Below are 121,896 nucleotides of genomic sequence, written 5' to 3' on the forward strand. Positions count from 1 at the left end.
GACAGCTAACATGGAGCATACAAAGGCCATTCCACCTGCATTTGGAACCTACCCTCACATTTCTTTCCTTACATTTCTCAGACTTATGTATTCCTAGAAGACAAAGACAGAGGAAATACAGCAACAGCACAGACCCCCTGGGCAAGTGGTATGCTCCCAGATGATCTGCTCTTGCTGAGAGCTTGCCTACAAGCAGCATTCTGCCTCCATTCTTTTTTCTGTGAATATTTGATGAAGATTGTGAAAATGTGACTTGTTCTAAGCAAGTGAGAAAAAGCTCTTTACTATAGCAAGAATATTTGAGGTCATTTGTATCTATCTATCTATCCATCTATCTATCTATCTATCTATCTATCTATCTATCTATCTATCTATCTATCTATCTATCTATCATCTATCTACATATATACCTGTGGCATAGGAATCTCCATCTTGAATAAAGAAAACAAGCTGAATACAACAAGAGAGAGCAGTCCTTGCTTGGAAACAATTTACTCTAGAAGCACAACTATGAGAAAACCTCTCCTAAATTAAATCTGTTTCAGTGCAGGTGGAAAACTGATGTTGATTATGAAAGCAGCATACAGGAGGGCAGGAGAAACCTCTGTAGTGAAATGACCCAATCACAACAGCTCTCCTAGCACCCTGGAGCAGCCCAGGGCCATGCAGCTCTGCACACAGCTCCATATACAGGCCAGTGAGCTTCAGGTCAGGCTTGTTTGGTGCTGGGATGTTGGGACATCTCCAGTGTTGTCACCCTTGCCTGCCACAGGTATCAGGATTATATATTTCTTAGCAATTCCTGACTCTTCTTCTGTGTGTTTGGAATTATGGATGCCTTAGATCATTCTGTGTTTCAAATAACTATTAACAACACTGAAATTAGAATCATAGATACATAGAATCATTAGAGTTGGAAGTGACCTTTAAAGGTCATCTAATGTAACTCCCCTGCAATGAACAGGGAAATGCACAGCTACATCAGGTTGCCCAGGGCCTGATCAGCTTCGCCTTAAAAGTCTCCAGGGACGGGGTATCCACCACATCTCTGGGCAACATGTTCCAGTGCCCCATCACCCTCACTGTTAAAGACTTTTTTCTTATATCTAACCTAAATCTACCCTCCTTAAGCTTGAAATCATTTCCCCTTGTTCTATCCCAACAGACCCTGCTAAAGAGTTTGTCCCCTTCTTTCCTGTAGCTTCCCTTTAGATACTGAAAGGCCGCTCTCAGATCTCCTGGGAGCCTTTTGTCCTCCAGACTGAACAGCCCCAGCTCTCTCAGCCTGTCCTCATAGGAGCTCTGTTCCATCCCTTGGATCATTTTTCTGGCTCCCCTGGACACACTCCAGCAGGTCTATGCCTCTCCTGCACTGAGGACTTGCACACCTGGGGCAGGCTCACCTCCCTCACCCTGCTGACCACGCTTCTTTTGATGCATCCCAGGATACAGTTGACTTTCTGGGCTATGATGGCACATTGCTGGCTCATGTCCAGCTTCCCATCCACCAGTACCACACGGACCCTTTCAGAATGTGCTTGTAACAACCCCAAAAGTGCTACTGCTGCCAGTGGTTCCTGGTCCCAATTCTTTAATCAGTTTAGGCAGTTCATGAGGCCCTCCAGTGTCCACAGTTCACTTCAGTTGTACCAGCTACTCCACCAGGAAAAGAGCAAAATTGTGAGGCTGAAGGAGTAACTGCATGAAAGGAAGGGTCCCAGCACAAGTACATTCTTACTGCCCGGTACTGCCCAAGGAAAGGAGTGAAAAGCTTATTGCAATGATCTGGCTTCCTGAAGCTCCCCAGGACAGCTATGAGGACTCCCTCCCAGTTTGTGTCCTTTGGACCAGTTAACTGCCTCATAAACCACCATGTGCAAAATCTGCCATCTGGCAATTTAAGACAGATCTCTCTCCTTGGACTGCCTGTAGCACATAGCCTCGAAGGGCACCGCTTAGGAGATAAGTAACCATTACGCTCATCCTACAAGATATCTTTCTCTGATGGAGAGCTGCCTTCAGCAATTTCTCCTCTTTTAGTGACAAACCAAAACACAAAGAGAAAAACGTTCTGCCACACAGAGCCTTATTGTGATTTCTATAGACATTTTTTGGAAAAAAAAATTCTGCTCAGTGGAAAGCAGGTAATCAACTTCAAACTTTTATTCTGCAATAACTGCCCACACAGCAAATGGAATTTAAGAACTTTTCTATAGCATACTTAATGCTTATGTCACCATTTTGGGACAGCATGCTCCACCTCTTCAATAACGATAATGAACTCTTCGCAGCAACAGCGCATCTGTGTGCAGTGGTAGTGCCTTTCCTGAAAGGTATTTCCAATGCAGCTTGAGCTGTAATTTATCTCAGAGGTCTGATGTGACCATCTGAGGGTGTGATTGGGAGTTTACACATTCTTACATCTTTCCAAACACGTTCTGGTTCTTAAGGAATCTCTCATTGGTGGATGAAGGATCAAGAAGATATTTCCTTTGGATTCACTTTGGTATTTTTTGGATTGTATTTAAACTAAGATGAAGCCAGCTCAAAAAGAAAAAGAAATTATCCCTCAAAACCCAGGAAAACAGATCACTAAATAAGAATCTAATTAATGTTTCCCACTGTTATCATGGAACAAAAAGTTTTCAGTCTCTGAAACATGTTGGGACATCTGTGCTCAGTTTCTACACACAATGCAGAAAGTCCAAAACATCATGGGAAACCTTATTCTGAAGGGATGCCAGTCCTGATCCATGCTCTGAAGGGTTTCATATGGTTCAGATCAGTTTATAAAAAAGCCCATGAACTGTTCTATCCTTAGCTAACAAGATTTTAAACTTCACGTTTTTTTAACCTTAATTCTGCAAAGCATTTAACAATATGCTTAATAATAACCAATTCTGGTCTTCAGAATTATGCTTTTTCTTGGACTCCTGGGGTTTGCTTTTTCATTAATAAAGACTGAGAGCAAATAATGCAGTCATTTTTCAAGAGCATGATACAGCATCCATTTAAACCTCACCATTCCGCTCTCTGACGTTCATCGGGTACAAAGAGGAGTGTGGGCCAGCGTGTTGTGAGTACAGGGAACATGCATTCCATTTTGTTTGTTTTTCTTTTCAACCCACTGCTTTGTGGAGCAATTCTGAACTTTGCTGCAGTCAGGATATTACACTAACCAGCTGCTGAACAAAGACTTCAGCGAATCTAGGTCAGGTCTAATTTGTGAAGCCAGTGGAGTTAGTCACTATGGCAGCTTTCTGAAAGGTACAGATGGAGAATCCATGAGCTGTGGGAACAGAATTACGGGCTTCTTCTCGCCATCAGTTTTAATGCAATTTATTTTATTTCCTTTTCCAGGAGTTCTTTTTCTCAGAGTTCCTAGTAAAGGAGAGATTAAATGTGACAGCCACATCTGTTTTAGGAAATTCCCGTGGAGATATCAGATTGGTAGCTGGCTCAAGCGATGCTAAAAGTGAATGCTTCTGGTCTGAACAGGTGGCCTATGAACGTTATAAAAAATCTGTAGCTTTTTATAGTGACTTTCATCTGAGGTTCTCAAAGTGCTCTATAAATATCAGTTGATCAAGCCTTACAGCATCCCTGTGAGGTGATCACTTTGTAATTGAAGGGAGTGGGTTTTATGGCTCACAAGTTTGCTGCTGACTGTGAAATCCTATTTGTGACTCACACAATCTGCCACAAGTACAGCAGATGTATTGCTGCTGTGCCTGGAAATAAGAGCTGCCTGAGATGCGGTGGCCCTTGTTCCATTCTTACGAAGGCTCTTCTTTCCTTCCAATTTGCTCTACTGTCCCTTGTTCTTCCATCCACTTTTCCCTATATCCTCTGCCAAGTGCATGCACTGGCAATGTTTGCTTTTGGAAGTCCCACCTTGTGCCACGTTTTCCAGACAGAATTTGACACAGATTCATGTTTACAGATTGCTTCTCTGCAGTTCCTTGAACAAAATTTGTGCCGAGATGTACCTCAGCCAGCCAAGGTATGGTGGGAGGGAGAGCAGCAGTGAAATTCTGCTCTCCATTCTCAGTATTGCTGAATGTAACTTTTGTGTTTCACAAGAAACTCTGCTTATTTCAGAGTGGAGTCGTGATGTAAGATATAGTATTAATGTGTATGCATTTATGTATATGTGTGTGTATGCATGCACTATTTATTGCATGCAATGTTTCTTAACCTTTAGGACAGGACTTCAGTTTAAACAATCTTTTATTAATTTTTGCTTGTTTCTATAGCTGTAAAACTATTTATAATGAGCACACATTGACTCTAGTAAATATACTTAAAATTCAGCATATTTCTAACTGTGTCCTCTTGGGAAAGAGCTTTGGCCCTTACAAAGACTCTGTCACTTCATAGAACCAGAGAATTATAGAATCATAGAATCGTTTGAGCTGGAAGGGACATTTGAAGGGTCACCTAGTCCAACTCTCCTGCAATGAGCAGGGACATCAGGTGCTCAGAGCCCCATCCACCCTGACACTGAACATCTCCAGAGATGGGGCATCCACCACCTCTCTGGGCAACCTGTTCCAGTGCCACACCACCCTTGTTGTAAAAAACTTCTTCCTTACATACAGTCTCCCCTCTTCTAGTTTGAAACCATTTCTCCTTGTCCTATCACAACAGACCCCCCTAAAGGGTCTGTTCCCTTCTTTCTTATAGCTCCCCTATAAATACTGAATAGATTAATTCCTTCAGTAAGATGTAGTTTAGGGGTATGGAGGAGGATCAGTATTTCCAGACAAAAATGCACGTTGCTGCTTGGATAAAGACATGAAATTTTTTTGCCTGTGTGATGACACTCAGGTTATAAATATCAGCTTCTGACAATGTCGACCCACAGCCCATAACACTCACTGTAAATCCTAGTTGGTTCTTTCAAGCGTTCTGTAAAATGATTTCTATTTCAACCTGAAAAGCAAGTTCTGTCTCCCACAGTGTTAGTCTGGTACTTGAACTGCATATTATGTTGCTCATTATAACAAGGCTGATAATAGAAACTCTATTCCCAGACAATATTTGTAGCAAAATAAAAACCTTAAATGAAAAGATATTTGGGTTTCTTGTGCTATTACACTAAAAAAGAACCTGACATGAGATTTGTAAAGGGTTTTAATTTTAAATACGTTTTAATTTCTATTCAAATTTTGCTTTATATTTTAAATTTGCCCCATCTCCATAGCAGTCGGCACATCTAGATTCCCAAGTTGATCATGACCTCTGGGCATTGCCATGATACAAACACTGAACAAAAGTAACTACTGATAAAAAAAACGGGCAAGTTATTTCTTGTCTTGATTTGTTATTTAAAAGATTTCCATGAACATGTGTTGTTCCTATTATACGGCTACCGATAGAGATTAATAGCATGGCCAGTGTGTGAGGACTGTGTTACCGAATTTAAAAGCAAAGGATTCTTTCCAATGGCTGAACCCAAATGACTGAGTTCAGCTTGCAGCCCATTCATGTTTTGGCTATATCACAACATGCTGCAGATGTGTCAGCACACAGCCCTGAATAATCAAATGGAACCAAAAACTGCCTGGGAGAAAGTGGGAATTTGTCTGTAGGAGAGGAAGTAAGGAGGAAGTTTACTACTGTAAAAGTTTATTCTATACCCCAAAGAGGGGAGCAAGGAGGATGGAGTTAAAATACATAATAGCGAGCAAACCTTTGTACACTGAGAGCATCCAGTTCTCAACACGGCAAACAGTAACCTAGAAACATATGTGGTGTGCAATAACACTCATAAATCTTAAGAGATTATGTGTTCCTAATGTGCGACTTCAGACTGATCTATTTTGTTAAGTGCCAAACTTCAAGATGATTCAATCAAGTTTTACTTAATCTGAATTTATTTACTCTTGGTGATGATGATTCATTGAACATGCCTGTAGTCCATTCTGTTGAACTAATTTATCAGGCATTTTGATGGACTGGTGATTTGTCTTCCCTGAACATTTCATGGTTTATTTATTTATATCATCTGGTTTGTGTAGAACAAGTACAGCAGTTCTGCTAAGAATTAAACATTCCTCAATGATGCCTTTAGTAACAGGAAACGCTTTCTAGATAGGTATTCTTATTGCAGTGTAGCCAAATAACAAAGCCAGGAAAATTTCTCTTATCTACATATCCAATTCCTCTCACTAAATTCCTGTGTTAATCTGGGTAGATTTGTATTAGAGACACAACCTTGGAAAGATGGAGGGACAAATGTGGTGAGGCTTCTCTGCGCAGGACACGGGGTTTTCCTGGAGGCTGGCCCAGAAGCATAGGTCAGAAGAAGAAACAAGACATGAAGGGCTTACCTACATTGCCAAATGAACATGGGATTACCCGGCAGAGAGGCCTTTCCATGATAGCTGGTTCATTTGGATGATGAAAGCATAAAACCAGGCAGGACTTTCAGTCAGTGTGAATGCATTCCCAGAACTGTTCCTGAATTGCTGTTCTATACTGAAATACATGTCTGTGACCCCTCTGCTGTGACCACTAACTTCTGATCAAGTACAAGCAGCTGGAAAGCCTACCTTCAATTCAAGTATGTTGCTTTGGCCTTCTCTTTTCCAAGGGAATATATTTCATCCAGCGATTTTCAGAAGGATGTCCAACTCTCTACCTATGAAAGAATTAAAGAGTAAACAGGTGAATGAAGCTAACTGTTTCCCAAAGTGTTCATTTTATATATGGGTGGGTGCAGAATGAGAATATGGAATAGGATGAAGTAGAACAGAACAGCACAGCAGGATCTTCCAAGGGGGAACAGACAGGCAGGACTGGGCTCTGCAGTGCAAGAGTCATGGGCATTACTGAAGCCAGTTCAGTGAAGGGCCATTGAGGCATTCAGTGGACTGGAGCACCTGACATAGGAGCAGTGGCTAACAGAGCAGGGGCTGCTCAGCCAAGGGGAGAGCAGGCTCAGGAGGATCTCAGCTATGTGTATAAATTGGGTGAAGAAAGTTGAATCAGACATGGCAACGGGCACAAACAGAAATACAGGAAATTCCATTAAGAATAAAGAAAAAAAAATAAAATCAGCTTTTCAAAAAACGGTGGATTGATCACTGGCACAGGCTGCCCAGAGAGGTTCTGAGTCTCCATCTTTGCAGCTACTCAAAACTGGACCTAGCTCCTTAGGTGACCTGACCCTGCTCTGGGCAGAGACTGATTAGACACTCCCTAGAGATGCCTGCCAGCCTCAGCTATTATGTGATTCTGTGAGATTCAACTATAAAATCTCAAGTACACATTAGTGCAAATGGTAGTGGTGAGCTGAGCATTTCAGTGTATCAGGTAGGTGTCAGCCCTCTTGACTCTTAGGCACATTATGTTCTTTTGTTGAGCAAACAGTGAGTATAAATTACAGATCAAGCATCATTAGTGGTACAACAAAACTGGAACGTGCACACTGATATATAGCATGGTTATCAGTTATGAGGGCATAAGAAATAGGTGTGATTCAAACACCAATTTGGTATTATTTTGGTATTTTTGGTGCTTTATTTACTTCTGGTGAAGGACTGATGTTCCTGCCATATCACTGATTCTTATGAAAGATAGCAGATTTTGGCCCCTTTGCCTGCCATTGCTGTTTCACAGCCTACATCAGCCCTCAACTTGTCTCAAAAACTTCTTTCTGACTTGAGTCATTTGGGGATTTTGCCTAGCTGTTAGAAAGAAAGAAACTGCAAAAATCTAATGTTACTTATGCTGTAAGTTACTGGGGTTGTAAGTAGCACCAATCATGGCAAAAATATGTCCTTTTATTCTCTGATAAGTTCTGGCTTCCCAGTGTACTGCTTTGCTGTGCAGCCTAGCTAGACTAGATACATTCCAACCAGTGTGTATCTGAGGACAGTGAACTGCATGTAAGATATCCCAAACACATTTGGCATGCTTAAACACATGCTTTCATCTTGTCTTCTTTCACATGGTTTCTGAGTGTTATTAATAATAATATCATTTATTTTCTGTGACTGATTCTGTGATTCCTGCCTCTACATCCTAAAGGCAATACGTCAAGCCCCAGCTTATTTTCGTCTGCAGGGAAATGCATGAGGCTTGTTCGGTTATTCTACATATTTAGAGCTGGAAGACCCATCTGTCTACAGGTCTGAATTTATTAAGCAGTCAGAGGTACTTCAAATCTAATTGTTTTATTAGTGTTTCTGTATGACTTTTGAGGCAAGAGATGCTGCCAAGAAGAAATTAATTGGGTCTTCATATGTAGACATAAGTATTAGATCACGTATGATTTTTTAACATGGGAAACCAGCCATACTTAAATAATAAAATGTATTTATATATACCTATTTTTACTTACTAGTGTACTCACTGGTGTTAGTTGTCCAGAAACAACTATACAGGAATTAATGTTGTTGAATGTATGTAAAATGTGTAGAAGATCGGGACTGAAATCTACGCTCTTAGTTTTACTTCAGGTTCAGAAATCAGCATAGGAACCATGCACAGATTCAGGGCTAAATTTTCTGTCCACTGTGGGTTATTTGTCCCTGGCATCAGTGGAGACAGATGTAGCCAAGTGACCCACTTTTAACAATGTGACTTTATTTTATTATAACTAGGGGATAGTTAGCATGCTGTTATGCTATAAACGTAACAAAACCTGTGAGAAAGAAGCTGGAGTGACAGAAGGAGTTAAAAATCTGTTTGAGAAATATCTTTTTTTGAGAAAAGAGGATGTACCATTGTTTTCTTCTGGAATGCTTAAACCATGTATGAAGATATGCAAATGCAAATACCATCTGAGGATGGTATTTAATGTGTTGTTATTAGCAACTCTGGCAGAATATCTCCATAGACCTGATGAAATGTGCAGAGGATATAAGAGTTCCAGCTCTGCTGTTTACTCAGCTGTGGATCAGCTGGTTCCATACAAGAAATTTATCTTTCCACTTTGCTTTTGTAAAAACCTAAATAATTATTTGAAACTATAAAAAGAGCAAACCCATAAGAAAAGAACACCATGACTGTCAAGCCAAGACAGAGCATGCCAGAACTAAAGCTGCCATAATTCAGGTCCACTGTGTGCATTGTCATCCCATTTCTAATTGTATGGCCACAGACTGAGGGGTTTTTTTTGTGGGGTTTTTTTTTTTTTCACTGCACAGGATGGACCTGCTGTGGGATGAATCACGGTTACCTCACTGCAGAAACTCCGGAATTTGGAGGGTGATGGTGGAGGATTTCAAGACAGGAAAGGATTGTACTGTGGTTTGGGAAACTGAGTGTTGTCCTGGTACTGGATTTTGTTGCTATTATGGATTTTGTTGTTATTATCTTGAGCATCATTCCTATGAAATGCTGGGCTGCTCACTGAACTAAGAAATTTTCACAGATGGTAACTGCTCTTCTGGAAACCCTGACAACTGGAACAGGGTGAATAGTCACTATTATGGGAACTGTGCTTTGAAGATATGTTGTAGATCCTGAAAAAAAACACAACAGTGAAACACCGTTCTTAAGCATCTCAAATGAGAAACCACAGTTACTTTTTCTTTCAACAATTTCAACTTTTATGTTTGTACACCTCAGCTGCCATGAGTAAACATGGAAGTTCATATTCCCTCCTCATCTTCGGGAGTCCCGTGAAGATAAATTATCAGTGTTTGCGGAACACCAGGATCCTGCAGAGGAGAAGAGCATAAAATGCCTTTTGAGGAATAAGTAGCTGTTTTTCAGTGCTGTGTCAGATGATTAGGTGCCATTCTTAGGATTTTTTTTTTTAAATACTGATGCCACAATTTACATATGGTGAATTAGCTGAGAACTGTGGCAAAGACTTTGAAAGTTCATTTAATCCACTTCCCTGCCTGACATCGGCGTCTTCTAGGCTTAATATATTCCTCTTAGGCACTCGCTTAAGTGATGGGATTTTCACAGTCTCTTTGCATAATTTTCCATTGCTTTACTTTCCTCACTATTAAGAAGTCTTTTCCAGTAGCTGTCTGAAATCTCCTGTCCTGCTTGCCCAGGGAAGCAGGAGGTTTCTCCATGGCACACGCGACATACCTGGAGGGCTGTGTCCAGCTCTGGGCTCCAATACAAAAGAGACACGGACATATCAGAATGTGTCCAGTGAAGAGCCTTGGAGGTGTTAAAGGGACTCAAGCATCCAATGTGCAGGGGTGCACTGAGATGGAACTGTTTAGCCTGGAGTAGAAAGCTCTTCAATGTGCATAGGTATCTGAGGAGGGGATGTGACAATGGGACCAACCTCTTCTCAGTGGTGCCCAGTGAAAGGACTAGAGGCACTGAGCACAAACTGGAAAATGGGAAATTCCACTGAGAAAAAGCTTCTTCAGTGCAAAGGTGGTCTAGTACTGGCACAAAGATGATACAGAGCCTCCATCCTTGGAAATATTTAAACCTCATGGGACATGACCTGGGGCAACTGACTCTGCTTTGGGCACAGACTGACTAGATGACTGCCAGAAGTTGCCATTGCGTTATTTGGTGACTCTAGCAGCAGTGTGTAGAGGGCATGAGCAATTCCTCCTGGGAAATGAAGATAGTGGGTGACTATTTGTTCATTAAAATTGAAGGCAGCTGTTTTACTCCCGTATAATAAGTAGAATCAAAGCGGGAATTGTTTGAACACTTTTTGTGAGTCTGTATGGTGGGACTCCTCCCTTGCTCCTAGAATGGGGAGTTTGGGTCCTTCCCAGCTCCCTGCAGTGAGGTGTAATTGGTTGTTTCTTCAGAAATTTACTTCCATCCTCGTGTAGTTTTTCAAAAACATTAACTATTTGTCTAATTTAGGAAATACAGCTTGTTGCCAAGTCTAATGCTTCTGTCACCAGTGATATATTAAAATGCTCCTCGTTTTCACTTCTGTCCTTATCTTCTTCAGACAGCTGGAAAGTCTGTTCCCACCGTCTTACAGTTGAAAACATGATTTTCAATGCATTTATTCTTTCATTTTCCTCTTCTCCTTACCTTCACCCTGGAGCATGAGATCTCATTTTACAATGCTTCTTGTCTGGGGAAAGGACTTATCTAAATGAAGGGTAATTTTCCAGTGTATCCTGAACATTCTTGTGGTGCACATGAGAGGTTTAATACCTTAAAACAATGATCCTGTAAGATATTAGTACCAGATTAACCTACCCGGTAAGCAAAACTAGAATTCAAAATTCCTTTGCCCTTTTCACTTTACCCTCAGATTGCCTAAATTCCTGAGCCATCTGCATGCCTGTCAGCCAAGTTCCTCTTAATTGTCAGCTTCTCATCCTGCTTCCAGAGCCATCCAAATCTGTACTGTGTTGAGCAGCCATGTTGGAAGTTAACTGTCTACTCTGCCATCCTATCTTTTTTATTTTTTCTCTTGAAGTTTTATCATGTCTGCTCCCTTCTGGAAAAAAAGGCTGTGTGAATGTCTTACTCTAACCCTGCTTTAGAGCAGTCACTACTGAGGAATGATGACGCTTGTTTTCTTGGGACTGCAAGCCAAACCTGTGGTCTACTTACTGCATGGTGAAAATATCATATTCGTTCGTCATCATGCAACACAGTAAACCCTTGAGGGGATACAAGGAGTAGAAGCATCAACAGGAGGGATGGTAACCACCACTCCTTCTGCTAGGCTGAGTGGTTAGGGCTCTCCGAAGAGCTGTGAGGTGCGGGTTCAAATTCAGCATGGTGAAAAGGGGAACGAGCTCAGGTCTACACTGTCCCCAGTGAATGCTCCAGCCCCTGAGCTGTGACTTGTTAAGGTTCCTGATCTGAACATTACTTTTTCCTCAGCAGTGCCTCCTGGCAGCTCCTTGGCCTCTCACTCATCTTTGCATCCTCAGTAGTTGTCCTCAGGTTTTGCCTCCCAGACAGCTATGTTGTCTAGGCAGTTGAGGGGACAGAAAAGCTCATCTCTTCTTTGAATTTTACAACAGATGAGATGCATCAGCAGATAAATCTGGACTATGGTCACCCTGACTGTCCCTGTATACTCATTCTGTTCATCCTTTCGAAGACAAAAATCCTGTTTTCTCTTGTGTCTTTCTGTAGTCTAGCTTTAAGGGACTCAGAAAGAAGAAAAGTCAGACCCTTTCACAGATCATTGTTTCACAAGGCTACACGGCTCACCTTGTTACTGAACCAGCCTATCTTTCTTTTAGCTTGTTTCTGACCCTTGTTCCTCCCCAGTACATAAATCAGTCCTCCTCCTTCTTTGTGGTGTTTACACTGTCCAAGTAGATAGAAGTCCGCGGCGTGGTTCCTCACCTCCAGCAGATTGTCTCAGCATTAATGTCTCAGCGCTCTCTGATCTCTTTGCTCAGCTGTCATGCAGCCAAACTCATCTCACTGACTTAATTCCTCATAAATCAATAGGTCCAGATACTTACCCTCTGTCTTCCTTTGGGATGACTCTGTTCCACAAGCTCACAGCCAGTTTGCTGGACTCAGCCATTATTAGGATCCTCTGCCTTCCTCCTTTAAGCACATTTCTCCGCTTCATATCTGCACTTGAGGCTGCGCTTCCTCCTGCAGATCGTTGTCTTTTGCCCATCCACTTGGCTCTCACTTTGTTATTTCCAGCCTGTCTAGGTTTCTTCGTGTTTTGTGTCTGTCCCCATTGGTTTACACAACACCTCTCTAATTCATACGAGTCATTACATCAAATATAAATTGAATGAATGTGTTTACTGCTTCCTTCCAGATCGTAGATAGACATTAAATAAAACCAGACTTAGAGCAGATTTCTAGCCCTCTCTCCCTCCCCTCCCCACAACCAATCCATGCCCCAGATACTTTCCCATCGGCTCTTTATATTTATCTTTCATCCCTCTTTGTTTATGGACTCACAGCCTGTGTTCAATCTCTATGACAGCATGCATTTCCCAGCCAACTTACATCCATTTTTCATGGCGTGTTTTGTAGCTGAGGCTTTACTCAGGATTGGCTGTAGGCTAGTTCTTCATTCCCTTTATCTTTTTGTTTTCTAAATCAATAAAAAATGAGTGATTGCATATTTGGGGGGCAAAAATAAGTCTTAATTAACTCTCTGGGATGATTTTCATGGTCTTAAGCAAATGTAACATCACTGGTGGTGTGGGATGTAATGTGCCAACATGAAATTTCCCTATGCTCCTCACTGTATATGGAATGCATTAATCCCATTGCATGAGTACTTACTAATTTAGTCCCTTAAGAGTGTAAAATATGGGCTGTGATGACCAGTCAGTTATTATTCTATGTTGGCTCTAATTTGCCTCCCACCAGCAAATACTTAATCTGTCTACTTAGGAAGGTCTTGAATTTGTAGCAAGAGGAATTAGATTGTCATAGACAAATTTTGAAAAAAAAATTGTGACTGACCAGGGACAGTGGAAGCAGGAAGGAGATACACATGGTTAGAATGTCATCTCCAGCAGAGCCAATATCCCTCCTGCGCTGCAGACCTGCACTATGACTGCAGCAACCTGGACTTTGAAGGCAGGATCAGGGAACAGGAAGCATTGCAGCTCATCTCTTACCATTGTCACTCCCCAGCAGGATGCTGCTGTGGCTCAGCCACGCAGCTGGTACAGAGAAGGCAATGGGGGGAATCATAGAGATTTGCAGGAAAGACAGGCACGTGGGGATTAATGTTATTGACCTGTGATAAAGAAGAGAAATGCTGTGTAAGGTTTCCATTCCACTGTTAGACATTTCACTTCCCCGAATTCCATTGGTGCTGTGAAGTACAAATTAAGCATCTTTTACTTCCATTAAAAAGATATCTCAACATCTTGCCAATTTCTTCTGGCCTTTTCATTTAGGGGCAGAATTTGATCCTTTCAGTACTCTCATTTTTCTCTGCTATCTCATTATCTGCTTTCTTATTCTCTGCTTTCTGAAGAGATATTTGACCTCTCTCAGCTCCTGTACCTGTATACTGGGTCTCAAGCTGGGAAAGCATCTGTGGGAAGAAAGGTATAATTCTACCTGGAAAATATCCTAAAGGATAATTTGGGAGAGTAAAAATGATTTGCCAACACTTCCCTTTGAACACCACGTTCCTGCCTTACTTTGATCTGTGACACCTTCAAATCACTTTAAGAAGTTGGGGAGGACATTATGTTGTTATGGTACAGTATCAGCTGCATACAGATGTTAGACATCTACTGGGAGAGTACAAAGAAGCATTAAAACAGTCTTGGTCAACTTGACTGGCTTTATTATCACCCTATGGCTTTAGGATAGAGGCTATGCAAGGAGGCCTTTCAGAATGAGCAGGGCATGTGGTTGTACCTCGAGCTTGAGCTAAATTTAGATCTTGAGGAAGACCTGATAGTATAGAAAAAAGCTTGAACTTCCAGACCAGGAGAATCAAGACTCAATGGAGAGATAAAAAATAGAGGGTGTGTGCAGAGGTGTAGGTGGAGGCTGTGTAAGAGCTCCAATGTGTTATGACCTAACACACGGTCCAGCAGATAGCTGGGTAGGAAGCAGGGCCAGCAGCCATCGTCCTGGCAGGCTAATGTGAAGGATGGGAGAAGCCATGGACTATTCAATACAGGGAGACCATGCTCAGCAACCAAGTGGAGGGTACACGACCCAGGGTAGGGTTCTGCACTGAGAATTCAGTAAATTAAATGTGTGCAGGCTGAATATCTGGCACTGAGGTTAACAGGCACAGGGCCTTATTTATTTATGCCTGTTAGTTCACTTAGCTTCCAAAAAAGGATGAGTGCATGCAAACCCTAACTTGATCTACATCCCACATTATGCCTTTGAACTGTTTAGGAGTGTTTGTTGGCATGGCCCCAAGGCATGACAAGGGCTGTTCTTACAACCTTACAGTTACTGTGATGTAGTTCAGTGCTTAGGAACATCCACTGGTGCTTTATAATTTACTTAGAGAGATGAGGCTGTATACACAGCAAGGGACAAGACAGAGTGTAGATCAGGATTTGGAGAAAAGGTCAGCACCATGGAGTCCAAACAGTATGGCAGGGTCCTGGGATTGGGATCAGTCAACCCTGCAGCAAGAGCTAGTAAGAACACTAGAAAGGGGAGGCAGAGCAAGGAGTGATTAAGAGCCAGGAACCAGAAACAACCAACCCTTCAGGAGTCACTGAATGCAGCAGGCTCATAGAGGCAAATCCACTGCAGCTCTTGTGTTAGAAGGTTCTGCTGCTTGAAGGACTGAATACGTATTCTCAGTAGGCACACACAAACACACATATACAGTGCATACAGACAGTCACTCTACACAAGGATAACTGCATAGATTTACACTTACAAGTTATCAGCACTCACAGAAACACAAACAGCAACAAAGGCCTCATCTTGTTCCCCTCCACGGGTAATCAGGATAAAAGTCCTCTAGTAGCAAATACATGTGTAGAATCACAGAATGACCTGGATTGAAAAGGACCATAAAGATCATATAGTTTCAACCCTCCTGCTGTGGGCAGGGTTGTCAAACACTAGACCAGGCTGCCCGGAACCACACCCAGCCTTGTCTTGAATGCCTCCAGGGAAGGGGCATCCACAACCTCTCTGGGCAACCTGTTCCAGTGCATCACAACCCTCTGAGTGAAAAACTTCCTCCTAATATCTAACCTGAATCTTAGTTTAAAACCATTCCCCCTCGTCCTATCACTATCAACCCATGTAACAGTCATCCCCTCTCCTATTGATATGCTCACTTCAAGTACTGGAAGGCCACAATGAAATCTCCCCAGAGCCTTCTCTTCTTCAAGCTAAACAAGCCCAGTTCCCTCAACCTTTCCTCATAAGAGAGGTGCTCCAGCCCTCTGATCATCTTAGTGGCCCTCCTCTGGACCTGTTCCAAGAGTTCTGTGTCTTCCTTGTGCTGGGGGCCCCAGGTCTGGATGCACATGGATCCCTTAAGCAAGTGGCCCGAGACACTATGTGTACACCAGATCATTTCCTAGACCCCATGTTTCTCCAGTTGCTGGCAAGTGAATATATGAGCCCCCAAGGCCAGTCTGCAGTCTCTACAGTCCCTGTTGCTCACAGACACATGCATGTTCCCCATGGCACACCAAAGTCAGCAACCAGCCTACTCAGACACTGATGCTCGTCTTTAGCTGCCTCTTGTACAGAGATGCACACATACACACAAGCACATGCACACACAGACAGCTGGACCTCTCAGTTGGCCCTGAGGGTCCACAGTCTGCCCAGGAGCTGTCATACACTTTCTGGTGCTAGCTGTTCCTGTGGTCCAACTCACAGACCTGTATGCATGCAGCCCAGCCTCATGGTTACTCTGATCTTCGGCTTATGGTCACTTCTCCTCAGCAGCTAGTCCAGCTTGATGTTTGTTAGCACGTGTTGATATATGAGATCATACTTGATCCTGTTGCTGACTTCTCAGGCCAATGTGCCCTTATTGCTTATTCCAAAGCCAGTTGCTGGCAGCTAGGCCTCCAATCACACTCATGCATGTAGATAAGAATCCATTCACATTGGAAAATAGAGATGGAGTTTTATCAGAAAACAGAACAAACTGAGTTTATCAGGTGCAAGCCATGGCCGGGTAAACATACTAATCAGCCAAATGTCTACATCCAACAAGCCTCTTATTTCTTTGTCCTTCTCTCTTCCATGCTTCTTTCTCCCAAACAACCTAGCTCACTCCTCTTCACAACCTGTGTCCCTTCTAAACATTCTGTACTGAGTCTCGTACCTGTAAGGTGCTTTGGAGATCCTTTTCATTGACTCACCTTGCTGTGTGCCATGCCTGGCCCATGGGTGCAAGAGAGCCCAAGGGACAGCCCTCAGGAGGGTTGGGTTAGGGTCTCTTTCTCTGATAACAGTTCTTAACAGACAAAAAACAGAAATCCCACATAAAAGTCATATTTTAGAAAGAAAATACAGGAAGAACATAAGGTAAACATGAAGAAATATATGAATGAAAAACTTATGAAAAGGTAAAAAACATGGTCACTGGTTAGATTGGTAAGCAAGTCAGGAGCGCCTGTGCTGATATCTAGTAGTCATGCCATCAAGACGGTGATGGAGAAGACAGATTTGCATCCTTTCTATGAAGAGAGCAATGGATGAATACTTCTGGTTGAAACAAAAGGTGCCAGTCTAAACTCCAGCATAGTGTGTTCCAATTCACCCACAATCAAAAGTACATTTTCCTTATAGCTGGACTATTGGGATCAGGATAAACTTTTAAAAATTAGTTATACAAAAGCATCAACGCTGACCCTGCAGTGAGTGTCGCTGCTTGGTGGCTGGGCAGTCAGGTCAGCAGTGAGCAGACTGAGTACTTTGGGTTTTACACCTCTTCTTATAAAGTTGTGTGAGGACATACAGTAGATGTGTTACCTTGTAAAGCAATTGGGAATGCTGTGAGAATGCCTGAACAGACTGTAAAACCTTTACAAGTTGAGTGCATTATTTGGGCAAGGAAACTGCCATGATACACATGAAGGGGACCACTGAAAAGAGCATTTATTTCCTTATTTCTATTTATTTCCTTGCACCTATGAGTGCATTAGTGGGATGGCTATTGACACTTGAGTAAAGGAGCAGAAAGATCTGAGATTTCTTATGGATTTGTGCATAGGTGTCACTGTGATGCTGGAGATGTTGGTAAATAAGGATATGACATGGGTGTCTTGGCTTCAGCAGGATGCTTGTTCTAGAGTCACTTGCTTTTTGTGGGGAGGATTCAAATGGTAAGGGGTACAATATGAAGAAATTACTTTTGTGAATGAAGGTTATTAGTGTTTTGTCAGCCTCACATAAAACACAAGGAACAGACAGCAGTAGCTGTGGATCCATCTGTTGAGGAATGGGGAGATCAGGAATTTTTGCTTTTCAGCACAGTTAGCATAAATGCTGCTCACAGAGATCCCAGCTCTTGGAGAGCATAGGAATAACAGGGCAGAAAATCCTATTTTCAATACTCTTAGGAACCAGATTTTCAGCTTTATTTTTCACCTAAGCCTGTATTAGGAGAAAGTGTGCCATGGAATAGCTGGAATGCTTTGTCTTGCTGTGATTCCTTTAGGGCTAAAAGCATTAAATGGTACTAGGCTCTCCAACTCAGTTTGAAGACAGAATACAACAGAGGATTAGAAGCCACTAACCTGGCTCCTCAGTCCCTGCTCCTCAATTTCACTCAACAGTCTCAGCTGCTTTGAAGGATCTGGGCTTTTCTGCTCATGAGTGAAAAATGTCCTCAATGACCGTGCTTATAATGGCACAAAGCATTGCTTGCATCAAGCCACATACCCAAGTGCTATGCGTAAAAGGGTAAAGCCACCCTTGGTTTGAATAAAGTTGAACTGCAGAAATCATTAAGATATTCCTTTTCAGCCAGCATGGTGATTCCAGAGAGAGGGTCCCCAGAGCAGAGGCACACAACATTGAGCTGCCAGTGCAATTCCCAGCCCCACGCACTGTGCTGAAACCACATCTGCAGTAATGACACCAGTCTTGGATGGCTTGGTGTGGAAAATTATGGCAAGCTCAGGTCTCTGGAGAGAGGAAAAGGGAAGGGTTTAGAGTGACTTTGCACCTGCAAAAAAGCGTGCTGCTATTACAATGCCCAGCATCAGCTAGACTTTGCTCCAGGGAGGCCTGGAGTGCTTTAGAAAGCTTTTTGCAACAGCTATGGTCGCTATAAACACAAACGGAGAAAGCAGCTATTAAAAGATCTTTGAAAGGCTCTCTGTTGGTTTCTGTTCTCTCTAGCTGCCTTCAGAAAGGTTAAGGATGCAGTGAATGCCAAATGATAAGCTTTACAGTCCCCAGCACTCCTGAGACCTGAAAGAAATCTGCTGGTAATTGTTTTAAACTAATGATTCCCTGCAGGTTGATTGGTGCTTCTGTGCCTAGGGCTGAGAGGCTGTAGTTACTGAAGTTATGAAAACAAATTTCCTCTGTGTTAAGGAATGCCAAGCTGCCTGCTCAGCTTAACCCACTTCCATATTTTTTGTTTTAAGGTCTGTTTGCAAACTCTGATCTGGGCACTGCTGATTAAATGGCCTCCTGCAAGGACCTTCTGAGACAAATCCTGAACCACAGTAGGGCACTGATAGCAGAACCATCTCTCCTGGTTACATTACAGAGACGTCAGTGTGTTGCATTTAATGCAAATCACGTTGATTATTAGGCTTTTGGGATTTTCCTTCCTATGGAAAAATAATAAAACCTATAATACTATCAACAGGTGGGAGTTGTGTTTAGTCCCAGCCTGTGACTAACTACCTCTCAAAGGTATTAATGTGGGTTGGAACTGGAAAATCACCTGGTTTCTAGACAGGCCACCAAGGAGGCTTTGTTCTGGGCCTGGATCCCCCAGAGGACTTGGATACACAGCTCCTGTGTACCAGAGCACAAAGTACGGTTCCCAAACACCCTCATTCAGTAACTGTTTAATTTTGGAAACACCTTAGGTCCCTGGGGAAAAGTTACAAAAAAGACAGATGCCTTATGGAATTTAGCATCAGATTCCCAGAGCCAGGTGGATGCAGAGCCAGGTCCATGCCTGCCTGGACATGGTGTGAGTGGCCACAGGAAGATTGGAAGCTGCTGGCTCTGAGCTGGCGCATGGGGTCAGCACTGCCCGTAGTAGGAAAAGCTGAATCAGAATGTCCTGAGAATCCTGAATTCACAGCTTACTGAGGCTGCAAATCCTGTGCTCCTAAGGCCACCTGCCCTCAGCTGAGCAGAGTATGCCTTGATGGTAGCAGTGGGGATGCACCTGGTGACTCCGGAAGGCAGAGAAGGAGCAGGTGGAAGCAGGGCCAATTGTAGAAGGAATAAAAGGAGATGTTCTGGTGTTCAGGGACAGACATGAAATTAGAGACCTGGACTGTTTAAAAGCAGTGTGTGAAGAGCCAGGTCTTACCTCTAACCACACTTTGTACTTGTACCAACACAAGGAAAATATGATTTCTATCTTAAAAGGGTCAGCTTTGCCTAACCAGGCCATCTTCATCTTGTAGGACACTACTGGGAAGCTACAAGCAGGGCAGAAAAGGATGGATTGTGGTTTTTCACTAACACTCCCAGCAGAGCGAAGAGTTACTCTCATAGCTTTCACCCCTGTGTAGAGTGAAGATCAGAGCTGCAGACCCCCAGCAACTCTTGGATGCTCAGTGTGTCAGATCTGACAAAAAGCCCTCTGGCAGAGTTGTCTTCACGATGTCAGCTGTGGGGTGGATGCAGGGACTGATGAGGCAAGACTATAGTAGTGGCCATTCAGGTGACTGCGCAACCCACACATTCAAAAGCAGGACTGACCAAATGTTCTCCACTGGTTATGGAAAACTTCTGAGAATATGTATCTCTCCAGGCTATCTACATGGCAAGTGATTTGGGTCTCAAACAAAACATTAGGTCCAGACTTGGCAGGCAATAAAGACATAATACCTACATTTTGAGCTCTCTTTTGGAACAGATTCATTTAGTTAGTCTTATTTTTGGAGGTCCATCAGTACCAGTGCTGTTCCCATTATTATTTCTAGTGTCTCTTTTTTCATAATCTCCAGCCCTGAAACGGTAGCCCAGGCCCTGAATTTTTCCATTATGTGCAGGGATTGAAATCATTCCCTAAATGCCTCAGCAAATAGGACATGAGCTTCTCTGGGAACCTGTGCATTTTATGTTAGATGAGTGTGTGATCATTTTGAACTCAAGGGCTATTTTTGTGTTGTGGGGGAGAGAAAGGCAGTCAGAGCTGGGAGCCTGGATGATTTCAGAGGCATGCTGAGTTTTACCAGGAGAGGTGAACTTTCCCCCCCTCTGGAGCTTGAGCCTTTCAATGCAATTACTGCTGCATCTTCTAAAAATCTAAACAAAGCCAGCATTGGGGAAATATTTGTTATTATCCACAGAGGGAAGAGATAGGCACGATATACCAACAAAAAGGAATATATTATTTTCCTGAAGAATTTAATTTGATCACAAGCAGAGTGGGAAGCTTGGTTCCTAGCACAGTATTATTATTCAATCTGTCTGCATGAAACCTGCTCTTTCAGAATCAGCAGGACCTTCACAAATCTTGTAATAGGCAGCTGCTGCCTAAAGTAATGTAACACAGACCAACAAGCCTATTGAAGGCAAGAACAGTAGATTGACGGCACATTCATGGTTTTCTTTGAAAGTCATGAATTGATTACACCCCTTTCTGAGAAATTTCCCTACCTATTGCAATACTCTGCTCAGCTACATTTAGCTGTGAGCTTCCAAGTCAAATAAGCCAGTAAGTGCATATGCATTTATGTTTCTCTTGGTAATCATGACCTTTCCATAGTATTCTGCAGGCAAATGCTCTAGCTGTCAGTGATATACTACAGATGCAAGTTTCTCTGTCAAATAAAGCTGTGCACTAGACATGCAATCTCATTGCTATTGAAATAAAATCAACATGGAAATATTTTTATATCTACAGTAACTTAAATTAGCAGAAAAATTGCAACTGACTATAATCCCCAAGCAACTAAATGGTATGCATCTTGGAACTTGCTTCTCTAATATATTGACTACTGCAATCAATATGGTCTGCATCATCTACATGAAAAGAGTACTTTCTTCCCATCCGTACAATAAGGCACATAATCGCCTCTGCAGGCCAAGAAATCCTTCGGCAAATGTACAAACAAATACAACAACAAGTATCTGAACAATTTCTGTCAGTGATGTTTTTGATAGTATCTGTCACCTCATTTTAGATTTCATTAAGTGATATGTATCACTGGCCAATCAAAACTGATGGTTAGCCATTCCAAGAACATTTCTCTGCCTATTACGCTTGTTATGAGATGAGGCAAATTTTCAGCAACACAGCTCATAGATTTGGGGGATTTTTAAGACCAGAAGGAACTGCCAGCTGAGCCCAACCTCCTGTGTATCTCCAGCTATTCAATTATTTCTGCTGAGTCCAGCAACTAGGGCTTTTTTAAATGAAAGTTAGCTTGCAGAAAGGCATTCAGACTTAAGTAGGGAACATTAACGAGAAAATTATGGAAAATACATCCCTTCCAACTTTTTTCCCAGTGGTTAATTGTTCTCACCACTAAGAATCTGTGCTTGATTTCCAATGTGAATTCACTTGGTTTACCTCCCATCCATGCTTCTAGTTATGCTTTTCTCCATGGATATGAAGTGCCCCTCCAAATCAGGTACTTTCTTCTATTATCGTGGTTGCAAATTATCATCTTTTTTTTTCAACCTGTTTAGCAGCCTTATCTCTTTAAGTCTCCCAGAATAAGGCATTTTCTCCGGTGCTTCAATAATTTTATGTCTTTTTGCATCATCTTCAGTTTCCCAGAAGGATTCTAAGAAGCTTGAGAAAGAAATAGCTGGTGATATGCTGTACTGTGGTTTCAGTGCCCGTAATCGGTGGCAGACTTCAGTTAGTTCTGCTCACTATCTCTTCCTCTATGAATTGGCATTTTCTGGTAATGGATTTGTTTAATGGGAATCGTAACTGGGCAAACGGGAAAATCCTAGTCCAAGCCACCCATTCAAAGCAAATATCCCTCCACTCTGAAAAGATTTAGCATCCATTCTTGATCAGTAGTGTATTAAATAGAATTTATCTGTATTACCAAGTATTTAGAATCAGTACAGAGTCCTAGTCTTACACAACTGTTGAGCCTTCACAGTTACTCACCTTTCTGTTGCCAAATATCTTGATAGTAATGATTTCATGCTTGTGTCACTGGTGAAGATATTAAAAGTGCCAGGCTCAGCACTTACCCTGACAGAGCCTTAACAAAGCCAACCATTTGATAAAGGCCATCATTATGGTATGTCAGTTCCTCACTAGCTTGACGCTCACTTGGTTGGTACTTTCTAATGCTATGGTCAAAGCATTGTATAATACTAGATCTGGTGTCTTGCAGAGGTGGAGGTGCATTGTTTGTACAGATATGCCTTTACCAAACAGAGATGTGTCAGAAGAACAGTGGAGTTGTTGGAAAAGAATTTATATATTTACCTGGGTATATTTATAAACTCCCTGAATAATCCATGATCAGATCTAGGAATGTGAACAGTAACACTTCTTTGTTCTATAACAGCCCACTTTAGTAGATGTACCATGCACTGGAGCCTAGTGCAGAGTCAGCCTCTCCCTCCACCACCCATCCAAGAACAACCATGCTTGTCTTCTTGCTCATGCTGCTCATCTCACTCATATCCAGCAGGCAGGAAAGATACTGCCACTGGGGAGGCAATTTGTAGCTCCATTAATTTCAGGTTAAGAAAAGGAAGCCAAACGGGGTGCTAGCCCAGCCCAATGCTGTTGACTGAGAGCCTTTGTCCCCAGGATAGTCATTTCTCACCCATAGTTGTGTCTTCTGAAAATCCACTGTGACTTTTCTGTCTGAAACACTTCCCCAGATGTTAGGAAGCCTTAGATAGGCTATAGTAGCCCTGCATGTGCCCACTTGGTGACCTTCTACATTCTTCTCCCAGGATCCTTTGCAACTGGGAACACCACTTCTGCTTAAGCAGGGCAGCTTTAGGTTAATTTCAGAGTGCCAGAGCAGTTCAGGTACACCATTTGAACTGAGTTTGCTGTGTAGGACTTGGATGGCAATTACAACAAACCTGAGTGGCCCCAGCTGCAAATTGTGTGAGGACTTTTTCCTCTCTCTTGCAACTTCTCCCTCAGATTTGGTGATTTCTCCATGATGGCTCTGCTTTGTTCCTTTGTAACTGAAGAAGCACGTTGCAAGTTTGTGGGTTTCTGAAGAAGTGTCACCCTTTATTGTTTATGTGCAGTAATGATATTAAAAATAAACCAGCCAGTTGTCATAGACCAGGAACATGCATATGAATTAGAAACAGATAGTAAGTAATATCTGGGAAAATTCAAATAATCAAAAACTTAGACGGTTTTAGTCAAGTTCAGGTAGGTCACAGGTAAAGCTTTTTGAAAATGGGATCATTAAATGTGTTTGTATGAACTGCGAGTGTATTTTAGTGAAGCAAATTTTAACTCAGACTTTACAATTTTTCCCGTAGGGTCTGCAGCCCAAGGCCTGACACGCTGAGTTACTGCGAGAAAGGCAGGAGAGGAATTTGAGCCGAAACTAGCTATAAATAGAAACCACACTAACGCAATTATTACCGGTCTTGAGCCTGAATATAAAATGGGTGCCATTAAAATATGGATATTTTACACCATGGCTGATTGTCTCTCTCTTGACAAAGACTTGAGAATTCAAAATATTCTTCTGTCAGAGAAAGCTTGAAACTACTGACAGTGGACATTCAACATTGAATGCTGTCTTCTGTAAAGGATGACATACCTTGTCAACAGTTTACGGGCTGGTTTGGCCCAGTTCTGTGACAACTGGGGCAGGAGACCCATGGTCCCATGACCCAGGGAAGGGGAAAAGTGCAAAAGGAGAAGGGCCTAAAGACAAAACAGAGGCAGCAATCTGAGGAGGAGAGCTAATCTACTAAATAAGATATTGGAAAGCAAAATAACACAATATAATACAATAGAATTGGAATTGAAGCTAATAAATCAAAGAAAATGAGCATGAATTGAAGCTAATAAATCAAAGAAAATGAGCAAGAGAGAGTATATGATAAACCAAAGGCCTTACGCTAATGCTGAAGGCAAGATGGCTAGCAAGCTTCCACTACTGGGTCAGTCCCAAAGGAAAGAGCATGTATCATGACATGCATTTTTTATCTTTCCCTCTGAGCGGAAAATGGAAAAATGCAAAGCAACGCAAAGTCCTCTGGGTTATGTAGTTCTTCTTCTCTTCTGAGGCAGGTATACACAGAGCTATCAATGATCCACAACGCTCGAGCATTAACTCTTCAACTCCCAATGCACCACATGATGTTATGATGTGGAATACCAGTAACAAAAATCATAAAACCATGACATCCTCCATGGCAATGATACGGAACATGCATAGGTGTACAACAATGTGCTCCCTCTTCTTTTCTCTGTACAGAATCACTCTGGTGAGTGCTAAGGGATTTTCATCTCCTGAGAGTGCGATGTGAAGGCTGTGGGACAGGCTTGGACTGTTTTCAACGATATCTTACTTGATGCTGATGTGTCGTCATGGTTTGTTCAAAAGCTGTACACCCACGAAGTGAAGATTTGGTTTCTTTATCCACACTACAAGCAGCTTTCCAAGGGGCTGTTGTCTACCAGACTGTCATTCTGTAAGCCAATGGAGTGTTGCTCCATGTTATGGGCTAGTGGCAAAATTACTCTTTGCCATGGAAAAACTCAGCAAAAGAGACAGTACTGCCAACACTGATTCTAACACGTGTCATCATATTTCTGTTTTTTTTCTTAGAGTTTCACAGAGAAGTAATAGAGTGAGAATCTTAAGCTTTATTTAAAGAAGGAAGGGCAGCAGAGGAAAAACTCAAAATGTGATGCACACATCCCAGTCCCTCAGAAGACAAGGAGAAAAAGTAGTGAAAGGATCAACTGATCTGTTAAACAGTTCCTACTTAAACTGACTGTGATTTATATTTTGTTGATGTTTCCCCTGAATGTTCGACAGCTTTGGGCCATTCAGATTCTGAGGCAAGAAACTGGATGGAAAGCAACAGAGAAAATTGAGTTAGCAAGCTGCATTGTCATGGACATTCCCATCAGCCCAGGTAAAAGTGCATCTTGGCCTCACATGCCTCCTGTTTTCAAACCAGCACCTGAGCTTATGGGTGGTCAGGGTGTAGCTCTGTGCCAGATGAATGCAGGCCAGGGTGTGTCTGCTTCAGCTGTGGCTACTGTTGAGCCAATGCCTGGGGCACTTATGGTGTGCAAGGGGCTTGTGTCAGACCTTGGGGCAGGGGAGGTGACGTTGGTAAAGGGCTGAGGGGACAGCCAGGTCTGAGAGAGCCTTTTGGAGCTTTCTGTGTGCACAAGAGGCTGGTGGTTGTCTCGGGCATCTCTCTCATCTCTGAGTGCCATCTCTATGGTCCCTGTTCCTGTTGTAGTAAGAGAGGACCCTTGCCTGTGGTAAGGGGAAGGTGGGGCTGCTGGGTTAATATTTCTCACATAGACACTGGCTGTGGGGATGTCTTCAGTCATGAGATGTGGCAAGGGAACAGGATGGCTACAAACAGGTCTGAGCCAGTCTGGGTAAGGAAATGAACTCATGGCCAGTAATAATATCAAATGGACAGTAGAAAAATTGCAGCTGTGAGCCTGGAATACAACACAAATGTAAAATAAACCTTAAAAGCCCCTAGAGAGAACTGCAGAGGTGCCTCCACCCTCTTAGGTTGTCAGCAAACTTCTCAATGGCAAAGAGAATGGAAGGCATCAAAATGCACTCAAAGCTCTGCATCCCTGCAGGCTCATAATGTGTGCACCTCGTAACTCAAGAAACACAGGAAGACAACATTATTTAACTCTTTCTATATCATCTTTTTTATTTTTCCAAGAGGAGGAGAGAGGTGATTGCACTAATGTGTTTTTAGAGTTCATTAATTTGTCTCTTCAAACAGCAAAATGAGTCACAAACTCAGTTATTTTCCAAGTCAGAGAATGGATTTAAAATTTTCCTTTCACAAACAAAATTCACAGGGCCAAAATTTGACAGTTGCCTCTTCCAATGAAAATAGGTGTCCTTCATATGCAGAAACCCTGAGCAGAGCCAGAGTCTGTACACAGAGTGCATCATGCTTCTAAGGAGTCTTTCTGAACTGGGGCCACGATCACGAAATCTGTAACATAAGGACAGTGTTCTGAATTACAGCACAGTGAATAATTGGCAGCGGCTGATTTGCCTAGTGAATGTTGCTGGCCTTCCAGATAGGCTTGCCCCAATGTTCCTAAATGTGTTCAATGTGAGCTGCTCATGCACAGATGTGTGTGCGTTGCTCTGGCTCTGTTAGCTCGGTTGGAAGCAATTAATGATGTTAGTGTTTGATGCTCAAAATTTAGGCTGTAGAAGTCTCAGGAGTTCCTTTCCTTCCTTGGAGCACATGGTTTGTGTTGTTTCAGAGCACCAGTTAAAGGAAGCATTCAAGCATGTGCTGATCGATGAATGGGGCCAAAAGCAGGTTCCCAGGGTAGATGTTTGCAAAGCTGAGCTCTTTGCTTTTCCTTGTCATGTTTACTGATGCTGCCCCTTTCTGGCTTGCAAGCCTGCAAGTACACTCATTGACCAAATTCAGTGCTTCAGGCAACTTCCTTACCATATTTGCCTGAGATTCGCATTCCAAAATCTCATCTTTCAGCTTCGAATAAAGGATGTTTATAGTCCTCATTACTGTAGAATAACACGAAAAATGCATAAAACATGTCCGTACTGTCTTTAAGCGTTTGTTTTTGACCAGAAGAGCTCATCTGAGATTCTAAATGCTCAGAAGATGATGGACAAGAAACCTCTCTGGTCTAACAAGCTTCAAATCAAGATCTGTGTGTCTTGGACTGCATCTCTGCTGTCCCATATCTACAGACTGAGGACCCCATCAAGAGGGACTGTGCCAGTCCACTTACCTGTACTCACCCTGGTGTGGTTGGGGCACACAAGCCCTAGAAGCTGTGGGAATTCAGAGCTGCATAGAACCACGCGATGACCTGGCACTGGGAGATCTTACAGAAGGACTTGTAGCTGTGCAGGATGCTGAGTCCATCATCCCAGGGGGGCTTGTAGACACAGAGTATGAGATTAAATACCAAAATCGCAGGGAAGACAGATGAGGATTTGAGCCCACAGTCTACTGAGAACATTGTGTAGCACTTAAGCAAAGCAGCAGCAGTCCAGCAAAGCACTTAGCATGCACTTAACTTTAAGCCTGTAAGCAATTTATTTCTGAGTATTTATAAGGAATCAAAAAAAAAAAAAAAAGTCCTACATTACAACGGTGAGCAGATTCAAATAATCCAGGACATTGTCCTGTGGATAGCCACATACTTCCTTCCTTACTGGGTGCAATTAGACCTTCATAAGGTTCTACAGTGTCCTTTCTGTACTTATTAGACTGATTGTTACCGAGAAGGAACGTAAAATAACACTCAGATGTTTACCCCCTTAAAATCGGACAGGTAGACAGCCACCCTGTGCTCTTACCAGAGCTTTCATGTAATGCTGCATACATCAAGTCTGTTCATACGTAATGCTGAAAGAAACTCCAACACTATGCAGTGCACTATCCATTCCTGCATACTCAAGCTGCATGAATCACACTGTATTTAATACCTCCTTCCAGGTAAGTGTGACTTGTTTACAAGTGTGCGTAGGTTTTCAGATTTTCACAATAGCTGCATAATAGCATAATTTATCTAAAACTCTCATTTTGTTCTGGCCTATCTGCTCGTCATGTGAGCAGAGCTGGTTTTTTTTTTCTTTTTCTTTTTGAAAACACTGTCAAACTGTAAATTCAAAGCAAAACTTTGTTTCTGCTCTATCTGAAGTGTTTTGTTTGCAAGAAACATTTTCTACTGACAGGCCTTTGACATTTAACATCAAGTGTTTTAATGTGGAATAAATGTGGATTTCATCCTCGTGTTTCTTGTAGAATTCAGTGTCTCCACGTATTGTGCATATTTCAGAAGTTGAGGACATCACACAAATAAAAGCTGCTGGGTTTTGCCTAACACAAAGCTGGTACAGAATATAACTTTTACGAGCCTCATAAGATTAATTTAGATCTTATTATCGTCATTCCTTTGTTGAAAGTAATAACTGAAACCACAAACTACCATTGGAAGAACCACCCAAGCAGCGGGTTGGTCACTGGCAGATCTTTTGTATTAAACCACTGGGGCTAAGTTCCATCTGTGTTTTTGTGCTTTGTGTTTCTATTGCTCAGCTCCAGGCAGCTGCCTTCTTTAGGTCCCATGAATCACTGAGGCTTCTCCACTGCCATAAGGAGATAGGTGACATTTAGGCTACAGGTTTTTCTACACTATCTTGAAGTCAAGGCTAGATTCAGTGCAACTGTGCACGAGTATGAGCCTAAGTCCTCACAACTGCTCCCTCTTCACTGGGCTGCTGGCACCTACTCTTGCTTCCAGGTTCCCCATGATTGTGTAGCACCAGTGAAGTTCTCTTGGATAACTACACCAAGTAATAGCCTCTCTGTTTGCCTTTCTCTCTTGAGGTGTATCAGATCGTGTAAATCAATGAGCTAAATCAGGAATATGAAAATTTGCAGACAAATACAGAAATAAAAGGGATTTATGTAATTTTGTAAAACATTTCAATATACCTTGTTGGAGCATGATATATACAAGTCAGGCGATATCACCTTTATCAGTAACTGGCAGTTCAGTCCAGACAAAGCATGCTACAGCAGTAGTACTGTAAAAAAGTTGCTCTCTCGCTTTTGAAGGCTCTGCAGGTCAGACCTACATTCACAAGAGGTTGTCCCATGGATTTAGGCTAGCATTATGTAAGAACAAAAACAAAATGATGAGCTGCAGTGGAACACCACCAGTCATGCAGCAACAGACAGGCTTCATGGCACAACTCAGGAACTGCTTATCCACAGGAGGTACCTGGCTGCACACGCAGGGTTCTACCTATCTCCATTTCTTTGAGTCTTTCTGAGGTGCAGCCACCATTGCTCAAGTAAAGAAAGAGATCACCACTGGGTTGTCTACCCTGACCAGGATTCTCAAAAGCACACTCAAATCCAGCAGTTTACACATAATGTGCATCAAGTTTTTTAATAAAAAAATAAAAATCAACCCTGCCCTAGGGTGCATGCTCACAATTCACACTTTGGAGATTATTCCTGTGTATCTGATAGCAGAATTTAAAAGAAGCACAGAATTGCCAAATGAGAAACCATAAAGAATCCGTCTCCTGGGGCAGCAATCTCAAAATCCCATGAAATGGCTCTGTGAAAGCCTCCTGCAGCCAACTTTGCAGACAGTCCCTCGCTGTGGTTTCAGGAAAGTGAGAGCTGAACACTTCTCACCCCATTGAAGTAAACAGCAAATACCTCAGTGACTAACTGTGGCCAAGATCTCACCCAGGACTTTAAGTGTTACAGCATTATAGCTTCCTTTCCTGACAACTCAGAAAGTCAGACAACAGCTTGTTAGGGTATATTTAAAAACAAAGAGTTGAAAGGGAATATCAGAGTGTTGCTAAGACCCTTCAGGCATGTTCCTCATTTGTGCCATAAAGTCTGACATAAAAAAGCAGGATGATTTGTTTCTGAAGGTTAGTACTCTTTCCATCATAACCAGCAAAAGCACAGTACTGTGCTGCTTGGAGAAGCCACTCTGTAGAATATCTCAGGCATATTTTTCCAGGAGTAGCAAGGCTGATTTCACTGCTGCTGCTGGAATTGTTCCCACCTGCATGCTGTTGAATCATCTGTGCTGATGGGGACATGCTTTGGTGGAGTCCACCCTCTTTTTGAAAAGGATCACCCGTGGCACATGGCGGGTATTTACAACTGGGAGTAAAGCTGCCCTTGGCCTTCATTAAGGCTCTTCCTTGAAATTTTGTTTCCAATTGATCCACTTTAAGACTTTGTCAGGAGGACTAAACTGTTCCATAGTTTCTTGCCCTGGTATTTTTCAGATAACCTCTGTAACAAAGTTCCACTTTCAGACTTGTGCACAGATGGTCTTTGTCACTTGTGGTAGCATCTCTTCTGGGTTGTGAAGAAGAGCGTTGTTTAGAGTGGGGTGAAGGGAAATTCCTTCACCTCATCAGCACATGTACCCTTGGGAAGTGAGATTTCACCACAGGAATTAGGAATGGATTTTCTCATGCTGCTTTGTTCAGCTTGAAGGCATGTCAATGCCATGAACACTAACACGGCTAACGGCTCTGGGGTGACCACAGCAAGAAGCCTGTCACATTCAAGTGACACTGAACAGAGTAATCACGGGCAGCACTATGGAGTCCTGGCTCAAATTATGTACTGTACTCCGTCCTAGGGCTATGCAAACCCACATCTGGTTTCTCTAGAGAAATGTACCCAGGCCAAGCCTCCTTAGACCCTGGCTGGATGAGAATGTTGTTGTATCTGAATCTTGACCAAAACTTTGTAACTTCCTTTAAATCTTTTCCTCTGACATGTGACTTTTCTAATAGATCCCCTTCTCAGCAGGACACATGAAGTCTGGCAATGCCTGGCAGCATGCATTTTCATTGCTGAGGATTTAACATGGGAGCAATTTATTTAAGGGTGTGTCAGGTTCTCCATTGATCAAGTCTAGTTATGGATGTGTTCAACAAGAAAGTTGAGACACGATGCAGAGATCAGCCCGGAGAGATTCAGCTGTGTGATTTTCAAGTATCCTTCCATCTCCCCAAAGAGAAAAAAAACTTATGTATATGAAAAGGTTGGCATGTACTCACTGTGGATCAAATGAGCTGGGGTCTAAGAGAGAGAACCCTTTATACTTCTGTGTCTGACTTCACTTTTTAATATTTTTTCTGTGGATGTTAAGTATTTCTCTTTTCCTCTGCTTGAGCTCTAAGTTCATATTTAAAAGTACATTTCTTTACTATCCTCGATTTTGACAATCTCTGCGCAGAAATGACAGTTTTGCAATGGTTGGATTAGATTTGGATCATTCTTGCAGAAAGGCAGTTCTAGTCCAAATCTATTCATTTCCATTCAGATAGCTGATCGTGTAGTTCGTGCAAGTAAGATTCAAGAGCAGCCCATGATAAGACTGCACATGTGCTGGGGAGGAGATGGCCTCCTCTAGGAGGCCTCTTCAGCCTGGGCAGGGTTCCCCGCTTTATTACTGTGAGTTGTTTTAACATGTGAATTTGGTTGTGTCACTACAGGTGGTCCAAAATCAGAGTGTCTACACTCAGAAAAGTTTGTAAAATGTTAGCTTGGGCCAAACTGGCCCCAAACATTTTTTTCTCTTTCCTGCCTAAATTCAGGAGCTGTGGCAGTCCCACCCTGTTCTCCTGCCCAGTTTTGGTCTCTGCAGCTGGGTAGTGGCAGCTCCACCTGAGGCTCAGTTGGATGCCAGCAAGCCAAGGTCAGAGGCAGGGCTTGGAAGCTTCTTGCTTTCAGAGTGGTCAGTGGTTTGGTGGAAGCCAGAATGAGCAAGAGATCTATCAAATGAAATAATTGCAGGAGCAGGAAAAAAAGATTTGCTCAAGTAGTGTAGTTCTGTTGGGAAAACTCCGTGCTGTGTTTCCTGTGACTACAGGTAGGCCCTAGAGCTAGCAAGATGCTTCTTTAAAAAAAAGTACATGCCGTCTGAGATAAGAAGTAACAAGACTTCCACACCAGTGTTTCCTATTAGCCGCTACAGCAATCTGCATTATCTTTCTCACCTTCTGAAGGTTTCTGGAAGATAAACGAGTCCCACTGCATGGGTGCCTGACTGGTTCAGGCCAGATGCCCTAAGAAAAAAGGAATTGTTCTTGGGATCCCTTCTGATCCTGTAATAGAAACCTTTTGTAATTGTGCCAATCTTCAAAGAAGCACGTGAAAATTCATGATGGAGAAGACAAACCACGAGAACTGATATTTTAAAAAAATGGATCATTTGCCAGGACTGCCAGCTGCTGGCCAGATACTGAATAAGCTGCCTTCCTCAAGCAGCCGTGTCCCCCCATCTGCTGAATAAATGCTCCTTTTGTGCACGTTTTCACAGCTGAGGCTTGAACCAAGAGCCTTGTGGTCTGCAGACAGTGGCTCCATGAAGACAGCCAAAATGACTCTTGCTCTGGACCAGACAGGCAGGAAGCTAAATCCTTTCTCAGCTGGAAGCATTCTTTGCCTATCTCACAACATCCCTTCCAATCATATAAAAATCTTTGAAGGAGAACATCTCCCTGCAATCCTTCACAGAGAAAATCCACTCAGGCAAGGCATGTTTTTGGGAAGGAGCCAGCTTTGCTTGGTGGTCCTGGCTTTTGGCATCCGCCATGACTCAGTAGGGAAGAGAGAATAAATAAAGTACTATTAAGAGGTACAACAATGTTACCAAATGGGATTGTGCCTTTCCCAATTAAAGTTGTTTTTCCTATCTCCATATGTTGTATATTACAGAGCCCTTTTGTTGGTAAACATATCCATGGCTCCCTGCAGGGGTGTCAGGGCCACTCACCAGCAACTTCAAGACAGAAATTGTGCATGAAGCCCAACATGTCATGCAGAGACGGTCCAGTTTCCACATGTGTGCTGCAACAGCGTGGGGATACTGGGCAGCTAGAAGTCACTGGAACAGTGACCTGTTCCTCCACAGGTACCATTCCTAAGAAAAAGGAGGAAGGTAGGGAATAGGCTCAGCAGGTTTTGTTTCCCTGTATGGTGGATCCGCAGTAATAACTGCAGTAGTAACTCACTTTTGCATCTAAGCTTTGAAATCACCTGACTCATTGGCAGAATGGGCAATAAAATCCCCAAATGCTTGTGCTTTGAGCTCTGGCTGTCAGTTAATTTACCGCTGCAGCAAACCAGGCCCAGGCTTGAAACAAAGCTTGAGCACGTCTCACAGCATACTGAAGTTACTAAGGTAAGTACAGTATGGGCTTTGAAATAGGATCTGTTTCTGGCTGCAGCTGTTATTCTGTTGGCCTTTCCTAGCTAACTGAGGAAAAGCTGATGGACACCGGAAAATTTCTTTGTCACACATTTCTCCATTAATTGCTCCGAATGTGTGTGATTCAAGAGTGATGTAAATCATCACTGCCACCTCACTCTATTTATCTGTTTCCTCAGCAGGCTCTCATGGTAACCAGTAACTACTGTATTTAAAGAATGCACTGCACCACACCTACTCTGCACAGTGCTTTGCTATGGAAGGGGGAGAGAAATGGAGAAAGACAGGAAGATGGAAAGGCAGACAAAAGGCAAAAGAGATGGAGCTAAAACATTATAAAGATAAAACTCCATGTCCTTTATCAAAAAAAAAAAAAAATGAATGATTGGATTTTTTCTTGGAGTGACTATGAATACCAGATCAGTTAACTGCAGTTTAGGAGGTCTTTCTATACAGTCTACCCAGCCCTAGTTATTTTAATTCTGCGTTGCCAGCTGGCCTCTGTAGAAATCTATTCAGGGTTCAATTCTAAACAGTAATGTTTGGGAAAAGTACAATCTAAAACAGACAGATCTGTATATGTTTAGGTTTTGCTTTCTTTCCACTTTTAAATATTAAAAATTGACTCCAGCTGTGGGGTAAAGTAACGCCCAACCTATAAAGACACTGACAAATAAATCACAATGCAATTTGCTGTGCATTTTCTGAGGTCTAAACACCAGCTCTTGAAAGGAATTTTCCATGATTACATCTTGGGAAGATATCTTCACTACCAACAATGTGTTTGACTTTTATACTTCTTAAAAGTCATCACATTCCAGCAGGGCTAGACCTTGCCATTACTTCTCTGGCACATATCTGGGGAACTAACTGAGCTATCTGATGCTCATCAGGACATCCACAAAACTTTGTTGTCCCTTCCTAGGATGCTGTTAACCTTCTTTTTATCATTCACTTTTTGTAAGGGTAAATTCAGCCCCCTCAGCTAATAAGTTCTGCTTGGGTCTTCCTCTTTGCTGTGTCCAGTTTAGGCAGTGTTGCCTGAAGTTAAAGCTGTTATTATTATTTGTCTCAAAATCACCAACCAGCAGAAGGTTTCCTACTTCATCAGTGTGCAGCCCAGATAAGTAAGGTTTAACTACTGAAGCCTGCTCCAGCTCACCCTGCCTCATTTTTGCCCACAGCAATCACTCCTTCCTGTCCTCTGTTTCCTCCCTGAAAACTGATAAATATTTAGTATTTGAAAAAGGAAGATGAAAATTCTGTCCTACAGGCACCATGCTGCTTTCTTTCAGGGAACAGCCATTAATCTAGAGTCCCCTTCATCTGTGCAGCCTGGCTAATAATCTAGAAATAGCTCTGACATTGATATCATATTTTTAAAATTAAAGATTAACTTACAACTGAAAAAAGCTGGCTTTGAACCAAAACCCCTTGAACTATCCTATTTCAATTATTTACAAAACATTACAATAAGGAGGTTTCTGGCTATTGCCCTCTTCCTGCAACATAAACTTTCTTGTGGGGAAAAGTAATTAAAGCCAAAATTCCTGACCAGCTCGGCTCTGCATGGCATTTCACTGGCACTCACTTCAGATCTGCAAGTTGGTCCCCCCTTTGGAGCTGGCCTGTCCCCACCAGAGCAGAGTTAAGAGGTTCCTGCTGTTCGTGGCCTCCTGCTATGCTACTGCTGCCTCTGTGTCACTGTTTTGCACATTTTTGCTCTGAACTAGGTTGGTGAAAAAGAAAGAGAAAAGGCTTTGAGAAAGTATGCTTTTGTTTCCACTTGTATCCATTCTCTGATCCAGCCCAAGTATTGAATTTTTCTAACTAGGAGACTGGGAAAACAAACAAACAAACAAAAAAACCACTGTTGGATATTCATGAGTCACAGAGTGACTGGGGCTGGTATGGACCTTGGGTCCATTTGGCGCAATCCCTGCTCCAGCAGGGACACCCAGAGCAGGGGGCCCAGATCCAGGCAGCTTCTGAAGGTCTCCAATGAGGAGACTCCACGGCCTCTGGGCAGGTGGTTGGAGCCTCTTGCATATCGTCTTGTCACTGGAGAAGCCCCAAAGAGCAATTTCACTTTCAAAAGACATTATTGGGACCACAAAATAAGTTGTTGTTCTTATCCCAGCACCTTTGCCCTCCCTGTTCAAACACCTGACCATAGGTTCACTCATGGGCAGTGCCAGCTCAGAGCTGGCACTTCAGAGCATCACTTTCTCCAGTTTCAATTTTTGCTCTAGGTTTACTAAAACTTTTTTGCCCTGAGGTGAGATGCCCTGCAGCAACCTGTATGTGACTCAGAGTTGTTCAAGTGGTGAAGGTCTTGGGCAAGATGGGGGCCAGCTTCTTGTTCATCCTTTACTAACTGCCTGCTAAGTGGAAATTCATATTCTTCTCCTCTTGAAAATGAGTAGTGAGCTCTAACAGGAACCCCAGGAAAGAACACAGAACAAACACTGCTCAAAGGCACTGTGTCAATCTGACACACTCACTTTACTCAAGAGCTCCTCTTTGCCTGGAGATCCGAAGAAGAGAAGCAAGGGCTTTCTCCTAAGTTGAATAAAAACTGCAGCATAAGAACAAGTTAACTACAAAAAAGACTTGAAGATCTCAAAACACTTACCAACAGCAAAAGATGTAGAAAACCCCAAGCAAACATAAATGGATTCAATGAATGCAGCTGATACATTCACTGAGTTAAGGAAATTCTATCAAAATGAACTGAAAATATGAAGTTTGAAACAGGTGCATAAGGTAATTATTAATAACAAGTGGACAGTGCCTTAGGAAGAAGAAGGGTGAAATATGTGAAGCCTATTTTAATGAGTTAGAGATCTCATGTAGAAGGGCCTGATAATACTTGGGAGAGTCAAAGAATTATCAAAACAATCCCTGAACAAAAAGTAAGTGGCTTTGAATTGTGAAGATATCAGAGTTAAAGTAGCTAAAGATACTTGCCTTTAAAAGGGGTAAGATATAGAGGCCTGGAATGTATTACTTAGACAGTTTTGTGATGATTTAAAGTTATTCAAATGAATGTATTTATTTACAAGTACCTAGATGGAAAACATATAGCTAGTAACAGGAACATGGAGTTGTTAAGAACAGATTATGTCAAAGCAATCTACATTCCCTCTTTGAAAAGAAATGGACATACAGAAGAGGTGGGAATAGATGTGATCTGTCTTGGCTTAAGTAAGATTTTTGACATTTTTGGATAAAACATTCTTATGCAGAGATTCAGCAGTCTGGTCTAGCTGAAACTGCTCAGGGGAAGATGCACAAACGGCTGGAAAGCATAATTAAAAGAAGTAGTTCTCAAGAATTTGCTGACAAACTGGACAAGTGGCATGCATGTTACTTCAAAGATATCTGTCCTGGGCTCGGTACTGTTCAGAATTTTCAGGAATTACTTGAATGATGGAAGAAGAAATATGCTTGTGAAATCCACACAACACCATACTGGCAGGCACTGTGGAGGACAGGAGAAGAATTTAAAATTATCTTGATAAATTTAAGATATGGTCTGAAATCAATTAGATGGAATTCAGTGAAGGCAAGTAAAAAATTCTAAATGTGGGAAGGGAAAAATCTATCATACAAAGACAAAATAGATTCAGGAATGTCTCTTTCTAAACGTGAGGCAATGTTTTGAAGTAGAAAGAACTTAAGATTGCAGTTCAATTTTCTTGAATCCTGAAGGCAATAAAAGTGCTAGGTAGTGGATGTGTACTCCTCTAAGAATTTAGCTTTAGCTTTTCACCTGAACAACGATCACAGAAAATTTCACATTTCCATTTCCTAAAAGACACGGAAGGGGCAAAAGGCCAGCTTTGTTCTCCACAGTGCTGGAACCCTTCCTGGCTACTACTATAAGTTAAGACTCATTGGAAACCCCTTGAACAAAGAATGAGGGAAAATATATACCTTTTGTTTTCTTCATAAATATCAATATATCAATATAATATCAAGAGCCTCTCTATTTTCCTGGCTGATAATATCCTGTCTAGCCACATGGAGTTAAATCAAAGCAGGCTTTTAGTGAGAGACTATCAGGAAATGAAATGATGTAAAGGTAGAAGCATAAATTAATAAGTTCCTATCCTGGAGAATACCAAGAGTGCCCAAGAAAGTGATGAGTCCCTTTCCATGGCTCAGAGTGCACATGATTTTGCTTCCTGTTGGGAAGGTACTGTTTCCACCAAAGGAAACCTTTTTCAATGACAGCTTTCTGAGGGGCTGTTCTGTCCAGCTCCCAGCATGGGATACAGGATCATCTGGAAGGAGCTGCTGCCAGAGGTCTGGCCTCCCAGGGATTGAAGGGGCTCTCTTGGCCTCCTCTGCTTCTCTGCAGCCCCAGGAGAGACAAAACTGTACTAATGGTGTTGGTGTTGGCCTTGGCATCAACCCTCCCAGGCTGCTGGCACACAGCCTTGGGGCAGCCAGGCTTCTGGGTACTGGACCAAGGTAGATGACATCACTCTCCCCTGGGGACTAAGCTGGTTTTAGAGTAGTTGTCACTAATGAAGCTTCTCTGGAGCATGGGGTGGCATGGGAAGCTTTCCTGTGGAGCAGGATGTGTTCCCTGTGTAGGGTGACTTCCAACTCTTCCATGCTGTGTGTGGAATATCTACTTCTGCTATCATTTATGAGAAAAAGCTTTCTCAGGAGTATAAATGATGTAGGCATTTCAGAGACATTGGGAGTTAAGTGGGTGTAGGAGAAAGTGTATAAGTCCTACACAGATCGGCTGAAGAATATGCCCACAGAGAGGAATGGAGAGACGATTGCAGTACTGGAAGATCTGACAAGTGATAAATTCTCTCCCTCTTAGTGAATGAGTAAGCAACAAAAGAAAATAAATAAAAATTCACTGTTTTAACTCAGAAACAGCTCTCAGCACTTTCAGCGTGCGTGCTCTTCCCTGGACATCAGAATCATTCAGCATCATGTGGATTTAATGCTGCCAGTAGTTTTACACACTTGGGTCACTACTGTTTTGTTTGCAAACTCTATGAAATCGGTGGCAATGTCACAAGCCAGCTGAAATCGCAATGCCAATGTGCTGCTCACAGCCACGCAGAACCTGGTGCCCTTGTTTGAGGATGACAGCTGATCAACAAAGAAGCTTCCACCAACAGCCCGAATGATCTCAGCACTAAATCCAACAAATGACCCTTTTTTCTCCTTGTCATTGTGCTGAAAAGGCAAAACAGAGACAACATTTTACTTATTAATAATCTATCTCTGTTTAGTTAATCTAAATTAGCACTATCATAAAGGCTTTCAATGAACAGCCAGAGAGAATCAGGTTAATGACAGCATGACTGCCCAGTATAAATGGATTGTGGTTGTGTGGTGGTAAGAGGCTGTGTTAAAATCATGTTTGCTGTCTGAAGTGATGCCCTTTTGCAGAGGAAACCCTTTCCTGTGTAGAGGTGTTTAAATGTGATTCAAGCACTTAAGATTTCACAGACGGGTGATTTTCCTGCTGTGTATTTACCTTCCCTTCTGCTAACACCTGCTGAAGAAGGAGATCCCTGCTGTCAGCTTGGAAGCATCAGTGCCTTTGGAGAGAGAAACAGCACTTGCAGCTCCTATGCTTGCTGTCTCTGCTATGGGATGGAAATTAAGTTTTCTTGAATACTTCAGCTGAAATCCTGGTTGTGTTCAAGCACCATGCTCTCCTGGATTTACTACATTTACAGCTGCTTTGCCTCTGCCTGCCAACTTTAAAAGAATAAGAAGGATAAATTAACTCCTTATCTAGATAATATCTTTTCAGTGACTCACCTGGCATGGAAGAAGCCTATGAGAAGCTTATTGCTAAAGTTTATTGCTACATTACTATGACTTTGTTTTGACAGAAAATGCTGGCATCTTATTAATTAGCTAGTAAAGAGAAAAACTTCCTCAGCCATGCTTTTAACTCTAGATTCTCCTCTCTGCTTTGAGGAGCAAGGAATCCAACAGCTTCTGCTTTTACTTACAGAGGTGAAAATCAGCTATAGAGCTCCTTGTAAGAAAAAATGTCACAAGTAAGACCCAGAGGATCAGAAAATTCCTTGGTCTCCGTTCAGACAGAGCAAGGTTATTGCTTGCTTTAGGCCTTGCAACATACCAACAGCAAAATATTATTATTACCATCATCACAGTCTTCTTTTAGTTCTTACAAAGTGCATCCATGTGGCAGCAAGATGCTGAGTATATTGAAGCTATTTGAAATGCACCTTTCTTTCTGTGCTCTCCTGTCTCTCTCCATAGCATCCTGAAGGCAGTTTTTGTCCTGTGTAAATGTCAAACTGTATGTGTAGCTGAGACATGATTCTAACACACTTGTGCCTGTAGGAAATCACTAAATACCCCTGGTCTGCAAGAGGGCCAAGGGAATGTTAGCACCAGTTTGTGTATGCTTTATAAATCTTCAGGTAACTCAGAGCTATAAGGCTGAGCATCCACACTGTGTTGTTGCTGCTGCTGTTTGCTGTACTCACCTCCATGTGTTCCCAGCACCAGTTACCACTGGTGACACGTCCCATCCAGAGCCCAGCTGTGCAGCTGGCAGAGATGCTGCTGGCAGGGTCCCTGCAGCTTGCTCATGGGGACTCAGGTGCAAGTGCTTTGCAGCCTAACCCCAGTGTCAGCTCCAGCCTGCTATGTGAACTGCTTTAGGTCACCAAGAATGGTTTGAACCATAGAAGACACTGGACTACCTGAGGGAAAGGGGTGCTCACATTTCTCTGTGTCCTAACAGAAGTGAGGAAGCAATCACAACTGCACCCAGGAAAGCAGCCTGTAACCCTGGGGTTGGAAAAAATATAGAAACATTGAATCACAGAATCACATAATGGCTTGTGCTGAAAAGGATCATAAGGACCACCCAGTCCCTGCCCCCTGCCATGGGCAGGGTTACCGCACACCATATCAGGATGCCTAGGGCCCATCCAACCTGGCCTTGAACACCTCCGGGGATGGAGGATGAACATGAAAAACAGATTTGAAATCTCTCACCTGTGTTTTCTACTGATGCACTAGATTAGATTAGAAGCATGAAAGAAAAGAGCATGTAGCTTCCTTGCACTGGCATTCTTGGATGCTTCTGCAATACTAGCAACTGAGCACAGTGCTAATGCTATTTGTTGGCCTTGCAACTGGAAAGAGACACCAGTGGGATGGTTTACAATGGGAAATTACATCATGTTAGAACATGTTGCTTGGGACTCCTGGTGACTACCACAGCGTAATTTCCCGTCATAAACAAGGCCTGGGAGACAGCTGTTGGGAGACTGAGTATAGCAGAGCAGTGGGCTGGGTTGATCCTGCTCATCTATGTGTCTCGGGCAGCGGTGACTCAGTGCACACCACTGGGCAGAGCCCCAGCCCCAGCATAGCTTGTGATTTTTTTTTAACAGCCTTCAAAGATAATGGCATTTTATCTTTTTGTTTGTTTGTTTGTTTGTTTCAGTCTTGAGACAAGCAGAATCTTCTCCCAATACCTTTGGCAGGCTGCCACCAAGATCAGAATAGGGAAGTGTTGACGAGCAGGATGTATGTTCTGTTCTGTGACTGAAAGTGGTGTCAGTGCTTTTAGGCAAGAGTATATATGGCAAAACATTTTATTTTGGAGCAAAGTAAGCTGCTCCAAAAAGCAAGAATTCATTGGCTCCTTGCCATTAGACAATACTGAAGAAATTAAAAAATAGCACCTGTAACAATTGTTGATTTGAACAGCAGCCTATGACATTTTGCCTCAGGAAAAGTGAAACATCAGAGGACAGTGGGTTATATCTCAGATCAGGTTTATTATTCCCAAATCATGCCAAAGCACTCAGGCCTTGCTAACAACACCTCTCCTGCTTTGTGCAGGTTCCACTGCATTGTGCAAGCTGATCACTTTGTCCTAGCCCCACTGCTCTACACAGGCCCCATCGCTTTGTATAGGCCTCTGCTGAGATGTGGTGGCCATGGCTCCTGAGCAGCCTTCAAGTAACACGTTATTTCTGCATACTGGAGTGGGTGCATAATTTATAGGGGGCACTGGGAGACTTCTACATCAAGATAAGCATAACTGTAAGCAGAAAAGCTATAAAAGTAACCCAGCAAAAAAAAAAGAAGTCTTCAGTCAGACTGAGTCATGTCTGACAGTGGTTTCCACTGGCAGTGTCTGGTGGACTGCTTCAAGTTTTTGTGAAACCTCAGTACCAGTCATGTTCTTTAGGATCGACTTTTGTTCAAGGACAGAATTTGAAGATTCTGAAGGGATGAGCAGAATAAATTTGTGTTGTCTTTGGGGTGAAAAACCTTAAAACATTGAAAAGTGGACTTCTGAGGTGGCAGGAAGGCCAGGTTGGATACAGGGTACTCCTAGTGCAATGTGATACTTGGGCTTGCTTTGTGTACATCTGTCACTTAACCCTACACTGCAGAGCTGAAGGTCCTGTGAGAAGCAAATGGTGCATTCAGTCTTCCACATCTGAATGGGGAGCCTGAAACCATTAGGATCTTCATGACGAAGTGTACAAAGCTCCTACTAAGCCAGGTCCACAGGTAGCATTGCTGGAGCTCATTGCTGAGCACTAGCACAGGTTGGCCAGATACTGCGGGGTCTCCTTGGAGCTCTTCAGAAGCTGCCTGGACATGGGCCCTGGTCCCCTGCTCTGGGTGTCCCTGCTGGAGCAGCAGGTGAGTCAGATGGACTCAGAGAGCCCTGCCAGCCTCAGACAACATGTGGAACTACCCAACATGAAAGCCTATGAAACTTCTAGCCCCATGAAAGTCCTCCCTTTATTCTACATTAATACGATAAATAGGAAACTGTGGATAAGAGATTAAGCCTTGCAGGGACACAGTATTTAAGCTATTCCTAGAAGAGGTTTTTAAAAATTTAATTAAAAAGCACCTTCCTTCCAATTCGTATGTAGTTTTCCCTTTGTGATAAGTTTTGCACTATTGAGAAGCTCACAAGAACTTCAAAGATACTGCTACATTTGCAAGGGAAGGAATATATCTCTGACAGTACAGCAGCACTAGCATGTGCTGGAAAATAAGCATGCACTACTAGGTAATGTGCTGCACATGGGGAATCATAAACAAACAAACTGGTTACAGTGTGACCGCACACAGAGATCTAACATGATTTCGAAGTAGCTGCTTTCAATACCTTGGAGCGTTGAATCAAACTGCAAAGAGCAAATATGCAAAAGTTGCTGTTTGCCTCCACGTGACAATAATTATTAGGGGAAGCATTATTATTTTGTACACTAGAGTCTTTGTGTATGCTGAGGAAATGTAGGTACAACCAGAATGCAAGTTATTAGCAATAACAGAGACAAAATACATCCTTCCTTGTTGAAATTAGTGGGTGAGTGGAATCTGTATTCATGCCTCCAGACAACATGAGATTGAGCTAATGGTACAGAACTAAATTGTTGCAAAAGCTTGGTATTTGCAAAACTATATTTAAAATTACTGATGTAATCAGTATCAGTGTATCAGTAATTTACACAGGGATCACTTTCAAGCTGTACCTGAGGCTGATGGGTGATCTACAGAAGTCAAAATGCCTGGCAAATATCTTTTCCATGGAAATGCTTCAAATGAAAAGTTTACTTCTGTTTTTTCTGTTTTGTCTTTTTGTTGTCAAACCTGTCTTTTCAGGACACTTCAAATGTTCATTAGGAAAACTGTGACTCAGATGTGCTTTATACTGAGTTTAAAAACAATATTACCCTTGCAGAAGGAAAAATATCCATTTTCCTCTCTGAAGTGATAATACTGCTAAATGATAGGAAATTCACTTTCAGCTGTAGGTAAGGCAAAAATAGCAGAACGTTATTTTAGACCACTTTGTCCTGAATGTCTCAGTTGCACCCACAACCAATGTCAGAGTGAAATCCAGCCCCATCAGCTCAATGCCAGCCAGCATGCCCCAAAGTCCCCTTCCTCCTACTACCAGGGATGTGCATTTTAATCTAGGATGGTTTGGTGCCTGCCTGTCCACAGGGATTTCCCATCTCAGAAGCCAACCCAGTAATCCTTTTATCCAGCAATTTCAAGGTTTTTTCTTCTTTTTAGTGGTCTTTGTCTACATCTTGATTTTCCAAAGTAGCAAAAGTGGGAACTTTGCATCTCAGAAGTCCTCCACAGGCTTAATGGCATAACTTTTACTTTGCCATTCCCATATTTCTGGAGAGAGGGAATGGAGAGGATGTACCCATCTGAAAGATTCATCCTGAAGGAGAATACATAAATGGAAAAGTCAAGGGGATGAGAAAAGTCCTTACAGATGCTGAAAATACAGTTTACATCCAGTGTAAAAAGATAGGGGAAACCTGGTTTGCCCTTCAAACTCCAAAATAACATTTCGCACAAAGAATCTAAATAATCCTCAATGATTTAGGGAAAAAAAATCAAAACTTCTCAAAATGTCAGAGCCCTCAAATCCCCATAGCTTACAGTTTTTATGTATACCTTAGCTATTTTTAAAGCCAATCACCATAGTTTCTGCCACACATTTCAGTTATGCATGTCTTGAGCTAGCAAATTAGTGGATACAACTCTGATCTAGATAACCATGGTAATAAGCATATGTATCTGTGTACAGTCTAAACTGTGCTTATTTAAACAACAGAAATCACCACATTTGATTTATAAAGAGTTGAGGGGGTTTCTGCATGAAGTTCTGCCGTGGGCTGGAAATGGGCTCTCCTCACCCACACGTGCATCTGGAATTTGATCATCGACCTTTAGGAGAAAGCCACAAAACCTGTTCTGCTTAGGAGAGTATATTACAGGGCAAAGGAAAACCTTGCAGACTTGAGATTTGGGTGGAATCCATTTATTCCACATGTGAAAAGACTGGATGAGGAATTGGAGGATCTGCAATGGCCAAACTGAAACCTCTCCATGTGTTATACACATAAACTACTCTTGATTGAAATCCTGTAAATCTTTTCCTTATATAATATGTTTCCTTGTCTGGTACAGTTAGATTTCAATTTATACGGCTCTTTTTTTCTTTCCATCATGTTCAAAACTATCTTAAACAGTCTGTAAACTTTGTATCACAAATGGCTTTCTAATAATAAAAAAGGTATTTTCAGAAGGAAGATCAGTTCCTCATGGATAAGCTGAAAAAAGGACACTGTCACATGTTCTGAGGTTAAAATATATATATATATCGATTTTACTTGGAATTATTATAATATGGTAAAAATATAATAAATACAGGGAAGAATGTTCTACAGACTCTAATAAGGACCTAAATTTCTGGCAAGAAAATAAATACTTTCCCCCAGGGAAGATAAATCTCATGCAGCATCCCTGATGGAGGTACTTTCTATGTTTTTGAGAATAAATACATATTTTAACAAAACTGTTTAGGTCTACAGAAACCACAAATCACAGGACAAATACATATTTTCTCCACTAATGCAGTTAGTTATTTTCTTCAGTGCAGTGCAGTACAAATCCATCATTTGTCTGAAGAAAGTGAAGCCCCTCAGCACCAGATCCCCCTGCAAAATCTGAGTCCTGTTTGCTAACACCTGGTGATATCATTCCTCACCATAATAACCATCTACACTTCTGCAGCAAATGCTTCTGGGATGCTCCTTCAGGAAACATCTGTGTTGATGTACCTCAGTGAGGATGTACTCTGAGAAAGAAATCTGTCACCATGCTCTTGATTTATTATTATCTAATGCTGTGCTGTCCAAATAACCCAACAAGTTTGTGCTCATCTCTGAAGATATGTACAAGTTTTTGTTTGCTTGGATGGTTTTACGCTGATTAAAGCAGCATTTCCAGAACACTCCAGTGAGTATTTCTGTAGCTAATGTAAAAAGCATTGGACTTTGATCTGTGGTGTTTATAAAAGCTAGTTTATAATAAGGATATCCTATCTATTTTTATAAGGCAAAATCGTACATTAATGAAATCAGAGCTTCTAAGGAAATAAATCTTGAATCTTAATTTAAAATGGAAAGGCATAAAATCATTTTGTTCTTTGTAATGTGAAGAAAGCTTGTTTCCAATTCCCCAGATATTTTAACAAGCAATATTCTGTATATACAAGCTTTTCAATATCAGTGGAATAGTTATTAAACATATTTCATCTCTTCCCTGCTCCCAGCACACTCTCACACACACACATATGTGATATTCATGTTAACAATTTATTTATTGGAGGGAAGAAACCAGTGTTTTCTTATTCCACTTCTCCTGGAGGTTGCCTCAGGTTATTTTAGTTTTTATCTTCAGTACTGAAGGGATTTTATGGATTTACCAAATTACTATAATTTTTATTTTTTAATCTTTTTTCAGATAGATCCAACCCAGATCAGATCTTATCACACGCTGTTTCAGTTCACTGCCACCATATGCAAGTATTGTCAAGGCTATAATAAATACAGTATCTGGCTCCAGGGCTGGTTTCACTGTGGTTTTGGAATAAAGATTTGATAATATGCCGTTTCCTTCCTTCTGAAGTCAATGGTCTATTCAGGGGATAAAGGTAACCAAGGCACAGGTCAGATCTTCAAAGGCACATAGGCACCCAAATTCTGTCTAAGGAGATTCTGCTGATTTTTAGCCAGGTATCTGTCTGATACCCTTCAAAGGTGGGAGTGTTCTCCAGGCCAGAGCTAGAGCCTGTTTAAACAGTCACTCAATCAATCCCCGGTGATCTCATGACTGCACATCCCCTAGCCTTGCAGTAAAGCCACTAATATAAGATATAGGCAGAATGTTCACTCCTTCAGGTGAGACCTAACTGGGGCAGAGCCATATCCAGATTGCTCTAGCTCAGTCTGTGAAATGGGGAGACCTAATGGATCTTTTGCCCTTGGATTTCTTGAATATCTGAGATATAAATCTATGCACACATGTGCTGAGCTTGCTGCAAAGATGGTCTGCAGACGTGTGCCTCTGATAGGGACATCTGATGCTCCTGGGATGCACCAGACCAGCTGAGCAGGAGCAAGGCAGCTGAGCAGCATGTAGGCAACAGTGCTGATAGTGTCCATAAGCACCACACTTTCTGTGTCTTCCCTATGAACGTGTGGCCTCTAAAGCTGTCCCAAGGCATGGTGCTGTGTAATGACAACAGCACATGCCTGCAGCAGGTTTTATTTGCTACAGCACAGTAGACACAGCTGATAAGTCCAAAGAGATGCCAGTGTAATTAGCGTTTTTGCGCCAGATCTTCTGCTAAAGCTGCTGTACACCTGAAAGTTAGCTAAACACAGAGAAATGCTCAGAACTAACTTAAATCTCCAAGAGAGAAAAAAAGACCATGTCTGGGAAGCTCAGCTGTAAGCTGTTTTGACTCCCAGATCCAGAGGAATGCCACCTTGCCCTGCTGCCCCTGGGGCTCTGGCTATGTTATTTGGGCTCGTTCTTTCTTGATGCACTCTAACCACTTGAGATGCTTGTGGTCAGTGGCAGATTGAGGCCAAAATCTGAGGTGGCAGTCTTCAGCTTTTCATTAAGAAAATGTATCAACATTTAAATTGTTGAGTCATCAGGACGTACACTGGGCACATTTGGTTTTATTATAGATCTTGCTATGAAACACGCAAAAAAAGACAAGGATGATGCCTGACAGAAGGTTCCCAAAGATTTGCCTTCACTCTGAAGAGGTTTGTAATTGATTTCAGGAACAGAAAATAGAGCCCTCGTGTATCTAAATGAGAGTCTAAAATTGGTATCACTTTATCTGCCCAAGATTTAACAGGATGATGCTTTGGCTCACCAGAGTGGGAAAGTGTTTGTCAGGAAAAAAATGACAACACGATTTTCCTGCTGCTCATATTTTTCCCTAAGCCGACTCTAATACTTCTCTGTTCTCACCTCCTTAGTGGGTTCCTGTGTTCTTACACAGCCAGAACAGACAGTGCTGCAATATTTGGAGTTGTGGTGTATCTTCACTATGTGTATGCAAAAGTCACCTGGATCCACAGAAAGTTTGTCACTGTGCCTTGTATCTGAGGAAAATGCTATTTTTTGGAACAGTAGTGGGAAACCCTGGGAAAAGGTGTAGATTGGGAACAGGTCTGGCCCGGGCCTTCTGTAGTCTTGAGGATGGAGGGAAGGAATTAGGGAAGGCAGGGTCAGCACTCTGATTGGAGGGGTGAATGGACACCCCCAAGAAGGGAAGAACTGAGCAGATATTCAAACAAAACCTCCCAGCCAACTTCTTCCAGCACATCCCAGGCATAATTTTCTCCTCAGCAAAGCTGAGCTGGTACATCATTTCCATGAGACAGAAGGCTTAAGTTTTACCATCACTCATTTTTAAGAGGTCTTAGGTACTTGCTCACAATCATGTAGCGTATGCTGACATCTGGTGGCATTCAGTAACCAAATCATTAAACAAATAAGTTTCAGATTGAAAGAGTTATTCTCATTTTTCTTCTGTTGGAACAGGAAACTAAGGATTCCTCCTAGTTTTAGGTTGAGGAGTTAGTCCAATGCACACCCATGGGACAGGTATTTTCCTAAATCTTCTTCGTGACATTTACATGGGTGCTGTCCACCAGGTAAGGAAGGGAGCACTAGCCACTACTTGCCTTCAAATACAATTATTCCAGCACAAAACAGAGCAAATGGGTTCTTGACTTTTCTCATTCTAAACATGGAGAATCACTACACTAAAAATGAGTAAGACAAAACTACCAGGAGCGTGAGCAGGAACTGAAACACTGTAAATTCCTAAGTGGCTATACTTCTTATATAATTTATTTTATCTTTATTTCATACTGGAGAAATAGAAGAAAAATGACATGTATGAAGAATGAATGAGATGTACTAAAACTCTGTTTCATGGCAAGTGAGAATAAATGGCATGGAGTCAGCTGTCATGGTTTAAAAGATATCCATGATGTAGCTGTTCCATTAAAATTTGGATTAAAATCATGTTTAAATTTCATTTCCTCCAGTCCCTATCCTGCTTTTGATTAGTTTTAAGAGCAGTTGATGGTCTTGTGATTTGAAGATTTTGCATTTTAAATTTTGTGTACATGGTCTGGAATTTTATGTGAAATTGTGGGTTTGATCTTTGACCTCTGTTTACTACAGTCCTGATTTGCCACTAATTTGATAGCAAGCCATAAGTGCCTACTGTAAACAAGCTACTCACTTTACATAGCTATGTTTGGCTCCTAAATGAACAAGTATGTATGGAGTATACTTTGGGTACTGTAGCCTCCTAAAGAGATAATAAAAAACACATCACTGTTGAGCTCTCCAGGTAACGTTTACATTTGGAGAAAATCAGTTACATACCTAATAGAGAGAGAAAATGCAATTCTTATCCATCTTAGGCTTGTTTGTTTTAAATTGTTCTTTAAAGTATTTGAGAGCTCAGTCTGTGTCTTTTGAAGTTAGTGGGAACTTTGCCATTGATTTGGAAAGGATCAGTATTAGCCTAAATTGGTAGAGTCTAAAAGGCAAAAATGAAAATATCCAAAGTCTACAAATCTCTCACTGATTCACCATCCAGAAAGGAAAAACAAAAGCCTTCTCCAAGGTCTGTAATTTACATCTTGATTCCAGGACTCCTGTTTCTCTTACATTTGTAGGCTTCAGTATGGAAAGTAACTTCAAGAGACTGATAGCATATAGAGTAGGACACACTTGCACTGTGGACTTGTAAAGGTCCTCAGGGAAGGGAGATGAAAGTTACTTGTAAAAATCAGTGTACTGTCTGCACAAATCCTACACAATTTCTCCTGTGGTAACACTACACAACATACTCAATCTGCAGCTCTCACTGGCCAGATTCCCCAGCTCAAAGGATCAGTCTTCCAGGTATCACGTTTACTTAACACAGTAAATGATCTGACAAAAGTTTGCTGGTGGACAATTAACTTAGAAATATTCCTGCACAATTGTTGTGATTTTAGCACTGCTATGACACTGGCATCCACGTCCTTGAAGTCAAGGTTCTCCTCTGTTGCCTAGCTGAGACCATCTATCCCAGAAGTGAACTTTCCATTACCAGGATTCTGTCCAAACAGCAGAGAGTAAACAGTGGTAGGAACACCAGCACACCCTGAAGAAAGGGATATTTTCCTATTTGACTGAGAAAGTAACCATAACCTCAATCATTTTCCAGCTTAAGTAGTTTTGATAACTGACCAAAATCCAACAGACAAGGAATGTGTGCTCTTCTTGTCTAAAAATATGGTTCATATACAGTGACAAAGTGTAAACTCTGAGAAGAGATGGAATATTGTCCAACAAAAATAACTTCCTACAGTCTTTCAGATCAACCATGGTGCAGTTCTGGGCTGTTCCAGCTGCTATCAAAATTACACCATTAACAAAAAAGAGCCTAATGAACACAAATGCAATTTAAAAGGAACTTTTGATGCTAGAAACTAAGGAATCTCTTGTATTCAATCCTCTGACTGGCAGTGAGGCAGGTTCATAGAAGCTTGCTCAGGCATCATTCTGCCATCCTATCTTATAATTCTTGCAGAAGATGTAGGTACCCAACAACCAAAATATAGCTTTACTAAGAGAAGAGGCTTTTGGCTACTCTCAAACAACCAAACTTTTGGCTTCCGACAACCAAAGTGCATGGAGTGCCTGAAATGAAGTAACCTTAGAGTCAGGTCAAGCTATTCATGGAAGAATGTGGAAGCTTAAGGCAGTTAGAGGTAGGAAACTGCATGCAAAGGACAGTACAATGACCCTGATGGCTTATGTGGTCTCACTAACACACAAGCCAGAGTTCAGGGAATGACAAGCATGGTGCACCGTCCCAGATAACTAGGACTTGAGGTCAACAAAGTGTCCATTGCAGTCTACAAAACCTTGTGACTCAACAGACTAACATCATCTTCTGCTAACAGAGATTCATGCTTGGCTAAGGAATATCTGATAGAAATACAGTATCCAAGTAAGGGAAATCACGCAATTAAATCCCACAATGGTCTCCCTTGTCTCCATTGCTCAGAAGTAACCCAAGCTGATAAGAGCTTAATGAGAGCCACTAGAAAGGATGGATGTCATTTTCCATACTGTGCAAGCCCTTCTCTCCTACCCCAAAATGATTTGTAACAGGATGGGAAGGGTCAAAGATTCCCATCTTGCTCATAACGTAATTTAAGCATCCTTGAGATTTTCTAGCAACACTACCAGCTCAGGCAACATCTACTTCATCTTTGGCTCCACTGAAGACTGGAAACACTGCTCTCAGTCAAAACATCCTACAGGTCCCATCTTCTGCTTTGTCCCTGTGGAACATGTCCTCAGAATATTCTGAGCATAGGTCCCAAGGGGTTTAGTACCTCTATGTCCATATATCTTCAGTATCAATTGCAGCCTGAAATCTGCAGCACACAAGTACAGGGACATGCGCACATGCTGAGTTGGTTTAAATAATGCAGGGTGGTAAATGACCAGAAATTGTTTCTAAAGTGCTGTTTACTTTCCTGTTAGGACTGGCTTAAAACCTAAAGAAAGGTTAAATTAATCTGAGTAACTTTGAGCTCTTACACATGTGAGACAATCAGAGATTTTAATAAATAAAGCATGCCACAAGGGCCCCTGGAGTGCTTAGACAGAGCGGGCATGTCTGGACCCAGTGTGGAACTGTGATCCATCACTGCTAGATCAATTTCAAAAGCAATTCAACAAGGGCTCCACGTAGACAGCATTACAGAAAACCTGTTCCAATAGCTTTCTTATGCATGAGAAAACCACAGCCACATTGTGTTTTAGGCAGGGAACTGATGAGAATGAAGCAAAACAACAAGACTACCCTCAAGATACATTTTGGGCTGCTCCTGTCCTCCCACTCCGCTTAGACTCCGTTTCAATCTCTTACCAGTTTGTGAATTTTTGGCAACTGAGGACGATGTTGCATAGGTCACTGCCAGCCTGGTGGGACTGCTGTGGCTTCTGGCCACCAGAGACAGTTTTGGGCCATGGCCTGGTGAAGTGCCAACCTCTTTCATCTCCATTTTGTGCTGGAGCAGAGGTGACTATGGGTGATGGAAGAATGGGAAAGCCTTCCTCAGCCCAGCAATCTTTGTCAATCGGTTAATGCTTTTCCTCCTTGCTCCAGGATCTGCCATCTAACGAGTGCAAATTGAGGATGACAAATAAGAACATTAGCCTGGTGTTTCTGCTAAAACGATCCTCCTTGAAGTAGCTGATGTTGACGCTTAAATTGTCAGCAGACTTCCAGTTTAGGCTCCAGTTAGAAGAATGAGTCCATTCACACTTCCCTCTGAGCTATTGTTCCAGTTCTCTCTGGACCAAGCAAATATCACTGCAGCAGTTTACACTCCAGTTCCACTTTAAAGTGGAAGGTTGCTGGGTTTTTTTTTGCAATCATAATACAAATTGCCTAGAAACTTTTTTTTAAATGTAGACTCGGTCTCCAGAGAATAATTACACAACACTGTAAAAATAGTCTGCAGCAATTTACATAGCCGTGAACTTTTGGAGCTGTGTTTGGTATTTTTTCAGTGTACCTACCTACACACGGTGCAGCTAGCTACAGAGGACTCACGGAACTGTGATAGCAGAAACTGGTATTTCAAGTTAAACCAGACACGTGAACAAAACATTTCATGTCATAAAGCAAGGTTTCTTATTTTGGGGTGTTATATCATCATCTAACCAAAGCACTGCTTTGCCATTTCTGCCTCTCCCATATCCTAGTTCACCTCTGGCTGGATTCAGATCCCACTCCTGTGGCTAATGCAGCCATTGTCGATGTAGTAAAGAAGGAAAGTATTGATTTAATTCAATATTGTCATAAACGCTCAGAGTCCAATCTGAGTTTTTAGAATATTTTATTATAATCAAAAGGTGAAAAGCAATAAGCAAGCAGCGCTGGGTGTGCCGGGGAGTCTCGCTCCACCAACGACACACCGCAAAGAAAGAAAGAATACTTATTTAAAAGTATAGTTCATACATATTCATCACATTCCAAACTCTGATTTATAGAGAGGATTACACTTAAGGGTTGATTTTGATGTAAATCTTCAAACCTTGAAGGGGAAGAGCCCCTCACTGGTATTTTGTTAGGAGGGGTAGCGATAAGCTTAACACAGCTGGTCCAACAGATAAATCAGTAAGGGAGTAGCACCTTTGGCGCCATGTGGTCCTTTTCCAGGGATTAGCTTCCCCAAGCTAAGTACCCCGAAAAAGGGCCACTGGCCCCATCTCTTGGTGCATTCCAGGCTAATCTTCCAAGGTCTGTGTTAGTTTCACCCCTTGGTGTGAGGAATACGCTTTTTGTTACACAAGACTGGTGTTTGAAATGTAGATAAAGTTCTATCCTTCCATGTCTCACAAGGACATTTTACTCCTTTAAGTAACTTTGTATACCAATTGGAATTAATGCCAGTCTGAAAGTATTGGGTCAGCAGCTTTGACTTTTTATCTTTGACACGAATCACCTTTACATGTTTCACAATCCCCCATTTCCTTTTTGATCCCCATCAGTGATTCGTGTCCGGTATTCTAAATTCAATCCTGCTTTCCTAGCAGCTTGCAAAAATGGAGCCACTTCAGTTTTTACTACCATCAATTTGTGGGTCCTTCCAGACTTTGCTTCTTCTGGATCTATTGGCATTGCAGAAATCTGCATTCCTTGTATCATGGAAGGTATTATCCGAATGAGGCATGGAATTACACAAGGTATAAATATTAGTCCAATCGTCCCGCACAGTATCATGAAACCCAGTCGTTTCCAGCACGCGCCCCCAAATAATTGATTCCACCAGTCATCGTTTAGAATTGAATTCCACCTCTGGACCGGAACATGGGCAATTCTTTTTATCTCTTCTGCAATATTTGTTATGGCTTGTCCGCTATCGTCTATTTCGAGACAGCATTCGGAGGTGTTAAACCTTCCACAGACCCCTCCTTCCTCCACCAGTAAGTAATCTAGAGCTAACCAATTTTGATATACTGCTGCCCTGGTTTGTGAGAGTTATCGGTCTATTAATTTTAAGGCCTCTGCTGGTTTGTTTGTTTGCTACTACTTCTACCACGGCTTGTAACCTAATAGTTCGATTCAGCATATAGATGGGAGTTCTATATCCCCAACTACCATCTTGGGCCCACGTAGCTGGGTCGTAGTATTCTGTTATTCTCTGTGGAGGCCAGTCATCATCCTTCCAGGTTTGAGTCCCTCCTATTTTTAATTCTCGTTTTTGTCTAGCCAGAGTTTCGTATAGTGGCACTCCCAGAGTTTTCCCCCATTGTCTAGGTAATAGGAAAAAGGCTGGTTGTATTATCCCAATAGTACAAGTGCCTTTCCAGTCTTTTAGCAATTTATTAAATGCCCGTCTTCCACAGATCCAAAATAGTCCGTCAGGAGATCTCCAATCTGAGACATTCCTTCCCGGCTCTTCCCAAAATTCCTTTAAGGCTTCTATTTCCCTGAAGGGATTTTCATTGCTCTCATTCTTCCAACATAGGGAGTGTTTAGTAAGAGATGTACAATTATTTGTCCAATATCCCTGGGGAGGGCTGGGCCACCAATATCCCGGTCCCTCCGTGGAGTTTGTGGTTAATACCATTTTGCAGGGGGTAACTCCCAAATGTCGTTTAAATTGCCTTCCTTCCCTTGATATACAGATTTGTCCAATAACTTCATGACTAAGTATCCATCCCTCTGGTCTCATTTCAGTTGACCTGTGAGTATGATTCCAATTTAGTAATTGCCATGGTTCTAGTCCCTCCCCTCTCCAGGGCCATTGTTCTGTCATCTGAGACCCCCCGCATATCCAACATGAGGATATATTTAATTCAGTGGCAATTTCTTGCATGAGGTTAATGAACAGGTTAACCTCCTTAGTAGGTCCAGATTCCCCTAGGATTTTTCTCACCTCATCATAGAGGGGTGACTGTTTGTTTTCCTGCATTTTGTTCTTCTGTATTTTGTTTTCCTGCATTTTTGCTTGACCTGCAGTTACTTGGTAACATTTCTCACTAGCTCTTCCTTGTATTGATCTTGGACCCCCCCCGCCATCAGAATATCCCCACATCCCTGATTTAGTGAAACAGATGTTCTCCTCTCCCTTTGGACAAGCATGGCCATTTACAAATCCACTTTTTCCTTTGTTAGCTGCCACCCAGAGGTCATGCCTAGCAATTATAATGCGTTCCTATCATAACAGGCCGCGTTTATGTGGGTATGGAATGATAATGCCCATTCTGTGGTTCGACTGTATTTAACGTATTGGTAGCACTTTGAGCATGGGTTTGCAGTTCCACTGCCAGGATAGCTCAGTATGGTTAAGAGCATCACTATACCCCACCGTTCTCTCATCCCTCTGCCTCCTCCGCCTACCGGGTTGCATCCGGCAGCGGGGTAAACCATCTTCTCGGCAGCAAGGATAGTCTTCAGGGGCTCCATACGAGCAGTCATATCCTGCGCACCCCTGCCCAAAATTTCCCAATTTGTATTCTCACAAGTCGAACACTACAGGGCACCCAGTTTTGTTGGTAGTCCTCTATTCTTTATATTTTCTGCTCCCTGTTCCTTGGTCCTGTGAATGAAGAGCTCTCACCGTCTCTGTCAGGAGCCTGAGTTCCCTGAGCAGTTACCTCCCTCCCTATATATATATATAATCGTCCTACCTTCAACTACTCATTGCAAAAATTTCCCTTTTGCAGACACCCCCCCCTGCAGTGGTATCACCACTTCTCCTTACAATAATAACACATACAAGTCATGCAACAAGGTAACATCCACACTTATCCTTAAAGGGGGCGATTTAGTCCCTTGCATGAACGTTATGGTTGAATTCGTATTTTCAGTTCTCCTGGAGACGATGTAACCTTCCAGTCCTTAGTGTCGATGGGGCCTTTTACACGGGAGGCGTGAGTCCAGCCCTTTTCTGCCGTGCGCACACTGTTTCTGTAGTTAAGAGAACGAGAAAAGGTCCCTCCCAACATGGGGTTAACGAAGTTTCTTTCCAGGTTTTTATTAACACTTTATCTCCTGGCTTTATCTTGTGTATTGTAAATTCTAAGGGGGTACTTTGAGCTAACAGCCCCTTTTCCCTTAGTTCTTCCAAGTTCTTAGTCAGAGTTATTATATATTGCTGTATAGTACTCTCTCCCAATCTGGGATGATCGATGGGTATTCCCTGAATATAAGGCATTCCAGTTAGCATCTCATAGGGGGATATCCCATGTTCTGAATTGGGCATACTCCTAATATTAAGTAAGGCTAAAGGTAAGCATTTTATCCAAGACATCTTAGTTTCTAACATTAACTTAGTTAACTGGGCCTTCAAGGTACCATTCATCCTTTCTACCCGCCCCGAACTTTGTGGATGCCATGGGGTGTGATATTCCCACCTTATCCCCAGGGCTTCTGCTAGGCCTTTCAAAATTCGTGAGGTAAAATGAGTTCCTTGATCTGAGTCAATAACCCCTATTAAACCATACCTGGGGATAATATCTTCCAAGAGATGTTTGGCCACTGTTTGAGCAGTGGCCCTAGTTGTGGGAAATGCCTCTACCCAGTGAGTTAATTGGTCTACTATTACTAGTAAATACTTATACTTTCCTGCCTTTGGTAATTCAGTAAAATCTATTTGTACTCGTTCAAAAGGTCTGTGTGCCAATGGCCTTCCCCCTGAGGGTGTTTGTTGTAGATTTCTTTTGTTAACCTTCTGGCAAATTAAGCAACCTCTTGTTTCTTGCTTTGCTACTTCAAATATCCCTATGCACCCATATAATTTTAAGAAACAATCTGCCAGTGCCCTTCTTCCCCAGTGGGTTCTCTGGTGCATTTGCTGCACAATTCTTTGGGCAAAGTTCTTGGGTAATAATTCCTGGCCATCGGGCAAAATTATTATTAGTCCATTTTACTCCTAATTTCTCAAAGCTCTCTCTTTCTTTTTGAGAATAGATTTTTGGTGTTACCTTTTCGTCATCTTGGGTTCTTATTTCCTCTCTAGTTAGCCTGCCCCTTTTGCCTCCTCATCTGCCCGATTAACTCAGTTTCTATTAAAGGATGCAATTGAGCTGGGGGGGCTTCTAATTTTTCTAGCCTTGCTTTTATTCCTCCCAGTCACTGGTATCCATACAATTACCCTTCAGAGCCTCTAGTAAGAGAGCTGCATTATGTTTTTCATTTTCTAATTGTCCTTTGAGTTCATCTATCTATTTCTGCAGAGTTTTAACCAATTCCTGAAGTGACTCTGTAGTTTGGCTTTCTGATTTCAACTGCTGGTCACTGAATTCTATGGCTGCAACCGGAGCCGAATCTAATACTGCATAAATAATTATCTTCCCTTTTGCAGCTCGGGTACGACCGTTTTTCTGCAGGATACCGTCTGAAACACTGCAAATTATGCCAGTTCTGCCGTGCCCAGTCTACCTCTGTTAATGAGGGTCTGGCACCACGCCTTTCTAAGAGGTCGAATAATACCTCTTCACTTTTCATTGTGACTACACTGTCGCTCATTTCTCTGTACTCAGAAAAGGTCTACACTGAGGGAGAGGACATACTCAAAAGCTCAATTAACACCTCATCACCCCCCATCCAGGAAGGCATAACACAGCTATTAAGCAAATGTAAATACTGTTCCAATCACTCCTCCCTCTTGCTGAGGGGAGCACACAAAAAGACGAAAGCTAAAGACAACACTTTCATAAGCTACAGTAAATAAACTTCTTGGAGAGCTACACAGTTCCTCACTTCCCCAAGCTTAACGCTTATGGGTGGAATTCCCAGTTTTCCTGTGGTTCCTTTCGGATGCCACCGCTGGGGATTGATTTCTTCCTCATCTTTTTGCGTGAGAACACACAGTCTTGAAACTATCTCTCCTTCATTTATGGCAAGGTTTATTCCTAATACCACTATTAAATCCCTCCCCAGTAAGTTATGTTCTGCCTCGGGGACCACTAATAAATTCCCTAAACAAGTTTTTGTTTCAGCTTCAATCGTTACACCTTTTTATTTTCATTTTTATTATTTATTTATTTTTCCTTTTTTCCAGTTGGGACCCATAAGGGTTCATGTTTCACCCTGACTACCAGGCTTTTATCCTTACTCACTATACACCCTTTAGGTAGTTTCTGTATTGTGGACCTTTCAGCTCCTTTATCTATTAAGAATATAATTTCTTCCACCTGGGGACCTACTTTTAACCTTATCATGGGCTCTTTAGTTGGTCTCGTCCCCAGGATGTATATAGCCCCAACACCTCTATTCTTTAAACGCATCCAGCCTGTCGTGTTTATCTATTCATTTATTTATTTTAAATTTCGATTCAGTGTCCTTTCTTCCCACAATAATAACATTCTATTCCTCGTTCGGATCCCTTTTGCAGAGGCTTTCCAATGCTCTTAGTATTCCTAAGGTTTTCTCTTTTCTTAGGAATCTCCTCCTTTTTTCACCTCTCACAGCCGCGACAAATATTCGGGCCTTTGCTTTTTGTTTCTCCTCATCCCACCTTACATATACTTTCTGTGCTTCTCTCAGTAATTCATCTAGTCCCTGTTTCCTGCCAGTCTTCTAACTTTTCCGATTTCTTTCTAATGTCCGTCCAAAACCTGGCCACAAACTGGGTTATTGCCTGCCCACTGGAGTATCAGGATCTCCTTAACCCTTTTGCCCACAATCCATACCCTCAATTACACTTTCGTATACCGTTAACAATTGCACTTCTATATGCTACCTTATCCCGTTTCCCTTCTCGCCTAAGAAACAATGTTAGTTGATCTTATAGCTTAAAGTCCCGTTTAGGGCTATGGACACCTTTCCTCTATTGGTCTGCCCTCCTCATTTAAAAGACAGAAACTCCCATCCTTTACACCTATGACATACATATAGACAAAAGACAAGTGGTGTACACACAAAGAGAACAATGACAGTTGTTGTCACTCGCTTCGTCCGTCTCCGGCCGTTTCCCTCGCGGGAGGACGGAACCGCGGATCGGGACTCCGCACTCGCTCCGCAGCGATGCTGCGTCTCACGTATCCAGCACACTCATTCACGACTCACAAACATCGGCCAATGCACCCGATCAGGTCTTATTTGTTTTCCACCCGACATTTCAACAATTTCAACAGATTCACAATAATGGACCATCAATTTTTGTTTTGTTTTCCCTTTCTGGGATGGCCCATTTCCCCAATATTTTACCATTAACCCCAGCGGACTGTCTGGGGGTGTTTCAAGTAATTTGCTCCCTTTCTTATCCTTGGGGCCTCTCTGTGGGTCCCTCCTGGGGTCAGCAGATTTCAACTTTCTCTGCCCCATGTCCCCAGTATTTTATCATTAACCCCAGCGGACTGTCTGGGGGTATTTCAAGTAATTTGCTCCCTTCCTTATCCTTGGGGCCTCTCTGTGGGTCCCTCCTGGGGTCAGCAGACTTAGACTTTCTCTGCCCCATATTCTTATTCCGGGGTTTCCTTCTTTAAGCTATTTCCCCTCCTAATTCTAGGTGATCTATTCCCTTCCTCTGGGCCTCTCTGTGGGTCCCCGGGAATTTCTAACCACCCTCTCGAGAGGCTTTCCTCAACTTAATTCTCTCCACCCCGGAACTCGCCCTCCCAACCAAGCGATACTCACAGTCCGATGTTCTCGCCTGGATCTTCGTGCACAAGAATTACAGGATATTTACTGCAGTTTTTCCAAGGGAGCTCTTTTCCTTGCTTATTGCTTTTCCAAGTTCGTGTGATGCGAAAGGTCGGGCAAGGATCCTTTTCTCCCGAGGCTACCAAAAAGGTAGGGCGCCTCCCCGGGAGTCAGGATGTCCCGCTCGAGTCCAGTCGCATCACGTCGGGGTCACCAATTTGTCATAAACGCTCAGAGTCCAATCTGAGTTTTTAGAATATTTTATTATAATCAAAAGGTGAAAAGCAATAAGCAAGCAGCGCTGGGTGTGCCGGGGAGTCTCGCTCCACCAACGACACACCGCAAAGAAAGAAAGAATACTTATTTAAAAGTATAGTTCATACATATTCATCACATTCCAAACTCTGATTTATAGAGAGGATTACACTTAAGGGTTGATTTTGATGTAAATCTTCAAACCTTGAAGGGGAAGAGCCCCTCACTGGTATTTTGTTAGGAGGGGTAGCGATAAGCTTAACACAGCTGGTCCAACAGATAAATCAGTAAGGGAGTAGCACCTTTGGCGCCATGTGGTCCTTTTCCAGGGATTAGCTTCCCCAAGCTAAGTACCCCGAAAAAGGGCCACTGGCCCCATCTCTTGGTGCATTCCAGGCTAATCTTCCAAGGTCTGTGTTAGTTTCACCCCTTGGTGTGAGGAATACGCTTTTTGTTACACAAGACTGGTGTTTGAAATGTAGATAAAGTTCTATCCTTCCATGTCTCACAAGGACATTTTACTCCTTTAAGTAACTTTGTATACCAATTGGAATTAATGCCAGTCTGAAAGTATTGGGTCAGCAGCTTTGACTTTTTATCTTTGACACGAATCACCTTTACATGTTTCACAATATCCTTCCTGTAATTGGGCGTTCCTTCCATTTCCAAACAAGTTAATCATATGGGGGGCTGTATCCTCATTTATCTCTCTACAGTCACCTTTGTTGCTGTGTACCCATTGGGAATGGCATCTCCTTGCCTGCTGGACCTCACTCCCCAGCCTGCCCCACTTCATGCTGGCTTTTTCTCTTCTCTCCTTAAACCTTCAGCTGATGGTGGGATCACCAGTCCCTCTGCAACTAAGAATCAAGCCCATTTCTTCTGCAGAAGAGAAGGAGAAATCTCTGAAGCAGCAGGTGGTACAATCACTGCAGGCTGAGCCTTTTTTGTCACAGAAATTGTCACTTTGGACATTTCCAACCCCATCTGGCCAGCATTGCAGTACTTACATGGCAGAGCATCTTCTGAATTCTCCAAGTAACAAGCAGATAACATGCTTGGAAGCCAGAAGATGCAGTAGCTTAATTTTTGCTTTCTGTACTCCCCCATAAGGTCCTTTTTGTCCCTTAGTGTAACTCTGCCAAGCTCCTACCTTGCTAGCTGCTAGGCTGCCTTTTAAGGAGCTTTTTCAGTTGTTTTCCTCAAGAGAGCTTAAGTGATTACATTAAAAGTAACAGAATGAATGGATAAAACCACAGGTTGGAAACAAACCCATTTCCTGAAATCTCTACAAATAATCTATTCGGGATAGCTATTCACAGGTAAAGAATACATGGCAGAAATAAGAATTTATGCAAATGAGTGCATGAATATGGAAACACAACCCATAACCTGGCAGTGAATATTATGGCCATGAGATTTAGGTACTGATTTGAAGGAGTTAAACTCCCAGGCTGCCTTTTCAAAGCAGGGTGGGGCACTGGGGAAGCCAGAGAGGACAAAAAAAGGCACCTGAGAGCTCTGGGAAAGAGCAGCAACACTTGCAGACCAAGTCCCTTTCCACTCCTGTACAGTTTGATGCAAATCTTCCCCAGCTGAGCATCTGCCAGAGCTCTTGGCTGGGCTGTGCTGCTCTGTGCACCCTGAAGTGTGGGGTGACCTACCCACACAGTCCTGTCTGAACCAGGAAGCTGATGCCACGTCCCCTGCTTGCCTCGCCTCCAGCAACCTATCCGTACTGGTGTGGCCACACATGGCGTGGCCAGGGGGACATGGGCATCCTCCCCGAATCAGAGTGGGAGTCCTGGAGCACGTTCTTTGAGGGCACTTTCTCCAGCCCCTGGTACAACAAACACAAGGTAAGTGCCAGCCCTACAACTCCAGGAGGGAGGGCGGGGACATCATTTCAGCTTCTCCACACTGTTCTCTGTAGGGCACCTTTCAGCACCCATTTGCTGCCAGTACCTGCTCCTTCTCCACCCTCTCAGCAGTGGCAGTGCAGGAGGCTGTTATGCCCCGGTCTGGAGCATTTCTGAAGTTTTCTGTTGGTGTTTCTGATGTTGTCAGTGCTGACAATGTGGTATTTGGGTGACTGCAAAAGAGAGACTGAAGCGGCCCCCAAGAACTAGCAAGTTGAAGCATCTGCTAACAATAAAAATGAATCGGAGGCTGATTAAATCCTTTACTTCTTCCTTGCTTTTTGCCTCATAAAGTAGGAGGCATAGCAGGGTACTCAGCATTCTTGTTTTTCACTACGTAAGAAGCAAATCACTTCTTTATGATGTAAAGTATTGGTATAAATTGTGCATAAAATGGCTTGTTGGTAACTACTCTCCATTCTTTGTGAGCAGCCCAGTAGCAGGTTGTAACTCAGGGAAGGTCCCCAAAACATTTCCCTCTGGATTCTGCATGTGCTGCTGGCTGGATATTCAGGTGGCAGGAGTTGTTCCTCAGCTTCAGAGGGGAGGAAAACTGTGAATTCCTCTGCAGGTGTCCTTGAGCAGCAGTGATCCTGCCTGATGCCCAATGGCAATGCTTCTGGGGACCAGAGCTGGGACCTCTTATGGAAGCAAGAGTGTGGAGCCAGGTGTGTGTTTGGGAATTAGGGCCCTAGGGCTGGGAGTGCTTGAAGAACTGCTGGGGAATGCAGGGATGGGTCCTTTGTCAAGGGGAGAGCTGCCTGCACATCACGATGGGGTTATAGATTTGCTTGCAAAACATCCTAGGCCTGCTCCTGTGTTTCTTGAAGTAGTTGTGTGAGAACTTCTTAAGCTTAGCAGTTTTCTTGCTCTGGTTTTCTGTGCTGATAGAGTTGAGGCCTTGGAGCAGACAATGGGTAACTCTGGGTCATGTGCTGCCAACAGCATTCGTTTTCCCAAGAGTTAGCTTTTTTTTGTGCACCCGGATTTTCACATTTTACATTTTTGGAAGCATAAAAACCATTTACCCCCTCCTTTGCTGGCAAATGGACTGTTCTGGCTGTCTCCATGGATCAATCATTTCATGTCTGCAGGCAGAGGTTCTGTCCTTTCTTCTTGGTAACACAAGGCTGTTTTGTCCTCTTCATTAGGTTTTGAAGAGGAGCTCTTTGTTTTCTACCTCTCCCAGCTCTCATCTGCCTGAAAACATCCCAGGAAAGAGGAGGCGGATTGTTTTGGGGGGAGCATTTTCCAGCCCCAATTGCCATCGGGAGGTTAGAGATTGCACAAACACGAGGGGCTTGACATGGCTGGTGACCACAGCTGCCTTGTACCATGTGGATATCAAGGACATCCACTGAGGCAGGGAGATATAACATATTCATATGGGAAATGCATGGCTTTCCAGTAAGTCCTGAACAACATTTGGAAACATGAAGCTCTCTGGAAGAAGTTAAAGTGCCTGTGTCCTTATTGATCCTAGGAGATCAAGGGTACAAGGGTAGCTGAGGGAATGCATGGTTGCAGTGGCTGGCAGTAGACTTGCTGGCATCAGCATGGATGCAGCTTCCTTGGTGCTGCTCGAGGCTGTGCACAGAAAGCCGTCCCTGTCACAGGTCAGTACTGTGCACATGGGACATGGACGTGTTTAATGATGTAGCAGAATCTGATGAAACACTTAGTTACCTGATGTATCTCCTGACACCTACCACTACTGTAATATTTTAAGTCTGTTGGAGTAATGAAAGTAAGAAGCCACCACATGTGGAATTTGTCTGCTTAATTTAAAGTGCATGCAATTGCTTCAGTTTAATCCTTTTCTTAATTTCTCTTGGCAAATCTCAAAGGTCATTTATTTATTTCCAAAGTTGTTGTTTGTGGGCAAAAACATTTTACAACATTACTTGTGGTTATTAACTATGACATTAATCAAGGTTTGACTTTGTATCAGAGAAGGAGAAAAGAGCTTGAGTAGAAGTAGCCAGTGAAAGCTCAGAAGAAACGCTTCCTTCATATCTCAGTATTTTATGTGTCTGCTGTGTGTAGTCACTGCGTGTGGTTGTTAAAGCAAGGAAGCTGAGCCTAAGGGGGAAAGTCCTTTCCTTTCTGCGTTTTTTCCCTTCTATGCCTGTCTCTTAATAAGTCTGGGGTTATTACAGGCTGCTCAGGCACTCTCATCAAGAGGTTGTTTTATTTCATGGGCTGTAATAAGTCGCTTCAGCTCCATCCTTGAGGTTTGAAATGCTGACAGCTCCTTCAGACAGACCAGTGGCCTCCTGTCCAATGGCAGTATATCAGCATCTGTCGCAGGCTGGCTGTGCAGGTGGCAGCTGTGTGCAGTCAGGAAACCCAATCTTCGTGTGCTCTGATCTGCCAGCAGCAGTGGCTGCCATCAGGTGTGGTGAGAAATCCCCAGGATTAAGCACATTGCTGTGAGGTCTCTCTATGCTGCCTTCTGTCACATACATGAAAGTATTGATTGGAAGTGCTACAATTAAGGCTTGAGCTCATTCTTTTGAAGGAGGAAGTCTGCAGCACTTCATCTTACCTCATGCTGCTATGAGCTTGATGTAGCCTCTTGATGTCCCCAGCAATGTGAAAGTGTGGTTTGGCCCCAGAGAGAACTGCTGGAGAAAGGTTATCTCCTCGTATCCCTTGGCTGAGGAGGTGCCCCAGAAACAATGATAGTCTCTTCTGTGAGAGCTGGCACTTATACCAGAGAAAACTTGTCACATGCTGTCCTTGTGCTGGGATGTTTAAAGCACTTGAAGAATGAATTTTCCACTGCAAGAAACAACCTCCAGGTACTATCCAGGATGATGAAAGTGTTGAAGGCAAATGGTGCAAAGCCTCCTTTTTTCTTTTTTTTTTCCCAATTTAAATATATTTTAGCTTTTTTTTTTTTACTGTTATTTTTTTTTCCCCAGCCTCTGCAGGGTCCCTCACACCACGCTCTGCTCCATGATGGACTGCAGATGCTCACTGTTTCAGACTGTTTCAGTGAGCCAGTCCCTGAGCACAGGGAGAGCAGAAAAAAACACACCCTCACTCTGCTTTCTGCTGCTGTACTCATCTGTGAAGGCTATGGTGGAAAATTTTTCCATATCCCATCTCCCTGTTCTAAAACTGTTGAAAGTCAACTGTCAAAGTGTCAAAACTGATTCTACTTCCACATCATTCTCTTCCTGTTAGGCTTCAGAGTCCACTGGTTTTCAGTTTCCTTTATCATACAGGTGAATGTGCACAGAATTCTCAGTGGGAAATGTGTTCTTTACAGTCCTGATAGTTACAAAAAGGAGTTTGTTCAGTCTTTTAAATACACCTTTCTCTTTTCATCTGTCATGGGGAATCCAAAACTCAAAACTTATAATTAAAAAAAAAGCACTCTGAACACTTGTTGTCAGTGATGTTACACACTCTTCTGGTATGTCCTGCTGTTGGGAATCCAGCAGCAATTCCAGAGCTCTGTCCACATTTAATTAAGCTATGCTAGAAAAGGACATGTTGCTTAGGATCACAAGTGCAGGGCTGTCAGCTGGGCCAGCTTTGCACACACGCTGTCTAATTCTGCCAAAGCTCCAGGTCTGATCTGCAGTATCCAGGTTAGAGAATAAACAGCTGCTGCATGAAAATCTATTAATTATTCAAAGACAAAGGAAATAACTACACAAGAGCCTTACCCTTGGCCTGTCTCCTTTGCACTTGTACCATAGGCAAACTTGTATTACTGCAGCTCTCAAATTCATTTTTTCCTCTATTTGCTGTAGGAAGGATGAGAGTAAGGTATGGGGCTTTTTATACCTTAATATAGGGAAGGTAGGGGATGTGGCAGCAGGTCTGGAGCAGATGCCATGGATGGGCAAGTAGCCTGAAGACTGGAGGCTGCATGCAGTTTTCTCAGCCAATCTAAGGAGTCATCTGCTAATCTGGATTTCACAAGCCACTGCTGAAGGTCCCAGAACTGTATGTGTATAGACCCTACCAAAGCTCTGCAGAGTGTCTGTTTCCTGATTCTCACCAGGCTGTTTTTCCCAAATCTCAGACTCTTTCCACTCCTGCTATGGTAAAGTGAGTTTTTCAGTTTTCTGAGGATATTAAAAGAGCATGTGAATTTGATATATTTTTTATTTTTTTTTATTCAATAATAATAATAATATTTAGGAGACAGAGTTAACCAGAGGCTTCTTTATACTAATCTATTTCAAGAGATTTGAGGGCATTAATGTGGAATTTCCTAGGCAATAAAAGCATCTTGTCTTTTGTCAGAAAGGGGGTGCAGAAGACCAGTGCTAGAAAACTTTACTCACCATTTTACATATTCTGCCTAGTGCAGAAATTATTTTTGCTTTGGACTGCTTCAAAATTGTATTTCACCGGAAGATTCAGGATATAGTTCAGGCTCTGTCAGATATCCAGCTCACATGGATTGCAGAGCTTAAAACAGGCACTGCCCGTCAGCACAGTGATTCAGAGCAGCAGAATCAGATTTATTCTGGAGCAGAGTAGGGTGATTGCTGCTCTTCCCCTTGTCATCATCAAGTAGAAAACACCAGGTGCAAGACAGTTCTCAATCCCTATCCTGCATTGTCCTGCCCACCTTGAAGCTCTGCAAATAATGGGCTCTAAATTAAACTGGCTGTGGCTATTGTGTCTATTTTGGTGTCCCACAGTCTTGCCTCAGAGTTGGAAGGTGAGGTAGGTTGAAGGTCTGGTTGCTCATGCAATTGTCAATCTGCAAGTAAGATTTCCTGAAGGTGCTGTACGTTTCTGGGGCATCACTGAAGACATCAAGCCTATGCTTCTGCTGCTTCACTTGCTCTAGTGCCTCATTTGGTAAGACAGTTTGTCTGGACAAATGGGCAAGAGAAAACTCATCTAATTTCTTAAATAAAAGTTGCCCTTCTCATAAAATCTCACCTAGGACCATATGAACACTTAAGATCTTGTGATCCTAGGAAGACTTCATTGCTCTTTGAAGCTAAGTTATGATGTTCATCTTCTTACTTTCTGGAAGTCTGCTTTGGGCATAAAAAAATCAATGTCTCAATCTTATCCTTGCATCTCTCCAGCAGCATGCTGGGTCTGATTAACTCCTGCTTGAAGGAATCAAAAAAATCCCAGGGACTCGAGTAGAAATTTGACTGAACTCAGTAAACCAGGCTTTAGAAATAAGAGCAAACACCAGAATGTGTACTTCAGTGGTAAGGGGGGTAAAGACCTTTGGCTAACCTAATAACCAAGGCTGAGATTATTTCACTTGGAGTTTTGGTGACACGTATAAACTGTTACGTTCATGTTTACAATGTCACCACATATCATCCCAGAAGAATGGCATTTGTTAATGTGAACATTTGGGAGATATGCTTTCCATTCTGTGACTAATCTAGACTTAGAAAAATACTGCCAACAGCTTCAAAAGACAGCCAATTGGTGTGCGAATCAACGCCAGGCCTAGAGCAGAGATCTTAAGAAATGTGGCAGTGATATTCGCAGAGTAAGCTCAAAAGTAAATAATCAATATCAAACAAACAGATGTGTATTGCAAAAATTGAGATTATGCCAGTGTAACTCCATTGTTCTCCATGATACTCATAGCTGATTAACATTATCTAGGCTGGAAGCTTTGGCCACCTTTGTTGATGCGAACTGTTTTGCCTGTAAGGTGAAAAAATGAAGAGGGATTTTGGAAAAGTGATGGAGAGAAATCATGGGACTGCTCAAGTTTAACACTTGGATGAGGCACTCAGTGACTGTATAAAAGAAGGGCTGTATCACCCGCCGTATCTGGCACCATGTTCTGCAGAAGCAGTCCTGTGGTGCATAGGTCTGTGGGATATTGGCCCACCATGCTAACTGCAAGGTCTGGAGGAAGACCCTCTGTGTGTGGAAGTCATGACTCGTAGCAAAGCAAGCTAGCTGTTTGGGCATTGCTTCTTCATGCTGGCTAGGACAAAGTAGTTAGCTAAGTTTAATGCTGACTTTAATCCCCTTTAATTGAACCATCTTAGTAGGAGCTAAAATTTACACTAGACTCTTAGCTAGCATGTACAATGATTTAACTCTTATCTTGATCAAAATGAGGTAATTTTGCCAACTGATACAGATTGCACTTGAATCCTTTTTCATCAACAGCCAAAGATATCCACACTGGGAAGAGATTCCTGTAAAAACAATCAAAATATGAGCTTTGTGTACATAACAGACTTGTTACCAGAGGGTCAACTGGTAATTAAAACCTGCTTTAAATTTTGGGGGCTCCAACCTTGGAGTGAATGGATTCTGATTTTATTTACTTTATGACTCTAACCTTCTCTTTCCTGGCATTTTATTTGCATATTTATTTTTGGACTTGTCATGAAGTTCTTGCATTTACTGACTTCTAATGACATTAATCTCTTTGCTTTTTTTTTCTGATTTCAGTGACAAGTCTGTTGCTCCCTGCAGTGACTAAAGCACCATTAACATTATCATTCAGTGTCTGTGTTATCATGCAGCTGTGACTCAGTCATCATGTCAAGATGATGGAGAGCAAAGCTTGTAGTGTCTGCTAAAGCTTCAGTCAAACAAAGACTTACAGCTTTTATTGGATCAATGCTCTAGAATCACTTGGCTATGGGTCAAAAGCTGCTAGGGCAAACTAAAGATTATTATGTGGTTTACAAGAGCATAGAGCTGATGGCACCTAAGGAAAAGGGTGTTCAGTTCTCTCTTTTTCTTTTAATTCCTAAAGCAGAATGGACAGAATTTATCTTCATAGTTCCCATCTCTGTAGTGCTCCCCATTGAGTAGAAACTGTTTTACTATGTAGATCTCTCTGAAAGTAATGCCTCCTATTCATTTCCACAGAAACTGCAACAGATGCAAAAAGCACAGTAACACTTTTTGATAGAGCAAATTATCAGCTACAAAACAGTATTTTTAGCATAGTCATTGCTATTAAGTATGTGATTTTGTCAGTGATGAGGAAGAGCCTGCATGCTGCACTTGTAAAAATTTGCACCAGCAGAGGTGACCGGCTGTCACCACTGCTGAAATGCACCACCTACTGCTTCACTGTGCTCCCATCCACTGTTTGGTCTCCACATTCAGCAAGCATTGATGAATGTCAGTGGCTGCCATCTTTTCCATGCTGAGAAATTCAGTTCCACACGTTTGCTTCACACTCACTTCTGTGTCAGACGCCATTTTGTCAGACAGCCCCTCTGCTGCCATCTGTCACACAATAACAAAATAGAATGGAATATTGTTGGGAAAGTTCACCTCTACTGCTGTACCATCCACATCTGCCTCTGACATTAAGGAACAACATAATAAAATGGGAGGTATTAGTTTTGGAGCAGCCCTTGTGCTGTATCCTGTACTGAATTAAAATACCAGGAAAAAGCCAGGAAATTCTGTAAGCTAAACTTGCTAGAATTATGCTCAAAACTAGCTGAAAATACTTTTCATATCAGTTAAAAGAAAAGGAGAACACAAAAAGTAGATAAAAGCTCATAGAAGGAACTGTCCATCTAAATTGCTTTCTGTTTTCTCTAGCAGAAGGTCAAAAGATATTTTGGTTTGTGGTGAACTAGAATTTCCTCTGTATGCCAACCAGCACCCATCACAAACTACAAAATGGCTCACAATGCTTTAAATTGAGTTACAGATCAAAGTAAAAGATCAAAATGCAGAACTGTAATGTGTCACAGGGAAACAGAAAGGGAAAATGAGGCCATTGTCTACATCCCAGGCCCCTGCAAGAAACTGGTGTATGAGATCGTTTCTCTAAGAAATGTATTCATTATCCTAAACCCCAGATTTACATCTAAAAATTTTGACCAGAAGCATCTGTAAATTAAAAGCATCCAGTTGTGTTTGTGCATCTATGCACCCATATACATGTGTGCGAATATTTTAATGAGTGCAAGACCTCTTGTTTTTAAATCATCACTGATAATCTAGCAGTTGTTTATATTTAAATGAATGGTGTTGCTAACCAGAATGTTCTGCCTTCTGGAGTCCAGTCCTCCTTTTACATTACAAAATATCTGTAAATGATTAACGCTCTCTGTGGAAATGAACAAGGAGAGCCAAGTGCGTGAGGGGCAGAAAGAAAAGCAAGAAACAAATGTGCAGCACCCCTCCTCTGCAGGAACTGGAAAGGCCTTTGGGCTGTCCATTCCTCTACCATATAATCACATAATTCTTTTCCCAGATGGGTCAAGCTTCATTCTAAATGCTGTTGAATCTTTTCTCTTTTCCCCTCCTCTCATTCCTCCTGTTAGGAGCTGCTCTGAAGTGCCATCAGACTGCAAGAGTCCTAATTTCCCATTCACGTTTACCCAGTCCCACGAGTATGACAGCGGGGTCCAACAACTCGGCATGTTGAGTTCCTTCTGTGCACATCGAAGGAAGAGTTAGCTACAACCAGCAGAGTATTTGATGAGAGGGGATGAGAGACTAGTCTGCCTCTGTTGGAAAGTCATGCAGAAGAGGTGCATGCTGGAAAAGGCATGTCATTGCCCTGCTCCTCACAGCTGGTATGGGAGATTTATACTGTTGCTGTCAGGCCTTTGCATGTCTCATGTAAGTGGATTCTATACTCCAGCAAGGATTGTACTAAAATACCAGAAGGGAACAAGCTAGGTGTGTTTTGTTCAGAGGCATGTTTGTGTGTACATGCAGTACAAGGCACTCTGTGCCTTCTCTTGCAACCTAGCATAACACTTAACAGCATGATTTACTCAGCCATTCAGGTATCTCCTTACTGAGTTTGCCAGTCTTTCTGAGTATGGGCAAAGCCACTCCATCTCCTAGAGCATGAACTGTCCCCCATGAGTCCTATGTGTGCTCTGTGCTGTGATCTGCCTCCTCAGCTCTCCACTTGGGCGTCCAGAGAGACACATGAAACAGGTGGAGCCTCTCACTATGAGCCAGGCTATCATTTCTGTGAATTGATAAACCAAAGGTTTTATTGTTTGTGACTGTACCTTGCCTTTTGTACCAGAAAAAAGACTGGGATAGATTAGAATACCTAAGAATCTATCTCGTGAGCTGCAGCAGTGGTGTATCGCTGATTCAACTGGCCTTTTTATGGGAGAAGCTGGTCAAACAACGCTTGCATCCTTGTTTCTCCAGAGGGACCTGGAAACTGACAAAAATTAATAATCCTTTTCTTGCTTTTCTGGGTATGTAATTTCTGTAATTGATGCAGAGACGCTATGTGACAGTCCTTGAGAAAATCCTTCTGTTAAGGCGTTACCAACTCTGATTGAAATTTTTAGAGCCTCTATCATGCTCACACTGAAGAGGCTTTTATTTGCCATCTAACAGATGATACTAAAACATGAAATGCTCTTTGATTATGCAGCACAGTGTCCCAGCCTCTTCATCTGAGGAACACTGTAAAAATCCAGTCTGTCACTTCCCCACTCAGTCATTTATTTCCTAATTCTGATATTTGATTCCTGAGTATAGGAAATTGAAATTTAGGAGATGAGAGGTTTGGCTGTAACTTCTCAAAAAGGAAAGAAATTACTGCTCATAGTGCTTCTAATATTATAGTAGATGGATATATCTGTATATATGCTTAGTGAGCATGTTAGAAGTTACTTTTTTATCATCTTTTCCCATTAAAATTCATCATCTCCATTTGGAATACATCATGGATGTTAACCAAAGTAATCAGATTGAGGAATATAAATAAGAATGCATGAAAATGATTTAAGGATGGAGCTGAACAGAAGTGGCCCACTTCTGTGGATGATCTATCTTTAACGCCACAAGAAATAATGCACGTGTATTTTCATTAAATGTTCCAATAATGGTAATAGCTCTTAAACTATTGTTTCATGTCTCCTTTAGTACTTTATGTGGGCTTAAATCACATGAATATAAGAATTTCACTGTGAAAACCACTGAAAACAAGGAACTTATTTTCTTTATACATCTGTAAAGCACTGAGTACAGCCAGAGCTCTATAAATAGTAATAGCTAAATGATAAGCTTCTCCTAATTCCACATGGTGACTCTTTCAAAACTATGTTTTTTGTTAAGGATTCTGGTTTTGCCTTTCTTCAGAGCTAATGCCTAATTGGAATTTTAAGAGGAATTTCTCCTATTTTTGTTACAAGATCCATTGAAATCTGGAGAAATCCTAATTAATGGAATCCAAATGTGGATTTTGAAGCCACGAAATTCATGACATTTGTTGAGAACGCCTTTAGATCACAAATAAATGCAGAAATAAAGAAAAATAGGAGGAGCAGTTTAACTAGCCTTGTTAAGTTAGCAGAGAATGTACCTTTGAAATGATTTTTTTTCTTTTCGTCAGTTTAACTTATCAGTATGAAAAGTTCCCATAAATAATGCCCATATACCTTTTACTCAATGCAAATTTAGTTAATCTTTCTAAGTATTTATTTCATGGGCCTGGAAACTTCAGTTTAATGTGCAATAGGGAAACACAGATGTAATATGGGTAAATTGCATCTCACTGTATAACCGAATCTCCAATGCAGATTTTACTCTGCTGGGGATAAATTTATTAGAATTAGTGCCAAAAATTTAGATTTCAGCCTGGCTTTCATTTATCATAAGTCCCTTGCTTTACTTTAACAATAAAAAAGAGACCTTGCATATAAAAGGCACTTTTAAAACCCTGCCAGAATGATGTGAAAAGGTGTTAGGGTAAGTAAGCATCAAGCTCTGCACGAGTGCTCAGAGGAGGATCGATGCAGTAGTATGTAATTCTCCTGCTCATTTATTTTAAATAGCAATACATTACCACTTCAGTTTGCAAATGGGTGCCTTCTGTCTGGCCCTTCAGAGCCCCCTTCCCCACGCCTGGGCTTGGGTGAGAGGCTCAATACAGCAGGGTCATGGGATGACTGGTACTGCTGAAATTGCTTTGCTTGAGACAAGTTTGTCACCTCTTGAATCCCTTAGGCAGTCCCCCATCAAGTCATGTCCCTTTGGTCACTTTCATGGTTGGCAAACCACACAGGGTTGCCATTTTAAAGCACTCACTGTGGCTTGTGAATTTTAATCTGCCTTCAGTGTTCAACATTGGCAGGTGGCTTATAAAGAACATGATGCTAATGGGGTATATTTTGGGAGGATTGTTTCAAATCTGGAACAGTGCATTCCTAGACTCACAAATAGCTGTTTTAACATAAATGAGGCAGTGAGGAGTGGAGGCCTAGGAATGGGGGTCAAAATGCATTCCTTGAGCCAGTTTTGCCAGCAAGGGAAATATAGAATCATAAAGTCATAGAATCTTTTTAGATGGAAGGTATCCTTAAAGGTCATCTGGTGCAATTCCCCAAGAATGAACAGGGATCTGTACAGCTAGATCAGGTTGCTCAGAGCCGTGTTCAGACTAGCCTTGGATATCTCCAGGGTGAATGTCTAAATCCACCACCTCTCTGGCGAACCTGTTCCAGTGCCTCTCCACCCTACTTGTAAAAAAATGCTTTCTTATATCCAATCTAATCCTCCTTCTTTTTGTTCGAAACCAACTCCCCTTGGATGGCTATGTTCCATCCTTACATCCTCCATCTTGTACTAATAGTAGGGGTTGCCACAATGCAGGTGCAAGGCCTTGCACTTTGGTTTGTTGAACTTCATGAGGTTCACCTGGTCCCACTGCTTGAGCCTGTCTAGGTCTTTATGGACAGAATCCCATCTCTCAGGCATGTCATCTGCACCACACAGCTTTGTGTCATCCACAGAATTACTAAAGGTGCACTCAGTGCCACAGTTTATGTCACCGATAAAAATGTTAAAGAGCACTGGTTCCAGTACTGACCCCTGAGGACAACACTTGTCTCTCATCTCCATTCAGATACTGAGTCTTTGACCACTGTTCTTTGGGTGTGATCTCACAACCAGAGATCTGCCAAACATTGGTAAATCCACAGTTTCAGCCAACGGTCCATGTGCTGCAAAGCCAGCAAGTGAGTTTAACAGCTTTTTTCAAACAAAATTAAGGAAAAAGTAATAAAATGTCTTTATTTTTCTATTTATTGGAAAACTTACAGAAAGGCTTTCTCTGGGACAAGTGTAATGCATTTGGAAGAACTGGTAGAATGCACCAACAGTTTGAAATCTGGGGTACAACAAAGTGGTCTATAGGTTCAGACAGGTGTTTTGGAGTTGAAGGGGTTTGCATCTCATGCCAACAGCTTTGAGTATTTCAGTTTTTTCCTGTAGAATTTCTTGTTTGAGTGAAGCACTATGGTTTTGGAGTTGTGTCTGCAACTGAATTCCCTAATGGAGATCTGTCTCAAGATCTGTGTGTGGGTAGCTCTGCAGTGGTGTGGATGATATCACAGCTGGATATCACAACTGGAAACTGTGTTCAGAGAATGTCATATTACTTACAAAACTGGCTGCTACAGCAGCCCTCTAGCCTCTGAAGGACAATGAATGGCAGACACAGCACAAATGGTAAAGCTTTTTATATGACAAGATGGGAACACAAGGATTCTGGTCACCTTCAGGGCAACACAGTGGCCATTTCAGTTTGATAGGGTGATCTACCTTCTGTTGCAGGTCATCATCTTTCATTCATGCCTAGTTTTATTAGTCTGAAATGTTGCATCCTATTTTTACTCTCTTGCTTTGAGCACTGTTTTGTATGATAGATCTTGTGCATTAGGAAAAATCTGTTAGCTTATGACATTCTGATCTGTGAAGTTTACAATAAAATTTTCTCCTTTACTGAATATTTGTTCCTTGTTGTTTTCGTTAACATTGGCATGTCTGAGTATGAACTCACATAAGAAAGTTTTGCTGTACAATAGCTGTGTGGTGTGACTGTACTTTCATCTTGTCTCCCTGAATGTGATATTTGACCTCTCTCATTCACTGCACTCTGTTTTTAATCTTTAGGGTTTGTCCAGCTCTGGCTTTAGAAGTACGACGCTATTACAGTATTAACCAGAACTCATTAACACGTGTCAGTTTAGAGCAGGCAGCACAGTATATATGCCAACAGCAACATTCAGGTGAGCCATGTGGTCATTATGATAAAATGACCTGAGCAATGAGGGTAAGTTTTGAGCTCAGACTGCCACTGTAGATTTACCATAGTCCTATGCAGTCTCTGTACTCAGCAGGGCTCCCCAGCCCTGCCCATGGCTCAAGTCTCCACACATCAGTCCTAGGACTGTCAGCCTGTGCCCCAGTGAGGCCACAGCAATACCAGGCTCCAGCCTGCCAAGCTACCAAGGCCCTGCCAAGGGCTCTGCCAAGTCAGGCCTCTAGTCAGTTCCTGTTTTCTGTTCCCTGCTGTCACCTTATTCTTAAGCCCTTCATGATGAGGCTGACAAGGTCACTTCTCCATATCCTTATAAAAGAACATATTGTCATTTAGAAAGAACAAGTCTTGGGAAGCAAGAAAACAATTTTGATTTAACTGCTATTTTATTGATATTGCTGTGTGTTTGCTGGATGAAGAGGAGAATGCAATAATCCACATATGAATAGTCAAACTTGCACAAGATGTAGTACCACCAGCATCAAAGCTTTGGGGAGAGGCTGTGGATGGGTGAATACGCTTAGGACAGCGTACAAAGATTGCAGCATCTCAAATGTAGATGGGGAGCTCTGCTGTGTATCTGTTAATTGAACTTGCTGAAATGGCATTTTGAATGGCTACTTCCCAAAATAACAAATCCTACTTGAAAGCTTTTAATTTCTCTGCCTCACATAAAGTTTGCAAATCTTAATGAAAATTAGACATGCTGATTAGAAAAGGATTTGGTTAAATAATATGGTACATTAAAGAAGCTGTCAGCAGACCTATGATCCTGGCACCCTGTCAAATAGTGGGTATGTTGAGACATAAAATTACTACGTTCTAGTATGAACAATGTGATTGCTGTTGACATGTTCTTTTGAAGAGCTGTAAGACTGCATTGGGATGCCCTTCCAGTTCCCTGTTGTTTACTGCTTAAGCCCTTGGCAACATGTACAAACTTTGTTATTACAGTACACTGTACAGAAGGAACTCAGTGGCTGAAAAGTGCAATAATTTGTTTTTGATCCTGTTATGATGTACTATCAGAAAACCACTGTTATATTGTTCTTCACCTAATAAGAATTTTCTGTATTTCTCTGTTTCGTGATCTTGCAGACCGAGCTCTTGGGAGTTTTACTTGCTGCTACTTCAAATTTGCTGATTAGCATCTCTTTGAGTATTCAGGTATGAAATTATTTTTCTTTATTCCGACTTGTTTGTATTTAGAAAGCAAGTCATTTTATAATTTATTTTTATGATGAAGTTCAAAATACAAATTTTGTTGCATTTACTAAACATTCCCTCTCTTTCTTTAACTGGCGTCCTGCAGCAGTTTTTGGCTAGGTGGTAAACCTCAGCTGGTTATTTGCTGTGATTCCCATATGAGAACAGAATCAAAATTCATAAGTCCTCCTACACCTCCTTGTACTGTGCCATAAGAATGTATCAGATGTGACCTCCATCTGGTCCCACTGCACATCATGGAAACCTGTTTCATTACATCCAAATCTGAACTGAAGGCAAATACACATTCTTAAGCTGCTTAATGAAGTGATTAATGTAATTAAATGCCTGCATCCATAAAGATGTTTGCTTTTATGTTTGTTTATAGAAATGCAACATACAAAATACTGTACGTTACTGTGAATTGGTGGCCTGTGGCTTGGGGAACTTTGCTTTTCCTTATGTTCCCTTCCTCCTTCAAGGGCTAAGCTTCTTCCTAGGACTTCATCCCCTGAGCATATTCCAGAGCATGAAGCTGCCGTACTGTTCTGCTTTTTCTCAGCAGAGAAAAAGCTATGGCATATCAGAGAGATTACTGTTTGACCCATATTCTGTAGCATAACCAGCAGAATGAAATGGATGCATGAGGAAAATGATTTACAACTTCCTTGTGACTTTGCAACGGCACTTCTAAAATCAAGTATCAGATGGTGGAGTAAAATGCATACTTTACAATCATTTATACCATGTTAGCTGTATCAATTTGTTTCCGGCCTTTTTTTTCTTCCTTGACTCATTTCCTCATGCAGAGGTGCTGGTGGGGAATTTGAGAAAGGAAACGATATTCTGCAGAACCAATATGGTGAACATTGTGTCCTTCTCCATAATGACACCTCCTTCATGGTAAATGCCTGGGCATTCATTTCAGACGTCAGCACAGTCAAAGTCATTTTATCTTGTTATATACAGATACGTTCTGTACATTCAGAGGGAAAACAATTATACTGTGTGTTACCTTCTCCACGTGACAAGTACTGATGAAATACTACTCAAGTATGTATTTCTCATGTTGACAGTTTAAAGCTGGTTTTCCTGTTGAAAATAATGCTTTACCTGAGATCTTCTAAGGTCAGGTAGGAAATTGTAGCAAAATTCTAAATTCTCCCTAATGAATTAACTGTCCTTCGTACAGTAGTTGTGCTGCCTTTTCCATCTTGGAATTGTTTTCCTAGATAGAATACATATCAGGAGCAGAAACATCAAATTGTTCAGTCCCCTTCTCCCAGTCTGTTACCAGAGTTCTGATTCTGGCCCACCTCTTCCCTTTGGGTGTTACCAAATTCATGGCACAACCTGCTCATCTGTGCTTTGGGACTAGAACAGAGACTTGCGGGGGTGGCTGAGAAGCACTAGCTAGCATTCGCTTCATGCTTTTCAGGTTTATTCAGAGGTCTAATTTTTCAGTCATTTCCACCATAGCTTAGGAAGTACACATCTGAATTAACACAAAGCCATCTGTCTGCAATAGCAAGCTGAAAGGCATGTTTAAAGAGAAAATGTTGACGCACCTGGAATTTGAAGATGACAGCCCCTTAATTACTCCACTTTTGCTATACATAAGAACACAATAGAAGTCTCTCTTTTCATGCCTGTTCCTAACAATTAATTTTCTAGAAATGTGCTCATCTCCAACTGGCTCGCCAAGCTGAACAGAAGCTCTTCTACACAAGCAAGCTGTGGTGGTGTGGAACTGTCCTGCTGGGCCTTGGAGAGCTGGGCAATTTCACAGCTTATGGATTTGCCCCCATTGCTGTTGTTGCTCCACTAGGATGTGTATCTACCATAGGTGAGATGTTTGCTGTGTTTTGCTTGGGTACCTGCTTTGACTGAATGCTTATTTGTGACTGGAGGATAATACCAGGGGAACTGCAGCAGGAACTAAAGAGGAAAATGCTAATGCTGTGGTTGGAAAAGAAATGATTCACATAATTACATGAACTGACAATTTAACACAAACCCTCTACTTAACTCAGAGGCTCTTCTAACATTTTTCTTTTTTTTCTCTGTGGACTCTTGTCATTCTGTGTTGTGCTAATTCTTGCCATTTGGTCACCTACTGCTTTACCAGTAGTGCTGGCAAAACGAGCTATCCTGCTGCCTGCAGCATTATGGTCAGATCCTGAGTACCCACAATGTGTTTTCTGTGTTACCATCACAGCAAGTTGTTCCTGCTGCCTGCCCCTTGTCCGTCCGCATGCTTTGTGTTGGGTTGAGCAAATTCACATGGCTGTTCTCACTAGGCACTGGCAGGTGCCCTTGATCTTGGGTGCTCCTTGGGATTTGAACAGTGGCAGTTTGTCCTGACCCACACGCTATAGTCACTACTGCAGAACAGTATGTTCTGTAAATCTGCAGCAATTTTTCTCTCAATAGGTCATTACTTTCTTTTTCTCACTGTGTTTTCGGAACCCTTGTCTGAGCAAAGAATACTTATGGCATCAGGGACTAGAAATTTCTTGAAATTCTTATCTTAGTTATGGAAATTTCATAGAATCAGAGTATATTCCAAGTTGGAGGGGATTTATAAGGATCACTGAGTTCAAATCTTGGCTTTGCTCAAGACCACACAAAAATCAGATGCACAGATTAATTGGATTTAAGCAGAATTATTTGTAAAGATGCATGTGATGCAATCTTTACTCTTCATGATTGGTTTTCTTTTTGTTTTGCTTGTTTGTTTGTTTGTTTGTTTGTTTTGTAGTTAAGGTTTTTAGAGGGCAATCCCAGGTATGAGATCTCTCACTTCTCTGATGAAGAAACAGACACTTTAAAAGATGTGGGAAAACGGAGATACAGAGTGCAGCATATCCCTTAATCATGTTGTTCACGTCCACAGCTGCAACACCCAGGGCTGAGATATCACAACAGTTCTGTATACACTGAAGCTCATTTGCTTGCTATTGACAAGTGATAACATTTCATTGGTCTTTGTCTAGCTACCAGTTTCATGCTTGGAAATAACATTGCAGTGTGTGATTCTGCATTTTGAGAAGGTAGAAAAATGAATTATCTTCCCTGTGGACTGTCTGTCTGTAGTGGAAGGAGGCTGCCAAACATATGTGGGTGCAATTTAGCAAAGAAGTCGTGGGGAAAGGAAACTGCAGGCAATTTACTGTAACCTTTAATGTTAAACTATTGCAGAATTTTGGAGAAAGAGACATAAAACCACTGTAATTCACCATTGTAGGAAAGATTTCTCAAGGAAAGGAATGAGATATTACCTGAGATGAAAATGTAAATTAACAGGACAGATCCCAGTGTGATTTGGTGGCTGTAGTTTTAGTTTAACAATTGCAGGCATTTGCAGATGCTTCTGAACACATAGGAACCTGATCTAATTTGTTGCCCATACTGAAGAAAATGCATATATATGGATCTAGAAAGAAGAAATAAAACGCATTGGGAAGGGGGAAAATTACATTGGTTATTAAGCTGCTGCAAAGTAAAGGTCATATTTAGGGTGATTTTCATCTGATTTTGCAGATTTCTTCTTCTGTACCCTTGCAATATATGAAGAAACATTGTGTCTGTTTCCTTCATTTCCCATTTCCCCTTACTTGTAACAAATACAAGAAACCATTTTTCTTACTGCTATATTTTATAAAAACTCTCATCCTCTTTTTTTTTTTTTTTTTGTAATTTTTAACTGACCCCAAAATGTTTATCCTGGAAGACCCGAGAAAGCACTTTAATACCTTATATTCCATTCCCATATATCAGCTGGCAGTATTCCTTTCTTAGCCCAAACAATAGAGATATCTGAAATTGTATTTAGTCTAGCTAACATTCCCTTAAGGAAGGGAAAGTAAAAATGATGTGGATGGCCAATGGCAACAATAACTTCCCAGTAATACTTCCTACCACTGGATACTTCCCTGTCTTCTGAAATTAGAACCAGAGTGAGAGCAAGCCTCTTTTTAATTTTAGAATAGCTAAGAGTTTAGGACAATGACAAACTGACCAAGACGCAGCACATTAGCTGCCAGTGGCTGCACTGAGGATAGGACTTCCAATTCCAAAGGTCAAGAAATACTTTTCCATTAAGTTGTGGCCTCTTTTGGGTGGAGAGCGTGGACTTTGTGTAGTCTAGTTGGCTGCTCTTTTGAGGCACATTGTAGAATGTGCAACTTTTCATAAGATTTTTTTTTCTTAACAAAGATATTAAACATTTGTCAACAAAATCCAAATGTGTATTTGAACGTTAACTCTGCCCTTTAGGTCAGCACTTTTTTTCTGAATGCGTTGTCAACACACCTCAAAAGATAAGAGGTGACACTGGGTGCTCAGTAAATGTGGCTGTGCAGAGAAGAGCTGTGCTCATGGTGTGCCCAGCTGTCTCTGAAGGTCTTTGTGACTCGGGGCTCATGTGGAGCCTTTTTGCTTGAAAACTAGGATGTGGGGAGAGGATAAAGCACATAGGAGTCTGCCCAGTCCAGATCTGGGCTATTCCTATAATGTGTCTCAAAACTTCTGAAATAGAAAGCATTCTAGGTCTTAAAATAGATGGAGCCAACAACTGTTACTTCCTGCAATCACATTAAACCAAATCCAACTGAACTTTGCATTTAATTCAGTATCAATTAAACAGCAAAAAAGTTTGTGCTTTGTCCTATTGAGATGGGTGCTTCTGATGGATATTTTAGAAAGGATTCATTACCACAGACCATGAGTTGGCACAACACCAGTAGATTTTTCTCTTTTTTTAGAATTAAGCTACAAAAACTATATATTTTTTTCTTTCACAGTGGAAGCATTTCTATGTGTGGTTGCAGTGATGCAAGCTCTGCATCTGTTCAGGGTTTTAAATAGTTTGAGAAGACAGCAGTTGTTTTCTTCCAGAGGAAAAATTGGTAAATTTTTAATTAAAAAAAAAAAGAGGAGTAATACATGTTTGATGTGATCATTAAAAAGCTTTTTATGCTTAAAAATTAAAAATCATTTTTTTGCATGCAGTTAGGGTAATTTTAGACCCTTGTGGGTTCTTTGTTCATTTCCTTGCTTCTGCTTGTAGAAATAACTCAGGAGGGTTGTGTGAGGAGAGGCCTGTGGAATCAGAGATGGCTTCTTATGCAGTTTTCATCATTCTCTAGAGAGTTTTTTTTACACTTAACTTACTTAGGCTGACAGTGTTGAGATCCCTTTTCATTTTTGTATGCTCCTCCTAAATAGCCGTGAGGCAGGATATTGCTTTAGGCTTTGGAAAATGATATCCCTGATGGTGTTTTAGGAAAAAAAAAATCTCAGATATTTGTGCAGAACAGCATTTCTCCCTCTCCCTGTAATGTAACACCTTTGTGGTCCAAGACCATGAGATTCTGAGAACTCTTCATAATGGGAGCTGGGAGGCATTCACAAGACTGTTCTTTAAAGTGCTTTTCTAAAGATGCAACACAAATATTTCCAGGATTCTTCCTTCTCTCTTCAGTGTGTATGTTCTATAACCTAGTTTCCAGAATTAAACTCACTGCAATGGCTTTTCTTCTGAGCAATTACTCTGACATCTTCCTTGTTTGTTTATTAGGATATTGATATTGGGGTGGAGAAAATTATATAATGTCCTGTCCACCTCTTTTCCAGTAGTGATTTTTTCATCATGTTAGAAATGTTATGTGCTCAGTGTGCAGAATAGCTGTCAAGAGCTCATGCAACATTTGACTAAAATCTAATATCTTCCTTTGTATTTAGCCCACCATTAATAGCTATCATTTAAACTAAAAGTAGCCTTAATGATCAGCTGTGATGAATTGGTTCCTAGATGTCCTGGTCAGAGCTGGCTCTCTGTTTAACTCTATCTGTGCATACAGACATTCTTTCATTCTCTCCAAATTCACGTTAATGGGCCTCGAAGGAGGCCCAGGACCCACCAAGTTTAACAGTACCACTCCACCTCATACCTGAAGCCTCTCCCTTGTCTCCCCAAAACAACCCACAGTAGGTCTGTAGCCTGGATTTTCATGGGCTGCTGCCTTTCCTGTGAGCAAGATAGGGATGTAGACAAAATAAGATGGTAGAGACTTCAAGCTGATGGTCCCTGGGAGGTGCTGTGAATTGTTTACTTGCAGACTCACCATGGAGATGTCATTACAGGTGCTTTTCAGCTAAACCCCATTCTTGTGATGACCAGCAACCTCAACCTGTTCAGTATTTTTTCTTGTCCAACTCTTGGTGTTTGGCCTCCAGAACCCCCTAAGGACATACTGTTACTTACCTAGGAGGAGTTGCTCAACCACTGTCTCTCCCCTCAGCTTCCTGCTTGCAGTGATCAATCAAACATAATATGTGCTTCATCTTCTACCCAGATCTTCCTGCCCATGTGGCAGCCTACATTATACTGGATGGATTAGTGGTCTTTTTAACCTTTATGATTCTGTGATTTAAGATCCCTCTCACTTCTGTACCACAATGGTTCTGAATCTCTTCAGCTCAGAAGATAGACAGAGGTGTAAGGATCTCTCTCTACAAAGCACATTTTATGGTCACATTTTCAGAGAGCACTCCTCAGAAGTTTTAGTGTGACATCAGCTAGGTGAGCTTAAACTGCTTCATAAAGTGGTGTAAATGGTTGGACATAAAATGAAAAGTTTTCCCTATTGCACAAACTGGGATAGGTGCAAACATTAAACAAACCTTCACATCGCGGCTAGTACTCCTCCTTTGGCATTTTTCCAGATTGTCAGTGAAATGTGTAGAGAAGCATTCTGCAAAACGGGTGTTTTTAGGAGCCTTTGCCTAACTGGTGTGATCTCAGCTTTGCTACCAATCAGTTAAGCTTAAAAGAATGGATATTTGAGGCTAATGTTCAATTTCTTTTTCTCTCTATCTAAAAGATAGAAACAGCAAAATTCATCTGTGCATTTCTGAGGATTGTACCAGTAATTTAAAATAAAGCTAATCTAAGACTTAAATTAAGGAAAGTGAAGGATGTACTAGCATTTTGGGTGGTCCTGTGTAGAGCCAGGAGTTTGACTCAATGATCCATCCCTGGGGGTCCCATTCAGTCTGGGATAATCTATGATTTATAGTTATTGACAGTTATGAAAATCATTGCTTGAGGTAGGATCTGAAATTAAAAATAAAGGTAAAATGGTGAGATTCGTAGTTTCAGTACCAGGAAAACAGCTTACTAATGAAAAATATTATTACATTGTTTTGGGTAGAAAAAAAATGAATAATGGACACTTTTTCAATTTGAGTCTTTTAAGGCTGGATTGGATTAAATGCAAAAAAATACACTCCAATGTTCAGTGTGTATTTTCTGTTTTTAACTTCTGTTGCTGTATATTATTCCTTTCTTAAGCAAGAACACAAACAAGAAACAAGCTGAACTGCACATTTCTTGTCTAGGAAGCAGAGGAGTTGCTTTCTGAGCTGGATTCTCACCCTTCAGTGTCTGCTGGTGGTGGAACCCACACATCATGCTATTCTTTATTTCTGTTTCTACTGCAGAAAACCTACATATGGAGATAATCTCATGCTATCACTCTCTTAGGAGCATCAGCATTTGACTAATTTATGTGTAGCACCATTACACCTCTCCCTTAAGGCACTTAATTGTACACCATGCAGAAAATGGACATTTCCTATCATATTTTCAATTTAAATAGAACTTCACACACTGTAATAATAGACAATGTGTACAAAACAGACTGTCTTATGCTGATGTGTAAAAACACAGGGTTGTTTCAGTATAACAATTAAGCTCCTGAACAAACTCTTCTTTTCAGTTTTCCATTTGATATTTTTTATTTATCGCAATTTCGATGTAAAAGTAAGCCATAATATTTTTCACTTGAAATAACAATTCCAAATTTCCAGATTGAAGAGCCTCAGGAGCCTTCAAAACGGCTCTATTATGAAGATACAGATATTTTATTGATCTTATTTTATTTTATTTGTATGGTACTCCTTTGCCCAGGCTTGATTCTATAATGTTCAGTCCTTAACAGATCATAGAATCACTGGGGTTGGAAAAGACCACTAAGATCACCTAGTCCAACCATCATCCTGTCACCACCATGCCCACTAACCAGTGCCCCTCTGTGCCACATCTACATGTTTCTTGAACACCTCCAGTGATGATTTTCTGCCCTTTTCTTGATCTTTCAGACCAGCTGCACCTGCTTTCAGCTGGAGTAAGATCCATGCCTCATTTTCAAAATTTTACTTCAATGATTACTTAAAAAACTTAAAATGTTGTGATTCAGCTGAAAGTATAAAATCATCTCAGATGATTGGAGTTGCAGTTTCTGCTTCAGTGACTACAGGCTGACAATTGAGGCTTGGAGTTGTGCGTGTTATTGAACCAGTGGTTCCAAAACAATTAGCATGTAGAACTATGATAAATTGCTTGCTTTGTAGCCACACTGTTGCCAGCTTGTGCTCTGACAATTTTTTGTGTTTACTTTTCTTTGTTGTTGAATTCAATTGCTGGGCAATTAAAAAAACAACCAGAGAATAGCCTTCAGTGACATGGATTTCAATCTCTATGACTGTCTATAGATTTTTATTATTATTATTTTAAAGAAAAGCAAGCAAATAAATGAAGAATTGGAAAGACACATTAATACTTTTCAGCACAGCAATTGCCCAACTTCCTTAGTCTATTCATTCATAGGGTTGAACATAATGTTCAGTGATTTCCTACCCACATCAGAATAACATCAGAGGATGCCCACAGCTCCTGTGGCAGAAAGGGGAACAAGAGCACCCTCCATGGGATTGGGAAGACTGGGGCTGGGTGGTGGGAAGGGCTTTAACTCATGTACCTGGTGGGCTCAGCTCTGGCCTTTGGTGGCCCACTTACTCTTCTGCCAGGGTTTCCCACAGCCCTTGGATAACTCAGGCTGGAGGGGACCATGGGAGGTCCCAGCCTCCTGCTCATAGCACAGCAGCCTGGAGGTCACTGGCCACAGAGGAAATGGCAGGGGCAGTGTTTGTTGCTAACATTGGCCTGAGAAGTGGACATCTTAAGCCACAGAATACACCTGAGGCTATGAGGCTTTTGCTTTTCTGCTTCACTCGAATACATATGAAGCCTTGGTGGCTTATCCACAGGGATAGGTGCCTTTTCTATTCAAAGTCTCCCTTGTGTTTGTTTCACTCTGCTCCACTTCCAGTGGCATCTCCCCTTCTACTTCAGATTTTACCAATTCCTCCCATCCCAGATGGCCTAATGTACATTCTCTAAACTTCTTCTTTTTTAGGTTCCTCTACATATTACACATCATAAAGAGCATTAATTATACATATATTCTGTTAAGCTTGTGATCTCTTGTGCATTACCAGCTATCTCTGGAGAAAGAGCTTTCCACATTTGCATTATTCAAGTAGATGACAGGCTGAGTGACTGTTTTCCTTATCTGGTTGCATTCCTGTGCCTACTGCCAGCCTTGGAGGTTGAGGTGTACCCAGGTTGCCATTTATCATCTCCAGAGATCCAGGCAGTGGAAATTGGGGCATAAATCATATCACTCCAAATTGGATGCCAATACTGGAATTGTACATTGTGTTTACTAGATCTCCATGGGGAGCCCAGACAAAGTAGTGAAAAAAAGAAGTCACTGAGGCATCAGTTCATTAAAAAACAGATCTGTGCTGTTACAGTGGCTAAATACAGGGTGGTCTGAGATGCGGCTGGGGAGAGCTCTGACAGCAGTAATTAATTCCTGCACTAACTCAGGTTGCTGCCACTTCTCTCCTGGCTTTTATCCTCTCTTTTCAGAAACTAGTTAGCTCCGGTATTGCCAGTGTTGCCTGGATACCAGTGTTTTTTCTCCAGCAAAGTTCTCAGTGAAACACTGTAAAATAGAAAACTATGTCAGATAGTTTGCTTTCAGCAAGGCATTTTCAGTCAGAGATTCTTTTACTGTTCTTATTCGTTAGCATAGATCTCCATCACTCTTCATGCAGTATAAGTTTTGTCTCATTTTCTACTGACATGATGCTGACTTGTCATTCTAATTATCTCTTATTATGAACCTATTTTGATATATTTAGAGAATATCTAGCAGTTAACAACAGATTAATTTTCCTATCGGAACAATAGAGATAATGATGCAAAGATGGTCACAAAAAGATCTATTATTTCAAGAATAAAGCCAGTAACTTCATCATGTAGGCAGGAACAGAGAACTTGTAACAGCTTCCCATGATTTAGGTTCAGTGTATCCTTTCACAGTCTCTCCTGGGACAGCAAAACCTCATTCTTTGAAGTTTCTAAATCTAATATTACCAGTGTACTTCTCCCAAAGGTTTTTCTCCATCACTTTTAGCTATTCAGCCTCTTTTGCCTCCCCTTAGATGTAGGTGCTCTAAAGTTGCGTACTGGAAGAGAGCCATCTCTTCCAGGTGTCTGACAGTCTCACTGGTACATCTTAGTTCCAAACTCCTTCTTCCTCCTCTAGCACATGTCCACAGTGAGCTGCTCACCAGATATCCTGTTGTGATGTCTGCTGCTGCTCACCCACTCTCTGCTGCTGGGTTGGGCTGGGAGCTGGCACAGATGAGGTGGGAGACCTTGACAAGGGATGGAGCTGCCCAGAAAAGATGAGGTCACTTCCATTTCTCCCCTTTCTCATCACAAGTCATTCTAGAAGACCACGGGCATCCCTTCTATCTGGTATATGTACTATTTCCTCCTCCTGCGTGTTCATAATATTACATTTTTGCAGTGGTTTTCTTCCTCTCAGTTGTATTTCTGCTACTTTACTTACAGGCTTCTAATACACTGAAGTCTAGAGGAGCAGAAATTTATCCTTCTATGTCTCGATTGAGTCCATAGAGTTAGTTGAGGGAAAAACAAGGTGTGGAACAGCAGGGCATATCAGCGCCCAAGTTTCCTGATGCTTCCACATATGACTGAATCAGGGCAGTTTATGCAGTGTCTGTGTGGGAGATAGGAACGGTATTACAACCCTTCAACTACGTAAGAGCACGCTGGTTATGTCTAAAATTATACAAAACTAAGTACTGGTTGGTTGCTGGAATGGTCTCCTGTCTGGTTATATCACGGTACAGTGCAACAGCCTTGAGATATATTTATACTTGGCTCAGAGTGGATTTTTGCTATAGCGCTTGATATTCTATCCTACATTTATATATGAAGTCTTTATATTTCTGTTCTAGGTAGTGCATTTATTTCTGTCTTATTCCTAAAGAAGACCATGAGGGCTGCAGATATACTGGGTAAGTAAGTGTTTGCTAATATGGACATGTGCATGGCCATATGCTTTAGCAAGCTGAAGCTCTCATGCAACCCCCCACTTCACACTCCCACTTCCCATGTGAGTGTTTTGAGGCAGATACTTACAAAATTGGGAAGAAGTGACAAAAAGAGGGACAATCTTCAGTGCATGTGAAACAGGCTGCACTCCCAAATCCTCTGCACTTCTAGCCGTAACTCATTCCTTATGTGCCCTTTTGCCCAGATTTATTTTCACTGTCTGTTTTTACTTCTGAGGCTGTATTTAGAATTATCTTTATGAGTATAATGCAATTATAATACAATTAATGATATTGAGTCATTCATTCAAATGTAAGGGTTTTTTTTCTTACTGCATAGATTCTGCACAAAAATTCAAGTTCAATTAAAAGTGGCAAATTCCCTTTTGGTATTAATTTTATCACTTCAAAGAGCAAACAATCATGTTGTCAAGAGTTCTGTTGGGAAACATGGTCTTCATTACAAAAGTATGTCATACTTGAGTGTGTGTGTGTGTGTGTGTGTGTGTCCAAGACTTCTTACATATCAAAACTGACCTGCTGGTAATAGTGAGAGGCAAGCAGATTTCAGAGTTTGGATTTTACACCAAACATTCTCAACATAGAAAGCACACCTGATGGGTACCTGCCACAGGGCACCTGGTGTTACTGTAGAACTCCCAGCATCAAGGCTTGATTGTCCATGCTATAACAAGGACATCCCAGATGTTCTCATGAATGTTTTTGAGAAATCCATTCAGAATTGTTCCAGGAATACTATATAATATTCATTTAGGTATGAGATCCAAATTTGCCAGCTCAGCTGCAACATTCAAAATTCCCCCTCTCCCCTCAAATGATCGTGTTTCCTTTATGGCCTTATAACTGTGGGCTGCTTTAACTACTGCTCAGCACTGATTTATTTTATTTCTGTGAGTTAGACTTTGCAAGAAGGATTTAACAATGTTGCTACATTCCATAGGAATGAGCTGTATGATGGGAAATATGGTGATGTTTTTGCAAGCACATAAATATAGAACAGTTCTACTTTTCCAAAGAAACTGTATGTGATATCAATGCCAGCAAAACCCTCCGGATGTACTTTGTTTTGTATTCCTGAGTATTGTATTCCACACCAATTTATAGTTTTGCCAAGAATTTTAAAGATTATTTGAAAAAAAATTGATTGGCTAATATCTTCCCTAATCCAATACAGCTTATGAGCTCAGAATCAGCTCACTTCTATCTAGATAACTCAATGAACATCTGTGTTTGTCAGCTGGCTGTCCATAAGGCAGAACTTCCAGATTTTTATTAAAAGCACAGTAATACAAGTTTGACCTTGAAATGGGGCCCCAGCAACCCAATGGCTGAGCAGCCTTTTGCAAATCAGCCTTTTATAAAACAGTTCATAAGTCTGCAAATGCAGCAAGGAGTGGCTGAAACATTGGCTTCACATATGCATTGGACTAGAACATATCTGTTGCTCTTGATGTTTGCACAGCAGGTCTGTTGCTGGTGCAGATCTCTGTGGCCACAGTGACTTCAGGAGAGCAGTGTATGTTTATGCTGTTTGATGATCTGCCTTAATAACTTCTTCTCCCGGGTGAGAAGTTTCTACACCCTGCTTTGTGCCTATGAAGAGTACGAAAGATCAGTTCTCCTTTGCAGCGCACTTGGTATCAGAATTGAGCATATATGAAAATGTGTTGCTGCATTGTGACCCTATTCCATGAGGTTTTACTAACTGCCTTGTATTTTTTTTTTCCAGAATTCTTTATGTCTTTAGTAAAATTTGTACTAGATAAGATCACAGACGGTCCAAATACCTAAGCCCAGATCTGATCAAGAAGACTTCCGTTTTCTTTTACAAGCTGCTTCTAAGTGAACTGGAGAGCAAGAATCACCACAATTGTGTGTATTAACAAATTCAATGTTTCTTTTTCTTTAAAGGAGGAACTCTGGCAGTAGTAGGGACATACTTGTTGGTGACATTTGCTCCAAATGTACCCCAAGAGCTCACAGCAAGACGAGTACAGAATGACTTAGTGAGCTGGCCTTTCTTGGCATATGTGGTGAGTATTTAGTTCACACTTCTGCCTGAATCAGAAAAATTGGGGTTCTTGGGTTTTGGGCAGCCATGTGAATTAGTGGCAGAAAAACTGCTGCTGCAGGTACGGGCATTGTTCCCTCTCTGGTTTTCATAGGAGAGAGAGCCCTAGTCCCCAGACTGAAAATACGTGTTCATGCCACACTCTCTGCATATATATATATTAGTTACAGGGCTTTTCTGGAATGTAATGAAATTGTGCTTTTGAAAATAGTCCTCTGTTCTTTCTTATCACTCTGTTTTATCTACATGTAGTTGAGCCTGCCCTGAAGGAGCTATGTATGGAGCTAAAATGTGGATAGAAAGCTTGTCTGCCATTCAGATTCATCTGAACTACAGTTTGAATTAAATGTAAAAATACCATTTTGGTTAAACTATCTGCATACAAACTTCAAATCCCATAGATTTTCTTTGATGTATCTAATTGGCATCAGGAACAAGACATGAGTGACTAGGAGGATTTTCTCTCTATCTCTTCCACTCTGGAATTCTGAAAAATTTTTCCTCCAGCTGAATGTAAAAGATGCTTCAGAAGTGGTTACTTTTTCTCACTTGGGTTAGATTATTAGTGCCCAGGATTCCCTCCAGGAGGAAGCTGAGTTAGAAAGCCACTGAGTAGGCAGACTAAGGGTCTTCATACTTCAGCCAGCTTGCAGATTTTAAAAGTATATTAACTCATTGAGGGTTCTTACTGAGGAGAAAGTACATGATAACATAAAACAAAAATTGATCCTCTTTCTCTATTATTTGTGCCCTTTTAAAGCTTCTGAAGTATGATAATCCAACCCTAGGAAAGAAATTAATGGTCACTCTCCAAAGACATACATAACGTAGCACGCACTTTAGATCAGGTAGTAGATTGGCTTCTGAAGGCAGTGCCTAGGAGTTTTGAGGCAATAAGGCCATCCTCAGCTTTGGCAAGAGCTTCAGCAAGTCCATGCAACTAGCAGAGGGAGAACAACCCTTTTAGGAGGTAGTTCAGAGCAAGAAGCTCAGTTACTTCTTGCTGGAGCACCCTCTCTTTTTCCTACTGAATATACCCTTCAACTATGTGCTTCCACCTATAGCTATGGAAACAGAATGTTGTTCTAGGTACAGACTTCTAACTACTGATTCACCCTTTTGTGAAGAGAAGGTGGAAAGAGACAACCCTCCATCCACACATCATGACACCACAAACTTTTGTGCCATATGATGTCCGCATTTTCCTAAAGCCAACAAGTTGCTGGAAAATGGCTTTTCCCTAAGACTTTCAGAACCAGTTAATAAGAATACATCTGAATACCTAGGAAGGTTTTGTTATATTCTTCTTAGGAGAAAGGATAAAGAAGTGATAGGTAACCCCTGGACTTTCTTTTCCCTGCCTTAGCCAGCATCCAATTCCAAGCATGGATTGCAGGGGAGAATAAAACAACTACCTAGCAAGGGTTCTTGACTCAACAACAAATCGAGATTGATTTGTTCCTTCTACCCCTGGATTAATTTGGTTTGAGCTTCCTGTACCAAAAGAAAAAGGAGGAATTAAAATCTCCTCAAGAGACCCAGAGATAACAGCATGATTTGCCTGGTATGCTGCTCGAAGTTCAAGCAAACCCTGCTGTAAAAATTCTCTCTGGACAGGGAATTAACTTTTCATATGTTTGTAAAAGTTCTAGCACAGGTTGGCTGCTGATATATAAAAAGGCACAGCTACACCAGAAGTTGCTGAGTTTCCAGTATAAATATATATAGAAAGGAGACAGTGCAGCAGTATAAAGCAGTCCAACAGTCCTTCTAAAGTAGTCCTAAAGTATGGTTTGCTGAGGAATACAAAGCCCCAGTGGTACAAAATGTTCTGTGTGGGTGATAAACCATTCCCATGTGGCTCACCACTGGCATCAGTGGAGTTCTGCAGAAATAGCCTGTAGTTCCCATTAGACAGCTTTGAGCCACCTTCTGAGACTGCATGCTTGTCTGAGCAGGAATGACTATCCTAGCTTGCTTTCTTTTTTGTTGATGTGCACTTTGAGTCACTGCAGAAGACATCAGTTATGGATGAAGCTTTTAGACTTCCCTAAACAGATGAGTAGTGAACACTGGGTTGCTAATTTTTAATATCTGTAAAATCAGTTTCAAAGCATTTCTGTTTTTTCTTCAAAGTGTCTAGGAGACCATTCTGGTTCATTGGTCCCTGCATTGCTGTGTGTCCCAGAAAAACAACTGAGGCAGACAATGCTGTGTGTTGTTCCAGTGCCTTCTGGTAACGCTTAGAAACGTAGAAAACATCCCAATTATGAAAATGTTGATAATGTGGACTTGAGAAGACTTCAGTACAGATCAGTTACAGTTGTAAAAATGATTGTAAATGAGTCAAGTTCCTTCAGTTCTATAAACAGAATATATTAAGTTGTTAGATTCTACGCACTTCACATTCCTGGTTGCTGTATTTAACACAACCTCAGCTATCATCTGTTGAAACTGAGCACCATTTTGGGTAATTCTCAAGACATATCCGAAGGCAACAGCCAGAATACCCGAGGAGTGTCCCAGTCCTCACAAGGTCTTGTTAGGAGCCATGCACTCCACTTGCAGTGCAACTCAGTGCAATGGCCTCCCCTTGTCTTCTTATCTAAGGGGACCTCTTGATGGGAAGAACAGTTTGGCTGCTGGGCAGCAGGAGGTAAAAAACTAATATTTTGTATTTCATGCTAAATGTGCAAAAGGAGAGTTGTATAAACTTAAATAACAGCCCTGAAAATCAAGCATCAGCTTTCTTCCTAGGTTCAGCTGCAGATAAAGGCTTGTGTGTGTGTGTGTGTGTGTGTGTGTGTGTGGTGACTGGATCTCTTAAAACTGTCTAGGGAGTATAGAATGGATGGATATCCAAGATACAGCTGGCTGCTTACAGCAGGCTGTCTCATGCATTTATGCACACTCTGCAGAACCAGACTGAGGGGCTGGGGGAGGCGATGGGTGCTCAGGTTTACAGTAGGGCCAGGGAGCACGTCTTGCAGTGCTATGTAACATGGTGCCATGCCCCCATCCTTGTCACACCACCCTGTGTGCCCACCCTGAGCCAGTTGGGCCATTTACCTCCTAAGCCAGCACATCATGAAGGAGGAGTTCTTGAACATCTCTGGAACTTCTGTCTAGCATGAGGATCTTCCCACATCGGAGATATTTATTTAGCACAGCTTTCTTTTATTCCATTATCTATTGTTCACTGATTAGAAAAAAAAAATAGTAATAAAGCAACTGAAGCAATTTGAAGGCTATTCTATCTGCAGATGGATAATGTGATATTTCCCTCAGGCCCTGGGATGTGTTTGTGATGTCATTATGTAACTACTGCTGCTAACCGTTCAGTTCCTTTTTAATTATCAGCAGAGCAGCACCCAGATCTTCTTTATTCTAGTGCTATGCTAAGTGTGGAGGAGCTGTGTAAAATAAAAAATAATGTGGTATTGGTGGAACTGAAGAGGTAGAGGTGAGGCTTTTCTTTGACTTGTTTCACTGAAACAATTTAAATAATCATATTCAATACTGATGACAATTTCATTTTCTGTCTTATTACCCCCATTCAGTTCCTTCCTCATGTGTACAAACCTTTCTTTCTCCATCCAGTCTTTAAGCCCAGGGGGCTCTCAGCAGCCCTCAGAACTGAGGTCCCATCCTTCCTGTTTTCAAGGAGTTTTCTGTGCTTGCAATTCCTGTTGAGGTTAGGCAAAGAGGGGCATTTGGGCACCTACCTTATGCCGTGGTAGGAGAGGAATCCCCATCCTTTTGGGATGCTGTGGATGTGGAAGCTCAGTCACTCCCCGAAGCCATTAGTCACCACTAAGCACAGAGAAAAGCCTGCTGGTGGCTAGGGCAGCTGGAACAACAGGGAGCTTCTGCTGAGATGGTGATGCAATGAGACAAATTAACAGCAAGTCCATAAATTTAACCAACTGTCAGAGTTTATTGAGGGAACAAGTACGGACCATGCGCAGAGTGAGTAAAAGTGCTTCAGCAGCTGCAGCTGCCCTGCAGTGTGGTCTGCTGGTGTGTCACCGAGCTTTTCCAGGTGAGCTCCTGACAGGTACCCTGCCATCTGAGAACTACCACAGGAAATAAATGTTTTCTCCCTGATGATGTATGACAGAAAGTCAGAGCAAAAAGACTGGGTTTGGGAGATTTCTCTAACTAGGGCTGGGGAGAAGGGCAAAGAGGTCAGCAAGCACAATTCTGCATGTCACAAGGAGTGACACTAAGAATATCATATCTAGAAGGAGAGACTGCTGTTTCCCCAGGTGAATGCCTTACTCAGTAGGAATTATAAACACAGAAGTTCTGCAAAAATTCTTTTCAGTAAACATGAATATCTTTACTGTCACCTTAAAAGTCTTCCAGTGCTCCCAATGAGAAAATATAGCTAGAAGTACAAACCCAGGACATTTCAAAGGTTTTCAATGAAGCATTTATTACAGTTTTACAGCTCTAACTTTCTTCCCTTTTATTTCCAGATTTTAGAAATCATAATATTCTGCATTCTCCTTTATTTTTACAAAAGAAAGGCTGCGAAGCACATCGTGGTTTTGTTAATGATGGTGGCACTACTGGGTAAGAACATGTTATTCACTTTGATGTTCCTGTCAGTCACCTGATAATTCCTTGTCACCCAGACTCCCCAGCTAGTTTAGATTAGGGTCACTTCAAAGGGAAGGAGAGTTGCTGAAACATTTCACATCATTTTACTGTGGTCTTTTTGAAGAGAAAAGTCGATCACGGAATGTAGTTTCTGTGCTTATTGCTGTGGCTAGCTCTTTTTAGAGATATCCTTACATAAATATGGTGCGTGCAATGATACTCTGAAGCTTTTTAAACCTATACTTTAAATCTTGTGAAAGCAAACTTCAAGGAGCAGGGCAGGACAGCTGTGAAATCAACTCTTTAAGCCAGAGCAGTTTAAGACTGTGTAATCATTCTGTAAGCGCATGCAGGGACACCCTACAACTGTATGGGAATTTGTACTTCATCGTCTTTCCAGAAACACAACAAGAATTCAGTGGGTCACTGGGGTTTGCCTCTGATTAATGTTGCCACCAGAAAATAATCAATACTCAGAGAAATGAGAAAGAGCATTTAATCAGGCAGTTTTCACTAAAGTCAAACTGGAGCCAGTTATAAAAAATACCAGGAGGCTGCCTCTAAAGTTCCACTGCGAGCAGGCATATATTAGGAGTTTGTCACTGCTCCATCTCTTTCCTTATCCTTGTCAACTTGTCTATGAAACCCTGATGGCACAGCATCTTCATACGTGTCCACATCAGACTCCATTCTGTCAGACTGCTCCTCTGCTGCCATCTGTCACACGACAACAACATGTAACAGAACAATGGTGGGAAGGTTCAACCTCTACTGCCATACCACCCACATCTGCCTCTGATGTCATGGGCTGACATAATCAGATAGGAGGCATTACTGTTGGAGAAGCCCTTGTATTCTCACTGAGTTCGCTGGATGGATGTATCATCCTGCAAAGAATTACAGAGCATGTTTCTCACAGAGATGGTCAGAACTGTTTTGATAAAACTGAATTTCAGTAAAGTTTGCTAGTGATACACTGTACAACCCATGCAGATTTATTGGCCACATTCTTTGAGACCCCTGTTTGGCTTCTCACCTAGCTGAAAAGCCCAGACTTCCTTTCATATCTACCTTTCTGGGACTGTACCTACAATAAATTTCCTGGCATCTTGAACATCAGGATCAGCAGATCTGCAGGAGCCTGAAGGAGGTAGAGATCAAAGAGTCCCAAAAGCCATTGGTCTGTTTGACTGCTTTTGGCTTGGAACAGAGATTGTGAGCCAAGACAGCTCTGAGCACAGGATCTGGCAGCTCTGGCAGAGCTTGCTGATCATCCCCCTGGTTTCCAACCCCCCTGTACTCCTGGGCAATGAGCAGTATGGCATCCCACACACAGCTGAAGAACTCAGGATGGACTTCCATTCTCACCTTCCACAGTTTGGGGCAGATCCCAGCAGAAGAGCAGCTCTGGGCTACATCTAGGAGAGGTGGTCTATCAGACTGTGAAGCCCTAAGGGCTTGTTTTGCTGTGGAGCCTGCCAGTCCTGACACCAGCAGTGCCAAAGGGATGTATGAGGATGCTGAGCAGCAGAAGAGCTGGAAAGCCCAAGAGGCACTCGTTGCAGCTTGGTGACCAGGCTGAAATCAAGCAAAAACAATTGCAGCTGGTGGCTGCTGAGATTTTGGTGAGCATATGCAGCTTCAGGAAAAATGTGTCATTATTTCTGCACTATTAAAAGAGGCACAAACAAACAAATCCTGGTTCATGGGAAATTTTGAAATCCCAACAGTTCCCTCAAGCAGGAAATCTAGGACTGTGTCTGGCTCCAGCTCAGCTCCCGAAGCTGTCCTGGTTTCTGGTAGTCCATGCAGAGCTGCAATGCTTCCTATCTGACACTTCTGCTGAGTGCAACCATGGGGAGCTGAGGAGGGCTCCAGCCATCCCATGTATTCCCTGCCATTGGAGGGGCTGCAGGACAGGCAGGTGAGGAATGGGGCCACCATGCCCAAAATTTTCAGGGGTAGCTCAGGGGATTTCTGCCTTACCTAACATCTGCACAGATTCATTCCTGGTGTAGAGTTTTTATGGATGTAAATGAAATGTAGAAAGAGAAGGGAGCCCTTGTGTTCCATTGGATGTGAAAGCTACTTACACTAAGAAGAAAGTACAGAGGTGATCATGAAATTCTACAGAGAACTTGCCAAGATTTGCAGGCAGGAAGTTAGAAATGCAAAAGCCCAGCTCGAACTTAGACTGGCTACTGATGTAAAGGAGAACAGAAAATTCTTTTACAAGCACATTAACAGCAAGAGAAGAACTAAGGAGAATCTCTCTCCTTCACTTGATGCGACCAGGAATGTAACCACGGAGGATAAGGAAAAAGCTGAGGTTCTCAATGCCTTCTTCACATCTGTCTTTAATAGGCAGAGCAGTTATCCTCAGGGTACTTTTTGCCCTGACCTGGAAGTCTGGGACAGAGTGCATAATACACCCCCTGTGATCCAGGCAGAGACGGTCAGAGACCTGCTCTTCCATCTGAACTGCCACAAGTACATGGGACCAGATGGGATCCACCCAAGGGTGCTGAGGGAGCTAGCAGAGGTGATTGCCGAGCCACTTTCTGCCATCTATCAGAATTCCTGGTTATCTGGAGAGGTCCCACAAGATTGGAGGCTTGCTGATGTGACTCCCATCTAAAAGAAAGGCCGTAAGGAAGACCCGGGGAACTACAGGCCTGTCAGCCTGACTTCGGTATCAGGGAAAGTTATGGAGCAGATGATCTTGAGGGATATCACACGACACGTGCATGGCAACCAGGGATCAGACCCAGCCAGCACGGGTTCACAGAGGGCAGGTCGTGCTTGTCCAACCTCATCTCCTATGACTGGGTGATCAGACTGGTAGATGAGGGAAAGGCTGTTGATGTAGTCTACCTGGACTTCAGCAAGGCCTCTGACACTGTCTCCCACAGTATTCTCCTGGGGAAACTGGCAGCCCGTGGTGTGGACAGATTCAGTCTTCTCTGGGTGAAGAACTGGCTAGAGGGCTGTGCCCAGAGGGTAGTGGTTAATGGAGTTAAGTCCAGCTGGAGTCCTGTTATGAGTGGTGTCCCCCAAGGGTCGGTATTGGGGCCCATCTTGTTTAATATCTTTATTGATGACCTAGATGAAGGGATTGAGTGTACCCTCAGTAAGTTTGCAGATGACACCAAGTTGGGAGGATGTGTCAAACTGCCTGAGGGTAGGGAGGCCCTTCAGAGGGATCTGGATAGGCTGAACAGCTGGGCTGAGCTCAATGGGATGAGGTTCAATAAGGCCAAGTGCCGGGTCCTGCACTTTGGCCACAATAACCCCATGCAATGCTATAGGCTTGGGGCAGAATGGCTTGAAGAATGTAGAGAGGAAAAGGACCTGGGGGTGTTGGTTGATGCTCGGCTTAACATGAGCCGGCAGTGTGCCCATGTGGCCAAGAAGGCCAACGGCATCCTGGCCTGTATTAGAAATAGTGTAGCCAGCAGGAGCAGGGAGGTGATCTCCCCCTGTACTCAGCTCTGGTACGGCCGCACCTCGAGTACTGTGTTCAGTTTTGGGCCCCTCACTACAAGAAGGACATTGAGGCCCTGGAGCGTATTCAGAGAAGGGCAACAAAACTGGTGAGGGGTCTGGAGCACAAGTCTTATGAGGAGTGGCTGAGGGAGCTGGGATTGTTTAGTCTGGAGAAAAGGAGGCTCAGAGGAGACCTTATTGCACTCTACCACTTCCTGAAGGGGGGTTGTGGTGAGGAGGGGGTCGGCCTCCCATCGATAAATAATGACAGGACGAGCAGGAATGGAATGGCCACAAGTTGCACCGGGGAAGATTTAGATTAGATTTGAGGAAAATTTTTTTCTCTGAAAGAGTGGTCAGGCACTGGAATGGCCTGCCCAGGGAGGTGGTTGAGGCACCATCCCTACTGCTGTTCAAGAAGTGTTTAGATGAGGTGCTAAGGGATTTGATTTAGTAGTTTAGTGGGTAGGGATGGTGATAAGAGGATGGTTGGATGATGATCTTGTAGGTCCTTTCCAACCTAATGAATCTATGAATCAATGAATCTATGAAATCTGCAAACATTTTACTTACTGTGAGTCTGTAAGTCCATTTGGTGAGAATTATCTTACCTCATGCATATACTGGGAGTTATCATTAATTCTGTGGGAAGCATTTCTGATTAAAGTGGGATTTCTGAGTTTCCTGCTCTAACAGCTGGACAGGGGCATCATTTGTCACGCTAGCTTGGAGGGGTCATTCCATCAGAGACAGAAAAACCATTTCCTAGGGGTTCGAAACCTATTCCAGGTTTATGTTCACTAAAAGAGCATTCCATCTTTTCAAACAAAGCAAAGCCAAACCAAACCAAAATAAACAAACAAACAACATAAACCAAAAATTCCCTTCTGCTTACTTTTCTGGTTTGTTACAATTACAAGGGAAAGAAATGACCCTTTTATCAGAAACTATTTTTCAGCAAATTTCACTTAGTTGGACAATTGTAACCACTGATATTTACCTGGAAGTGTTCTTTCCAAAATAATAACTCTCTCCATTACAATGCAAATCTTTGTTATTATGTGGGCTGCTTGATGTGGGCTTTGTGCATTTTTATCATTAGCCCCAGTGTAGGTCAGGATTTGACCCACTCTGCTCACTATTACTGCTGTGTTTGGTGAACTACTCCACCTATTTCAATTACAGAACAGGAAGTAAAGCACCAGGTGCAAAGGTTGTTGTTAAAGGAGTGAATCCCATGATGGTGAGCAGGATTATCACAAGTGCGTGCAACTCCTAAACTCTCCCTGAACTTTTGGACTTGCTGTAAGAAAAATGCTTGCAGTCAAAACCTCAGACCCAAATCCAGTCTTCTTCCTGCACCTTTCCTCCGAGCCCCTGCTCTGAACTCCTTGCACAGTGAAGCTTGCCTTGCCAATCTGAATTTTGCAGCAACAGAAGGATGAATCAGACACGGAAATCCAACACTCCCAGCTCTGGAACAGGGTGGAACTGGATCCCAGCTGGGGAGCGGTGCTCCTGACAATGAATTACCTCTCTTCAAAGGTCACCACAACACCCTGACTCTCCTTACCATTTTCAGTTTGTTTAGAGTTTGTTACATTTCTTCTTGCAGTCATCACAACCTCCTTGGTTTAGCTTCAACAGACCAAGAGCACACTCCAAAAAGAAACTTGAAGTAGCCCTTAACCTAGCTCTCAACCTACTCTCAGCCCCTTTTCTAAAAGATGAGCATTGTAAGACTTCTCCAGGCTGCTGATATACATAACAAATCATTATCTGCTGGGACCTTTTTTGTGGTGATGCACCGGCAATGGTTGAATGGACTGAAAACACACTATTCTCTGGGCTAAATCCAGTAATGGTCTTAAGACTCACCTCACTGACATGTAGAGCAGACCCTGTGCTCACTGCCTGGACTCTGTATATAACCTGTGAGGAGAGTTAGGTGCTCGGTGACGTGATCCCACAGATCAGCTCTGACCAGATATGGTCGCAGCAGAGGAACCATATCATGAGGGAGAGTGGTTATTTCTGACTGCCATGTCACATGCAGGCTGCTAGTAGGTGTGCTGGCTTCTCTGAATAGAGAACAAGGCCTCTCAGGCCCTCTCGTGCAATAATGCAACAAGGGCTCCAAATTAGCAGCTGGGGCTAAATAATGGGTGTTGGGGAGATGTGGAGGCTGTTTGATCACCTCTTCCCATTGTGGAGGGCATATATCTGGCAGCAGGAAAAGGATGAGGACTTTCTTTGAGTCCAGCTCATCTTCTGTCTCTTTCTCACACACAGTGCTGTTACCTCTGCCGTGCTGAAAGCAGGGAGATTTTGGACGGACCTGCAAAGCACATCAGTAAAGCACACACAGAGTTAAGCGTGCTCTGAGCTGCAGCAACAGCTTAGAAAAAGTTTATAAATCACACCTTTATCTTTAGGTACCCAAACTCTACCTCAGTGTTTCCTTAAGGCAACAGTTTTTGTGGCACTTCTCCCATTGCTCCTCTGAGGTGACTGCTGCATGTCCTGCCACACTAATCCTTCCTTTTCCCTTTCAGCTTCACTGTCTGTCATCACCGTGAAGGCTGTGGCCAGTATGATAGTGCTCTCTGCCAAGGGGAAAATGCAGATAACTTACCCTGTTTTCTATATCATGCTCATTTTAATGGCAACTTCTTGTGTTTTCCAAGTCAAGTAAGTGAGTTTCTCCTTATCTCCTTACCTTTGTATCTATTTATCTGTCAGTTCTTCTCAGGTTGCTCTTAAAGGCAGCAGATTCTTGGCAGAACTCTAATATGCATGAATTCCTACATGCTGATAATAACTATTTATTTGGGCTTTATTTTTCAGTTTGTAATTGATTAATTGGATAGATGCTACTTCCTCTCACTATCACCTTAAACAAAGTTTGGCTAAATGTGGTTCTTGTTTCGGCACAAGTTTTGGACTCGTTAAATGAAATCTATATTCCCGATACTTTTCTTTATTATTTTCAGAAACCTTCAGTGCTGAATAATCAAACGGCCACATTTGCCCTCATTTTGCACCTCTTATCCCTAGCTCATGCCACTCATCATACTGAAGGAAAGTTTACCCCTACTTTTTCCCTGTTTCTGTTAAATCCACATGCTGCTCTCTGCTGCCTTGTATGGCTGTGTTTTTTAGGAAATAGTTAGCTTTTGGTGAGTGGGGGTCATTAGAGTTTTCCCTGCTGGCCTCTGGCCTGTTAAGTGATTGTTTTATGCTGCCTTTGCAGATTGCTGGGGGTGGCAGCCTGGTAAAATATGACTTGCAGCTGAACAGAGAGTCCCTTCCCTTTATGGTTCAGGTGCTGATAGCATCATTCAGTAATCTCATCTAGACTGCTCCAGTGTTTACTTGCAGGATTATTTTCTGTTAGAAGAGCCAATCCAGCTTTGCTGTGGCGGAACATATCATTCCCATGTGGAATCAGAAAGCCCATGTCTTATTGTGCAGTGACTCGCCATGGCTGATTCAGGAACTCCGCCATAACCAATAGTGGAGTGATTTACATCCAACTTGTCTTCACCAGGACAATGGCTTAGGGTATTAAAAATAGGAAATAAAAGTTTGGTAAATAGCAAGCTGCTGAATTAACTTTTTTTTCCCGTCACTGTCATTCTTTTTGCTGAAAATGTGACCATTTCGTTTCCTGGACCAAGTGAATCTTCATCCATCCTCTGTTGGGAACATTTTCTAATGGAGACAGTGCTGTCAGTTTACTTTTTTTCATTCTCATTGTTTCTTCTCTTATTTTATTTGACTGTCATGTCAGCTCACAACAACAACCTGGGCTGCTGCATCCTCCTGGACTCAGTGCTGGGCTCAGTATCACTATTACAGTCCCTGCAACCAAGTTTGTTGCAAGTGGGAGAAAATAATGAGGTGTTTTCAATGACTTCAAAATCCTGACTATCCTGTGGATATGTAGGATTTCTTTATTTTTAAAGTACCATGGAGACTGTTCAACAGTTGCTAAAATAACCATGCAATTACTTTAATGGCTAAAACAGATCCAAGCTTGGATTTTTACTGTTCACATATATTGTACCACTGAAACGTTTGAGTGTGGTTCTTTTTATAGGTTTTGAATACCCTCTGCAGTCTTCTGATTTTTCTCTTTCACTTTGAAATGCACCATTCCTATAATAGACTATCGGTGCATCCAAGAGCTCACGCTCATGATTCATCACCTTGTGGGTAAATGTTGATGGCTTTGGTCTCCTTACAAGTGGGTTAGTGCTTGGCTTTCTTTGCTTGCTGATGCAGAATGTGTGGGCCGTTCCATGGCCAGTGTCTCAGTGCTGCAGGCTTGTGTGCAGTGCACACTCATCCTGCAAATTCTTGCTGATCATTTTGATGAGGGTTTGGGTTTCCTTTTTGAGAAGCACAGCAGAGAGTTTCTAAACAAAGGAGCACAGGCCTGGAGCTACTTTCCTGGACTTTCCCAGTGGAACTGAGTGTGTTTAGGTGTGATTGCATGGGGTGATAAACATGCAAATACGTGTTTTAGCCAAGTTGGATTGAGCAACAGTTCTATGAGAACTTGCATATGCATGTTCATGCTGGAAATATATCCTTAACCAACCTGCTTAAATAAGATCAACTTGTCCCTGGCAGCACTTCTTCTAGGAGCTGAGGCACAACATGGCCAGCAATATCCTAGCATTCCTCCCTTATCTGTGGCAGGCATTTTTTCCAACAGTGCTTCGAAGTCTCTCCAGTGGCAATCTATGTCCAGAAGAATCCATTCTAACCCACTTGCTTTGCTCTTTTGTTTGTTTGTTTGTTTGTTTGCACTCTGCAAAGACAAAACTAGCAAGTAAATTCAATACACATACCCATCTGTCAAGGAGTATTTGCTACAGTGGTAAGAAATGGTCACACTGAACTGATGGAAGCCAGTTTATCCTTGCTTAAAGTGTAAGGAAGCTCCTGTAGCCAAGAGGTGCAGTAACACTTGTTTTCCAGGTTCTTGAATCAAGCAATGCATCTATATGAAGCAAGAACAGTCGTGCCCATTAATTTTGTGTTCTGCACCACGAGCGCCATCATTTCAGGTTGGTTTTCTGGCCCTCAGCCTCTACAGAATGTTTTCTAAACACTGAGTTTTCAGGCATTACTGTCTTCAGACTGGACCACAGAACAGTCATGTTTGTCTCCACAAAAAGTTCTTCTTAAGTGACAGGTGTTTATGCTCTGAAAAATGAGTCAGTTCACAGCTTTCAAAGCAAAATAAAAATTACCAAATCCTGGCATTTCCAGAATTGATTTGTGCAGTTTGCTGTGCCTTACTGGCTCACTAGAATTACCTGCATTTATCTTAGCCACTTCTTGACATCCAGCAAATGCTTTTCCCATGTGCACACCAACCTCCTCGTATCTGAGCTGGTAGAGTAATTTTAACAGCCTGGCAAACTGCTCAAATGACAACCAGCTGTGCTCTGTAGTAGTTAGTGTATATTCAGTTTCAGAAGGTGGAATTCTAGGTTAAGTGAAGGAAATAAAATGACTCCAAATAGCTTTTAAGCATTTAGCATTTTATTCTGGGTGAGAACTCTGAACTTGGTGCTGTTAAAGAGGAACTTCAGATCTCAGAAATGGTGCAGAGTGGAAGAACATGAGCAGGGAGGACAACTAAGACGCTGTATCAGAAATGAGCCAAAATGATCGTGTTGTTATAACATTTATGACTCATTTTAACACACACTGGGGGCTTTCCTGTCATTGCTGTGCAGGAGTTTCTCATGCAGAGCTGCCATTAATGAGAAGGGGAGTTAGCTCCGTGCACAGATTGCCTCGGCACCTGCATTAGGAGGCCTACAGTTTGTGACTGAGACTTTTGCCAAAAGGGGGTTGCATTCTTGCAGCCATATGGGGAAATTGGCCTTGTGCCTCCATAAGAGATCAAGTACCTATTCAGGAATGGCTTAATGGCTTTGAGACTGGATACATATGCATTTGCATCAGGTTAGTTAAACCAGTGTAGGGCTTAGAGAACAAGCTCTGCTGAATCTTGCCAGGATACGCATGCAAGATACCTCCTCTTGTGGTTTCCCTATCCCAAGCTGCACACTTTGAAGATACAATCACACTTCAGTGGCCCTGGTTCACACTATGAATCTATGAATCTGGTGTTTCTAAGCAAAAGTATGCTCATCAGTGGTTTAAAGCAACTATGCTTGGCTGTGCATTAGGGCAGCTGAGATCCAGATACACATCTGGCTCTGTCATCTCCACTGCAGAGGTGCTAATTCCTGTTCGAGGGGTGACCAGAAAGAGTTAGTGATCCCTTCAGCCAGAAAGATTTGGCAAACTTGGCTGCTGGAGACCTTAACTTGGTGCAAACACCAGGGACACAGCTAGTTATCAAAAACCTGTTCCCAATTGGAGTTAAGATGTCCACACTGTTGGAGTGGCTTAATTAAATCCACGAGGAACCTGCTTAGCTGTATGCTTGTGAGTTACACTTTGAGTCTGACCTGCATAAAGACCGTTGCTGACAGTGCAAAAAATACCTGCATCTGTGCAGTTACTAACACAGCATATGCTCCAGCCTGATAGACTAAATCTTCTCCAGTCTCTTGCAGTATCTTGAGAAGGTCTTGATAATGGAATATGGGTATATAATATGAATGTGTATTAATACCATATTTGGGGTTTTTTTGCTTCTCTTGAGTATGACACTGCTCCTGACCCTCCCAGCTGTAATTCATATCACTTGGAATCCAGTCAAGTTCTGCAGTTCTTGTTTCTGTCACATTCCAGGGGTCATATTTTATCAGGAATTCCAAAGTGCAGCTTTCCTGAGCGTGTTCATGTTTCTACTGGGGTAAGTGTATCAGCCTAAAATCTGCACAAACGCTTGTATGGCAACAGTATTGCCTCACAGAACTCCTTCTTTTCTCAGTAAGGAGAAACCCATCTTGTTATTAAAGTATTATGGAATAGCCATTACAGTAGGATGAAAAGACATTAAAGGAAAGACTAATATCTTTGCTATGAGAGTTTGGAGGCCTGGTTTTGAATTCAAATGTTTTAAAATAAAAAGTGAGATACTTATGAACTATTACAATGATGGTATGAAAAGCTAGCAGCAAGTGTTCCTCCTGCAGGAAGGAGAAATCGCTGCTCTCTGCCAAAGATGATGTTATGGGGGTGCTTGTACCTATGTGAGAAATCTCCCATGGCACCTTCCACCTGCATGTCCAGCTGCCCTTTGATGCCACAAGGTGTGAGCACTTAGAGAAGTTACTTGCCTGCAAGGATCTTCCTGTGCCAAGGAAGTGTGCCTGCTGAAAAGCTCAGAGCAGACTAAGGAGCTGATAAAATGCATGTCCAAAGAAGGCCCTAAGCACTGAGAGCCAGAAATCTGATGGCTGCCTGCACAACAACTGATCAGGGAACTTGTGAACATTACTTAAGGATGGGCATGAGTTGGTTAACAGCATCTCCCAGAATGGTAGGACCATCTTGTCCCCTTGCTGTCAAACAGCCAGGCTGACAGCTGCAGATATCATTGTCCCCTGTAGTCAGACTGCAGTGGAAACACAGAACTGCAATGTTGCATGACTGTGGGAAAAGCGACAGAAAATGGAGATGAGCAAATCCAACCATGGATTTGGCAGGCAGAAGGTAGCAGTTGTGTGTCCAACACAGAGTAGATAGGAGATTTGTCCAAGCATAGCATTTTCTCATTGCTTCTGGCTTACAGCTTGCCCCTGAGACACGCAGTTGAGTGAGAAAAACAACAGAGATGGTGATTGTCTGCAACAAGCCCGAGTTGTTGATGAAATCACAAATGCTGCAGTGCTAGCTTAGATGCTCTGTGAAGATTTGCTCAGGAATCCAAAGGTTTCTGTCACGCTCACAGGTATTTGATTAGATATGCGTTATTGAAAACATCATTTTTCTACAAAGCCCTTGGAAGCAATTGTAAAGCTTCAGGAGGTACAAAGTAGTCTGACAGGAGCCCAAGATGAAGGTACAGAGCTGCCATCAGGAAAAGGTTCTTTAAAAACAGAGCAGCTTGTGTTTGGAAATCCTTGAACAAGACACTTGTGTAAAAGTTCTCATCTCAGACACAGTGAACTGTTTCTAAAAATATGATGCCACTGTTATTTTGCAGGTGTCTCCTATCTTTCCTCAGTGTATTTGTAATTGCAGTAAATAAAAAAGAGGAGCATTTTCAGGTTCCTTACATTGACTGTGGATGTATTCCTGGTAAGTAGGACTTTTTTTTCTGTCTGTTTAAAAATGAGATATCAGATAATGAAATGACCTAGGAGAATTGAATCAGAAACGCACTCTAGTCGTACTTAATAAATGTACTGTTCCCTTAATTTCTATTCCTGTTCCCAACAGATTTTTCAAATAATTTTTCAGAGTTTTTCCAAGCTATTGTTACAACCAGTCAAATGAAAACAATGATTACTGGAGCAAGGAATGTTGAAGTGATGGATTGGTTGGGGGATTTGTTTTATTAAAATTCTTCACGGAGTTGTTGTTTTTCCCTTCTCTCACTCCTTTTCCTTAGGACAAAAACTGACAGACAAAATACAACCAGATTCTTACGGTCCATGCTATGGCACTTTGAATAATAAAGATGACTTGGGGGAAACTCAAAGCTGAAAGAAGAAAGCACCTTACCTTCCACTTAACGAGGAAGATGCCACTGGAACAAGAACCCACAGCACCTTTTCATTGGATGTACTCAAGTAGACACTGAATTCCTGCATGTTGATGAGTCATACATTATTTAATCCTACCTAATTTATCCCCTGGCTGTCCCAATTGTGTTTTGAAGATAAAGAAAGCCTTAAGAAAAACTAAAATACCCATTAATGAAACGGAACATTCTCGAAGTATAAATGCCTCTTAGTGACAAATAGGGATATTTTTAGACTTCTAATTGCCTAGAAATGCAAATAGGCACATAACAGGATTTTTAAAATTTGTTTTTGAAAATCCCCAGATGTGCATAGACTCTTAAAGACAAAGATGGGAAATGAAGAGGATTTTTGTGAGTGACTTCTAAATGTTCTGCTGCATGTCTACTGCCTTTAAAAATCTGATCCTGCTTGTCCAAGAACCAACACTGTAGGCATACATTCAGTATACATAAACATGTACACACATTTTTGCTCTGTGCAAAGGGAAAATCCTGATGATCTTTTGCCATCAGACTAATTCTCTTATCGTCAAAGAACATAAGCACTTACATGAAGAGGGGGAAGGAGGAGAGCATTTGTCATAAACCTTGGTGCACATGTACATACTCATGAGGTACCCAGCCGAGGTGGAGCTGAAAAATCGTATGGCATTTTACACTCTTACCATATCTTGGGTACTGGGATGGACTGGTGATATTTTAAGTTAGTCTAGTCTAGTCTGTGGTTTACCCACTGTTTTTAGGAAAACAAAAATTGAACGAAGTAAGTGCAAAGAAGAAATGAGGGGTCCATGCTTACTCTCTTGATATGTATTTCAGCACCCTAAAAAATCTCCATATGATAGCTTGAGTGATAAAAATATATAAAAAATCTGGGAGCCACTAACCAAGGAGGAGAGGGCAGTGAGACACTGGTACAGGCTACCCAGAGAAACTGTGGATGCCCCATCCCTGAAGTGCTCAAGGCCAGGTTGGATGGGGTCCTGGGCAGCCTGATCTGGCAGGTGGCAGCCTTGCCCATGGCAGGGGGTTGGAACTGAGTGGGCTTCAAGGTCCCTTCCAACCTAAATTATTATATGGTTCTATGGTACTGCAGAAATACTCCTAAAATAGAAATTATGGAGAATCCTGCAACCTCACTACATGGTAATCTTGCATGAGGAAAGCCTGTAAAACATGGGGTAAAATAGTGAAGATAGCAGCACAAATTTTCCTTCATTAATTGGTAGTTTCTGTACACTTATTTGAAGGGCTGACAGCAATGCGAGACCGTAGCAGTACTCAGGTCTGGGAGGAGCAGTAATCCCCCAGTCCCAGCCTCCTGGAAAGAAAGCTGCTGCTGGGCATTAATGGTGTGCCCATCCACCCTGCTGGTAGCTCCGCCTGCCCCAGCTGACGCTGCGATGCTCAGACACCTCTGAGACAGAAAGTGCTCTTGAAAAGCATTCAGTAATAGCCTTCATGTCTTGGACAAGATACTTCTTTTGGGATTGGATTAATCTGCTGTAATGGATGTGGGCTGTAGGCTGTGCAGATTTTGTTTCATTGGGATATGATGAAATGAGATCTCCCTCTTTTCTTTTTATTCCAAGTAATTGTTTATTTCATTTTAAAATAGGTAGAGCCAAAGATCCATGAGATGGTTTCACTTCTAACAAAGCATGCACAACTCTGTAGATTTTCCTATGTGGTGATATCCCAGCTGTGAAGTTTGCAGAGCTCTTTTTTACTGTGGATTTTTTCCAGCTGGCACAGGACAGGGCTCCGTGTCTGCACCTTTCTTGTACCAGCTGCCTGCCCGCAGCCTTCCCTTGCCCTCTCATAGTTTGAGTTCAAATTTCTAAAGCTTAAGCTACAGAAGGTGCCAGATTCTGAATGCTTTCTGTAGTGAATAAGAGCATACCTCTATGCCCCTATGCCCCTTGCCTCTTTTACGTCAAATTTAAGTAACTTTCTGATTCTCAAGTGAGAACACGTGCTAAAGATGTAAATAGGAGTTCTAGTTTTTCACTCTATGACCTGGAACGTAAAGTGGGAAATGATTTATTTTTGCTTCTTATTAAAATTATTGGCCTTGGGCATTTTTCTGAAATCTGTCTCTATGATTCAGGAGGTCTGAAGGAGATATACTATTTTCTCTTCAGAGTATGAAAGGAAATGTATAAACCCACGGCAAAAGTTATTATTGATTTTTAATTACTGTATTTCTTTTTAAATAGTGTATCTTTCCTTCATATGAGTTTATGCAAAACTGTAAGGGTTAAAATGCTTTCTGTAAACTTGAATGTAATTAAAACTAATTTAGAGAGCAAAATTTTGGCAGGAATTACGTGCAGATGAAACTTGTGATTAGACGTGATTCTGGAGGTGTGAGCATATTCCAACAAATTACCATATGACAGGGGCAGAGAAATGTGCTGATGGTGATTTATTACTGCTCTGCAAAGAAAGGAACATGATTTGTTTCGAGAATCAGTTTCTAATCAATGCTATTTTCAGGGTGCTCAGGGAGGTGGTGGAGGTGTTAAAAAACATGGAGATGTGTCACTGAGGGACGTGGGTTAGAGGGCATGGTGGGGATGGACTGATGAACTAGGTAATCTTCCTGGTCTTTTCCAACCTGAATGATTCTGTGATTTTGTGATTTTGCTTGTGATGTTTAGGTGACAAGTAGCACAGACAAATGCTTACTGAAAACAGGCTTTTTAATGGAAACACACACACACACACAAAAGCCCCTGGAGCCCTTCATGTTACCAGTGAGCTATTTTCTTGCAGTGTTTTTCCTTACATCAAATACACATGCCAGATACAAAATGTGAATCTTGCACCTGCAGACTGAACTTTCTTGAGCAGATGCTCCACAGGATCTGAGGAAATAAAACTGAAGGGAGTCATAGAGGACAATCAGCATCTCACGTGGTCTCTGATGGCTCCAGGCTGGGATTTCTGACAGACCAGAACCAGCAGGACTCACTCAGTGCTTGTTCCACTACTGGTCAGCTGCAGTAAAAGATGAAGTATTAACTGGCCACAGGCCTGGAAATAGGAACTCTGGAGAAGAGCTAGACAGTTTGGTTTTTTTTGCCATAAAAAAATATCAGGATTCATTTCAGCAAACAACAACAACAACAAATAATCTTGGACTAGATTCCTACATCTGCCAGTGGTAGGATCCTGGCATTCGCCTGTGAGGGTTGGTGCCTGCTCCTCGCTACCTGGCAGTTTCTGATGGCATGTAAGGGCTCTGGTCAACTAAAACCAAAGAAAGGAGGTCATACTTCATTGCTTCATCTTATGTGCTTTGAAGCTGTGGTGATGATGCAAAACCCTGGGCCAGACTTACTGGGCCATGGGTAGTTCATAGAATCATAGAATGGCCTGGGTCGAAAAGAACTTCAAAGACATCTAGTTTCAACCCCCTTGTTGTGGGCAGGGTTGCTGACCACTAGAGCAGGCTGCCCAGAGCCACATCCAGCCTTGCTTTGAATGCCTCCAGGGATGGGGCATCTACAACCTCTCTGGGCAAACTGTTCCAGTGCATCACCACTGAAAAACTTCCTCCTAACATCCAACCTAAATCTCTCCTGTCTTGGTTTAAAACCATTCCCAGTTGCCCTACCACTATCAACCCATGCAAGCAGTCATTCTACCTCCTGATTATATGCTCCCTTCAAGTATTGGAAAGCCATAGTGAGATCTCACCAGAGTCTACTCCCCTCCAAGCAAAACAAGCCCAGTTGCCTCAATCTTTCCTCATAGAAAAGATGCTACAGCCCTCTGATTATTTTAGTGGCCGTCTTCTGAACCCATTCCAAGAGCTCTGGACACAGTACTCAAGATGGGGCCTCACAAGAGCTGAGTAGAGGGTGACAATCACCTCCCTCTCCCTGCTGGCCACCCCATTTTTAATGCAGCCCAGGATATAGTTGGCCTTCCGGGCTGCAAGCACGCACTGCTGACTCACGTTATTTACCAGGACACCCAAGTCTTTCTCCACAGGGCGGCTCTCAAGGAGTTCTTCCCCCAGTCTGTACAAATATCTGGGATTGCCCTGGCCCATGTGCAGCACCTTGCACTTGGCCTTGTTGATCTTCATAAAGTTCACATGGGCCCACTTCTCCAGCCTGTCCAGCTCCCTTTGGATGGCTTCCCTCCCCTCCAATGTATTGACTGAACCTCTGAGTTTGGTGTCATTTGAAACCTTGCTGAGGGTGCACTAAATTCCATTATCTGTGTCACTGATAAAGATGTTGAAGACATTGGTTAGCACTGAGGAGCTCTTGTGGGGCTGAGGTAGGCAACTCATAGTGTGAGAAGAATCCTGAGGACAGTGAGGAGCATGGACACCTGCACAACTTGGCCTAAGGACTGATTTTTTCTCTCCAATCACCACTTGCTATAAGGTGCACGAACACTGCTAAAAGGATGGATTGAGACCAAATGTCCCTACTTCAGACCTCTAAATGGGCTCTCCTTGCAATCTCTTCTCCCAAGCCACTTGCAGGATCTTTGCTTGCTTGCAGAGAAAACTGATAACAGTGAGGTACAGATGATTAGACAGAGCTGCCTTTCAGTTTGCCCTTTTGGTTTTGTCCTCTGAGATGTGATTTTTTTCTTGCTAATTTTATTTGTTTATTCCTTTTGGAGAAATCAGCTGGCCTGTGTTAGCAGCTGGCCCAAAGAAGATAAAGGCTAATTACCATAATTATTATTGGAGGGCCAAGCTGGATGTTGCACAGCATGGGTCTTTTTTTTTTTACTTTTTTTTTTGAGGAGAAAAAGGTAGGCAGAAACTCAGCTCTCTGGATTCACAGGAGTTCAAGAAATTCTGTGTTTGCTGTGTTTCTGGGCTCTGGTACAGTATTAATGATATCAGTGAAAAAATAGTGATTCTATATATTATTTAATGTGCTTTCAATTTTTTTAACTGATTTGGAAGTAAAGGATGGACATTCTCTGCCTAGAGAAGCAGAAAGAAAATCCAATAGAGATGTTGGCTAATGGGAGATGTTTCAACCTTTTGGAGCTGGAAGAAGCACAGAGGCTCCTTCCAACCATTAAGCTGTTGAGAGGCTGCAGTGGCAAATGCACCACTACATATTAAGCAGTTATGACTGTTAAGAAGGGATCCTTGTCCTCTTGCCATGTCTAACGCTGTTCAGAGGACATGTTGGTGATCTGGCTTCTCAGGCTTCACATAAACATATTTTTGAAACATACTGACTCAGTCTATGGACTCTGACCCCCTTGAGCATCCTGTTTGGTGTGCACTGTCTCCCATGCAGAGCTGCTGTGGGAATCAGACCGTGTGGTGTGTTTGTACCACAGGCTTACTCAGTAAAAAGATACCAGTATTTCAGCAGGTTCCCCTTGACCTATGAAGAATTTGTGTCTATCAATCAGGAAGCTGTGAAAACCTACGGACTTAGATAACGTTCTCTTTACTTCTTGATTGCCACCAGTTAGCAAAGACAGTTTTGAGTATCCACAGGAGCAGAACTATTGTCACCTCAGGAACTTCCAGACTCAACAAATGAGACCCTGAATAAGGAGTTAGGGGACTACTCAGTAGGTTTCTTATTTAATCTACAACCTGGTTTTCCTGCTAGGCCCATGAAGTTAACCTAAGCCTTTCAGGGGGAAAGTGCACTTAATAATACAAGATCTGCAGTAGCACTGCGATTGCTGACAGACATGGCCATTGGTGGTGGCAGGAAGCTTTGCACAGACACAGAGGAATGGGATCAAGAGGCTAGTAAGCTGCAGTGCGCTCCTGGACAACTTGCCACAGTGCCAGCAGGGCAATGCTGACAGTCCTCAGAGCAGCACTACTGTAGAATGACTAGACAGGTGGCTTAAACACTGTTTAACGTGAAGTCAATGTATCACTGCAGCTGGCGGCACTAATACTTCAAACATGAAAGTGGCCTGTGGTCGTTGATGAAGGAGCCAATTTCTGTATTTTGCTAGGTCACACTGGGGAAAATGGAAATGATTGATTTAAGCTTCCAGCACAAATATACACTTGCCAGCTCTCCAGTTTGGAGATTTCCACACTTGGAATAGGCATTGCCTTGCCTAGATGAAATCTTTGGAGCATGCTGCCAGGTCTTTTGCCAGAATCATTAAATGGGTTGAAAGAGCAGCACTGTCATTCATCTTCTATTTGATAGCTAGTGGGCATACATCCAGAGCAGCATTAACACAGGATCAGGACTTTTATCTGTGTTTAAAAAATGAGACTGTTTTTCTTGAGCTTCAATAGCATGCTGTCAAACGCTCTCTGGTACACTCAGCCAGCAGTAAGGGAGAGAGCATGCATGGCACAAAGGCAGCTCATTAGGTAGTCCTCACCTGTCACTGGAGATTACTGCCAGTAACGCATCACACGGCAATGGAGTGCAGCACCAACTTCTATGTTGTTTTCCAAGAACAACTGTTCTGTGTTTTACAAGGGAAAGGAGATGAGGAATACTATTTAACACTACTAAACATCACAGTTACTCATGTGTTTATTTTTTCCAAACAATATCTAACAGCTAATTAACAAGTGTGTCCTGGAAACACTGGCTGGGTTCTGGGCACGTGGATGAAGCTGGGTTGCAGACAGGAGAAGGCAGCCTGCTGTCACCTTACCTGGCCTGCTGCCTGCTCCAGGCACTGCTGTGCAAGGCCTGTGGCCCTCCTACAGAAGGCACTCCATCCTCTCCTGCGAGTCGAAGGAGAGGATCCTCCACCGCCATTAGCAATGTGTTCTAGCAGTGAGTCATTGTTTGCTTTTGAATTGTGCCTTATGTCTATTTTAAAGTGTCTGGATTTAGCTTGCAGCTATTTGTCTTTTACCAGTGATTTAAAGCACTTGGTGAGTCCCTCTAGTAAAATACAGTAAGATGACTTGGGCTTTTTGCCGAGCCAAACAGACGGACCTTTTAAGTCTCTCACCATCAGACATTTTTGTCAGCCTCAAATTGCCTTCTGTGGTTGTTTTCTGCTCTATCTCCATTTTTCCAGAGTCTAAAATTGGCTTAATGAGTGCCAAATATGGTGTAGAAATCAGATCCTAACACCACTGACGAAGTAGCACAGAGCTGGGCTGGAGCCAGAACACAGTGGTTGGGGTGCCTGGCTTCCTCTCTTCCCCAGAGCTGCCTCTCTTCCCCGGCCCAGCTGCCATCATTCCCAGGAGGTGCCTGAATTTTTTATTTTTTTCACTATAATTTAACAGTGGCTGTTTTGCGCTCCCAGAGATGCAGCACTCTACATAATTCTCAGCAATTTGACTTCTGAGTCATCCCTGAGATTGGTGATAGTCCAAAGGAACTAGCACAGCTGGAAACCCTGAAACTGAGTGGACCAGGGATGGACAGGGGAGTGGTGGCACCGGGCAGTAGAACTATAATATCACAAAAAGTTTGGGTTGGAAGGGGCCCTTGAACATTACCAGGTCCTGCCATGGGAAGGGATGTCTTTTGCCAGATCAGGCTGTCCAGTTATCAACACTCCAATGGATGGGGCAGCCACAGCTTCTCTGAGCAAGCTGCTCCAGTGCTTCACCGCTCTCACTGTAAACAGCAGCAGCAGGAAGCAACCTCACACAGCTGCCCTTTCTCCAGTGCCAGAGCAGCTTGAGCTCAGCCCAGATTTGAGAAGAATTGTGATTTTTTTTTTTAGCAGCCATTTGAGGTGCAGTAAGTAAACAGAATCATAAGATCATAGAATCACTTGAGTTGGAAGGGAGCCTTAAAGGTCATCTAGTCCAACTCCCCCGCAGTGAACAGGGACACCTACATCTAGAGCAGGTTGCTCAGAGCCCCATCCAGCCTGACCTTGAATGCCTCCAGAGATGGGCATCAACTGTTTCTGGGCAACCTGTTTCAGGGCTTAACTGATCTTATTGTCAAAAACCTTTTTCCTTATGTCCAAAATAAACCTCCCTTTTTAGTTTGAAACTATTTCCCCCTGTCCAGTCATAGCAGACCCTGTTCAAGAGTCAGTCTCCTTCTTTCTTACAGCTCCCCTTCAGATACAGAAAGGCCACTGTCAGGTCTACCTAGATCTTTCTCCAGGCTGAGCATCCCCAGCTCTCAGCTTCTGTCCTAATAGGGAAAGTGTTCACTCTCTTGGATCATTTTTGTGGCCCTCCCCTGAACACACTCCACAGATCCACATCTCTCCTGTACTGAGGACTCCACATCTGGACATGGTACTCCAGGTGAGGCCTCATGAGCACAGAGCAGAGTGGCAGAATCACCTCTCTCACCCCGCTGGGCACGCTTCTTTTGATGCAGCCCAGGATATGTTTGGCTTTCTGGGCTGCAGGGAAGGCTCTTAACGTGGGGATAGCCTGCCCAAAAGATTGCTCTTGCTTCAAGATTGATGACAGCTCCCCAGAGAGAATGATTGCTTTAATTCATGATATAGCAGAAAGGTTCCTGCTTCCTCTGCCTCTCACTGCTCACAGTCTCACAGGGAGGATGCATTTTGAAAACAGCAGCTCCGGCATCTCTCCTCTGGGAGGATGTGAGCACCTGACGACCCAAAATGGGATATCAGACTTTGGTATAGTGAAGAAATGCAATTGTATTTGAGATCATTTTGGGATGTATTTACAAATCTTAGTCCAGTGATACAGCACAGAGTAGGCACAGCTCTTCTGCACTGTGAACAGTTTGAATTATGCATTTTGAGTTGTTTGGGGTTTTGTTGAGATTTTTTTTTAGTAATTTAAAATTAACAGATCAGTAAAGTCACATCAATCAACCCAAGGTAACCTGTGGTGGAATTCTTCACTTAAAAATAAATAATAATTTAAAAAGCTGATTTTACAGTGAAGTCTTTGCAAAGAAAAGGCCATGCTGGAGCACTCTGAATGCGATTATGGTGACTCATATTTTTAATGGCTTTTTTTTTTTATCTTGCAAATGGCTTCTTTCCAAACAAAGTCCTACAAGGCCTCATATAACAAACAAGGGTTACTGCTCTTTTCCACACATAACATGAAAAATATCCTTCAGTGGAGCGGAGAGAGCTGCAGCCCATCTGCTGTAGCTTGGCGTGGCACGGTGCAGCTCCCTGGCCATTACGCATGCCTCTCAGTAAAGCAAACCACCTGTTTCCTGAGCAAGATTCCACCCCGAGCGTCCCGAAAGCTTCTCCCGGGGTGAAATCCATCCAAACCGCTGATGGGGGATGACAACCTTGGCATTCTCTTCTGCTGCGTTTGTTGTTATGCTGGTTGTTGTTTGCTGAAGGCTCCATGGACTTTAGACTTCTTTTCCATCCAGACCAGAAAAGGGCAGGCTGTGCCAGAGATAAATAGACTCTTACTTTCCTGTTGATCATGCTGCCTTGGTTCTTCAGCTGTGGTTGACATAGGTTTCACTTGGGAGCCCAAAAGGATATCTTTGGAAGAGAGGAAAACAGAGAGATGGGGTGAGCTGGCCGAGGAGGGACCTGACCATCATTGATTCAGGGCCAGATGCTGCATATGCTGGACTAGGCCAAGCCTTATATGGATCTCATGTGAAGAAAGTGGCCACGTGAATTCCAGGAGTATCCCAGGTTCACCAGATGTTTCACCTAGGTGCTCACAGCAAGGTGAACTGTAATTCTGCCAAGGATGTGTGCTGAGTACAAAAACTAGGACTGCTAGACCTGCAACAAGTTGGCAATAGAGGTTGAGGACTTCTGCTGCTGTCCAGTGGGTGCCATGGTGGTACACTCTTCATATAGAACTTTATAAAGCATGTGGGTCCTGTCCTGTGTCTGCCTGGATCCCCCTGGCTGGGACAGCAGCACTGACACAACAGGCAAAATCTTCCCAGACATGGTGGCAGTGTCATAGACACATGAAGAGAAGTGGCCCCAGCCCCAGTGGGAGACTCCTCTGGAGACCAAAGTGGCCAAATGCTAACATGTCCCACTCCAGTGTGTGGTTTTGGAAAGGCTTATGGCTTCTCTGCATCAAACTGAGCATCCCCTGACAACTTCATACATTTACAAGTGTTCAATGTGCTGTGCGCCACTCTGTGCTTAGAGGTACCTTGTAAACTTCTTTCTATGAGCCTGAAGTTGTGCAACATGTAGTAAATATCACCGGGAGTTAAAAAAAATACTCATTTGCAACACATAAGTAATCCAAATGTAAGATAAAATCACAGCTTTAAAATATGTCATCATTAACTTTGTTGGACAAAACAAAATCCTAACTAAAATATATACCAAGGTTGGCTGGACAGAACTCAAGGCCATATTAATTAATAAAGCAAAGTGGTAGCTAAAACACAGTAAGCCATAAGCAGGGACAGGCTGCAGCTGAAGCTGGGTAACTCATGCAACAAACATTACTTTAAAGCTGTAAATATGATCTAAGCAGAAACCTATAAGAAAGTGTAAAAATACGATAGGAATGGTTTCTACTCTGCAAGATGCTCCTAACTCTGCTTCAGTATATACTGGTAGAAATATCCTGTCTGGAGCAACAACTCTTCTTGGCTCACCCACAGTCCCTCCTTTTGCCTTACACTTTGGTGCATTTCTGTGCTCCTGCTGATGGCAGACACACCAGAGTTGCAAGTAGCCAGAACACCAGTTTGACCCCTCGGCAAACATTCATGTCATACATCTTCTGTGTTGGGTCTCCACTTCATCTTTTTGGGTCACCCTGCTCACAGCATTTGCTAGGCATTCAGTGGAAGCTGGTAGGGCTCAGAGTGTGACCACAACACAAATAATTCATGAAGATAAATGGCAGCATTATCCCAAGAACAAATAGGTTGACATTTACCATAAAAATGTGTCTGGAAATACAGCTTCCTGCCACACTGCTGTGGAGGTCTCTCCCCATCTCATGCTCCATAATTTGATGTAGCTGCTACATTCAGTCTTGGTGCATTGCAGCTTAAAGTTGCAATGCAAACTTCTGTGCATAGCAGAAAGCACCTCGCCTCGTCTGCGCGTAGCGGAGCTGCAAGGAAGTGAAAAGGCTTGCCCTTGAGCTGCACAGTAGCTGAGGTATTTCAGCAGCAATGTTTATATTGGAAGAGCCAATCCAGCCTACTGCAACAGTGGTAACAAGGACTCAGGCAGCATTGGAGATGGTGTCCAGGAGTGGAAGAACTCATATAAAGCTGATGGGTTTTGCTACAGCACTTTCACCTCTCGTGTGCTTTTTTCTTGAGAATTACGTATCTGTCAGAAGACGGAAGCATGAGGTACTCTAAATAGTACAGGCAATGTATGAGAGAGAGATTTGGGGTCCTCCCAAGCAAATGAAACAGTGGACAAAATTCTCCAAAATAGAGTTTCTCCGTGACTTCTAATACAGTTTTTGGCAACCAAATAGGCTGCCTGAGTAGTCTTAATGCAGTGGCCTTCACGAATAATCAACTAAAAATTAGGCCACCCTTTGAATGTTGTGACAAAGTGTGTGTGGGTTTGGGCTTTTTTGGTGTGGGGGAGGTAGTGGGTGAGTTGCTTTGTTTTAGAGTGATCTCACAAAACATTTTCTGAAGCCTTTCAGAACACAAATGGTCCCCAGAGCGCAGGTTGAGAAATACTGTCCCAAGGACACTTGTGCAAAATAAAATCTCAGAGCAGAACTGCATTGTTCCCCAAAGCTGTCGAGTTCATGAGGGAATGCTGGTAGAGCATGGGGTGGTTAGACCTCTCCATTGTTATTCACAGCTCTAATTTACAGCTAAGTAGAAAATAGGGCTCTAATTGTTGTCAGAGTGAAGGGAATATTTAAATCCCAGTGCAAATGTAACCCATGCTGTTCTTCAGCAAGCATTTGTTGAAATCCACAGATAGATCTCCTGGGTGTTCCCATGAATTAGAGTATAAAATCAGAGCCAATACATTCAGTGCCCCGTGCACTCTAGATGACTTTAGTTCAAAGTGTGCAAGACGTGAGGAGTATGGTTTTTGAGAAAAGTTGTCAGCAGTCAATAGGCAGTAGTGCAGAAGCATCCCAAGAAAGAAAAGTAGGTGGGCAACAGAAGACACCTCTGAAAGCACTAGGCTCTCTCACGGGTTTCTTCCATTTTCTGAGTAAAGCAGTGGCTTTTTGAGAGACAAGAACATTCTGTTAATGAGTGAGAGGTGCCTCAGATAAGAGACATAAAAGGAGAGTCTTAATAGAATCAGTACTCCCCACTACTCCAACAAATTTCCTCTTCTTGAATAGGAAAAGAATGTAAATATTGAGGAGTCTCCTTTTGGTAATTACAATGGCCATGCTTTTTTGTCCTTTCTGAGGAGCATTTAAAAAAGATAACTCTTTTCCCCTTGTCAATAAGAAAACAAACAAACAAACAAAAATACCATCATCTAAAAATACTGGGATTAACTCTGAGAAGGAAAAATGTAAAAGTATGTCAAAGAAAAAAAAGAGAAAATGAAATTTTTGTTATAGTCAGCTATGTGATTAAGATAACTGAATTCTTCTAAGTGAATAGAGCATTTATCATCACGACTGTCAAAATTTCCATTGGTAACCTTCATTAAGTCTCTTTAAAAGTCAACCATCAACACCCACGCAGTTTAGGAGTCTGCAGAGCAAAACCAATAATAGAGCCAGTAGGTGTAATAATCCACTGTTCCCTCTCCTCATCACTTTCTCTCTATATGTGTGTGCGTGTGTATGAAACAGACATAAATCCAGCAGAGAGAGTGTCTTGCTCATCTCTGCACGTATCATGCATTGATGACTCAAATCATTCTGAAGAAAAGAGAATTCATCCTTCTCCCATACCAATACCTCTATCACCTCCCTGAAGTAAGAGCTGTCTTTTCCCCGCCCAAATCATCGCTTAGAAAATTTTAGAACTAAAACAGGTTTTAATTTGTATTTGGAGTAAGCATTGTCCAGCAGGTTTTTCTGGTCAGCTGTGGAGAACATTTGGCTCCCTTGAAGCTATTTGCAAAGGGAAAAAAAAGGGTTGTAACAAGTGATTTCATGTTTTGTCAAAGATTATTTTCTTGATAATGTTATACGGTAAACCCCTAATAGCTGTTTTATAAGCCAGCTCCACAAGACAAACAGACCAACTATACAAGAGAAACAGTGAACAAATCGGCCTGGCCCAGGAAAGCTTCTCTAAGCTAATTAAAAACACCTCATGCCTGCGCTATGAGAAAGAAGGCAGCTTTCAAAATGTTTATCTTAGAGCTAAACTACAGGTCCCAAGTTTGCATTTGAAAAGCAGCTGAAAATTGTTGGCCAATGTGAGGAGCCAATGGCACACAGCCAACTTGTGACGGGCTGCACGGCAATGGCCAATCCATGCACATGGGGCCGGCAGAATAGCCAGGCTGCTCCTGGGAGAGGTGGGCAGGGGCCTGCTTCATCTCCTCATGCGCTGTGCCATGTCCCAGAGGCATGCTCCCCGGCCTCAGTCTCTGCCTAACCCCTCCCCACATGAGGTGCCCCATGAGCTCATTCTATCACCTTTAGCCTCTTGGGTTGTTCTTCCTTTCTACTTCCTCCATCTCATCACCCCTGCAGATGACCTAATGGCTCCTTCTCCTTTCCTACTTTTCATCACTGTGCCTTCTACGGACCATTTCATGCCTCTGGGCTCTCCAAATTTCTGCTGCGTGGGAGAAGGCCTGCTGAAGCTCACCCCACGCCCCGCAGGCAGCCCTCCATCTCTGACATGCCCCTTTTCTCCTAACACGTCCTTCTCCTTGTGTTGCTTCTCCTCATGTTGGCTTTGCATAAGTTATTCAGGCAACATCTTCTGTGAAAAACCAAGGTGAGAACAGAGGTTGATGTGGTAAAATAGCTTTGATCGTAACCTCACTTTCAGTTCCAAACTTTATGGAACTACCACCTCTAGATTCCAGATTTTCAGGCATCGTGGCTGCTTGCAGCTCTGTGGTTTTGTTTATTTTGGCACCTTTTCTTAACAAGAAGAAAGGAAGCAGAGTTCAGCTGTTACTGAGTGAGTGGGAAGTGAAAAAAAATCCTTTCCTCATTATAAAAATATACTCAGACCTTTTTCCCTGCCCTCCCCCATGCTCCAAGCAACACTTCAAAGCAAAAGGCAGTCCCAAGCAGTGACACTTGCTATGGAAACACATTCATGGAGTACAGCACAAGGCTGGGTCCCGGAGGAAACTTTTGTTGTTGACTTGACAGTTACAAGGATTTGGAAATCACCTAATGAGCATGTGCAGTACGGTGTTATTGTCTCACGATCTCATTAAACCCGCACCTGGAGCATTTATGTGCAGCAAACAGCCACGTGCAGAACTGCAGTCTTCAGCAACAGCCCAGGAAAGCCAAGGGTCTGGAAAGGACAAATCCCATGCGTTGGGAGAGCTCCTGCAGTGTTCAAATGGTATGGTAATGCTCTCCTCTGTAAGCCACCCCAGGACGTGTCTGTCCATCTGATTGGGGTTGAAAGAGATGTCACTGAAGTGTGTGAGCCAACTAGTGCTCATCAGGTAGGTTCTTCTGTAGTTATCTGCATGGTCTGCCAAGCTCCAAGAAGCGCACATTCCCAGGAAAAATGCAAGCAAGTTGGACTTCAAATTAGGAAATATAGTCACAGTGGAACTACAGTTTTGTAGACCTATTTCTCTGAGAACTATGGAATAAGAGGATCCAGTACACACACGGACAGTATATGATGGCCAGTTTTGCTCTTCAAAGATGTTTACACAAAAAATGGCATCTTCGCACAGGGATAATCTCTTATTTGTGTCTCTTCCTTTTCTTTTGGCTCTGATGAAGTGTGATTCCTCATCTTTGTAAATACCTGATCCCTCCATAATGCATACATGCCACGGAGTAGCTCTGTTGAGCCAGGAGATGGTACAGAAGCCTTGATCTCTTGCAAGGCCTCTGAGACATCACCGTGATACATGAGCTCCGCTGGGGTAGCACACAGCATACAAAGGGAAAAGGTTAGAAGATTATACTTGTGAAAAAAAAAAAAAAGATAGTTAAGCAAAAGTTTTGTACTCAGTGAGAAGTGTTTTGGAGGTGGAGAAGCAGGTGCTGGATACTCTCTAGCAGTGAAAAACCACCGAAATTAACAAAAGACTATCAGCTATCATCAGTGATGCAACCAGGTCATTATCTCATCTCTGGCCACAACCAGAGTAAAGGGCAGGAATGCCTATACTGAATAACTGCAGCAGGGTGAAAGTGCTGATGGTTTCCTTATCACAAGTCAAGGCTTCTAGGAACACATTCTTCTAGGAAGAGCATAGTGTTGTCTCACAAAAAAGGCAGTGTAGAGGGATGTGTCGCAAGATTGTAAGGGTGAGCACCAGGGCAATGCCTCTACATGCCTGTGTGCCTACTACTGACATGTTAATATTCCATAAAATCTGGATTTAAGCCTTGAAGGTACTTGCCACATGAACATCCTTGTACACTTCTGAAGTTAAGAGACAACCTTGTTTGCTGCGCGATTAGCAGCTAGGGCTTAGCAGATTTGTTACAGCAGTTCTGGAGCACTTACTTGCACAGACCAAGCAAAACACAAAGACAATTTCGTCGGTATGTTAAAATAAGGCAACTCAGGAAAGGTCCAAAATGGATGATGGCAAATAGTGGGGAAAAGGTCATGAGAAAAAAGCAAGGGAAGTAAATTGTATTAGCAGAAAAACAGGGCATGACCCTACCATTTGGCAAGGTTACAGAAATCTTAACCTTTGGAAATGCTATTAGTTCATTGCTGTTGGAAAGTTGGCCAGAAACGCAACATTCAGGACTGACTCCATTCTAGGGTTTCTGCTGTGCTAAGCACATGAGCACATGAACACACCTCCCCTCTCAGAGGCACACTCATAATGAACAGTCACTAAAGACTGTGTTATTCCTAATATTTTGCAACCCTAGGCAACCAACCACCTCTGCTCTGCGTGACACAGCCTGGAAGAACCAGATAGACTAGAATCAATTCGCTACTCCAGTTGAGTTTGATTTTACGATCTTAACACTTGTCATTTTGGGAAGGAACAAAACATTCACAGTTCCCGGGGTATGTAATGCTACTGGGAAGCCATAAATTTTAATTCAGTGCTTTATTTCCCTCGTGAAGAATTGTTGCTCATATGTGCTGTCACAGTTGGGGGTTCCTCATTTTTTTTCTCTCGTTGCTTGTCCCTTCATTAAGCTGGTGAGTGCTCAGAAGCATGACAGCTTTTGTTTCTATCAAACAGTGATTGATGTTATAGTGAGAGTTCTGGTCTGGCTTCCTTGAACATGGAATTGTTTCACATGAGTTTTCCTGCGGGATGAGCTGGCACTCCTTGCTCCTGTCTCCTTCACCAACTTCTGCCAATCACCATTT

At 42.3% G+C, this 121,896-nt stretch overlaps 2 protein-coding genes across 2 annotated transcripts in view; one reads left to right on the forward strand and one right to left on the reverse strand.

Annotated features, from left to right (window-relative positions):
• KCNS2 (potassium voltage-gated channel modifier subfamily S member 2) overlaps positions 1 to 12,489 on the reverse strand; it is a 19,980-nt gene extending 7,491 nt beyond the window's left edge. The window contains exons 1-2 of the mRNA XM_065752838.1: positions 12,386 to 12,489; positions 6,558 to 6,640 (exon numbers count right to left, since the gene is read on the reverse strand). The gene's annotated coding sequence lies outside the window, so the exon portion shown is untranslated. The remainder of the gene's footprint in view (positions 1 to 6,557; positions 6,641 to 12,385) is intronic.
• Positions 12,490 to 61,016: 48,527 nt separating this feature from the next.
• NIPAL2 (NIPA like domain containing 2) lies at positions 61,017 to 106,451 on the forward strand. The gene is made up of 11 exons (XM_065753610.1): positions 61,017 to 61,141; positions 75,324 to 75,392; positions 77,106 to 77,277; positions 86,616 to 86,675; positions 88,644 to 88,765; positions 93,285 to 93,381; positions 99,450 to 99,585; positions 101,884 to 101,972; positions 103,681 to 103,744; positions 105,041 to 105,135; positions 105,449 to 106,451. Exons 1-11 carry the CDS (start codon positions 61,055 to 61,057, stop codon positions 105,541 to 105,543), a joined length of 1,086 nt encoding a protein of 361 aa, XP_065609682.1. The 5' UTR covers positions 61,017 to 61,054; the 3' UTR covers positions 105,544 to 106,451.
• The last annotated feature ends 15,445 nt before the right edge of the window (positions 106,452 to 121,896 follow it).

This window comes from Cyrtonyx montezumae, unplaced genomic scaffold (assembly GCF_038088225.1).
Source record: "Cyrtonyx montezumae isolate F1298 unplaced genomic scaffold, pur_monq_1.0 scaffold_8, whole genome shotgun sequence".
Classification (NCBI taxonomy): domain Eukaryota; kingdom Metazoa; phylum Chordata; class Aves; order Galliformes; family Odontophoridae; genus Cyrtonyx; species Cyrtonyx montezumae.

Bases quoted from the DNA above. Each gene is read 5' to 3' on its own strand.
- NIPAL2 (XM_065753610.1), top strand. From the start codon at position 61,055: ATGGGCATCCTCCCCGAATCAGAGTGGGAGTCCTGGAGCACGTTCTTT. The intron at 61,142-75,323 runs GTAAGTGCCAGC...GTGATCTTGCAG, and splicing joins CCTGGTACAACAAACACAAG to ACCGAGCTCTTGGGAGTTTT. The intron at 86,676-88,643 runs GTAAGTAAGTGT...TTTTCTTTAAAG, and splicing joins GAGGGCTGCAGATATACTGG to GAGGAACTCTGGCAGTAGTA.